Below are 136,635 nucleotides of genomic sequence, written 5' to 3'. Positions count from 1 at the left end.
TGAGCATCCACAAAGCCCATCCTTCCTTTCACTGTAGAAAATACGAATGATTTTCTGACCTTACCTTTTCTGAAGGTCTGGTAGCTCAGGTGTTGGTCTCTCATCTTTTAAAAGCTATAATAAAGAAAGTTTCTTTATCGTCTCTAGTGCTGTCACCCTGCCTGTAGTGTTATCACGCTTCAAGCTAGAGAATCACGGTCACGTGATATCAATTCACTAATGCACTGTGAACTTACGTATAGCATTTAGCATAGACTAGTTGAGCCGTGAACCAATGATCAGTTCATCCAAGTTTCTCAGACTAGTTGAGCCGCAAACCATTGATCAGTCCATCAGAGTGTCCCAGGCTAGTTTGAGGCATGAACAATTAATCAGTCCACTATGTAGTTGGTTCACAGATTTTGTCACAACACCTCATACAACTGGGACACATAACATGGCTGCGAGCATGTCTGAGGAAGTGGTAGGTTTAATTAACTCATAGCTGCTCTAAACAGATTGTGTTAAATCTTTTAATAGAGCTTGCAATAAAAAGTCACTACAAGTACTCTCTAAGTTGATAACTAGAAGTTCAAACATAAAGTCAAATGCCCATTTTCAAACTCTTAGATCTTAAAGTTTTTTTTGCTAGCTGAGACCTCTAACTTTTTAAAAATGAGGCCCTTGAAGATATTTCGGCCAATCTGTGATGCAGCTGACAGTAGTGCTGAGTCCACAGATGACTAACAGCGGCAGCGAGAGCTCCGATGCCAATTAGTGAGACCCAGAAAGGACAAATATGGTGCAGGGGTATTGGTGAGATTAGTCCAGCTTGACCCCGTTCATACGGGCCGGGTGACCCGAAGGTTGTGTGGTTCCAATCTGACAGACACATAAACAAGGTCATTTAAAGAAAGTATGAATAGCATGCATACTGTATGTAAAGAGAAGAGGTAAATGTAAATACTTGTAGATGCTGTCAAAGCACCAATAAGGAGTGATGGAATGCCAAGGATTGGACAAAGCACTGCTGCCACATAACAGTTGATTTTAGCCTGTGATTCAGAGGCGGCAGACAGCACTCTCTGGTAGAAGGCCTGGTAGCACAACGATCCAAAGTATGTTAAATGCAAATACAAGGGTTTGCCTTAGGAATGCAGGATACAAAAGACTTCCAATGTAAGCAGTCAAGTGGGGTGGACAACACATTGTACTTTACGACATGATTCACGATACATGGTTTATGATACCGGTATTATCACGCTGTAATAATTCTACGATAATTGAAAGAAAATCACACTGATACTTTGCAACATCTGTCTTAAAGATAAATAATTTACTGCAATTTAGGGTCTATTTCATAGAATTTAAAGCTGCTGGAGACAAAAAGTTCTCAGTTATCAGAGAAAGATGTGTATAGGCCTCATAGATCAATTGGCGTTGGAATAATACCCTGAACTGGTTAAAGAATTACTTAAGTGGCGTGACGGTTGAGGAAACGGGATTGTAATCCGAGGCTCACAGGTTCGAATCCAACCTGGGTCATCACTGTGGGATGTTGAACAAGTCATTTTACCCCAACTGCTTGTTTTGTACAACGCTTTGGATAAAAGCATATGCTCAATGAAATTGTAGAATTAACAGTTAGCCAAAGGGTATAACAGTATATTGTAGAAAGTTGTCAGGGGTTACAAAAGCTGAAATTTCTGAGGCTCGGGCTGTTAAAGGCACCTGCCAGTAGCCCTTCAACATGTCTAATATTGTAATGTACTTTGCAGGCCCAATTTCATCAATGCAATCATCAATTAATGGGATTGGATGTGCATCTGTTATAGTGACAGCATTTACCTTCCGGAAATATGTGCAAAATTTTGGGCTCCCATCAGATTTTGTGTCTAAGACACAAGGAGAGCTCCAAGAACGGAAGCTGGGCACAGCAAATCCATTTGGAGCAGGTAGTTGATCTCCTTTCTCAATCAGGTCTTGTTTCACGGTTAAACCCGATAAGTATGTTGCTTTATTGGTTTCTGTCTGGAAAGGAGAATGTCATGGGTTATGACCATAGTGTGTGATGGAACATCAGAAAAAAGACCAAGGAAATTGTGAATCAAATTTGCTATGTCTTCCCGTTCAGAAGGCAATAGACGTGACAATACTGAGGAAGGTTAGCTAGAATTTCACTGTTATGAAGGCGGGCACCTTGCTGGTCAAGACTGGGTATGTTCAGTCCATCTTCTTCTTCACTGTTCTTCACAGTACACACTACCGCTGTTGAGGACGCCAACTGGTACAGTTTTAACATGTTGCTATGACAAACTCGTGCTTTCCTTCTAGGGTCTGTAGTCTTAATGATGTAATTTGTCTCACTTAAGTCATAATGTCCAATAAACCTATTGGACAACGTAGAGCCAGAGACGGGCAACAAAACCAAAACTTTTATTTCCTGGCTTAAATGAGCAAGCCACTGCATTCTTATCAAAACGATACTTAATTTTCTCCTGGGAAGTAAAGAGAAAATGTTTAGTTAAATGATGAGCACTCTCAAGACGGGTTTTAAGTTTTGATATGTACTCAGATGTTCTTTTTATCTTTCCCTGGAACAACTAGATGCTCTTTGAACATCTTCAATGGGCCTTTAATGTCATGCTCAAACACAATTTCTGCGGGGCTAAAGCCTGTGGACTGCCTCACGTGCAGCGAAGATAACAAATGGAACGCTCTCATCCCAGTCCTTCTCAGAACCCTGACAATGCTTACGCAATATTGACTTTAAGGTCAGGTGAAACCACTCTAGTGTCCCTTGGCTCTGTGGATGATACGGACTTGAGGATATGTGTTTAATACTTAGGATTTTCAAAACCTGTTCAAAAACCCTGGATGTAAAGTTTGTGCCTTGATCTGTTTGGACTGTCTTGGGCAAACCAAACACAGAAAATAACTTTAGCAAAGCCTTGGACACTACAGGGGCTGTGATTTTACTTAATGGGATAGTCTCTGCAAACCTAGTAAAAACACACATTATGGTAAGCATATGTGGATTCCCCATCTTTGACCTTGGCAATTGCCCCACGCAATCAAAAATTACCTTCTGGAAAGGCTCATCAACCACTGGGATAGGGCATAGAGGGACAGGTGGAATTATTTTATTTGGCTTTCTTGCAACTTGACAGACATGACAAGCTTGACAATAACGTACAACATCAGCCTTAAGCCCTGACTAGAAGACATGCCCAAGGACTCTGTTATACGTCTTTGTAATGCCCATATGCCCTGGCCAGACATGATCATGAGTAAGAGACAGTACCTGAGAACGGTAAGCTGTAGGAACTACGACCTCATGAAATGCACGTCAGTCTCCATCCTCAGAGACATCATTATTCCACCAAAGCACGAGCAAACCCTCATCGAGAAAGTACGCCATTTCCCTTTTCTGAGCCTCCTGAAAACTGAGAACAAAGGATAAACATTTCTTACGGGTAGGATCAATTTGTTTGGCCTTAATAATTTTTCCGCTGATTGCTGATAACATGACTGCATCTGGTACCAAAGAACCTCTCTTGATCGGGGCACTCATGTTCTGACACTCTGCTTGAGACTCATCTGAAATGGAAAAAAGTGTCAGACAGACCTACACCAAATTTTTCTGCCTGAGCTCTTGTGACTGCACAAGCAGGATAGAGATCATCTTGTTGATCATTAGACTCGCTAATGACAGGATCGTCTGCTACCAGTGGCGCAGGGTAAACTTTTCCCCCTGCAATATCATTGCCAAGCAGAAAATCAACACCTTGTACTGGTAAGACAGGAATTACAGCCACTTCCCCACGTTAAAGCACCCGCTAAGCAGGGAACATGATAGGTGTACAGAACACACATCAGTCATCCCCACTCCCCGAAGCACTACATTAGCCTTACAATAGGTGTCATTGGATACAGGTAAAATGTCTTCCCTTAAATTTGACACCGACGCCCCTGAGTCCCTTAACATCATGACTGGTTTCTGAGTTGCTGGTTCTTCAAAGAGAGACACAAATCGTTTTGAAAGAAACAAAGGTCTGGCTTAACACCACACGCTGGTGATTGTTTGGGTGCCGATTTAACTTTTTTTTTTCTACCAAACTAACTTCTCTTCCCTCTGAGTTTGTTTGATGCTTTCCTTTCAATGACAGTCAGCCAGCAATGACATGACCTGTCAAGCGACAATAGAAGCACTTCCGTTCTTCCAGAGGTGGCGCTGGCTGCTTGGGTCTAGCACCCTGGTGAGTGCCAGAAGTGGGTTGATGCAGTTACAGATTTTTCTGAATGTGAGGCAAGGGTAGATATTGGCTTATGAGTGAGCACAAATTCATCTGCAATTTTTTTTTTTTTGTGGTGCAATTTTTGTGGCTTTAGACTCCAATTACATTTATGTATATAATTTCTTCCCTACATTACAAACAAGTTCAAAATATAACTAATTTTTATAGTTTCTGTTTCCACTGTACCCAGAATAATAATAATATTTCTCAACAAGAACTGTTGATTGATTTGTCACATGACTGCTCCAGGGTTTGAGTTTGTTTTATTTTGTTTCACATCTACCTAGGCTGCAACTCTTTGTTTTTTAAACTGCTGCCAACTTGTTTGTTGTGTTATTTCAGCAAGTTTCAGTTTTACAGTTACAGTTGGGGACCTTTGTAATTGAATACCCTAGTTACAGTACAGCAACTAAATTAAACTGTATCAACTAAGTGAATTAATATAAATGGCCTGTGTAAAGGCCTTTTCTAATGAAAAAATTATTCTGTGAATTCTGTGACCTGTTGACCTGCACAACCCAAAGAATTGGAATCGAGAATCGTTTAGAACAGGAATCAAAATTGTGAATCGGAATCAGAATCATTAAATCCCTGTCCAATCCGAGCCTTCCCAACCCCCAGACCTAAAGCGGAATTGAATAAAGCCGAATAAACCTGTTTTCTATGTAAACCTCAAATCGGAATTACTATTACCATGTAAACAAGAAGCAGAACACTTTAAATCCAAATGATTTAATTTGAAATAATTAATTCCGAATTAAAAAACATCATGTAACCGTGGCCAATGGTTCTTTGCAACATCTGTCTTAAAGATAAATAATTTACTGCAATTTAGGGTCCGTTTGGTGCTGCTGGAGATGAGAAAATTCTTATCAGAGAAAGACATGTCGGCCTCATAGATCAAATGAAAGTGGAATACTACCCTGAACTGTTTAAAAAGTTACTGGTGGCATAATGGTTAAGAAAGCAGCCTTGTAATCCGAGGCTCGGTTTGAATCCAACCTGGGTCATCACTGCGGGACGTTCAACAAGTCCCTTTACCCCAACTGCTCGCTTTGGGTAAAAGCGTCTGCTCAATGAAATTCTAGAATTAACAGGGAACAATACGTTTCACTCAATCATTATTTTTCTGCTAATTCCAGAAACTTACTTGAGGTGCCTCAGGGCTCAATCTTGGGCCCTTTATTATTTCTAATTGATATAAATACAGACTGCCAATTTTCTTGAGCCGATTTTTGGAGCCGATACTACTTTTGCTCCCTCAATTTACTTCATAAAAATAACACAATGATGATAACAAATGGTACAAGTTTCAATTTTTTAAAAAAAGAACATTTATTGAAAATAACAAAGATAAGGTAGAACGACACCAAGTAAAAAATGTTTTACAAATATTAAAAACAGGTGAGGTAGAACAAGTAAAAATAGAAATAAATATGTAAACATAAATTCTGAAAATTAATATTTAAGCATGAATAAAATAATGACACACTATTCCATACAGTAACAAAAATAATCTCTATGATCAGATCAAATTCTTGAGTCTTTTCCCTACACAGAGGATATTCAAGGACATTTATTGGTGATTTAGGAAAAGAGAAATGTAAAAGATCACCAAATAACTTTGTGTTTTTAAAATGTCACTTGTGATATTGAATGTATAACTGAGTTTAGGCTCCTGCTGATCAGTGTAACCAAAACAGAGGGCGGTCATTTCACACACCCCTCACTGAAAGCTTAACATACAGTAGGTCCCTATAAAATCTGTTTTATTTTTTTCCAAATTCCGTTTAATTTTTTTCCATGTTTTTTTTCTATGTTTGCTTCAGTTTATTTGGTAACCAATTTGATAATCAGCTAAAAGAACTAGAAGATACAAAGCTGAGTATGGCCATGGCAGAGAGGTCGTCTTCTAATCGAGTGGTTGGGGGTTCAATCTCAGTGCTATATATGTCTACGTGTCGAAGTGTCCTTAGGCAAGACACTAAAGCCTAAGTTGCCCCCAATGGTTGACGAGTACCTTGCATGGCAGCTATGTTCCATTTGTGTGAATGGGCTGATATTGTAAAGCGTGGTGGGGATAAAGCGATATATGATCAAGTCAATTTACCATCAAACCATATTTTTATGGTTCAATGTAGATTATTAACTATATTTGCAATCAAGTAAAGCCAGGTTAATGATATAACAGAGTTTTTTCATTAACTCCATACCAACACTTTATCCATCAATGCATCTTCTCTGCCTGCTTCTTGTGGACGTATATTAGGCAGGGCTTGAGATACTGGTTGATATAGAGGGTAAAAGATGCACCCTCCTTTACAGTGAATTTAAAGACTATAATAACCCCAATATCGAGGGTTTTTTTATGGGGAATAAAATTAAATGAACTCTATTGAGAAAAGCCCAACTCATGGTGGATTGTGTCCCATCATCCCAAGTTGCTGGAAATAGTAAGAGGAGGCAGTCAACCAAGGATTTGGTGGTGTTGTAGTTAGCACATGTGCCTCGCAGCACAAAGGTCATTGGTTCAAGTCCCGACATAGACACTGTGTGGGTTTTTCTCTGGATATTCTGGTTTTACATAACTGTTAGCAGAGCCAGCCCTACCACTAGGCGAATTAAGTGGCTCCCGTGGCCACCAGGGACCCCCCCCACAATGGCTGTCCGTCACACTTCCTTAATCTGTTATTTACAGCGAACTGCTACCTACTTAACACCCCATCCTTCAAAAAACACTGTCAATGTCACTATCAGTGACAACCATGAGGTTGGAAGAAAGATTTCTTAGGGTGACATTATAAAATACTTTGTTTTTCTGGTTTTTTAAAAAGCAAACGTAGTCATTAGCAAGAAGAAAGCAAATTTTTAAAAAAAAAGTGGTCGGAGATAGTAAGCTGTAATGTTTTTAATTTCAGTTCTAAACAATATTTTGATTTAATTTTTCATTTGGATGTTTAAACTTTTTCAACGTTTCTTTTGAGGCTGATTTTTCATTATTATTAATATTATTATTATTATAGTTACTACTTTACAAATACTATTCATATTTATTTTGTTGCATTGAGTATTTAAATGCAACTTGACTTGTTTAACTTGACTTGTTTTTTGTTTTATAGAAAAAGGTATTTTTGCAGTTATTACCTTGTTCTTTGTGTTTCAGAGTTTGAAGTGTATTTGAAGGAATCCCTTTACGCAAATACATTATTATTGGCTTATTGAAAATGATCATTTATGAATACATTTAAAATCAGGCTTTAACATTTTGTTGTATTTATTTATCTTTCATTCGAGTGGCTTTACATATATTAGAGGGAAAAATATCATTAATTTAGTTTATGATAGAATATGGTATTTGCTTTTGTGTTCTTTAACTCTCCATAATTGGCAGTGTGGGACCCCCAAAAGGTATCCCGCTCAGGGCCCAAAGATGTTTAGGTCCTGGCTACCAGAGAGAATACCAGAATATAACAGATTTAACCGAATATAATTCTTCCAATGACAAGTTTGACTTTATTTTAAAATTACAGCAGACGTAAACCAGTGTCCAGAAACAACAGATCTTTACTGATGAAAGCGCATGTCTTTATTTTATGATAAAAGCACCATACAAAACAAGAAGTGTTGTGGCTGCTTTGAATGTATAGACCCAGACACTGACTAAAAGCACCAATGTTCTCCACACACCATGTTGACCACTTAGTCTTTACACCGCTCTGACCCGACCTTACAGTGTCACATCCACGCTGACACATAACGGTGTTCACAGAGAGAAGTGCTCAGCGCTCGTCTGACCCCTGGACCTCATCAGGAGAAATCCCCCTCCTGACCGTTCTGACTCAGAGTCTGTCCACAGTGGGTTCACATGGTAAGTCTCCTGCAGTGGACTTCTTAATGACTGCATGCGATTGTTGTGGCTTCTTAGTCATTCATAACATTCATATGGAATGACATTTAGGAAACATAGATCACAGCTGCAAGAATGAAAAACATATGGATGTATTTGTCATGCTACAGATATTCCTCTGAAACAACTAAAGGTTTTTTTTATTATACTTTGTTTTATTGAGACATTTAAAACTGTGTCTCATAAATTAAAAATGTTTTTTTTTATCATATACAGTAGATACCGTCTCTAATGGGTCTGCTGTGAAACTTAAGGAGCAGTTTTTCTTTCTGTGATGTTTGTTTTATTTTACAGTTTTTTTTGGAGGTTTCTGTACTTTTCCATTCCCTCTGGCCCTGGTGGAGTTCCACCTTTTCCACAGTTGCTCTCTCTCTCTCTCTGTGTGTGTGTGTATGCATATGATACTTGTTATTTTAACTTTGGTGAGAGTTCATATCCCTAAAGACAGGACAAGCATGTATAGAAGAACATTTCTTTTCAATGCAATCTTTTGCTTTTTTCCTGAAGTCTTTCCCACGACGAAGCCGCCATAACAAGAAGGTAAACAAAGAGTTAACAGTGATGAGTAAATTGTAAGTAAAGTGACAAAAGATAAGTAACAGGTGGCAAGAAAAGAGTGAAAAGTGGCAAAATGTACTTGCAAAAATGATGAAAAATGGATATTTACTGGCAAAGGGACAAAGGAAGTAATAATTGAGATTAAGACTAAGAGCCACATGTTGAGTGTCACTGACTTAATAACAGCTTTATCACGGTTTTAGTAAATTAATTTAATAAACTAAATTAGGAGTTGACGGTTGCCCTATACCCTTAGAACACCCTCACTTTTACAATCACTGCTCCACCCCTGGTCAGCGGTTTCAAAGCCCATTCTCTTCTCCAGAGAGTGCTGAATAAAATGGAAACCACATGAATAAACCCAGTCACTGCCTTTATCCAATGCATCATTATCCACTTCAGTTGTCTGCAGATGTGTCATCAAACAACCCGTAAATTAGAGAGAATGTGGCGCTCCAATAAAACAGAGGAGTCACGAATACTTTGGCAAGAAAGCCATAGTAAATACATGACAGCCTTACGACATAGTCGATCTACATACTACTCCTCACTAATTGAAGAAAATAAAAATAATCCGAGGTACCTTTTCAGCACTGTAGCCAGGCTAACACAAAGTCAGAGCTCTATTGAGCCCATGATTCCTCTAGCCCTCAGCTGTGAGGACTTTATGCCTTTTTTTAACGATAAAATTCACAAGATTAGAGATAAAATTAGCCACTCCCTGCCTTCACCTGGGCCTGCTGTACCATTAAATGTAAATAGGCCTAACCTAAACTGTTTCACACATATAGGACTTCAGGAACTTAACTCTATTATTTCATCCTCCAAACCATCGACCTGCCTTTCAGATCCGATCCCAACTAAGCTGTTTAAAGAAGTTGTTCCCCTAGTCTGCCCATCTTTGTTGGAGACAATAAATATATCCCTATCAATAGGCTACGTGCCACAGTCCTTTAAAGTAGCTGTAATCAAACCCCTTCTCAAAAAACCTACTCTTGATTCCAGCACTTTAGCAAACTACAGGCCTATATCTAATCTTCCTTTTATTTCAAAGATTCTTGAGAAAGTTGTGGCAGCTCAGCTCTGTGAATTTCTTCAAAACAACAGCCTGTTCGAGGACTTCCAGTCAGGCTTTAGAGCTCAACACAGCACAGAGACTGCTTTAGTTAAAGTAACTAATGATCTACTCTGGGCTTCAGATGAAGGACGACTCTCAGTGCTGGTTTTATTAGATCTTAGTGCAGCTTTTGACACTATAGATCACTATATTCTACTAGAGAGATTAGAGAAATTACTTGGAATCACAGGGACTGCCCTAAACTGGTTTAAGTCCTACCTATCTGATAGGTACCAGTTTGTACACGTGAATAATAAGTCTTCTGTGTACACTAAAGTAAGCTACGGGGTTCCTCAGGGCTCTGTGCTAGGTCCAATCCTCTTCTGTATCTATATGATCCCCCTTGGTAATGTTATGAGAAAATACTCTGTTAACTTCCACTGCTATGCTGATGATACCCAACTGTATGTATCAATGATGCAGTTAGAAACACGATTTTTTTTTATATACAATGAAATTACTGCCTTGCTTATGAACTAAGATATAATAATGTGTTTATACAAGTTAAATCTAACAGTGGAAAATACAACACTGCCAATAAAACTAACAACAGCAGTTAGAAACACGCTTATGAACTAAGATATATTACATTAAAATACTGCCTTGCTTGTGAACTGGGATGTGGTGATGTGTTTATACAAGTTGGATCTGATCCCATCATCAGACAGTGGAAAATACAACACTGCCAATAGAACTAACAACAGCTGGATTACCCTTGATGTAGAGACAAAACAAGGTGACATTGTGGATGAAAAGGGAAGAATCTTCCAAACACCTTCGAAAGAGGAACTATTCTTGAACTGGAGGAATGCTAACAACGTCTGGCAGGGAACAAGGCCAACAGATGAGAATACACAAAAAAGAAGAAATCAAGAATGTTTTGACCAGAGAGACATGTAAACCCATGTAAATTTGCGATGGTAAAACAGGGGACGGGACCCGGATAAGCAAACTGCTTCTCTCGTCTCCTTTTTCGGCATGCACAAAAAATGTAAAAAAAAAAAAAAAAAAAAAAAAAGTGAATGTAACCATGTCGGAAATAAACTGAATAAATAAATAAATAAATAAATAAAAATAAATGAAGCCAGGTGAGACAAATCAGCTATCTAAACTTGAGGCCTGTCTAAAGGACATTAGGGCCTGGATGGACCAAAATTTTCTTCTTCTCAACTCAGACAAGACTGAGGTCATTGTACTGGGCCCGCGACACCTTAGAGAAACCTATGCTAGCCTAACTGCCCTAGATGGCATTACTCTGGCACAAAGCACAACTGTTAGAAACCTTGGGGTTCTATTTGATCAGGACTTATCCTTCAACTCTCACATAAAACAAACTTCAAGAACTGCCTTCTTTCATCTCCGTAACATTGCTAAAATCAGATCTATCCTGTCTCAGGGCGACGCCGAAAAACTAGTCCATGCTTTTGTTACCTCTAGACTGGATTATTGTAATTCTCTTTTAGCAGGCTGCCCGAGCAAGTCGCTTAAGACACTTCAGCTGGTTCAAAATGCTGCAGCACGTGTACTGACTAAAACTAGGAGAAGAGATCACATTACTCCTGTATTAGCCTCTCTGCATTGGCTTCCCATAAAATATAGAATAGAATTCAAGATTCTTCTTCTCACTTATAAAGCCCTAAATGGACAGGCACCAGTCTATCTCAAGGAGCTTGTAGTGCCATACAATCCCCCCAGAACACTACGCTCTCAAAATGCTGGACTACTCGTTGTTCCATTCATCTCTAAAAGTAGTATAGGAGGAAGAGCTTTCAGTTATCAGGCCCCACTTCTCTGGAACCATCTACCAACCACGGTTCGGGGGGCAGACACCCTCTCTACCTTTAAGGTTAGGCTCAAAACATTCCTCTTTGATAAAGCTTTTAGTTAGGAACCAGCTCATAGCTCATAATTAAGATGCAATAGGCATAGACTGCCGGGGGGGGGGGGTCTGGCATGCTCGGTTGGAGAGGGCGTTAAGAGAGAGGTCATTTAGGTTAGAGAGGGACCGGAGAGGGTCCCATTCCTCTTTCAAACACTCCCTCTATGTCTGCTTCTTCCCTTGTGTGTTTGCTCCTGTACTCCTTCTGGCTTTTGTCTTGCAGGTCCGTGGGATCCTCAGTGTGGAGTTACAGAGACTCAGCGGCTCTGTCTCCACCCTTTTTCTCTGCACACACCCAACACAGCATAACGTGGATGGCTGTTCATCATAGGAATGGGATCCACACAAGGTTCCTGCTGCTTAACAGAAGGTTTTCCTTGCCGCCATGATGAATTCATGTTGGGTGTGGGATACATATGTATGTGTATATACGTATATATGCATATGTGTGTATCCATAAAATGAAGAGTCCGTCCTTAAGACTGCTCTACTGTAAAGTGCCTTGAGATACCATTGGTTATGATTTGGCGCTATACAAATAAAGATTGATTGATTGATTGATTGATTGATTGATCATGTTTTATGAGCCGAAAGCCACATCTTCATTCATACACTCACTGACTGACTAGCCCTCCAAAATGGGAGCAAGGTACAGTGTCTTGCTCAAGGATACTTAAGCTATATTCAGACCGAAGGTCAAAATTTGGATTTTTCTTTTTTTTTTCTGTTTTTGAGAAATCCAATTTTTTGAGTGCTTGTTAGTATTACACATTAAATGTGACTTCTATCAGTTTAAAGCATGAGTCTCAAATTCTATTTACCTGGGGGCCACTGGAAGCAGAGTCTGGATGAGGCAGGGCCACATCTAGGGTTGGGTTTCAGTTAGGTCTATTCCGATACCAGTTACTACTTTTTTTTAAACAGTACTTAAAAACCTCAAAATGGCCCCTGGGGCCCCCATTTATAAAGCATCGCGTAGTATTCGTACTAAATGTGTGTATCTGCACTGAAAATTTTAAAATGTGCTGTGCCAGTCAACTAATTTTAAGAAGTTTTTTCCCCCGCCGCTTCTCCTGAGACGCAGAATTGTGATGTTTGTCAATGATTTCAGTGATGTACAGGTCAGACCTGGCCTCTCAGACAGCAGTCGCACTGGAAAATATCAGATTCGTATCAGATTTAGGAGAACATATGAAAGTGGCCTGGGTCAGATTTGAAAAATAATCTGATTTGTGCTGCTCAAATTTTTAACAGATCGGATACAAAAAAAAAAAAATCTAATTTGTGCCACATTTGGCTGCAGTGTGAACGTAGCCATGTGAAGGCTAGCCTGGGAGTGACCCCTAACCTTTTGATTAAAAGGCACCTCTCTCTACCAACTGAGCTGCTGCTTCCACAGGTGATTGACAGCTCATTGCTTACATTGCACACCATTAATTAAATAATGTGGGGATAATTTATGGCTTTACATCAACTCGTTTTGCATATAGTTTGTAGAGGTGAATGAAATAAGTGTATGTAGTACTATATCAGTCTTGCCCTCCAACACATTCAACCACTGCATTAAAGTAATGGAAGCTTTTTCTATAACTGTGTTCAGATCCATCATCTAAGCTGTACAGAGGAGGAGTCACGCCATCAGAGCAACAAACTTTTGTCCAGACACTGAAGGTCTGAGTCACCTTTAACCACCAGGACATTCTGTGTTACTTAGTGATTCTGCTGCTCCCTCTGCTGCCGAGGAGCCATTCCAACCAGTGGTGGAGCAGTGATTGTAAAAGTGAGGGTGTTCTAAGGGTAGGGAAACGTCGACTCACAATTTATTTTATAAAATGTATTGACTAAAACCATGATAAAGCTGTTATTAAGCCATTTTGCAACTTCCTTCGTCTGTCTATTAATCCCAGAGGGGAAATTCATTTTAGCTTCAATTTGTCAATAAATATAATATCCACTTTTGCAAGTTTTTTTTGTTGTTGACACTTTTATCCCATTTTTGTCAATTCTTTAACCTTTTTTTTTGTCACTTTTCATCCAAATACGCTACATTTTGCCCGATAAATAACATTTTGCCTCTTTTTGTTCCACATATTTGCCCTTTTTCACTATTGTTTACCACATTTTGCCACTCTTGACTGCTTTTGGCTCATTTTTGTCACTTGTCACTCTTATTGCCACTTTTGAACCATTTTTTGCCACCTGTTACTTATTTATTGTTACTTTACTCATCGTTGTTAACTCTTTTTTTACCTTCTTGGAATGGCTACTTTGTCAAATAGTTGGCTGTGATTGGTTTTATTGCCATTCAATCAATGTTTTTTTTGTCATTTTTAATCTTCTGTATCCATATTGTTTTGTACATTTTGGTGTATTTCTTTTGTTTAGAATGTTGCAATTTTGTGTATTTTTGTTGTCCTTTTGTGTATTTTTCTGTAATTTTGTTTAATTCTATGTTTTTGGAATAATTTTCTTTTGATGCGTTTACTTTTGGGGCTGCAGGAAATTAGACCGGGGTCCACTGCCAGTTGCCCATGTCTGCTGTAATGCATACACGTCTCTAAATGTAAAACTGGTTCATGTTAAACTGCTTAAGATCATCTTACTTTTCATTGATTTTTAAATTTGATGGATTTAGTATATAGTAATGCTTTTAGTGATCTTTCATTTGTCCTGAGCTTTATATTCATGTATTTTTTCTTCTCTTTTAATCAAAGATCGAATTTGCACCCAATTTTGAAAGAACCTCAAATTAAAAGTAAAAAGTTGAACAAAAACACCCACAGTGTTTCTTCTGACAGCATTTATTGCATTAAACAGTGAGTTAACAACATATAGGTAAAAAAAAGGTTTGTTGGGATTTCACTGTATTTGCTGTTCATGTTTAGCGAGCGACATCAAAAACACTGTGGGTCAAAATCTAATCCTAGGAGTCACGGATCCATGGAAACGTTATCTTGTGGTCTTCCCGTTTTCATGAACATCCATCCTGGAGAAAGACAAACATATTCAAATTCTTGAGTATTTTGCACGTGTCCAAGGTTAAAACTCATTCCTTCTGTATGCTTCCTCACCCGTTCTCGTCTTTAAGGTTCTGGTACAGCTCAAACTTGTTGTTGACAGAGCTTGCACGTCCAACAAACTCCTGGTGTTTCCTGGAGTTAGCTGTGGTGATGCGGTTGGTCCACATGGTGAGGAGGGAGACGGGACCTGCAGCAGAGGGACAACAATGTGAGAAATACAATCAAATTCATATATTGTTTAACCCTCGGAGTATCTTTGTGACCAAAAGTGACATTTTGGGTGTTTTTATTTGTTTGCCTCTCAATATTCCGGTCATTTTTAAGGCTAACTGTATGAAACTTTGCCACTATTGTTTTATTTTTTTATTTTTATTTGCTTAATTCCAAAGTCCTGTGTATTGGAAGTGTATAGAAAAGGAGATATATGATGCATCATACTGACACTAAGTAACCTTGTGACCAAATCTTCCCCATTGACTCCTATTGTAACCACATATTTTTCATATACTGTAATCTTGACATATAATGCTTTTTCAATTCATATCTAATAGATCACAGCCTCTACCTTCAAAATAAAGAGAAATATGTTTTAGGTGTAATGACCCCCTTACAACCACAGACCATTGCATAAAGTTTTAGGGAAATTTCAGTGAAGGCCTGGATTTCTAATCTTGCAAACAGTCCTTGTGCCAAAAATCATAATGCATTAAATTTAATTCTACTATCAATTAATGACACAGTCAAGGCTGTAACATTGTCATCAAAAATATTTCACTTTGGCCCTAATTTTTGCTGTATATTTAGTCTGTTCCTGCTGAAAAAAATTAGAGGTCCATACAAACATAAAAAAGTTATAATACATTTTAAAAAATAATAATTAATGGAGTATATATGTATTTAATTGCACTTTCATGAGACGGACCGTTTGTGTACACAAGGTGTACAAGTGTATGTAAATTTAAAAGAGTGCACAATGGTGAAACCAAAGAGAGAACAAACAATGACTTAGTCTGCTAGCAATTGATGATTTTCTGAATTTCACTTCACAACAGAGGAAAGTTAATGATTGTTGCACCTTTTGCTCTCTCAGGAGGTTGAACCTCTTCTGTGGTCAGACGAGGTTTTTTATTGAGCGGTTCTGGTGAATCTGGAGAATCCTTGATCACTTCCGACTCCTGATCTTCTTTATCCAGTAAAACCTTCAGCCTGCCAGGACGTACAGAGGGAAAACCACGGTGAGACTCATTTTTAATTACCAACATGTGTTTTATATAATATATTAATTTAATGAGCTACTTAATCTACATTGATATATATTTATATGACATTTTCATAATAATATAATACATTAATATGAACTACTTTATGAGTTTCTTGGTTTACAATAATGTGTATAATCTTTATACGATGATGAATATACCTATCTTTGAAATAGCTCTATAATATGTTTAATGCTTGCCTGTTTATGGATGTATTTTTATTTATTTTCGTCACATGATCTCTTTTTCACAGCACGTAAGCACCTGTTTTAATTGCTTTAATTACATCCTGATGAAGAAGGATTTTTACACCTCAGGGGTGCCTTGGATCTTCAGTTTTGGCTGCCGCTGCTAATTTTGTATTGCTTTTTGATGAAGTGGTGAGGCATGCCACTGATTCCCTTCTTCAAACAACACGTGTTATTGTTTTTATTCCCACTTAGAAATGAACAAACCTTTCCGAGTCCTGCCAGCTTTTGTCCTCAACCTCCTTGTTTCCATTTTTCTCCGTCCTGTCTTCCCTGTCCTCCCTCTTCCTGCCTCTCTTCTTCCTTTCCTCCTCCTCTGGAGGTTTGCTGCGGCAGGCGATGATGCAGTCCAGCACTCGCTGATGTCTGTCCGTGGCAACGGCAAGAGTTTTCACAAACGTTTCAAGCTCGTTCCACATGATACGGTACTGCTCATCCCTGAGGAACAGGAACACCAAGCAGGGACACAGGATGTTTTTGTGTCAGATTCAGTTTTTGATTGGAATAACTTCACAAAATGATGCTCTGAATCCGAGTTAATACCTCTTGGGACCTTTCCCTCGGGATCCCGCTGTAGAAATGGGAAGAGGATCATTCTTTCTCTCCATATCTACTAGGTTGTAGACAGTTTTCTGACATGTTAGTACATCCTCCTCTGTCAGAGCCTCCTTTATTATCAGGTTGGCCAGCGGCACCACCTCAGGGCAGAGAACAGAGACAAAAATGTACTTAAGTATGTGGACAGTTCAAGTCGTTAGGACGGTTCAGCTACTTCATAGGTACTGTATAATAACTTAGTAAATACTACATTTTCACGGTTTCACTATAATTAGAGGGTAAAATAATAAGGAAGGCTAGCAGTAACTTAAAAAGGTAGGAAATAATTCCAGCAAGTTCATTTCGTCTGCTTTTTTAATATGTTAAGGTTTCATTTATTCAGACTACTGTTTTTCACATCAAAGTGATCAGCAGATGCCTCTGAGGAAGACTGGCAGTTGACATTTCAGGAGATCAAAGTAAATTTCCTGAAAAACAGTGTTGGTGACCCCTGGTTTTAATGGTTCAAGGTTTTTCCAATATTTTGAAAACAATCATCAACTGGAGAGAAACTCAGCTAAATGACTGAAACTCACTGCCTGCATGTTGAAGATGGTGGTTTGGGAGATGATCATTGGCCAGTATCGGGTGTGCCGGTCAATCTGAGCTTTGGCTCTCTCAACTGGGAGCCTCCCCGAGGGATGATGGGAAGACTCAGATACGGGTGTCAGCCTGTTTTCCCTCATAAATTCACCAAAATCCTGAGGAAATGTGATTGATTAGGTGTGATGTGAACTCAAAGGTTCCCGTTAATAGTTCAGTAGTGAGTTAGACGTACAGCGATGCGATAATCTGTCACTCTGCCTCCACAACCTTCACTGATGGACGGCGGGTCTTCTAAGATGGAACGGTTGCTGTTCAGAACGTGCAGGAAGATCTCACCGCCATGGCTGCTGAGCATGTGGCTGATGACCTTTGAACCCGACTTCCTTGGCTGCTCCAGCAGCACCGACCGACCTGTGAATAAACCCAGAATACAGTTAGTGTGTACAGTAGATAAACGATATCTGTTTTATTTGTGTTTAGAAGTTCCCAGAAACACTGTTTTAATGTTTTAACAACCTTGGTAAAAAAAAAAAAACAAGCTTTTAGACTTTTAAAAGACAAAACCATCTCACCATTCAAAAGAAAGTTTGTCAAACAGGACGAAGGACGACTGTTAACATCTGTAGGAGAAATGCGATACGCTCCTGTGCAGTAATGCAGCTCTGATAAAGCAAGAAAAACATGAAAACATAAGTTTAACGACCAAAAATCTGACAATTTCACCCCAGGTTTCAAAGTCCATTTTGGATTCTGTGCAATTTCTTATTTTTCTAAACAGAAAATAAAAAACATCTTATTTTCTACTATTACATCAACTTTACTGCAGTCAAGACTTATCTAGAAATCTGTTGGATGGAATAGTAAGTCAACCTTATCAAAAATAGGAATTTAGAAATGAGATCAGGCTGACAGTTAGAAAAAGCAATTCTTGTATATGTACCAAAATGAAAAACCTCAGTTTTACCTACAGTGTGTTGCATTGTCTCTACTTACCTATGTTGTTGGTTCGTGGAGTGCACCATTTGAGCGTGATGGTTTCTTTAAGCCCATTTTCTCGAGTGCTGGTGCCTGCCATGTGCAAGTCCCCTACAAAGCACAGAAACAACACCAAAAGTTTTCAGTTTTTAAGTTAATAACTATTCAAACATATCAAATCAAAGATGTGAAAATCCAGACGAAAAGGCAACCTTCAACTTTTTTTTAATGCATTTTATTTTTTTTTTAAAGGTCACTCTGATCCTCCGATTCACCATCCCCAGTCATTTGGCCCTTTAGTCCACATCTGTCCCTCAAACTTTTTATTCAATTAAATAGAATGTGCTTAAATAATTTTCTTAAAGGTAAGGTAGGTAATTTTCTCCAGATACACTTTTTAAGTTTTTTGTTGAAATTGCCTTCATGTCCCGACAGAAATGAAGATCTTATGTGCTCTGAAAAAGGAACGAAGAAAATCTGTCATCTGTCGCTGCTGTAAATCTGTGATAACTTTGACCAATGAAAAAAGACAGGTTATTTTTTAAACCAATCACGTCTCCCTGTCTCCCTGCTCATTCTCGACCCCTCCGTCACCGCTGACAGAGTTAAAACAGAGTTTTTGGTCACATGTTTTAACATATATAATGATAAAGTTTAGTGTTTACTTACTTAATGGGGGTTAAGGCGGAGCCCTCGAAGAATGCTATATTCAAAATCATGCCAGCTTGCGAAAATTACCTACCCTGCCTTTAATTGTTTGAAGATTGTTAATCTATCTTTATGTTTCTATTCATTGATTTTCTCACTGCTCTTTACTGTTTGTAAAGTGACTTTGAGCTCCTATAGTAGGGCTTTAGGCATGTTTACAGCCTTATATTATACAGCATGTGCTCATAAAGATAACGTGAACTCACCGCTTTTAAAAAACTCCAGGTGTGCGTCTCTGTGATGCAGAAGCTCCACATCGTAATTGGCCGACGTGTTGGCATGCTGCTCTTCCTGTCCGTCAGGCAACAACAAATGCAAGTCTGAGTGAATAGTTAATTTAAAAAATGTGCATTCTTACACACACACACACACACACACACGCACGAACGCACAGCTGATTTCATGTTCTGAAGTTAAAATGTCAACACACAAAGTCAAAGGGGGAAAAAAAGGAAAAAGATGGCAGTGTGAGCATGTTTTCACTTTTTCTTTTTAGATCTGAGACGAGTGTTTGATGCCAGAGCAGAGCTTCCACTGGGCTTTACGTCAGAGTTGGGCAGAAAAGATTCAAGTTCACGTCACGTTTGAAGGTGGGATTCAATAACACTAATAATGGTGCTTTCACAGGAACCCTGCCACCTGCTATATTCCATTAATGTTACTGATGTAGGGTTAAGAGTGGAAACCCTGCACCAATAACAGGGCTGATCTACCAGGATACGTAATACAACTCCTCACACGTACCTGCATCATATTTATGCTCATGTCAACTATTTCAGTAAATAAACGCCTTGTTAGAGCCCGATATGTATAAACAACCTGAAATGTAACAAGACCCGAATTGTTACATACATTTTTTTTTTCAATATAACCTGAAATGTAATAACTGGTCAATAATGTAACAAGTTGCTGAGCCAAAAACGTAAAAACTTTTTGCGTTATTACATATATGCCTTTTAGAACCATGACATGACTTCTTTTTTTTTTCTTACCTTACACATATATGTACACATAACTTTTTTTAATATACTGGTATATATTAAAAAAAAAAAAAAGATTTCTAAATATAAAAAAAAAAATGCAAAACATTTTTTCTTTCAGGCTCAGCACTTTTGTTACATTATTGACCAGTTATTAGATTTCAGGTTTTATTCATTTTTTTTTTTTTTTACTTGCAGTTTTATACATAAGGCTGATATTACGCTGTCATTAACATGAATGAAGGTGTCATTAAATGTCATTTGTTCCCCTAACCCTAACCAGGGTTGGGGTCAATTATAATTGTAATCGCATATTTGATAATTAATTACAATTATGGCGTAATTGTAATTTTAAAAATCAGTTGCTGTCGTACATGTAATTAAATTTTAATAGAGTTTTGATAATTTACTTTGTAATTGCCATGAAAATTCTATAAAAATTGTCAATTATAATTTAATGCTAAACACATGCAGTTAAAATGTCTCATATCAAGCTTTCCCACATTTTAATATTTATAAAAAAAAATTAAATGTAGGGGTATTTTGACACAAAAAATGCTCAGATGCCCACACCAAATATATATATATATATATAAAAACTAGTAATGGAAACACTGAAATATCGCTAAAAAGTTTTGATGCTTTCATGAGGAAGAATTTCAGACGTTTCAAAATTGAAATGTGTCGCAAAAGAGCCATGGAAACACTTTTTCCACAAATACACATCACAGAATGTTATGTACATGGTCACATGACCACTTCTCTCCAAGAAAACATGGCGCGGTACATGTAGACAGAAGAGGAGTCCGGGACATTTCTTAGCATTATACTATAAAATTACTACTGCCACATTAGACGTGAAACAACAAAGGAATGCGGAGTGTCATAAGGAGATCTTCTTGCCACAAACTCTCGCGGGACAAGATTTGATGGGAGTTACAGTACAATTCTCCAGCCCAAAGCAACTTTCAATGGAAACACGTTCAAAGTGCAATTATACTTTGTCGACATTTAGAAATATCGCTTTTATTTTGCTAAAATCTGTAATGGAATCCCAGCTACTGAGGCGATGCAGCATTAATGCAGTGTGAAAGCACCACGGAGGATGACCATGTGTTAAAACGACTTAACCCAGACTGCACAACATTGACACACTAAATGGAAGGTGTTTTTAATGGGAGGAAGGTCAAAGGGGGAGGCAAGGAGAGCTTTGAAGTTTGAACACCTCATGGAGACTAAAGGGGTTGCTAGCACAAAGGAGGCAACTCTGGTCAGAAAAAATGGATAAGATGACCAAAAAATAAATAAAAATAGGCCATGCAACACTCATGACATGCATTATTATTATTATATATTTTATAAAATGGTTCATTAGATCTAAAAATAAAACAATAAGAACCATTAAAATACTGCCGTGCAGGTTTTGAATTTGGATTTGTACTTGAAACCAGAGTTGCTTTTCCTTAACTCATCCATCAGTAAATGTTTAGATCAAACCTGTTGGGACTGTCTGTGGGCTGTGTGCTAAGATGCTAAATTATGCTCTTCCCCTTCCTCAGTCTGATGTGTGTGTGGTCGGGGTACTAACCTGTTCGCAAACATTTAATGTTGGCTAGCAAAACAGAAAATACAGCATGAAACCAGCAGCAAGTTCACAGTCCAGTTAACATGCAGATGGGAGAAAAACTCAAAGATGGGACTAAAAGGGCTGAAACTAAAAGAAAAACCACACGTGAACAAAAGAAGCAAAGCGGAGTGAAGAAGAAAATGATTGCTAAATTATTACAGCCTGATTAGTACTCGTCAAAAATATGAAAACGTTTGTTTTAAGAGAAATGAATGGAAGGGTGTGACATAAAGCAGGAAGTGGGAGTGCTTTACCTTCATGGGGATGTTTGTTATAGTGGTGGAGGCCAAGTCAAAGTGCTGCTGGACCAAAATGTTCAGTTTGGTGGCCAAATGCCTCCCAGCGCGAACGCTGTGCACCTCGCTGGTGAGCAGAGGGGAGATCTAAACCCACAGGGAAACACACACATTGGAAAATACCATAGCCTCTGTTAGATTCACCTGAGAGCCACCAACACACACATACACACACCTCTTTCTTGGGCCGGTCCGACACCAGCATGTCATCTCCCTGTGGGTAGATGTGAACAAGGACCAGTTCACACTGCTGGATGGCCATCAACCTAAAAGCCATGAGATAAATAATAAATCAGTGGTTTACTAACCTTTTTTGGGTGGAGACCCCATTTTGATATCACAAATTTTTGGCGACTTTTCTCTTCTAGAGCAAACATTGGCAACTGGCAGCCCAGGGACCACATGTGGCCCTCGGTTTAATTTTATGCAGCCCCCAAAGTAAACATACCAAATGACAGAAAAATACAAAGAATTACAACATTGTAGGAAAATACAGTAAAAGACAAGAGAAAAACACAGAAAATATTCCAAAAACACAGAAAACTACTACAGAAATTAATAAAATGACAACAGTAATACACACCATTACTCAGAAAAATATACAAAATTAAGGAAAATTAAAACAAAAGTACACAAAAAGACATGGAAAACATGAAAAATGACTCTGCAAACCCACAGTACTAACAAACAAGCAAAACAACAACAGAAATACACAAAAATTACTCCAAAAAACGCAAAATGACAGCACAAATACATGTCTCCAAAAAACATATTTTACAGGAAAAATACACAAAGGGACAACATAAATGCACAAAATACCTCACAATGAGAAAGAAAACAATAACCATACACAGAATGACAGAAAAACACACAAAAATACTATAAAAACTCTTTGCTCTTTCCTGTATTAACGCTCAGATTGCTCATTATACTAAATGCTGATATAGATGTTGATCATGTGGCCCTCTGATCAAACAAACGTACGGCTCTTGAACTTCAAAATGCTCCCACAAGAGAGTCACTAATTTACTGAGAAGACATCTTTGATTAAATAAATTACTTTCTTGCTTCTGTAAGACAATTTGATGCTTTTTCACTTTGTAGCTGCCGGAAATAGATGGGGTCTGTATATTCCTTATTTCTTATAATAAATCTGCACCTGACCATCTTAAAAAACTGCAGATCTTTTCAGCCACATTCAATGTCACATCACTGTGTTCACACACCTGTCTGAGCCGGCTGCCAGCTTGTTTTGCTCTAAAATGGTCTCCTGAATGCAGTCCTCCAACATCCGCACATGAGTGTCACTGCTCCAATAAACACACAGAACACATAGACAGATGAGCATCGACACATTATGTAGCAGTGCATGTTTTTCATTTCTACAGTAAATATAAAAGCTTGTCTTTTGCAGATTACATGCAGTCACACGACAGCGTATTAGGGCCACATTAAAATAACATAAAAATCTGGGCACTACTAGATTACAGTCTTAATATTTTGAGAATAAAGTTGCAATTTTATGAGAAATAAGTCTTATTTTAATAAAATCGTAGTTTTATGAGATTAAAGTCATAATATTTTAAGATCAAAGTTGTAATATTTTGAGATCAAAGTTGTAATATTTTCAGAATAGTCGTAATTTTATGAGAATAAAGCCGTATCTTAAAAATTGTAGAATTCCCTGTTGAAGTGAACGCGACTAACACTGATAGCCCTGAACTCCACAATAAAAGAGGCTATTTGCTCCAAGTCAATCTGGTTCTTTTGTCGGAACAAACGCAAACATCTGTAAAGTTGCTTTCAAGTCCTTAAACTGATAACAGTGTGGTAATGATAGGCAAAAAGGCTCAGTATTTCACCATGTGTGAAACCTAAAGAGAAATATTATCTCACTAAATGTTCCACATTCTCCATAATGCACGAGTGTATTGTATTTAAATTTTATTCTAAGAAAATTACAACTTTATTCACAAAATATTACATTAATCTCAAAATATTACGATGTTAATTTTGACATTTGACTAACATTGTGAAATTATGATATTATCAAAGGGGGAGTATAATGAAAAAATCACTTTATAATGTTTTGCAAAGGGACAAAGTTGAAAAAGTTCTGTTTCCTCCGTCCCTTGTTACTCCACATTTTGTAGAAAGTCAGCTAAAACGTGCGTGCTGGATTTTTCTCGTGTTGAGAGTGTGGAAACTCCTCCTCCTGACAATCCTGGCTCCTCCTACCCTATAAGAGCGTGAGCTCCTCCCTCTCAAACTACCTCACAGGTTAAACAAATTTAGCAACGGCAGGCTGATATTATATTATTTTTTTTACGTTCAGTATATAGATAATCCAGTGTATAGATGAACCGAAGAGCGCTCACAACAGTTTCACTTTTAGCAGCCGTTATACCACATGGTTTTGCCTTTATGATGATGATATTTCTTTTTATTTTAATGTGGCCCTAATACGTCGTCGTAGAGTCAAACCACGTGTTGCACATTTTCTTTGTGTGTTTTACCTTTTAGCATTGGTCAGACAGATGATTCTGCCTCTGTTGGCCACTCTCTCGGCCGTGTCCATCAGAGCTGTGCGCTGCTCGTGCTGGAGCTCAGTGATCTTGGACAGCGACTCCACGGCGGCGCTCAGCCCGTGCACTACGCTGCAGCTCTCTGGGTCCTCTCGGTGGTTCGGGGGCCCTACGGCAGCCAGAGCCGACATCAGCTGCAGGAGGAGAAAATGCAGGATGAGTTATGAAAAAAAATAAAAACTTTGCCAAAATATGGAGATAAATTCTGAGATTATATAAAAAGGACAAAGACAAAAACTAGGGCTGGGCGAAATGGACCAAAATTCATATCTAAATATTTTTTCAAAAAATGGCGATATATACGATATAAATCTCAATCATTTAAATTAAAAAAAAGTCTTACCAGCAAGACAATTCTGGGTTAAATTTTCCGATACAAAATGCCACATAGGCTAAAATTACATCACAGTGCTTTAGTTAAGATTGGTATTAAAAAAAAACTTGAATGTATCACAAACATGGGGAACTAACAGGTTCCCCTCGAAAATGAGATGATTCATCTCAAGGGGCTTATCCTCTAAATAAATAAATTTGAATTTGAACAGCCCCAAAAGTAAATGCACAAAATGACAGCAAAAAATACACAAAATTATTACAAAAACACAAATTAAAAAAGAAATACACAAATTAACAGAGAAATACACAAAAGAACAACACAAATACTTAATAGGGCAACAAAATACACAAAAGAAAGAAAAAAATGCAGCATGAGACAACAAAAATACATAAAAGAACAACAAAAAAATGGAAAAATAAATGGAGAAATACACAAGAACAACAAAAACAATGAAAAGGACACAAAAAGATTAAAAATGCACAATGGAACAACAGAAATACATAAAAGAACAAAACAAAAGGACAACAAAAAACACAAAAGGGAAAAAATACACAATAGGACTGGGACATTTATAAACAATTAGCTGCACAATATGTGCCACTTTTGTCTTTTTCTCTTCTAAAGGACAGCACGTGAGAGTGAGTTCTGTAGTGTAGCTTGTTTAGGGGATGGTCTGGGTTAGAACGCACTAAAAAATCCATCTCACTTTGCTTTCCAATGCTGTTCTGAGAAATAGCGACTCCTAAAACGAGTATTTAAATGTGAGTATTTAAAAACATTTATTGATATAGGCGATATCATAATTTCCTATATCGCCAAAATAGAAAACTGGATAAATCTTGAATCTAGGGCTGGGCGATATGGACCAAACTTCATATCTTGATATTTTTTCTCGAAATGGCAATATACGATAAATCTCTACATTTTAATTTCAAATAGTCTTACCAGGAAGACAAATCTGGGTAACATTTAGAGGTGTCCTGATCTGATATTGATATCAGATATCAGTCCGATATCAGCCAGAAAACGAATATCGGATTTTATCAAACTGCATCTGAAATCTCAGGTATATTATATTTATTCTATTGTAGAATACTGTAGATCTTATGTTGAAGGCTAAAATATATGTAACCAATTGGTTAATAATAAACGGGTCAGTTTTTCTCATATATACTGTTGCTGACTATTGTTCTCTGTTTGAGCAACATCACTTAATCAAGCTTTTTCTAACATTTCACACTACAAAATAAGAAATAAAAGTATGTATGATTCGTGCTGATATTGTATCGCATCGATATCGGCCAATACCCAATGCTGCAATATCGGTATCGTGTCAGAAGTGAAAAAGTTGTATCTGGACATCCCTAGTTACATTTGCTGATGAAAAATGCCACACAGACACATTTATTACCTAACAGCTGCACAATATGAGCCACTTTTGGCTTTTTCTGCTCTAAGGGACAGCACGTGTGTAGTGTGACTTATTTAAGTAAAGGTCTGTGTTAAGAAGCACTCAGAAATCTGTGTTTTTCATGCTTTTCTGAGAAGAAGCAAAAGCAGCCACTCCTAAAATGAGTATTTGAATACAAAAAAAACTATAAAAACATACATCGATATAGGCGATATTGTAATTTTCTATTACTCGATATATCTTGAATATATTGCCCAGCTCTAACATGGACAGCTTATTGAGTTGAGTACCTCATGAGTGCTTTGATCCTCTCGCATCCAGCTATTCAGTATGTGGAACTCTGAATCACTCACTATGTAATTAATCTGTAAAATAAATTAAAGAAAAACATCACATAATACATTGAGTTAAATCATTCCTCCTGATAGAGGAGAATCTAAAATAAATCTAAATAAAGCCTCTGACCAGTTTGTCGCGTGGGTAAATGTCGTAGAGGATCCGGCAGTATTCCATGGAGCACTCTACGGCACACGTCCATAGGGACTTGGACACAGGAGCCAGAGGAATGACGCCTTGTGCTCGACTCTTGGTCAGCACGTCACACTCCACCTGCTGTCGGCTGGACTCGGCCATGTAGGGACAGTGGTCCACCACAAACACCGTCTTGTGTGCCACCGAGAACATCCTCATGTTTCAAATGTGGAGAGAGCGCTTCACTGTCGGAGAACAACGAAGACGTATCAGGTAATTATTCCACTTTAGCTGTAATTAAACAGCTTTAGACTAACATGGCGGCTTTCACGGTTGGGTCAATTATAACTGTAATTTCAAAATCTGTTGCTAGTTCAGTTAGATGACTTTGTAAGTTTTATTGCCTTGGAAATTAAATAAAAACTCCTTATATAATTTAATTAAACGTAAACCACTGGAACCAGGTTATAGTTCTATGCTTATACACATACATAGTTAATAATTATTGAAATATGTTTCATATCAGGTTTACCTGGCAGTTCTCTTGAGGGTCATTTTACCATTAAAAATATATAAACCGAGGCGTATACAGCTCAGATGCCCACACCATAAATATTAATAGCAATAATTTAATTGATTAGGAAGCCTAGAGTATTCTACAGCTGATTTAAGACGTGTCATAACTGACCCGTTACCATAAGAGATGCTAACATGAAGCTAACACATGAGGAAGGTCATGTTTTATAGGCTTATTTAGTAAAGGCTCAGTAATTGTGATTAATTGAACCTATCTGTAATTGACTTTCAGGTAGAAAAATAACATAATTGTAATTGTAATTGAAAAATGTAATTGACCCCACCCCTGCCAGCTTTATATCAATTTCTTGTAGAAAGCATCAACTCATTTAACCACTTCAAATAAAGCAAATGACAAATTAACAAGATAAAGTAAGAACATTAAAATAATTGTGCAAAATTTAAAGGTCCACAAGTGTTACACTTTTAAGTTTTAACAAAAACATTTACTATATCATTTTTGTAAAATGCATTTTTGCAAATCCCGCTTTTGTCATACATATTTTTTCATTTTAACATATTTAACACGGCATAATTGGGGTTAGGGCTAAAATAAAAGGGTTAGCGGGGTAGCTAAAAATAAATATGAGCTAAGATAAAACAGACAGAACTTCAAGTCACGTGGTGCATCTATCACGTCACCTAAACAGGCCAATGAGGGGTGCTGCGTATGAATTCGATTCCGTATCAATAGCCACGGCCTTAATTATTTTAAAATGTAGTACTACGTAAGAATATGGACTACATCAGGGAGATAACTGCATTCAACATTATAACCTTATTTTCTGATTACAACTAATTTTCAAACAGGTTGATAAGAAAGAGAGAAAAAAAAAACATATATTAAGAAAAAAAAACCCAAATACATAAAATCACACAAATATGAGCTCACCTCGGGCGATGTAAACTAAGACAAACCCATGGATTTCTTTTAACACTGATCATATTTACACAATCTTACGATATATATTAAATAATTATACACACATGATATTGAAACACTAACAAGACACAAATATTTGCAATATTTCAAATACAAACCTTAAAAACCCGCATGTAACGTGTTATTAGTGTTGATGTTTAACAGGTTTTATAATAAAGTGTCAGAAGAAGGTTTTGACTCACCATTAGAATTGTAAACAAACCAAAAAATAAAAACTTGTCAATCATGTGAGGCCAGAAGACTGAAGTGTGAACTCCCTTTGTATCATTAAACTGTCTAAGCAGCCTTATGTTGAGAAACAAGCTGCTAATGCTATATGTCATTCACCAGTGCGTTAGCCTACCAGCTAACACTAGCCGGTGTTATTGTACATGTAGTCTAATATTTATGATTAGCCGCACAAATGTCCACTCGTGACGTCACCATATCACACACAAACGTGCGCTCTTCGTTGAAGGAACTTTAAATAACCCGTCCTAGGCTAATTGTATACTTTTATGTCGCTAACACTAAACAATACTCGACCCTTTAGCTACAGGCTAACTTAGCTCGGCTCCGTCAATATTATCCTTCCCATAGAGAACAAGCAGCACCAAGGCCGAGTTCCTACTCAACACATTACAGTTAGCAAACATCATTTAAAAACGTTTAAATAATGTTTGGTTTACTTGTAGTGAGACATGTCAGATAAAATCACAACTTAGCAAAATTTACAACGTCTTATATTGAACGCAAACGAATTGTAATAACATCATACAAAGCCAGTTATTCTAAAACTGTAAGCGGCGGCCCTCTGCTGGGCTCTATTGGTACTACAGGTCGTCCTAGTGATTTATTTAGATTTTTAAAATGGTAATACTTGGCTGATAAATTATGTGACATTCTCTGGTGTTTTGTCCTTTATTTATTTAGTTATTTATTTTTGTAAACCTAGAAGTAGAAGAATACCCGCCTGTCATTCCCCGATCTCGTTAGATCTCAGAAGCTAAGCAGGTCTGGGCCTGGTTAGTAGTTGGATGCGAGACCACTGACAATTTCAGGTGCCACAGTGGGGGACAGTCACCCCAGTGGTATCTGTCATTGTGTCCTTGGGCAAGGCACTTAACCAACATTGCCTAGTATGAATGTAGTGTGTGAGTGAGTGGTGGTCAGATGGGGACTATGGCAGCCTCGCTTCTGTCAGTCTGCCCCAGGGCAGCTGCGGCTACAACAGTAGCTTACCACCACTAAGTGTGGCGTGAAAGAATAATGCCTTAATTCTGTAAAGCGACTTTGAGTGTCTATGATAATGCGCTATATAAAATTGATGCATTATTAATAGAATAGAATGCTTGTATTGTCATTATACACAAAGTACAACGACATTAAGAGACAACTCTCATGGTGCAAGATACAGAGAAAAAACATAAAAGAAACACAAGTGTATTTACAAGGACAGATACTGAGACAATAAATAAATAAACAGTGAGAACAACAAGGATAAATATATTGCACAGTTCCAGATTGTTTGAAATTAACTGAACACAGATAGATAGATAGATAGATAGATAGATAGATAGATAGATTTAACAACAACTTTACCTTTGCATATGGATGCATTATGCACATGATTACTAATCTAGGTTTGTGTTAAATTTGAATAATCTGTTTCTAGTATAAATCTCAATCTCTTGTTTTGGAGTTGAACTCATCAGAGGTTCTAGGATGGGGTGGGCCGACAAAGATAAATACATTTTATGTGGGCTTGGCATTCCTGAGTTTGAGAAGTTTGGATGGTAGGTAGATGGTCTGTGGCTCTTTTTTTTAGGTAGAAGTACTTTTTTTTTTTTTGCATGGCTTTGTTGTGTTTACCTGGAAATGTTTATCATTCTTTCAGATGTGTGTTGTGAGATCTATCTATCTATCTATCTATCTATCTATCTATCTATCTATCTATCTATCTATCTATCTATCTATCTATCTATTTTAACATCTTGTTATGGAGTTAAGGTCAGAACTAGAGTTCAACACCAAACAAGTTCCTCCATAATAAACATGTTCATCCATGCATTCAGTTTCTTTGCTTTTGCAACTTGTTATGAGCAATAGGAAAAATCAGGGGCCATCCATCTTAAAAGGCTGTGGGGAGCACAGAAATGCTCAAAATATACGTCTGATGAACCTTTCTATGATATTTAAAATGATCGCGTTCACTTTCATTGTAATTGAATAATTTCCACAGTTAACTATGGAATATTTCAACTTTGGGGGAAATAGGGTGGGATGAGACACTGAGTTCACGATACGATGACGATAACGGGTTCACAATAAAAATAGGATGCAATGTTTTGTACAGGAAAAAGTCAAAAGTAATTGCAGTTGTAAAAACAGTCGTGCTTTTATTTTACTTTAACTCTGGACAAAAGTCTGACATTTCTATATCACAATATCGTGTTACACATTTAGATATATCATCCCACCTTTAGTAAATAACGCATGCTTATTTGTAAGCTGTCCAACTAGTGTACTATTATCTTTCTCCTTAATGCAGGTGTTAGTAAACACTTGTTCTTGTTTTTTTATAATTTCTGTTAATAATACCTTATTGATTGAGTTGTTAATTCAAGCATAAGTGATAATAATATGTGTAATTCTCAACTTCTGCAGCTGAGTGAAACTGAGCCTCTGCCATGCATTTAATGACAATGATTAGAAGAGTAGTATATTCTGCAGCCCTTCATAGGTGTGATTGTACAAATTTGAATGTCCTAGTATTTTATTGGTAAATGGGTTGGTTGTTGTCTTGAATTATTGCATTTTTAATTGTGAAATGTACATTGAGTTTGACAAGTTGCTATTTGTTGTCTATAAAACGCGCTATCCAAATAAATTTCCCTGCCTTGTCTTGATAAAACTCAGCTTGACTCAAAAGTACAAAGCCAAGCTTACCTGTTCCTTATTCGGATTCCCACCCTCTGTACTGGCAGCACACAAAGAGATACATTCATTTATAATGAGAATATTTTTTAAAGATGATAAAAAAAAATGAGTTTGCCAGATAATGTAGACCAGTGTTTTTCAACCACTGTGCCGCGGCACACTAGTGTGCCGCGAGAGATCGTCAGGTGTGCCGTGGAAAATTATCCAATTTCACCTAATTGGTCTAAAAAAAATTTTTGAAAACATATTAATTATTATCTGCAAATAATATACCATTGTCGAGTGTCTGTGCTGCAGTAGTGACTAAAGGTGCGTGCACACCGAACGCGACGGAAGCGATGCCGTTGCCTTAAATCGTCCCTGATCGGTAGTTTGCACATAGTGGTGCTTTTGTGTGTGTGTGTGTGTGTGTGTGTGTGTGTGTGTGTGTGTGTGTGTGTGTGTGTGCGTGTGTGTGTGTGTGCGTGCGTGCGTGTGTGTGTGTGTGGCCCCGGTAACAGGGTAGAGTCAGAGAGAGAGAGAGTGTTGATGACGTCTTTTTTTTTTCCTTCTTGCTCCGCTTCTACGGTTAAATGATCAACTTAACGGAGATATTAAAGGATGACTTCACTCAGAATGTGTTTGATCAGTAGTTACTGTGGTTTTAAAGAAATTTGCCGCTTTAATTTTGAACCTGATACTTTGAGGAAGTAGAACAGCCTCCGCTGCAGCCGTCAGCACTGAAGCGGAAGCGGGAGGGAGGGGCTGCTGCCTCCGCTCTACAGACAGTGGAGGACGGGAGATATCGCTTCACGTCGCTTAAAAAGTTAACATTTTTCAACTTTGATCATGCAAGTCGCGTCGCTGAGGGGGGGATAAATTGACGTTGCGTCATTTACATTGATTTTTAATGTAGAACAGTGAAATCTTTCCCAAATATTATTGCTTCTGTCATAATAAGCACGATATTTCTGTATTCCTGGTAATTAATAATTTTGGACAGAATTAGAGTTTGCAAAACACTGACGTTTTCTACTACCTTTAAGACCACATTGTTGTTTCATTTGTTATGTTCAAGCTGTATTTTTGAAGTGGACATGTTAAGTGCACTTTTTATTTGAAAGAAGAAATACAAATGATGATAAAGTCCTTTATTCTTTGTGTTTATTTGATTCCTATTCAAGACACTTTGATGAGAATGGCTATATTGTTAATATAGGCTACAGAGTATCATTTTTTAACATGTTTGGCTGGTGGTGTGCCTCGTGAATTTTTCAATGAAAAAAATGTGCCTTGGCTCAAAAAATGTTGAAAAACACTGATGTAGACCAGTGGCTCCCTTTATTTTTTGTCCCGTGTACCCCCTTTGCATTCTTGTCAAATCATATTTACCCCCTCTTCAAAAGTACCCTCTCCATCATTGCATATGCTTTTTCATTTGTGGAACAGCGCGCCCTACTAAACCATTAAATGTGTCTCGAAAGTTGGTTTCCTAAGGCTTAATCTACAAATTCAAAACAATGAGTGGAATTTAAAGTGGAACTTTAAAAAAAACATGCACGTTCTATGTGATTGCTTCATTATTACTGCAAGTAAATTACTATTCTTATATACATTTGAAACTCATCTATTCAGACTTGCTTTTAACTGCTAAAACTACGTTTAGCAGTAAAACCTTAATTATTACATGTGCCCTTTTCTTTTTATCATCTGTACTTTCATTGTAAAGTGTCTGAGTTTTTGAAAAGTGCTCTAGAAAAATAAAAATATTATTATTATTAAATAATAATGTGATGAAATAACCTCTACAGCATTGAATAATCATGTGCTCCTGTACCTCCAGGGGTACACATACCGCTGTTTGGGAACCACTGATGTAGTTGATAATTTTCCGAGACAGAACCAGCCAACAACAGCTATATATTTACTTATATGGAGGTGGATTTGTGTCTTATTCAATCAAAATAAATAAATACATTTTAAAAAGTTTACTTCAATCAACATTTTCAATCAAAGAAAAAAAGTGTTCAAATGCAATTATTTGAATCTCAAATATTTTTTGCATTTGAACAAATTTTTGGAAATATTTGAAAATATTTATTAATATTATTAATATTATTAATATTATTAATATTATTAATATTATTAATATTATTAATATTATTAATATTATTCATATTATTCATATTATTAATATTATTCATATTATTAATATTCAATAACAAACACCCAAATCTTCCTCCATAGACTCATACAAGTTATAAGGACTTTTATTAATTTTAAAGGGCGGGAAACGCCCAATCTGGCAACTCCGTTTGCGAGAGGTTTACCGTCCAACTGATGAAAAAGAAGGATTTAGCAGCGAATTAACAATGAAACCTACGCAATAAAGTGACATTTACGCAGTTTTTTTTTACACTGTGGTGAACATGTGAGACAGAATAAGTGCTGATGTAGATTTTCCCTGTGGTCGGTCAGTCGAAGTAAAACTACAAGCTGTTGCTTGGCAACCAAACGGATTACCACATCCTCGTTCCTTCGGCTGTACGCTCACCGTCCTCGTGCTTATTAACAACTTCCTCACAATGAGTTTGAAGAAAAAAACACTTATTAAATAGTGTTTCATAACAGAGGACATGTTTAAATAAAAGTTTGTGCCAGTGTTCCCAGTCACTGTTACTAATGTAATGTCGCTACAGTGGGCGTAACTTTGGTTTGACAACATGAACCTCCTCCTCCAACCCCACCCCGTCTCTTTCTACTCTCAGGTCTCAACTTGAAGCAACTTTGTGCGACTGGAGCAATGTTGAGACATATGGACCAGGGATTCACCATGGCTTAGAAACCACTGACACTGCGTTCATTGGTGTTTTTACCGGAGGAGAATGTAAGTGAAAGCTGCAACAAAAACAACAGCAAAAAAAAAGAAGAAGACAATAACCATGAGCGATAACGACATCTTCGAGATGGACTCTGTGTGCGACACGGACGACCTGCATGGAGACGCAGAGTTATGCATGATAGACGAGGAAATAGGTGAGACACACACACACACACACACACACACACACACACACACACACCCACACACACACACACAATGTCCCTGTCATGTACTTATTCTGGGTTTTCTCATAACTGTATGTGACTGACTGACTGACCACAGGATGTCTGAAATATCTCAGGCCTCCTTAGGCCCCCCATTATCTCTGAGGAAACTATCCCCCACTAATCCAGAGATGGGAGAACTTTTATCTACATTCATGTCAGCAAATGACCAATGTGATCATGAATACAGAAAACAACAAAGGGTTTTGTATTTTTTTTTTTTGGTTTTATTATTGTATATTCTTTTTCTGTGATTTTGGAGTAATTTTTATTTTTTATGTAATGTATGTTTTGTGTGTGTGTGTGTTTGATGTAGTTTTGTGTGTTATTATCATAAACCTGTTTATTTTTGTTGTCATTTTGTGTGTTTTTTCAGTCATTTTAGTGTTGTTATTTTTTGTCTGTGTTTAATTTTGCAGCCATTTTTGGGTGAATTTCTATTGTCATATTGTGTATTTTTCTGTTATTTTGTGTGTTTTTGGGGTAATTTTGTGTTTTTTTTTCTGTCATGTGTGTCTTTTTGTTTATTTGTATTTTTTTAATGTAGTTTTGTGTGTTAATGCATTAAACTTGTGTCTTTTTGTTGCCATTTTGTGTGTTTTTGGAGTCGTTTTACTGTTGTTTTTTTTGTTTAATTTTGGAGCCATTTTTGGGGAAATTTTTATTGTCATATTGTGCATTTTTCTGTTATTTTGTGTGTTTTTGGGGTAATTTTGTGTTTTTTTTCTGTAATGTGTGTGTGTTTGTTTATTTGTATTTAATGTAGTTTTGTGTGTTAATGCATTAAACTTGTGTCTTTTTGTTGCCATTTTGTGTGTTTTTGGAGTCGTTTTACTGTTGTTTTTTTGTTTAATTTTGGAGCCATTTTTGGGGGAATTTTTATTGTCATAATGTGCATTTTTCTGTTATTTTGTGTGTTTTTGGGTCATTTTGTGTTTTTTGTCTGTAATGTATGTGTCATTTTTGTGCTTTTTGTAATTTTGTGTATTTTTGGATTTGGATTTACTTTGGGCGCTGCATAGGGCTGGGCAATATATCAAGATTCAAGATGTATCAAGTTTTCTATTTTGACGGTAAAGGAAATTATATTATTGTGGCTGCTTTCACTACTTCTCAGAACTGCACAAAAAGCACAGTTAGATGGATTTCTAACCCAGACTTTCCACTAAACAAGCCACACTACAGAACTCACTCACACATGCTGTCCCTTAGAGGAGAAAAAGTCACATATTTTGCAGCTGTTTGTTAGTAAATGTGCCTGTGTGGCATATTTTATCTGCAAATTTAACTCTGAATGGTCTTTCTGGTCAGACTTTATTTGATTTGAAATTATCAAGATTTATAATTGTATCTGAGAAATGAGTTTGGTCCATATCGCCCAGCCCTTGGGCTGCATTGAATTAGATTTACCCACCAGATGCCCTTGTCTGCACTAATCTATCACTGATCGTCTGCAAGGTACCCATTTATCTACTGTAGATATCACTGTTGCCTCTTACAAAAATTGAAAAAAAAAAAAAAATTGAAATGAAATAAAATCTTTTGATTAGTTGCAAAAATGCCCTGATTCAAGGAATCCAAACTTAAATAATACACCATTATACCAACCAATTGAAACCCAAACATACCAATAACACTAAGTTAATGCTGTGCTTTGCTTAAACTAAGATTTAATTGTTTGCAAAGATTCAAATGTGAAAGTGTTTCTAATAAGATTCATGGTTGAGTTTGTCCCACCCACTGATTGGCGTCCTTTAAGTAAAATCTTTGAGTATACTTGAATTTTATCAATTGAATGACTTAACTATCTGAAACTGATATTATGACTGACATAGTGATTCCTGTTTTGCTGTTATTTTTACTTGGACCAAAATTTCCCACGGGCCGAACTGGATGCTTTAGTGAGCCAGATCTGGCCCATGGGCCTTGAGTTTGACACTCCTACTGTAGGGGACTCTTGTTTACATTTTTTTCATTCTTGACAATCCCAAGTGAAACAGTTCCTTCAACATTTGGATGGTTTATTTTTTTGGCATGCGTTAAATATTGGCAGGAATGGACAGTTTTGTTTCAAAGAAAACCATGTGATTTATTGGCTTTTGTTATACGTGTATGTTGATGGCACCGATGCATAGAATCAATAAAGAAAAACCTTTCAGCAGACCAAATTAGCCACATGCCAACGAGCAGCGTGCTAAAGCGAACTGTTCTGTAGAGTCGTGATGAATTATAAATGCTTTGTGATGATCCCTTCCTTCCTCATTCATACCCCTCACAATAAGCTTCATTTTTACTATTTGGTGATTAAATAAATCTCAATCAATTCCGACAGCCTCACTGCAGAGGAAGGCTAATATTAGGTTTCATATGAGCTTTACGCAGTTACTACATTGTAATCAATGTTGCGCACTGTTATGATTTTCCCTCAGGGTGTGTTCAACCATGTCACTAAGCAACTCTTGATTAATAAACGTCATCTACAAAAGAGTTTTAAAGTATGAACAATCACTTCCTAATCATACAAAAGCCTAGTTCGAGGTTTAATTCTGATCTTGGGGCGGTTCTTGCTCTTCATTCTGTGCCCACAAAAGCATTTCCTGTCAGATGGCGAGAGGCACTTAGCTGTGACACGTGTTGGACTCAAAGCACAATGAGTTAAGATGGTTGGGGTCAAACGCTGAGTCGGACTGAGAAAGTCTGGCTCCACAATTTTTTTTTCTTTCAGTTTTTGCAGTGGAATGAGTGTTTTAGAAGAGAAAAAAATACAGAACGCAAAAATAAAACATGTTTCAACAGAAAAAAATGACATAAAAGGCCCTTTTTTTCACAATAACTGAAGAGGAAATGTAAAGAAGAAGTCAGATTTTTATTATATTTTCAATTTCCACATGTTGTATATACATGCACATAGAACAACAAACAACAAGTATAGCATTAGGTCTTAATATACACAGGAATATACAGTTTTCAGTTTTCATTCGTTTTCTTCATTATACAAGAAAAGAAAAAAATACTTGTGTCTTTGTAAATCTAAGCCTTTCGTTCCATTTTCTATCAAAATCCTCCTATTTTACTCTTAAACAGTAAGTCATTTTTCTAACACATATTTCCTGCACTATGTCTAACCAATTCTGAGTCGTATTTAAAGGGCTCATGTTAAGCTGAATCAACTTTTCTGTGCTTTAAACATCATAAAGTGCTATTTGGGCTTCATACACATGCCCAAAGTGTTTTTTTCATTGATTTCCTCAATCGTTAGTTAGAGGGTGATTGGCTCCTTTCTTACTGCAGGGTGAGCGCAAACACCTCGCTCCAATTTAATGACGCGTTTCCACTTTGATGACGAATTTGACACTGAGCTGGAGAAGCCGCGCCTCCAGGAAGCTCTCTGCCGTGATTGACATGTAAACAGACACGCCCACGAAGGTGAGCATTGCAGCGTCCTTCGCGCAGTGCTATGTATGTATTTTTTACAGTCTATGTATGTACCGGTGAACGCCCCGCCCCCACGCTCTGTCTGGTGTTTATAAAGTAGCATGAGCTCAGCTACGGAGTAGGTGGGAGGAGGGCGGGCCGTCCTCTGGCCCTACGTCACCCTGTGGGGAGGAGGAAGTCAGTGTCCTGTTTATAGACACGCCCACTCATGAATATGCATAAGTAGGACGCAAATCAGCCTGTTTGTGTAGAGTTGCTCAGAAAGTGACTTTTCAGAGGCTAAAACTCTGGAAAACAGGCGAGTTTGGGAAAATAAACCTCAAATACTATGTTTTTGGGGTTCTTAGAACAAATGGAGATGGGTGAAAAATAGCATGACATGGGACCTTTTAACTTCCTATATCACCAGTTCATGACCAATGGGCTAGAGCAGAAATCTTACTTCCTGTACTTTCCCTGTGTGTCACCATAACCAGTGTTTGGAAAACAACATCTGTCTTTAATTAGTTCCCACCCTATGTTCCTCATATTACGGAAACACTGCAATCCTCCTCATTTATTCAAATGTCTGTTCCTCCTGCTTTTATAAAATATCAATTACAGCTGAACCAATAAAAGAGAAAATAAAACAAAGCATTTTTAGGTAGCCATATTTCTAGACAATCTACAGTTGTTAGTGTTTCTTTTCTGTTCCCTGGAAGTAGCAGCAATAACACAGGGGGGGGAAAATGGAAAAGTACATACAAGAGCAGTGACGTCTATGGAAATGAGTAACTGTCCGAACCACTCGAGTGAGTCCTGAGGGTGAGCATGAAAACTGTTGTTATGGTCTGTTTCCTGCTGTGACTGTAACTGTAAGAGGGAAGTTGTGTGCACTTTCAAGCAAACACCATGAAGTTGCAACGCTTTGTTTAATCAGTTAGTGAACCGTCCAGCTGAACGACTGAAACACCTTCTATTAAACGCAGTGTAAAGTTATTGGCTCACCTTCAAACTTCAGAAAGAATTTATGCTTCTAATGTTTCCGCCCTGAAGTCACAGATCGCACCAGCTGACATGGAGCTACATGTGGTGACGCAATGACTCACTGAATCTGACGACAAGCAAAAGTTAAAACGGTCTTGCTCTCTGAACAGTTAGCTTTTTTTATCTCGTCCAATTTGACCCTGAACTAGAAAACACGCTGGCCCTCATCTATCAACCTTGCATGAAAACAGGTGTAATCCTACTAACAATCTACAGACTCCAATCAACCCAACAGTCATGTTTTTGGATTGTGGGAGGAAGCCGGAGTACTTGGAGGAAACCCACACAAGCACAGGGAGAACATGCAAACTCCACACAGAAAGGACCCAAGTGTCCACCTCAGAGTTCAAGCCCTGGATCTTCTTGCTGTGAGGCAGACGTGCTAACCGCTTCTCCTACTCCACCGTGTGCACCTCCACTTTACTAGGGAAGTAAAAAGAGTCCCTCCATAGTACAAGTAAAGTCACTCATAAAGTATAACTGAGCACTAGTAGAGCAAAATTGAGTACATGTACTCCACAATTATTTAAATTAATACGGCTTTCCATACAGACGCAAAACTGAACATCAAGTACTGTATACATGTAGTAATGTTGAGAAAGCATCCACTGCACAACAACCCTGATCAGATTGAAGTAGACCCATATTTCAGACAGTGCATGGTTACGTTTATCAGCACGGCCTGACATGATTTTTGAGCAACCCATTGGTTTTTGTGTTTTAGGGCTTTGTTGCTTTAATCGGCAGTTGTCAGGGTTATCTCATTACCTCTGGAGAATCTTTTTCTCTGTTTTTTCCACATGGTTCTGGCTTTTTGGGCCATTTAAACTCTAGAGGATTCTTAAATGCCACATATGGTTCACTGGCCACTAATGGAAAAAATCCTACTTTAGAAAACACTGGAAACTGGAGTCTTTCTAATAATTGCAAGGCATTAATCAGCAAGTGTTGACAAATGTTGGCACTGAAAGTACATTTCAGTTTAGCTTTAAAAACAAGACAGAAAGTATCAATCTGCTCTAGTTTTCTCAATACTATCTTATTTGTGCTTTGGATGAATAAATGACTTTCACTCACAAGCTGTTTATTGTCTTTACAGTCTATCCTGAGGAGTTTTTACCAACGTATCACAGTATTCAGGAAGGAGCCAAAGTAGCCAAAACCCAAGTGGTGAGTTAAAAACCTGTAACCTGTGTATACATGTTATTGATTCACAAACTGATTGAATTCCTTCAAAATATCAGTTAAATTTGATGTAATTATTGGGATTTGAACGCAAGACCTCTCGCACCCCAAGCAAGAGGTCCTGGATTCAGATCCCGGACAAGCCCCCACCTTATGTTAAGCCTTAGACCAGTGGTTCTCAAACCTTTTTTGGCTCAAGTACCAACTTTCTCTTATTTCTGAATCCAAGTACCCCCTTTGTTCGACTACAACGTTTTGATCAGAATACTATGAAAAAACAACTGTAGAGCATAATGATGGAATGAATGAGCAATAACACACATTTTAAAGAATAGAGAAGAAAGGATGTGTTCCTACAGTTCTTATTATTTCTAGTCATTTCCCACCTGGTGTAGGACCAAGACTGACCTATGTATTTTCAGTTCATGTTCTAATCAAGATCAATTCCATCATCCAGAGGTGTAAGGAGTACTGATATATCCTGTACTTAAGTAGAAGTACTGTTACTTGATTGAAATTGTACTCAAGTACAAGTACAGGTAAGTCATACAAAAATACTTTCATCCCCCACATTTATTTTTGGTAATAAATCTTGCCACGGTTTCCTTGTATACAGTAAATATTTGATGTATAAACTTAAAAAGGAAGAGATGAAATCTTGCGCAATTGGAATTTATTTTCCACAAAGGCGTCTGTATACAATAAAAGATTTGTCAAAATGTACTTTTTAAAAATAAAATAACACCAATAAATTCAATTCAAAACAAAATTAAAAAATTCCCAGGCTGAAATAACCTCCACTGTTTTGACGCGGTGCATTACGTTTAATCGGACTGGATGGCTGTGATGTGATGCATTTGATTAGGAATAGGAATTGACTCAGTAATTATTGCGTGTAGAAATGTAACAAATTACTTGACGTCTTTTAAACCGTACTTAAGTACATGTAAAATTACTGATTTGGAAATATACACAAAAAAAGTACAAGTACCCATAAAAGCAACTCCGTTACAGTAGCGTGACTACTTGTAATCCATTACTTACACCTTTGCCATCATCATTTTTAACTTCATTTGTTATTTTTCCTCTCTCTCTCTCTCTCTCTTTCTCTCTCTCAAGTACCCCCTGTAGTGCCATTGCGTACCCCTATGGGTACACGTACCCTCATTTGAGAAACACTGCCTTAGACCTCCTAGACTTGGGGCGTAACAGGGAAACATTCATCCAGCTTCTCCATAAGGACTCATTGCAATAAATCCCAAAAAGAAAACACCTTTACATTACTTATGGGCTTACAAAAGCTTTAATGAAGCCTGACAGTGTGCCAGACTTTAGTGTAATGATGTGGAGAAGGAGGGAGGAGGACAATGGGCGGGTATCCTGTGTTTGTTGACTCTTCCCTCTTCACCCGTATGCCCAACACGGCAGGTTAAATAGACCTTTCTCAGGCTGTATTTAACAGTGGTGACAACATGCCCTTCGAGATGTATAACATTATGGAGGAAGAAGAGTATGAATATCAAGCTGTGGATTTACCTGACGGGCCTTGCTTTTGCCCTCAGGTGGAATTTAACGGGAATCCCGACTCGTTGTACTTCAGTGATGGCGTGAGGAGGATCGACTTCATCCTGGTGTACGAGGATGAGGACAAGAAGGATTTTGAGAAGCGACACACGATCCAGAGGCGGATGGTTGGTACCAAATTTAAAACATTACTTCAAACGATTGTTACTGTAAAACGTGTTGTATAGAGGTGGAGGATATATGATATGATAGATATGGATATCTAATATTGAACATTATAATAACTAAACAGTAATTCCTTCGAGTGTCAATTGCACATTGTTGTGTTTTTTTTATATTTTGTTGTTTCTGTTTTGTTTTTTTGTTTTTAATTTATGTCTGACCTATAGCTCTACATTTTGCACTATTATCTTATGTTATTATTATTTTTTTCTGTCTTTTTCTACTGTCTGCTCTTTTATTTTTATGTTGCTACAAATGGGAATTTCCCTTCTAGGTATCAATATATTCTATTGTATATTCTATTTTCTATTCTATAATCTATTCTATATTCTATTCTATATTCTGTTCTATATTCTGTTCTATATTCTATTCTATATTCTATTCTATTCTATATTCTATTCTATAATCTATTCTATATTCTATTCTATATTCTGTTCTATATTCTGTTCTATATTCTATTCTATATTCTATTCTATTCTATATTCTATTCTATAATCTATTCTATATTCTATTCTATATTCTGTTCTATATTTTATTGTATATTCTATTCTATATTCTATTCTATATTTTATTGTATATTCTATTCTATATTCTATTCTATATTTTATTGTATATTCTATTATATATTCTATTATATTCTATATTCTATTCTATTCTATATTCTATTCTATTCTATATTCTATATTCTATTCTATTCTATATTCTATTCTATTCTATATTCTATATTCTATATTCTATTCTATTCTATATTCTATTCTATTCTATATTTTATTGTATAATTTATTCTATATTCTATTGTATATTCTATTATATATTCTATTCTATTCTATATTCTATTCTATTCTATATTTTATTGTATAATTTATTCTATATTCTATTATATATTCTATTCTATATTCTATTGTATATTCTAATCTATATTCTATTCTATATTCTATTGTATATTCTATTCTATATTCTATTGTATATTCTAATTTATATTCTATTCTATATTCTATTCTATATTCTATTCTATATTCTATTCTAAAAAGACAATAAAACCTCACTGGACTGAAAAAATAAACAATATAGCATGCTTAAAAAAACAAAACATGCATACTTACACATAGCTTTCTATTTATATCTGCACCTTATTTTATTGTTTACCTTGTGTAAATACTCGCTGCTGTTTTTTTATCCTACAATATGAGCCAATGCAACAAAATGTTGTTCTTATCTGTACTGTAAAGTTCAAGTTTGAATGGCAATAAAGAAAAACAAAGTCTAAGTCTATTTTCTATTCTATTAATTGTTCTCTATTCTCTATTCTATTCTAAAATATCAGTCAGTGGTCGCAGACAAAATGACAGTTTTCTTTACTGTACCTTCAATAATACAACACAAATATAGCACATCATTACTGTATGTTTAGTTGTCAAACATCTCATACACAAATACTTTTTTCACAGCTTTCTCTCTTGGTCAAAAATAAATGTACAAAATAAAATGCGTATTCGAGAAGAAAACCAACTAAATGTCATAGGAAGTGAAGTTTTGGGTGTTTATTTATTAGTGTTATCTAATAAAGGCAGTGGTTTCTTACTAGTCGATAAACATATACACGACAGAGGTGTTATTTCACATTTTTTAATAAAGAGTTGTGCAACGAGCATGACTGCTTATGGATGTCACAACACCCTTGTATATATGAATGTCAGGAGTTTTGATACAAGCTTTCATATTCATGCCTAGCAAAATGAGTTTTTAAAGATTTTTTTCACACGACTGTGGCAAACCCTTAGATAACAAACTCATTCACAGTTAGGGGTTTTTTTTGCGCTGACAGACACTGAGACAGGAACTGACAGACTCAGACTTGTTTATTGCAGCAAGTGCCTTTCACAATGTGTTTACAGTGAAGTGTGTGCAATATCTTCAATGGAAGAGAATAGATGGATGTCTCGGTTTGCAGACGCATCGTGTTGCAATTGAAATGCCTGGTTTTGAAATGGTGACTGTGCTATTTAAAGATGAAATGATAAACATGAAGGATCAGAAGTAGAGAAGACGTTCTGTGTGCACTATCAAACCATTTAGTCTGTATTTGTGAAATAGAGACTTCTTTAATGGTTTTTGTGCATCTTTGAGGTCCTGAAAAATGTATTAAGCTGAAGCTGAGTACAATACATCTATGTACAGTATGCGTTTCCCAGCAGCTCTAAATGCCATTGTTTTATGTGCACAACTACTGTAAAATGCTGTAAGTCACACCCACAGCTGTTAAAGCTGTTGGAGGCATTTTCTTGGAAAACAACAGCTGGTAGAAGTGACTGAAACATTTCATGGCAAATCAGATGGAAATGAGAAATTTCCTTGCTTGCATTCAGCAGGAATTCTACTAAATCCAAAGAGGGCGGAGCCATGGTCCACAGGTCCTGTGTGTACCAGGCACGCCCTGCACTGGTTTTTCAGAGCTGGATCAGGAGTTGCTGGAATGATAAGGTTTTGGTTTACATGATGATGACCTTAAATGCTCCAGATTTGACTTTTAGACTTTATTTTAGCTAATGCTACGCAAGTCGACTGTTTTCTATGAACAATAATTTACTATTTTATTACTGTGCCTACACATTACTTGAGACAATAGCTGGGTTTCCGTTACAGATTTTTGCAAAATAAAAACGAAATTTCTAAATTTCAACAAAGTACAATTTTGCTCTGACCGTGTTTCCATTGAAGGTTGTTTTGGGGAGGAGCCTCGTAACTCCCGTGAAATCTCATCCCGCGAGACTTCACTGCTGAAAGATGAACCCTCATAACCTCCTTATAACACTCCACATTCCTTTGTGGTTTCACGTCTAATTTGGCAGTAATCAGTTTTAAGTATAATGCTAAGAAATGTCCTGGTCTCCTCTTCTGTTTACATGTACCGCACCATGTTTACTCAGAGAGAAGTGGTCATGTGACCAGGTACGTCACCTTCTGTGACATGTATTTGCGTAAAAAGTGTTTCCATTGCGCTTATGCAATACATTTCAATATTGAAACGTCTGAAATTCCTTCTCACGAAAGCGTAAAAACTTTTTTGCGATATTTGAGTGTTTTTTCAAAATTCAGGTATTCCCATTACCAGTTTTTATTATTAGATTTTGCTCATTTCCAAGGGTAATGGAAATACAGCTCCTGATGCTTATCTGTTGCAAAGTAATGACACTAATGATTCCACTCACACACTTTTATACCAGCTAACTAACTCTGGGTCATTGCACATGACTGGCCTGCAGATATCCTGTGTGCCAGAGGGAAACACTGATCTATAACACATTATAAAGATGTTTCAGCTAATCTCTGCGAACAGTCACTTATGGGTATTTCTTCCACTGAAGCATTTCGTTCTTCAGCCAGGAGGACTTTGAGAGGTTTTGATAATCATCATCAAAGCTTTAAAAGCAAAGTTTTGCATCGATTTTCCACTATTTTTCTTACAGTTCTTTGTCATATTGTTGCGTATTTGTATAATATTGGACCTGTACTATGAAGCCTGATAACTATGTCCTGGATTTATCTCCGTGGTGACAGAGGTGGAGATTGCAGCGTCAGACCAATCACAAACACAGATGAACTGTGTAGAGGAACTTACGTCACAATTGAAGAATAATTCTTTGAAAATATGAAGAATTTAAATTCATAATTCAGACCAAAAACAACTCTGTTGCAGCAGTAAAAGCAGCAAGGAATGAATGCAGGAATTAACCAGTGGTAATGCTTAGTGATATTATACAATATTAATTCATAGGAGATTAAACAGATCAGTTTCACTTTTACTTATACCTTGTCTGTGGCTCAATATTTGTATTTTACATTATCTTACAGGGCCGAAGCTTTCTTCGTTGCTATAGAATACGTGGATTAATTAATTAATTTATCGGTCTGAAAGGGCCCGATGCACGCAGGTTTTATCAGTCCATCAGATGAAAAATGAAAGTAAATAAAATGTAAATGAAAGGGTAAATATTCTCTCTCTCCTCACAGTGACGTATTCAGAGAATAATCCTCCTTTTATTGGACAGGTCATTTTCTAAGAGAACTGATTGGTCAGGAGGCGGGGCTTTTATACTCGCTTCGATCTTATCCACATCATAACCTTGTCCCGACCAGGTTTGTCTTTCAGCCTAAGTAGCCCCAGTGATTTAGCCCGGTAAGAACTTATCCAACTTTGTAGTACGGCACACACTGATTAAATCCCGGAAGTTAATGCGATAAGAGGAAACAGATTCGTAGTACAGGCCCTTACAGTGAAATACGTTTGTCTTTTTGAGTGGTGTGAGAAGTGTGTTGTTATGAGTGACACAATCACAGGTAGTGTTTTATTGACTTAGTTTTTGTGTAAATAAAGTTATTTATGATCAGAATGCGTAAATTTAGTAGTAAGTACTGAATGAGCTGAAAATGTAATAAAACCTGATCATCACAGAGGAAAAGTGTGTTTATTATGGTGGTATTTTGCAGTGTCATCTTTTCTTTGACAGCCCAGCATTAGTTTTCTGTGTCATCTTTACACGTCTGTATTTTCTCTAGTGTTTATTCCTTTCTCTCTGTTTGACGTGAAAGCCTTCAGCTGTGTATACAGTGGTAGATCCGGTACAGGGTTGGGAATGGGAGGAGCCAATGTTTGAACTATAAACTCATGGTGACTTGTGTTCCTGTGTGTAGAGGCGGCGGGAATATTTCGAGGCCAGCCTAATGAAGATGGGCATTGAGTTGGAGGCCACGCCCTCTGTAAGATGACAGTTCAGAGTTTTTTTTTTTTTAAATCCCTGGTTTGTGATTTAGACTTTTGTTAAATCTATTTGTGTTCTGCAGGTACTTGATGAAAAACTCACATTTGTGAAGGTCCACATGCCGTGGGATGTGCTGTGCACCTACGCCGAGGTACTGCATATCAAACTTCCCATTCAGCCCAACGATTTGTCCTCCCGGCCGTCCGCGTGGCGCTATGTATCCTGGGTGACCAAACCTTTTAACCCGAGCGAAGGCCGAATTGGAAAGGAGGCGGAGTTCTTCACTGCTGCCTTCGAGAAGGACCGACTGGATAACTTCTTTGTGAAGGACAAAGATACGTTCTTTACTCAAGCCATGAGGAGCAGAATGGCAAGTTGTAGAAAACCCAGGGCATGGGAAAGTTTAGTCATCGTTTATTAATATTAAAATCTCCTTTTTCATTTCTTAGGCTTTTTACATCCTGAGTCGAGCTCCTTACGAAATCCGAGGAAGCATAAAGAAATTTGGCATCAATAAACTGCTGGATGGAGGCGTATACAGAGCAGCGTATCCTCTTCATGATGTGAGTTACACAGATAATCCATGTCTGCAAACTCACATTTTGATAATCTAGAGTTAAAATGTGTGCGTTGGATCTCTTAGTCCAGGTTCAATGTGCAGTCGGCGGAGAAAGGCTGCAACAGTGAGAGGTTCCTGCTCTATGAAGAATGGGCTCACCCCAAAAGCTTCTACAAGATGCAGCCACTGGACCTCATTCGGTGAATACAGGCTTAAAAAAAACAAAATAAAAATACCACAGGATAAAAATACTTTATTTTTGTTAGCTTAGAAAGAAAAATGTTTTTAACTGAGGACGTGTGTTTACCTTAAAGAGAAACTAATCACAGAGGTTTTAGCTGGAAATTCATAAAAGGCCTTGATTATGGGCGGGGCTCCTGGTTTAGTTAAGACACGCCCAGTCTATACGATAAAATCACCAAAGAACAATCTATGCTATGCTAACTACCTACTCAACACTCACTATAGCTCACTATTTATAATTCCCTCAATCCAACCTGCTCACCACAGATTACAGCAGTGTTTTTCAACCTTGGGTTCAGGAACCGATGTGGGGTCACCTGGAATTAAAATAGGGTCACCTGAAATGTCTAGTAATTGGTAAAAAAAAAAGTTCGGTTAAAAAAAAATTAATTTTTAATTTTTTGAATAAATATTCTTTTTCAAATACACATCACACACAATAAATATAAAATAACTTTATACATTAACATCTAGTTCAAATAAAATGCAGTATAAGAATATCTGAGCTGGCTACACATTTTAATAAACTAATTCTAGGAGGAAAAACATTTGTGAGATCAAAATGGGATCCCGACCCGAAAAAGGTTGGGAATCTCTGGATTACAGAGTCCACAGGTGGTAGTTTTAATAGAAGGGGCGGGGCCAACAGTGATGGTTCCATTCTCAGCTAATAGCAAAAATAATAGTGGTAGTGATAGCTGGGTTTCAACCAACAGAGGGAAGTCACACTTACTTTTTTACAACAAAATATATTTAATGTATACCAAATACCAAAAAATAAAATACACTATGGCTAAAATGTCAATAGTGGGACAAGATTACACATTAGTTTTCTCCAAATATGCCTAAACTCACCAATATTTCTCTATGCTTTGGTGTTGCAATGATACAGAAAACAAAATGAGATGTTCTTTTTTATCATTTTTGATCTTTTAACAGAAAGTACTATGGGGAGAAGATCGGCATCTACTTTGCCTGGCTGGGCTTTTACACAGTAATGCTGATGCTGGCTGCTATTGTGGGACTCGGCTGTTTCATCTATGGATTCAAAACTCAAGAAACCAGCACCTGGAGGTGCTGTCACTGTCATTTGTTTTTTTTACCTTGTTAGAAACTAAAATAAATAAATAAATATCACCCTTATTCTTCTGTGTTCTATCTGACGCAGTAAGGAGGTTTGTGATCCAGAGATCGGAGGGAAAATAGTGATGTGTCCACAGTGTGACACGTGTAAATACTGGACGTTAAACAGCACCTGTAACACTTCAAAGGTGAATATTCATTCACTCAAGTGCAAATTTTGAGTGTCTGGTTAATTTGTTAGGATATTTCCTGTTCTTTTTTACATTTCTTTGCAAACTTTAAATACATGTGAAGGTGAAAATCCCAATGGAACTCTCATCTTTTCCCTTCCTTTAAAACATTGTTTTGCTGCCATTATAATAACTGATCAGGTATTTATCATAACAAGCTGTTGTATAGGTTTTTCTGATTAATGTCAGTACCAAACATCTTATTATATTGTTGATTGAAGTGTTTTTTTACAGGTTAAACTTAAGCAAAATGTTGTTCAGAAAAGGGTGTAAAGCACATCATTTGACATATTTGGTAACATAACCTCCATATTTTCTTTCTTTTTCTCTTACAGAAACTGTGCATTTTTGATAATTTTGGAACATTGGTGTTTGCAGTTTTTATGTCCGTCTGGGGTGAGTATGATTCAGTTAAATAGATCCCACAGAACACTTTAAGTAGATGATCTTATCCCTTTATTGTACTTCTCTATTATTATATAATTTAGTGTTTTTCAATCTTGGGTTTGTGACCCTATGTGGGGTCACCTGAATTTGTAATGTGGTCACCGTCACCTGAAGTGTCTACAAATTAATTGGGAGAAAAAAAATTACTGATTAAAAATATATTTAAAAATGTTTAATTGATATTATTTTTCAAATTAAAACAGCACAATAATCTAGTTAAAATAAAATGCAATTTAAAGAAAAGAAAGAGACAAAGGAAGAAAAATAAAATACAGTATAAAAATATCTGAACTGGCACATCTTGTCACTTTGTATATATATATAAACTCTGTATTTGTTACACATTATAAGAAACATGATCCAAAACTAATTATAGACAAAAAAGTATTTGGGGTCACCAGAAGATAATGATACAAAAATGGGTTCACGGTCCATAAAAAGGTTGGAAACCCCTGACAAAAATCACTGCTGTTTGTATGGAACTTTAGGGGAAAGTCAGGGAGAGGTTGTGTTGCTCTGATCCGTCTACTGTGTTTTTTCACTTCCTGCAGTGACCTTATTTCTGGAGTTTTGGAAACGCTACCAGGCTGAGCTGGAGTACCAGTGGGACACGGTGGAGTTTCTGGAGCAGGAAGAACCGCCTCGCCCAGAGTATGAAGCCAAATGCATCTACGAGAGGAACAACCCTGTTACAGGGGTAAACAACACACACAATCTGTTCTACTAATGGTTTGTATCACAACTGCACAATAGTGTTGACCCATCCATCCAACCATTTATCCATCTCGCCCTCCATCCATCCATCTGGCATGGGTAATGGATAACAGGACCAACATACACAACCAGGGAATCACACAGACACACCTTACCTTACTTTAGAGACTTTTGTGTTATGAACCATACACAATTTACCTTCAGTGGACCAAAGTGTGTTATTGTTGAGCTGTTGCTTCAAAACTACAATCAAAATAAAGGTGAACACAGTTCTCATGTGTGGTCTTCTGTGTTACAGCCGACAATAAAATGTTTGTTGTGTGTTTCTCCCTATCGACGTGACAGACGTGATACGTCATGTTCGCCCCCTGTCCAATCAGAGCCTTCCCAACCCCCAGACCTAAAGCCGAATAAACCGGTTTTCCATGTAAACCTCAATTTGAGAATTACTATTACCATGTAAACCTGAAGCAAAACACTTTAATTCTGAATGATTTAATTCGGAATAACTAATTCCGAATTAAAAAACATCCTGTGACTGTGGCCATTGTGTCTGTTCCGAGGGCCTCATTATCAACATTTATGTCAGCATTTAGATTAATAACCAATCTGAGCATTTATCTTTGTCTGTGGTTTTGTTATTTTGTCAGTTTTTAGTCATTATGTGTATTTTTGTTATTTGCTGTGTTCTTGTTGTAATTATGTCCATTTTTTTTTTTTTTTTTTGCCGATTTGTGCATTTTTGGGGTCACTCTGAGTTTGATTTCTTGTTTTCTGTATTTTCTTTTCATTTTTTGCAGTTTTGTTGACAGTTTGTGTGTCTTTGAAGCTATTCTATATTGTTTGTATTGTTTTTTTGGATGTTTTTGTAGTTATTTTTTTTGTTTACGTGGTTATTGTGTCTGTCTGAGCAAGAAGATCCTGGGTTCAAGCCCTGGGGAGGACACTTGGGTCCATTTTGTGTGGAGTTTGCATGTTCTCCCTGTGCTGCGTGGGTTTCCTCCATGTGTTTCAGGAGTTATTTTGTATATTATGTCGGGCTTTATATTCTTTCCAACCTCTTGAAATAACATTTTTGGGGATTTGACCGAGGACCACATGTGGCCCCTGGGCCGCCAGTTGCCTATGTCTGCTGTAAAGTTAAGTAAATACTGTTTGTGTTTGTGTTCTAGGTTAAAGAGAAAGTGCCATACACTGCCTGTGGACGATGTTTCCGAATCTCACTAGGGATAGGCACTGTCTTATTCTGGGTAATGTAAAATTTAATTATTGTTTTGCTGATTTCATTTTATCCCTTCAACAACCCCATGTGTTAAGAAATAGAAATAGATGCTGATTTTTTGATTAATTTTTATTATAAAATTCCAAAGAATGTATGAAAACTTTCCTTGTTTATTGTTTACATGAAGCTAATCTGGTTTCTGTGTGTTTGATAAACATATTCACTCACATTGTTAGCATATTCCCTTTCTTGGAATAATCCAGAATGTTACTCAAAACTGTCACCTCACTGATTAAATACAGATTGATTAGAAAAGCTGTCTCACTCGATTCTTAAAATGCTAAAATGAAAGTAAAAACCAAATGAACATTTTGTTCTTTAGATCATGCTGATCCTGGCGTCCATTGTTGCCATCACCGTGTACCGCCTGGTTGTCTTTATCACCTTCTCTGCTAAACTAAGAAACCACAACCTGATGGATTTTGAGCCCATAAGGGAGTATGTGACGCCTCAGATGGCCACCTCCGTCACGGCCTCCATCATCAGCTTCGTCGTCATCATGATTCTCAACATGCTGTACGAGAAGGTGGCCATCTGGATCACAGACTTTGGTGAGTTTAAACTCCCACTTCCTGTTTGGCCTCGTCACATTCCCATGAGGATTGAAAGCCATCTCTGGTCTTTCTGTCAATAACAGAGCTTCCACGGACCAAGACAGACTACGAGAACAGCCTAACGCTGAAGATGTTCCTCTTTCAGTTTGTCAACTATTACTCGTCCTGTTTCTACATCGCCTTCTTTAAAGGAAAGGCTGTCGGCTATCCTGGAGATCCCGTTTATCTTTTGGGAAAATACAGAAATGAGGAGGTATTTTATCACGTCCATGTTTGACTTCCTAACCTTTCCTTTTGTCATACTGATATATCTCCTTTGGTATGTGCAGTGTGATCCCGGAGGTTGTTTGATCGAGCTGACGACTCAACTTGCGATCATCATGGGCGGAAAAGCAATTTGGAACAACATCCAAGAAGTTTTAATGCCGTAAGAGGCCAGAACACAAAGTAGCATAAGTAAACACAGCCTGTGTTTGAAATGGCATACTAACATAAGTATACTGTCTACTTTATACTATAAGTATGATTAGGATGTTTCCCAAAATGCATTTCAAACCTACAACAACAAAAACCTGAAGCACACTGAGGCTAAATATCTCTGTTGATTCTCCGTCTTTGAAAGTTCTGAAATCATTTTAAGCGAGAAAGTGACCACGTAGAATATCAACATGTGCTCATTTGATCCATAAAACTCACAGAAACACATTTCAGTCCTATTTCCAAAAGCGTTAAAAAAACTAATGGAAGACGAGAAGAGATGCTTTTGTTTCGAAAAGGTGATGTTTGAGTATGGCTTGCAAGGTTTGGGTCAATTATAATTGTAATCATATTTGCAAAATTATCTTGCTGTTGTAATTTTAATGAATTGTAATTGAGTTCAGGTAATTGACCTTGTAATAGTACTGAGTTCACATTGTACTGAGATTGTATATGCGCATGCGCGCACATGCGCACTACCGAAAAATGAGTTTTTGTTTATTTTTGTTTTCAAAGTGAACGGACACGTATTTTATTTGTTTATTGGATTTTGTTCGGGTTGGGGTTATAATCTCAGTACGAAGGTAAACTCAGTACGTGACACCGGTTCACACCGTTATGAAGTGATTTTTTAATATATTGCCGTACCGGTGTATTTGATTACACAACTTTTGGAATGCTACGCTGCGCCTCGTTTCAGTCAGGACCCTTTTCAACATTGCACTTCTAAATAGGAAGGTAAACAGTAGCGCTCTGGTGTTAGCTGCGGTGTAAATCATATGTGTAAATGTATAAGAAAGACACAATTGAAAGATCTGAAGCTGCATGTGCCTGCGTGCGCATGCCTCTGCTACAGGAGAACAACACTCACGGACACAGAGGCACGGTTAGCTTAGCATGTCGTCAGTCATACACAAAAAAAGAGAGCAAAGATCGCAATTTGTAATTCCTATAATGCGGAAAAAAGTTCTGGTGGATCTGAAAACAAAACGTTACCTTATTCACCATAAGAAACCACCACACCACTGGGTATGCAGCATTTAAAGCTAGAAATCAAGCTAATGCTAAAGCTGAGCTAGCGCTGCAGAGAGCCTTTGGGCTGCTGTTGCAAACTTGTATTACCACTAGTGTGGAGTTATTCTACAATATTCACTCATCATGACAGTAAAATAGACCATCCTAAGTCAATCTACAGCAGTCATTTCTCTCTCAAACAGTAGAAAATGCTGTGAACACCTGATTATGCATGAAAAATAAATACCGTCATATATTGTGAAACCGTTAGAATTTAGAAAAATACCATGATATAGATTTTTGGTCATACCGCCCAGCCCTACTTTGTAATTGTTATTGGAATAACACTGGGGAACCATGGCTTACACATATGTAGTTAACATTTATCAAAACATGTTTCATTACGGTCACCGCAATTGCAATTAAATTGTAACTGAATATGGATAATTTAATTGTAACTGAAGAATGTGATTGACCCCAACCCTGGTGCCCACCGTGCATACTTAAACATTCTCCCGATATAGTATACATCCGGGTATCTCTAGCGTACCCAATGTTTTTATACTATCTAATATGAATGCATTACTTACTCATTTTGACGTTAAACTTAGTATGAGTACTTTAGTATTCCATTTCAAACACGGCCACAGTTTAATGATGAAATGTTGTAACACAACTGTATGTTCTCCTCCATCCCTCCACAGGTGGGTGAAGAACCTGATTTTTCGTTACTGCACGCGTTCAGGCTCAGAGAAGGTGAAGCCTCGCTGGGAGCAGGACTACCAGCTCCAGGCCTGCTCCAAACTGGGACTGTTCTACGAGTACTTAGAGATGGGTAAGACTAACATACAGTAGATACATTGGTTCTAAGGGTCTCTAACTCTGGCACTATGTCTAAATATTGATTGTTTCATTGTTTTATTTCAAAGTCATCCAGTTTGGCTTTGTGACGCTCTTCGTGGCCTCCTTCCCACTGGCACCCGTTCTGGCTCTGATCAACAACCTGTGTGAGATCCGCGTCGACGCGTGGAAATTCACGACGCAGTTCAGACGTATCGTACCAGAGAAGGCCCAGGACATTGGTGCATGGCAGCCGATTCTTCAAGGCGTCGCCATTTTAGCCGTGGCATCAAATGTAAGCACATAATCTCATTGAAAATGTTTACAATTAGAGTAAAAGCACCAAAAAACACAGGACAAATCTTTATAACTGGAAGTCATTTCATGGATTTGAAGAGTCAGGTGCCAGAAGCTTCTATAATAGATGGATTTTAATCATTTATCTGCTGTGTTGTGTTGTGTTGTGTCTCTACAGGCCATGATCATCGCCTTCACATCAGACATGATCCCACGGCTGGTTTACTACTGGTCCTTCTCTGTGTATCCATATGGAGAACATGCAAATAACACCATGGAGGGTTACATCAACAGCTCTCTGTCCATATTCAACATCAGCGACTTCAAAAGGAATCCACGCAACACAAACATCCTCCTTCCTTACAACTTCACCACCTGCAGGTACAAACTCCTGCATGGATTTTAAACCTTAGACCACCACAGTAATCACACCTTCCACACCCTGCTGCATCTGTCCAAAGCGAGCGTGTGTTTCCAACTGTTAATGTTGTTTTTTCTTCTCCTGTTTTCTTGACGTTCTTTCACTTAGTCTTTTTTTTATGCTTCATTTTATTTTAAACTGTGCCAAAGAAAAGAAAAGAAAGAAAAGAGACATCGTCAATGACCAAAAGGTCTCAATTGCCAAAAAATGTAGATATGCTAATATTCATGAATAAAATCATGGCCATTATTAGTAAATCTGATTTTTTTTGTTGTTGTATTGCAAAGCCAGCAGTTTGTTTCGTTCTAAGTCTTTCCCTGCTATTTCAATACTTGCTTTTTTTTTTTACAATGGATATATTAATTATGAGTGTATTGATCGGCTGTGAAGAAGTTTATCAATATTTCTGTCCATATTAGTCTTAGTGGAAACATAAAAATAATTTTGATGCAAACCAAAATGTAAAGTACATTTTTGAAAAAAGAAAAAAAACTCTCAAAACTACATTTTCTGGTCCATCAGCTCACATTATTTGTTGTTAAAACATTTACTTTCAGGTATCGGGATTTCCGGTATCCTCCAGGTCACCCCAGAGAGTACGAGCAGAATGCTTACTACTGGCATGTGATCGCTGCCAAAATGGCTTTCATAATTGTTGTAGAGGTGAGTTTAAACATAAACATGTTTAAGTGTACTCTTTTAATGTATTCCTTTTTTGTTTTATTTTAATTGTTTACAAAATGGACTACGAGTCTGAAATAAAGCCTACAGTATCTATGTTTAAACAGAAATGTAGCGTCACCTTTAAACATACTGGATATTTTCCTCTTTCCCGCTCCTCACAGCACATTGTTTACTTCACAAAGTTCATCCTGTCCTACGTGATCCCTGACGTCCCGTACAAAGTCAAAGAACAAATGAAGCGTGAGAAATACTTGACTCAAGTCATCCTCCATGAGACCAACCTGAAACTGGTGACCAGGCGTTTGAAACCAGCTGGAGGAGACGATATAACCAGTGCTGACGCCGAGATGACAAAGGAGGAGATGGAGCTGGATGTCTGATGAAAACTGACTCTGACCAACATGTTTTTATAACATCCATTGACACGCATGATTGTTACCATGGGAACTGACCACACAAAAGAGACATGGACCACAATGCGCCTTTAGGTTGTGTAAAAAACATCCTTAAAAAGGGACATTTTGTTTGGACTGGACAAAGAAAATGAAAACCACTCTTTATCTTAACTCTGTGGTTAGCTTCTGCATGTTTCTTTCTATTTAACATCAATTCAGAAGCCATTTGTTCACGTTTCACAGTATTGTTGAAATATTGAGTTTGAGATTTATAGTACAAACCAGGCGTGGGCAACTGACGGCCTGGGGGCCCCATGCGGCCCTCAGTCTCATTTTGTGTGGCCTTCTAGGTAAACACAATAAATGATCCAGAAAAATACACAAAATTACAGAAAAATATGTATGAAACAGCAAAAATACACTCAATAGATATTTGAAAAATTATGCCAATTGACTTGTAAAAGATAAATACAACAACAAATGCACACAAAATGCATATAAAACAATCAAACAAAAATAACATAAAACAATCATAGTAAATTAATTAAAAACATAATTACAACAACAAATGCATACAAAATGACAACAAAAATGCACAAAATAAAAATAAAAATGTACAAAACAACAGTAAAAACACACAGAATGAATCCAAAAACACAAAACAACTAAATTCACAAAACAATTAGAGGAAAAATACACAAAATGACAACAAAAACACACAGTAACCCTTTGTTCTTTTCCTGTGTTAATTCTCAGATAGGTTCTTAAAATGCTGACATGTTAATAATGTGGCCCTTGGGTCAGACTATCACATTTTTGTGGCCCCGCTGTGATAAAAGTTGCCGATTACTGGTATGAACTGTTACATTTCTCTGCAGATAAAAAGACATTTTAGTGCATTTCTTTGCACAAATTTGCAAATGAGTTCTGTTTAGCTTTTTTTGATGTGAGACCAACACAGCAGGTTTTTTTACCCACTGTACCTCATGTCAAGTAAAAAAAAAAGCCTTATCTTTTGACTCAGCAGTCGTTTTGATAAGTTCTTGTTTGATATCTTCAATACCGTCAATAATTCTGCCCGTCTACGGAATATTTGTCTTTTCTGTGCCTTTTAGATCCACTTTTATTTCCATCCACGTGTGTTACTGCCTGAAGCCTTTCACTCTGTTCATTCAGCTGCACGTTGAATGTGTGACGCACTCAAAATATCAGTATTGCTCCATTTAAAAAAATTTTTTTTAAAAAGCACCACTTTTTCTGTTGTATTTAAACCTGTTACACATACTAGAGTTTCTGTGATGTACATTTAGGATTAAACATTTCCAATATGATGTTTACTTTTTACCTGTGAAAGAAGCAACACTTTGTACATATCTATGCACAACCAGATTAGTGGATTTGAAAAGGCCGCTACACACCCTGATTTGAAGAATATCACTTTCATTTGCTTCACAAATAAAATACCAAGTTATTGCTTCTATTTGATCCAAATTCTGGTGCTTAAACCACTGTATTCTGTTGCAACATTGTGTTATGAAATGGTTTTAAATAAATAAATAAAAAAAACATTTAAAAATAAATCTGGTTTGTTAATCACTCATAAATGGAAATGAGGTCTGAATATTGTCCAGATTGATGATGACTAAATTTTATTTAGCAAATGTAGTGACAAATAATTAAAAAAAAAAGATTTACGTTGGTGTGTGTTGCAGTATAAACAATATAATTAAGCAAAGGGGTGTTAAACTGAATAACATGAGCACTTATGATATATATTATTCCCATTGCAGTTGGTTATTGTTACAGTTGCACGAATTTAGTTAATGAGCTAAAGCAGGGGTTCTCAACCTAGGGGTCAGACATTGGATGTGGGTCACCAGATGCCTTCAAGAAATCAATTTAACCCATTTTTTTTTTTTTTTTTGCTTATTTTTACCCTTTTTCTGCAACTACACCAAACTTTACATTTTTTAACCTATTTTAATATTCTTGCTCCTTTAATGCATTTTGCTGCATTACCCCCATTTCTGCCACTTCTCCATCAAAATTAAATGCCTTTTCTGCACATTTTTTTTCATTTTAAAGACATTTTCGGCACTAATAAACCCTTTACACCACATCTCCAACCTAATGTTGCACATTATTGTCACTTTTAACCCCTTTCCACCATATTTCCAGATGATTTTTGCCCTAAATTTTTAAATTCCATTACCCGCTATTTGCAATTTTTAACCAATTTCGGTGTTTTTTAAAAAAATAAATCCCATCACCACCTTTTCCACCATTTTTGGTCACTTTTTTTTCTGATTCAAACAATGATTTACATCTAAGGATGACGATATACGCAAATAATAATACACTTTCTGGATTCCTATAAAGACATGTATTTATTTATTTATTTTTAGTGTCAGTGGCTGAAAATGTTGAGATATACTGAGCTAAACAACACAAACTATTTTAAAAGCTGTTTTTCGTGTGCGGAATATCTTCCCTAGTATTTGGCAACACCTTACGTCATCACTGTGCGGCCAAACAGTACCTATTTAGACTCACATGTATTTACGTTAGTGAGTGTTGATCTGTTTTAGACACTGTTTAAAAAGCATCAGATTGTAACACTTTACTTAAAGCAACGCTTTTAACAGAATGAGTGCTCAGATCACGTGTGTCAGCTGGGTAAAGCGAGGCGTTGCCAAGGAAACCCCGGACAAAGTGAGTACCGTAAACGTGGTTTGATGCTAATGAAAGTTAGCTACCCGGTGGCTAACCTGTCAACATGGCAGCAGCGCAGTTTAGACAGCTACAGTTGTTCAACAAAAATCAGATCCTTTTTGGTTTTAATAGAGGATAAATGGGAAATATTTGATAGTTTGATCACTTAGTTTCAATATATGTAACATTTACTTTGGATAAACGTAAAATAACAGTGTCTGAATATAACAGTTGCGTCAAATACGTAATAGCAAAAACTTCCACAGTCATTAGGGATGTCCCGATATAACTTTTTCATTTCCGATATGATACCGATATTGCAGCCTTGCGTATCGGCCGATACAGATATTAATCCGATATCAGCATGAATCATACTTATAATTTTTTTTATTTAATTTTAGTTTATTTTTTATTTAATAACAAAATAATAATGACTTATTTTGTAGTGTGGAATGTTAGAAAAGGTTTGATGTCACTCAAACAGAGAACAATAGTCATCAACAATAGGTATGAGGAAAAACTGACCCATTTATTTTTAACCAATTGGTTACATACATTTTTACTAGGGATGTAACAATTAATCGTAAGGCAGTTAAAAATCGATTCATAAGTATCACGATTGATATCAATCTTCTGAAAATTGAATCGCAGTACTTTTTTAACCATCAGGGGGCGCTATTCAGAAGTGTAGGCGGCGGGCGGAGTCTGCTAATACTTTCTTTGTGGCTGCCTTCTACTCTTAAATATGTTGATAAATGATTCATTACCCCTTTAGCACCGAAAGAATATCTGTAATATTACATGAATATCTGTAAAAGTCACGTTATTCTATTAGCTCTGTCTGCTAGCATAGCATCTCTTCTTCACTGCTCTATTAGCTGCATGCCAACTGACCACTGGGTTACCAGCGCCCTCTGCTGGTCCAAACAAATATCTGACGTAAATACAGGACAATGATGTTTTTTTTTTTTTTTTTTTAAGTCCAATCGTTAAGGCACAAAATACATTTTCAGTTGCACTTTTAAAAATAAAAAGAACTATTATGCAGTTTTGCATTGTTTATTATAGAACCAGAATTTAAATTAATAGGCTTCATTTTCATTTGTATTATTCCTTTATTTATTTCATTCAAGATTTATTTTTAGTTAAATTGCATTATTTTGAATAGTTTATCAAGGGATTCTTTTGACAATGAAAAATAAAAGGAAAATAGTACAGTATTTTCTAGTTTTTTTCCCCCCAAAAAAAATAAAGGAATATTTTTCAATCATCATTTGTCTACAGTCTCATTTTGTAAAATAAATCGTGAGAGAATCGTATCGTGAACCCAGTATCGTGAATCGAATCGTATCGGGAGTTGAGTGAATCGTTACATCCCTAATTTTTACCTTCAACATAATATCTACAGTATTCTACAATTGATAAAATAAATTTAAAAATAATAAATAAATAAAATAAAAATATCGCTAAATCCGGAAATTTGAATCCGATATCCGACATTCGTTTTCAGGCTCATATCGGCCCGATATCAATATCGGATCAGGACACCCCTAATGGTCATGATTAAAGTCATTACCGTAGTTGTGTCTTTGTACTTTTTATTCAGACATAATTCGATGTTTCATTGCAAAACCACTTATCCCAGAACATCCTGGTGAATCTTGGTTTTAAAACGTACCCTTAGGGGTACGCGATGTCACTACAGGGGGAACTTGAGAGACAGGGAATATTAACAAATGAAAGCATTAAAATTATGGGCTTTTATAATGTTTATTTTTAGTTAAAAATGATAATCATTCTAAATATTACCATCCACAACTCACAAAACGACAACAAAAACACACACAATAAGATAAAAAAATATACCGAATAATAAAAAAGGACAAACAACAACAAAATACACAAAATGACACCAAAAACACACACACTGAGAAAAATACTTAATATCAGCACCACACAAGATCACTACAAAATACACAAAAATAACAGAGAAACATACATAAGGAAACAACCAAACGACACCAAAAATGCACACATTGAGGGAGGAGGATTTAAATAATACCAACAACACACAATTTTAAAAAAGAAAAATATACTAAATAATAAAAAGAACAGACGAACAACAACAAAATACACAAAAAATAACAGAGAAACAACCAAACGACGCCAAAAACGCTCACATTGAGATAGAATAATTTAAATAATACCAACATTTATGATTCATGGTAATGGTGTAATGGTGGCAACAAATCAGCAGTAACATAATCCTTGTCAAACATTGGTAAAGCTTTCTGTGTGAAATATATATTTTAGTAAATGAGGTTAAATATTGTTTTTACTCCAGGTTGAGTTGAGCCAAGACGAGCTGCAGAGAATCATAGCAGAGGCTAAAGACGAGCTGGGGTAAGAGTGTGTAAAACACACACACACATTCACAACAAGTTACGTTTTCTGTCCTTCAAAATAAAAGCAAACATCAACAGTCAAGAATCATTTTATGATTTTTGATTTACATTTATTCTCTTTAGTTCTTGTTAAATTAATGAATCTGTCATGGACCCATTTGGGCCTTTTTTACATTTAGTTTGTATTAGTGATCGGCCGATGCGATGTTCACTGATCCACTTTGTTTACAGAGCGGCTGCGTGTGTGTGTTTCTCTCTCTCTCTGCTTCTCACTCAGCGCTGCGCTGAGAAGAAGTTTTTAACTTAGAAAAGCAGTTTACTACTTGTTTGAATATTTATTCTGTTAATGTTGATGCAATTTAGAAAAGAAACAAGAAGAGTTTGTTGTTTAATGAGCCTCTGACATCACGTTATTTTCCTCTGTTAGTTTATGTTCTGGGGTTGTGTTGGAATAGACTATTATTCATGGTTTTGTTTTGTGTTTAATACTATAATTATATATTTTTATACGCAATAATCCTGTTAATAAAATATATCTTCAGTCAGGCCAACTTTTGTCAGGACCAGGACGAACAGTTCTCTTTTATAATAATTCATGAGATGTCTTTACTTGTTCTACATCACCCGTTTTTATTATTTGTTGTTCTACCTCACCTTTGTTAATTTCATTAAATGTTTCTTTTTTTTTTAATTAAGACTTGTAGCATTTGTTATCATTATTGTGTAATTTTTATTGCCCTAAAAAACCTGAATCAGTCGATCCCTAGTTTGTATGAATCGTTACTAAAAGTGATGTAAATCTATATAACAAATGGTCTTTCTGGTGTTTCACTTGATTTAAATATAATGCTTCTGTATTAATAAGAACTATTACAGTTATATATTACTAATAAGTAGTGAAAATCTCTCTGCTTTATTTCTCTAGAGAACTAGCAGCTGAGGAGGAGGAAGACGAGGATGAAGGCGTGTCTTTGGAACAAAACCCGAGTCAAGAAAGCGACGAAGCTGAACGAGATGAAAATCAACAGAGTAAAGATGAGGAAGACGAGCTGGCCGAGTACGGCCTGGATAAATATGATGAAGAAGATACAGGTGACAGAGGAGGACTTTGTTTTGTCTTTTATATTTTTTTGCTAAATAAAGAAAACTCTTCTTCTGTGATTAATTTAGTGACCGCAAATCTTGGCGACAGTTTGGCAGGACTGACAGTGTTCAGCTGTAATGAGGAAGACCCTTATATCACCATCAAAGACACCGTGAGTCTGCTGTGTATTCTCAGTTTAAACAAATGTTGCTGTCGTAATTGTAATTGAGCTTAGATAATTGACATTGTAATTGCCATGAAATTATAATAATGTCATTTGTAATTCAATGAAAAAACTGGGGAACCGTGTTAGAGTTTTATGTACACTTCTACACACGTGTACTTAACAATTATTAAAATATGTGTGTTTATTTATTTATTTATTCCTTTCATGAAAATGCAAACCAACATACTGTAGATTCTCCATTTACATCAAATAATATCACAGTCCAAATTAAACATTTTTATGATTTTAAATGAGCAGTAAGAAGAATAAAATGCTTATATTTCTGCCCCTTAACTTAATACATAATTAATGATCAAGCTTTCCCACATTTTACCATTAAAAAAAAAATTGAAATCGATGGATACACTGACACAAAAAAGACTCAAACGCCCACACCATGAATATTAAAACCCATGTTTTCATTGATTAGGAATCCTAATAAGGAAACCAATATATAGCAAATAAATGAGATGATTGATATTAGGTTTTATTGTATTTTACAGCTGATTTAGGACCCGTTATTATAAGAGATGCTAAATGAATGCTAACACAAGAGGAAGGTTCACTTTTATTAGGTTATTTATTTCAGGCACCGTAATTGTGATTAATTGTAATTGAACTTTAGTAATTGAGAACATAATTATAATTGACTTTCTGAGGATGAAAAATAAGTGTAATTTAATTGTAAGTGAAAAAAATGCTGGTCATTGTGATCATAATTGAATTGTAATCAAACAAACGTAATTGTAACTGAAAAATGTAACACTTTCACACCTTATATCGTTAGTCATGTTATTAATTCTAATTCAAATGTATCCATGGTTTCTTTTAGGCCCAGTATGAACGAGAGGATTTCCAAATCAAACCCAGTGACAACCTGATCCTGGCAGGCAAAGCAGAGAAGGACTGCTGCAATCTGGAGATCTTTGGTCAGCACGTTTATTTATTACCCGTGGAACAATAATCATCCATTAGTTTTTATCCATCACGTGTGTGAATAACATGGTCTGATTTCACAGTTTATAACTCTGAGGAGAACTCTCTGTACGTCCACCATGACATCCTGCTGCCAGCGTACCCGCTCTGTGTGGAGTGGCTCAGCTTTGATCCAAACCCCGGGGAAGGATTCGGTCAGAACTCTTTCTTTTATCTACCGTCCATCTGCTCTTATTGCGATATATATTCATAATGCCTGGTCATTTATTCTACTTTTATTTCCCAAACTGCAGCAAACTACGCAGCAGTTGGAAACATGACTCCACAGATCGACGTGTGGGACCTGGACGTGGTCGACTGTTTGGAGCCGGTTTTTACACTCGGGAGCAAAAAGGCCTCTAAGAAGAAGAAGAAGAGCAAAAAGGTAAAAAGCAGACACGTGACACGTACTGTACATTCTGGTGATTTTCTTGCTTTAAGTTAGGGCTAGGCAAGAAATTGATTCATCGAATTTGTAGATAAAAACAATTTTTATTTTGCAAACTTGAGTTTTTTATTCATTTATTTTTTTAATTATATATTTTTTTCTTCCCACCACTGTTTTTTTTTTTTTACTTTACCCTTTGAGTAGGCTATATGTGTGCCACAGGCATGTTTCATTTTTTATTCGCACTATGCTGAGATGCTAAGGGAAGAGTTTATTATTTTTTTAATTGTACTGTTATATGTTATAAAATATGTAGTTATATGATTTCTTAATCAGAATTTTAAGCTACTGTGAAGTTGCTGTTGCATTTTTGCTTAAACCTGGATTAAAGCTTGAAATAGTTGAATAACAGAACCTCATTTACTATTTATTTTTGGGATTGTTTCATGTATTTTAACTCTTGAGGACAATTAAAGCAATAAAGTTGCATTTTTGACAATATATCTGATGTCTGCAGTCATTTCTAAGTGCATTGAAAAAAAAAATCGAATCTAAATTCGAATTTTTCTTTTAAAAATGAGATTTTTTTTTTTTTTTAGGCAAAATCGTTTCCCAGCCCTACTTTAAATGCTTTTATTATGTGAGTTAAATGCACTTCATTGCACTTCTATCATCGCTTACATTTCCTTTGGTGGAAGTAGATCCATTTAAAAGTAGTTAAGAGTTTTAGGAGAGAACTAATCTTCACACACTCATGGAGTCTGGCTACATATAAAACAATAAATCATGAAAAGGATCAAATTATTGAACAATTTAAAGCTGCATGAGGTGTTTTTTCTCTCATCAGATAAAGACAGAATGTATGCATCAAAGATCAATAAATCAAAGATTATTTGCTTGAAAGAAAGATGTAAAAGGGGAAATTGTTGCTTAAAAGTTTGTTTTCATTACAATTTTTTTTTAATGATTTTGGAAATAATTTGTGCATTGCATTGTAGGGGTGGGAACCTCTAAGTACCTCACGATACGATACACGATACAAAACTCACGATAACGATTGTCTCACGATGTGGCGATTATCGATATACTGGTCAGAAATCAATCTACGATAATCTATGACGCAACAAGAAAAAAAGCTTAAGTGAAAAAATACAATTTTTATGTTATATTTCTGAAAGACAATAAATTGAAAAAGCGTCCTATGAACAGTGCCACTATTTTAGTGCAACATTTCTGTAAATAAATGTCAACATACCAATGTAAACTAATCTCCAATAGTGCTTTCTGTAAACAATAAATAGGGTCTTTCTTACCAGTGACACCATTATAGTGCAATATTCCAGTAAACAATATATTGGTTCCTTCAACAAACAGTGACAACATTTCTGTGAAGACTTACCTGCACATTTTAGTGAAAAAGCAGAAAAGGTTTTGAAAATAATAAAATAAATCTTAAATTAAAAAAAAGAAAATATATATATATTATTTTTTTGAATCGATACTTAAGACAAGCATATTGAAAAATATTGCAATATATCGCCGTATTGAGATATTGTCACACTCCTATTGCATTGTGGGATGTGGAGTCCCAGCATAGACAGATACAGGTATAGTAAGTGTTTTTGCTTCATTCTTAACGTGATTTCTTGTTTGCCCCTAAAAACTCTGCCAAAGTGACTTCCCAACACATTTCTGGTGTTTTTCATTCACCAACTGGAAGATGTGGCAAAACAATGGTGAATGTTTATTTCGAGGCTCATACAGAAAGATCCAAATGTGTCTGTAAAGGAATGTCTCGCAGAGTGAGGTGATATCACAGGGAATACTGGGAACAAACGACACCAAAAATAGTGTCGGATACTGTTTATTTTATTTGTTCCTATGTATCGTCCAGTTTTCTATCTTGTATTTCTATTTTGTTTACCTGCTCAGAGACTGCAGATGTTAATTAGCTATTTGCTATCTTTGGTGCAGTCGTGTATTGCACAATGTCCCTGTTAAATAGGGCTGGACAATATAAACCAAAACTCATATCTTCATATTTTTTCTGAAATTGCGTTGCACGATATAAATCTTGATATTTTTAACTCAATAAAGTCAGACCAGGAAGACAATTCTGGGTTAAAATGTCTGATGAAAAATGCTACACAGGCTCATTTATTAATAAACAGCTGCACAATATGTTCCACTTTTGTCTTTTTCTCTTCGCAGGGACAGCACATGTGAGTGAGTTCTAGAGTGTGGCTTGTTTAGGTAAAGGTCTGGGTTAGAACGCACTCAGGAATCCGTTTAAATGTGCTTTTCATGCTGTTCTGAGAAGTAGAAAAAGCAGCCGTTCCTAAAACAAGTATTTTAAAAAGAAAATAAGCTATAAAATAGACATATCCTTTTAGGCAATATTGTAATTTTTTATCTCGCCCAAAATAGAAATCGCGATATATCTTGAATCTTGATATATTGCTCAGGTCTACTGTTAAATAAACAATAAAATGAAATAAAGTGAATTAAGTGGAGTAAAAACACTTTTTTTGCATTTGTCTACAGGACTCCACATCCCACAATGCAATGCACGGAAAGTCTTCGACAATTTCAAAAAGAAGAACAAATTAAACTTTCGAGTTATCATTGTTTTTAAAGCAAACGATCATTGATTTATTGATCTGTGAGACCTACACTATGGACCTATACTGATTATAAAAATAAATATTCTCCAGGAGCTTCAAGCTTTTCATCCTTCGTCTCTAAATTTATAATATCACACGTTTCTTTGCACTTGTGCTGCAGCAGGGAGCCTCAGCAGCAGAGCCTGTGGAGGGACACACAGACGCTGTGTTAGATTTATCCTGGAACAAACAGATCAGGTCCGTCCAATCACTGTCCTCGTCTTCGTTTACAGAACATTAAGGAAAACGGTTATTACATGTCTTATTGTTGCATCATCGTGTCCAATAAATGTTTCGTTCTCTCTGTGCAGGAACGTGTTGGCCAGTGGATCTGCAGATGATACAGTAATAATATGGGATTTGACCCAAGGCAAACCGGCAACCACTCTACGCAGACACACTGATAAGGTAGACGTTGAGATGAGTTCAACACATGATTCTAATTAGAGGTCGACCCATATGGGATTTTCAAAGTCTTTAAAAAGAATTTCAGTCGATGGCCGATATACCTTTTTTTTTTTTAAAGCACATTGATCATGAAAAACAATCCAAACACTCATAAGATATAAATGTATATATTATAAATTTAATTAAATACACCAATAGAAGTCTTAACATTTAATGAACTTTAAATATACCCGTACATAACCAAGTAAAACAAAAAGTACAGGACGGGTAAGTAGCCGTATAGCTCGACGACAATATACAATGTGCAAGTAGTCGTTTTAAACTAAATATATAGTATAACCACTCACTCACAGCCACCACCATTATAGTTAAGCTTCACACTTTCACCATATGCACAACTACAACATCACATCTCACTTTAAAATAATCAACTCTTTTCTACCCTGACTCCCTCTTCCCTGTTCCCTTCCCCCCTATCTTTTTATATCCTCCCTATAATAAAGTGTTTCTAACGCTTCCTTAGGGAGGGCTGGTTATGGTCGCACAAAATAAATTATTTATTGTTTTTTGGCTGATGGTTGATATATCGGTCAACCTCTAATTCTAATGTTCACTGATGTGACTTTTCTGAATGCAGATGTTTTCTTTCTGCAGATCCAAACTCTGACGTTCCACCCATTTGAGGCGCAAACTTTAATATCTGGATCTTATGACAAGTGAGGGTCCTTAAGTTTACAGTTCATGAACGTTTTCTCACATAGGCTGACATTAACTCTCTCTCTCTCCCCCTCTCTCTCCCCCTCTTTCTCTCCCTCTCTTTCTTTCTCTCTCTGTCTCTCTCTCTCTCTTTCTCTCCCTCTTTCTCTCCCTCTCTCTCTTTCTCTCTCTCTCTCTCTCTCTCTCTCTCTCTCTCTCTCTCTCTCTCTTCTCTCTCTCTCCTCTCTCCCCCTCCTCTCTCCTCTCCTCTCCTCTCCTCTCTCTCTCTCTCTCTCTCTCTCTCTCTCTCTCTCTCTCTCTCTCTCTCTCTCTCTCTCTCTCTCTCCCCCTCTTCCTCTCTCCCTCTCTCTCACTAGGACGGCTGTTCTGTACGATTGCCGTCGCCCCGACAGCAGCCACAGGACCTGGAGGTTCAGTGGACAAGTGGAGCGACTGGTCTGGGATCATTTTTCTCCATGGAACTTCCTGGTGAGGGTTTGAATCCTAAAAACACAGACAGTAAACGTTCTCCTGTGAAGTTTTTCTCAATGTAATGTTAGACTCGTAGACATGAAGGATAGTCAGACATTATAAAGTGTATCGATTGTGTGTGTGTTTGTTTTCAGGCCAGCACAGATGACGGGTTCGTCTACTGTCTGGATGCTCGATCAGATAAACCTGTGTTCACTCTGAGGGCTCATGATGAAGAAGTGTCAGGTTAGTAGAAACCTGAGTTCAAGTCAAAACAAAGCTTTTTACTTTGTCGTTTTTCTGACTTTTCCACAAAGTGATGAACATGTTTACATGACTCAGAGCAATATGTGCTAAATCATTGGTACTATTTACTTTGGAAGAAGGGATTCACAACGCAAGTATTTTTAATATTTATAGTTTAATAATAAGAGTGGGGAAAAAAAATACATTTTACGATATATCATGTTTTTTTGGTGCCGGTTTTAAACATAGATTCTTCTTTCCAGAGTTGATTTTTTCATTTAATTTTTTCCGATGTTTAATCGATATTTTTTTTATTGTATTTTTCACATTTTTGTGGACGGCCGCTGAGTGGCGGTCCACTAATGCACCAACAGGTGCAGCTGTGATTTCCCTTTTATCGGACATATTTTGGGTTTTGCTCAATTCCAGGGTGAACGGATTTGAAAAAAAATTGTGATAATAGTCACTGTAGAATCGCAATACTTGTAAAATCAGAATCGCCATTTAAATCGAATCAGGATTAGAATTGAATCGAATTCAATAATCTGTTACAAACAATTGTGACTCAATGTTTCCAGGTCATATACAGTTTATACTGTAAATAAGAGAATTATATAATGTGGCCAAACATAAATGTGATACATGTGTTTTAGAGATGTCTCTTAAAGGGCAGGATATGTGAAAAAATCAACATTCATTTTAAGTCTTTTTATGCTGACGTGTGATGGAGCGTTTAAAACCAAAGAGAATGAGGCCACACACATTTCTAACTATTGCCTTCAGCAGATTGTGTGATACATTTTTATTCTGCTGTTCCGTGGCCAAATTTCCCGCGTGCTTCTGCAGACGTGATGTCAAATGACGCAGATGCACGTTCTTCGGGGCTTGGAGAGGCGTCCACTCTGCTGGAAATGAAGAAGAAGAAGAAGACGGCTTGGAGACTGGAAGAAGACGAGCGCGGTGGACCTAACTACTGTTTGGTTCCAATAAGGCGTGCAGAGAGGTCTTGCAGTAAACGGTCACGTTGGCGAGTAAATAAATAACCGTATCACAGTTGGAGTGCGGATCGGGCTGTGTTTATTTGTCCGAGTTCCTCATACAATGACATATTTAAGTTTGTTTTAGTGGCACAAACAGTACCCAGTAAATATATTTACATAATCCATGTATCAGAGATAAGGATAATCTCTGTTATTGTGCAGAAAAAGGAATGTTTCAACGGTGGATGGCTTCAAGACTGTCCTTGTCTGCTCGATGCTCCTGCCTGCAGCGCTGTAGCTGCGCTCACTGCTGGAATGGAAGGACGCTGCAAGCAATCACACTATGTGACCGAACCCGAACACCAGTTCTATATCTGTCTGAAACCGACCCAACCCGTCGGGTACCGTGGGGCTTCGGTTGCGTATCCATCCTCTAGTCGCAGCATCAGCGGCGCTGCCGTCGTGTCACTATGGAGTCTGATTTTTTGATCCTGCCCTATGCAAGTCTTATACATGTTTGGGGTTTTCTTGTTGTTTTTAGTTCTTTTTTCTTTCTTTCTTTATTTTGATGCTTAAACCATAAATCTGTTCTGGTTAAAGATCTGCAGAGGTGTTGGATATTCAGAGGATACAGCATTAGCATCAGAAAGTCTGTTTTTCTCTAATGTCTGTTTGTTTATCTAAAAACTGAAGTGAACCCACGTTATTGGTCCCTGAACTAACAGAGGAATGACTGCTGCTGTTTTGCTGCAGGTTTGGACCTCAGCAGTCAGATTAAAGGATGTCTGGTCACCTCCTCGTCTGACAAACATGTGAAGGTTTGGGACATTTTGGGCAACAAACCCAGCCTGGTTCACACACGGGACATGAAGATGGTGAGAGCTGAACCATTACGTTCACTTATGTTCTATTTATTAATGGTTTACATTCTGGTGTGATGGGGTTTAGTCGTTCTAAAGAGAAGAATCTGAACCTCTGCTCTGTGTGTACAGGGTGTGTTGTTCTGTGCTTCATGTTGCCCTGACCTGCCCTTCATTTACGCCTTTGGGGGCCAAAGAGAAGGCCTGAGAGTTTGGGACATCAGCGACGTCGCTGCAGGTACAAAACTTAATATAGTTTCTACGAGAAACATGACCTAGTTTACACTGTGTAATAATTTCTGCTCCGTGTTAAAGAAGTTGTTGGCTCATCCACTCATGCTCTGGTTGATTTCAGTATCCGAGGTGTTTGGTAGTCGAGAGCGACTGGTGGTGAGTGCTGGTTCACAGACGTCCAGCTCTGCAGCCTCAGCAGACATGGAGACATCCTAGTGGAACACATCTGGAATAAACAGGATGTTGATGAAAAGGTGGTAAAATACAACGTCCTTCAACGTGCAGCGAACATTTCACAGAAAGAACAGATAACAGCAGTGAACGTCAGACACATGCCTATGTTTAGAGACAACGACTCATAAAAGGAGTTTTCCATGGAAATGAAGATTAAAGTACAGTCCTTTCTTTGTTCAGTTAAAATGTATTAATGACCAGTTTTCATTTAAAAATGTTGCATTAAAATAACATGTCAGTTCAAATGTAATACATTTCTTTGAACTTTTCTTTAAATAAATGAGATTTTTCATCATTTGTCTGTGTTGTGTTCATGAACCCAAAATGAACTCCTTGTTCCATCGTCATCTTTTATTTATTACACAACTAATCTTATTTTTCTACACTGAAGATAATTACATTTACATGAATATTTACCATATTCATCATGATATTGATTCACACTTCATTAAATATATTACATAGTTTAACTGTGAAAGTATACCGGAAGTGGAACTGTAAAGCGGGAACTTCCGTTCTGAGCCGGACCGTAATTAGCGGTGTACAGCTGCTGCTAGCATGGCGTCAGGTCATCTCTGTAAACTTCACGGCTTCTTCACACGGCTGAATAAGCTCAGAACACTGCGGTGTGCACAGAGTGAGTTGAATTTTATTTCAACATAAACTTTATATTGTCAGACATCACCAGACCTAACCACTACGACCTGTGTGTGTGTTGGTCTAACCCTGACTACTGGTTCTACTGGTGTCTATCGAAACTACTTATTGAATTATAAATATCTAGCAGCGCGCTGTTAACTACTGTGAAGAAAATCCACTTACTACGAATACAAATGCTGTTATTATTGTAATGGTGGCTGGTAAAACCAAACGGAAACCTTACAAATGCAGCCTAGGGCTGAGCGACTTTGCCTTTTGATTTTCGATTTTTTTTTTTTTTCCCAATGCACTTAAAAGTGAGTGCAGACATCAGATATATTGTGAAAAATGCAACTTTATTTCTGCGTTTGTCCTCAAGAGTTAAATGCATAGAAAAATCCCAAAAATGCACACACAGCCTACTCAAAGGGCAAATAAATGTAAACAAAGAGGGGGCTGGCTCACATCACTGTACGGTGACATACAAGGACTTAACGCGAAAAAGTCTGAAAAAACTGTGGTGGGAAAAAAAAAAAAATTAAGTTAAAGCTTGAATTTGCAAAATAAAAATAGTTTTTATCTACAAATTCGATAAATCGATATAATCAATTTATTTTATTTTTTTGCCCAGCCCTAATGCAGCCCATTGTACGTTAGCACTGATGTTGAAAATAATAAAGCTACAAATTCAGCAGTGGAATCTCATTTAATCAACATGTTACCTATTTTTTTTTTTTTTTTTAAAGTTTTTTAAAAGATGAACGTAATCCCAAAAATCACAACAAAACATACTTAGTTAAAACTTCTTACAGGCATCAAAATAAATGAGAAATCACAGTGGAAACAGTAAATAGTGTGACTAATTGTCTAAAGAACAACAGTTTTTTTTTTTAATGTACAATGATTAAACTGAACTCATCAACTGTTTCTCCAAACATCTTAATGTTAAATAACAGATTGAGTTCCTAAAATTGTTTGGATTTGTCTTTTGTTAGTCAGACCAATTCCAATTCCCTTTAGTAATTCTTCTTTATACTGAAATAGTTCTAGTATTAACCTTCAATTGTGGCTGTAATGATTCCCAGAGGTCCTCGAATATCTTGATCACAAAAGAATGTGTTCTGCCTTAAAGGGGACATATCATGGTTTTAAATCCTTCCTTTTTACATATAAATCATACAGTTGTGGTCTATATAAAGCGGAACTGCAATGCTTGGGTCTGAATTCCTCATTATTATAGCTCCACCCCTTTTCTTCCCATTTTCTGATGTGCTTCTGAGAGCAACTCGTTTTGGTGCGGTCTCTTTAAATGCAAATGAGACACTCCATACCCCGCCCCCTCTTCAGATGACACTCGGTTCAACTCCACCCTGCTCGGCCATTTTTGTAGTTTGATAGAAGAGATACGGCTATGTAGCGGCGCATAAACTTTTTATTCAGAGGTTATTTACAAAATGTCAACAACAGAAGACTTGTCCATCCAGCCTTACATGTTCGAGCCAGAGTCTGACCCGGCGGAGCGCGATGAAAATGAAGATGATGAACCTGCAGAACCCTAACAAGTGAGCTAACGCTAGCGCCGAGCTAACGCTAGCGCCGAGCTAACGCTAGCGCCGAGCTAACGCTAGCGCCGAGCTAACGCTAGCGCCGAGCTAACGTCACGAAATGCATTTTAATACAGTCTTTTCAAAGACAAAAATGGCAAAATGAAATGACTAATGAAAACTTTAGACTTAAATTAAATCATGTAGGCCATATCATCAAGGATCTAAAACGAGCACACAGCGTTATCATATGAAGTCTGAAGACGGTGCAACTGCTAATGCTAACAAAACAATGACAGGGACGTCTTATCACACTTTTAGCGTTATTTACAGCTTACCGAAGTGCTCTGTTCATCGTCTCCAAAGATAGAAGGAATTGAACCCTCAATCAGACAAAGTCTTTCGGCAAATCCTTCTTTATACTGGTGGAGGTTGCTGAAGCAGTCATCCTTGAAGTGCTTCACGCACACAAAAATGACCTTACCCACAGATGTGGGTACATTTCTGTGAAAAATAAAACTCAATCAGGCACTTTGAAAAGGTTCTGATGCTGGGAGACGGTGTAATGAAGCGTGTGGGTTACTACATCCAACAACCAAACATTTTGACTTATCCTCTCGTAACTTCGGCATCCTTGAGCTTGGACTACAAAATAAAAGCGAGAAATAAAAATGGCGGATTGCTCGAAGTGTTGGACCTGGAGTTGATGTACTAATTTGGCAGTTCCGCTGCAAATACTGTGATGTAATAGTTCAAAAAACGTAATAGAGAATAGAAAAATCGAAACAGATTGAAAAATATGAGCAAAACAGAATATAAAGATATCTACGGAGCACCTGAAGAGACTAATTTGATTTTTTCTGTACTTCTAAGCACTCTAAATATACAACAAAATGCATTTAAGGGCTAAAAAAGTGGATTTAGCATGATATGTCCCCTTTAAAGTCTCTTTTATTAAATTTATTTATTTTTTTTTAATTATTATTGTGTTTTTTGTATGTTTCATTTTTTGTCTTTTTCTGCTTTGCATAATGCGTATGCAGTAAATAATGTAATTTATTTTTTTTCTCAAACAGAAACCAATACTTGGTATTATTAAGTAATCAGTCATATTTTCTGTTGTATATTTGAAATTGAGTTAAAAATGGATTTTGTGTGAATACTAGGGATGTAACGATTAATTGTAAGGCAGTTAAAAATCGATTCATAGGCATCACGATTCACATCGATGCTGTGAAAATTGAATCGCAGTACTTTTTTTATCCAGAAGTGTTGGCGGTGGGCAGAATCTGCTAAGACTTTCTTTCTGGCCGCCTTCTACTATTAAACATGTTCATAAATGATTCCTTACCCCTTTAGCACCAAAAAATATCTGTAATACTACTTGAATATCGGTAAAAGTCACGTTTTTCGATTAGCTTTGTCTGCTAGCATAGCATTTCTTCTTCACTGCAAGATATCTGCATGCCAACCGACCACTGGGTTACCAGCGCCCTCTGCTGGTCCAAACAAATATCTGACCTGAATACAATGCAATGACTGTTTTTTTAAGTCCATTTGTTAAGGCACAAAATACATTTTCAGTTACACTTTTAAAAAGAACTATTATGCAGTTTTGCATTGTTTACTTTAGAACTAGAATTTAAATGAATAGGCTTCTTCATTTGTATTATTCCTTTATTTATTTCATTCAAGATTTATTTTTAGTTAAATTGCATTGTTTTTTTATAGTTTATCAAGGGATTCTTTTGACAATGAAAAATAAAAGGAAAACAGTATAGTTTTTTATAGTTTTTTCCCCAAAAAAATAAAGGAATGTTTTTCAGTCATCATTTTTCTACATTCCCATTTTGTAAAATAAATCGTGAGAGAATCGTATCGTGAACCCAGTATCGCAAATCGTATCAGGAGTTGAGTGAATCGTTACATCCCTAGTGAATACTGGATTGATCAATGAAATAATCGATACAGTACTCAATTATCAAAATATTCCATAGTTGCAGCGATAACTTCATAAGCTTCAAGCATTTGTTGACATTTTCTCTTTTCAGTTTTTGCACAATTCTGTATGTGTGATTTGGATGAAGTTGAATCCAATCATTGTCTTTATTATTTCTGGGATTCTGTTGCAGGTTGTTTGGTTCCAGTAAGACAAAAGTCTGTGGGTTCTAATTCACTGGATGATGATAACTGGTACGTTTCCGTTTTGTGTCAGATAAGTGCACATATCTGACATGAGGAATATTGAGGGAGCAGTTAATCATTTCAGATTTTTTTTGTTCTCATTAACTAACTGGTAATCTTATTGTAATCAATGACATGTTCTCAGTAGCTCTGTTGTTGTTGTTGTTGTGGTTTGGTTCGTGAAAATTCCATGAACAAATAACCTATGCAACTTGTATAAATGAGTTTATTATTCTGTTATGATGAAGATAAGTCACTTTAAAAAATAAATAGTTTTCATGAATCTTTCATTGTGATCTGAACTCTAACCTTCTGATCTCTCTGGTGTAGTGGAGTGGACATTGGTGTGACTTCAGATGGGAAAACTATTGTGTGCTACCATCCAGCTGCTGACATTCCTTATGAGCTCACCCAGGTACTAATGATTGTCTTTATAAGTCCTAATGTAGACATTGACAACTGGCGGCACGGGGGCCACATGTGGCCCTCAGTTTAATTTTGGTTGGCTCTGAAGGTAAATGCAAAAAAGACTCTATTACTCACAAAATGACAGAAAGTTACACAAAACAATATGAAGAAAAAAATACACGTAAATGAAATAAAAATGCAAAATGACAACAAAAATGATTCCAAACTCACAGAAAATGAAAGCAAAAACACAAAAATTACGCCAAAAAACCCCCAAATTACATAAAACGACAGCAAAAATACACAAAATAGCAACAAAATACACAAAATGCCAAATAAAAAGGTAAAATGACAACAAAAATAAAAAAGAATCCAAATTCACAGAAAACGGCAACAAAAACACTAAATAACACCAAAAGAAAACAGAAAATTACAAAAAACGACAGCAAAAATACACAAAATAACAACAAAAATACACAAAATGCAAAACAACAAAAATAAAATAAAAATGACTCCAAACACGAAATGATGCCAGAAAACCCCATAAAACAACACATAGAATGAAAGAAAAATATTAAATGAAAAAGAAATGCACAGAATGACTGAAAAGTATATTAAAAAACAACAATTAAAATGTGTTGAGTTGCTTAAAAATGCACACAAAATGACAAAATGACTCCAAAAACACAAAATAACAAAAAACATGTGCAAAATGATTTGTTCTTTCCTGTATTAATGCTCAGATTGGTAATTTTTCTGAATGCTGACATGAATGTTAATAAACTGGCCCTCAGATCAATCACATTTTTAAGGCCCCTGCTATCTTTGATCTATTGATTGTTCCCTTTCACCATGAATGGTTATTTATCCTTTGTTCATGCGTTTCATCATTTAGAATAGTATTTACGCTCTCTACAAATACTAGTGAAATATTCATCGTCATGTTCAACATTTATGATGTCATAGCAGTTACAGAGCATGTGAACATTCCATGACTAACAGAAGAATCAAATCCTCTATATTGTTGGTTGAAAACATTTCTCGTCGTGTGTGTGTGTCTGTGTCTGTGTCTGTGTGTGTCTGCAGCCTATTCAGCGTCCAGACCCAATCAGCAAAGCCCCTGAGACTCACGATCAGATGCTAAAGGCCCACCTCACTAAGGAGGTGTTGAAGGACAAACCGGGCCCCACCATAGAAGAGCTGAGCAAGATGTTTTTCACCACCAAGCATCGCTTTTACCCCTTTGGACAGTAAGTACACACGGTCACAGAATTCACATTCTGAAGTGGAAAAAGCAATCTATCTGCCTCTTTATTTAGAATGTGACCCCATAGTGATAGAAATTCCTCCACTGCATGATTTGGGACAATGTCACACATTTACTTTCTATTTTTCCTCAGAAAACGGGCGATGGAATGTCTAGCAAACGATCATCTATGTGTCTCTCGCTACGTGTAACAGATCAACTAGTGATCATGTTATCCTGGGACTGAAAACGCACGCAGATCTACATCTGCTTGTGTTGAGATAAATGAGCAGTTCAGTGCTGTAATCTTTTCAACTGAAATAACTTTTAGCAGTACAAAAACATTTTTAATATTACTCTGTTCTTTGTTTTAAACCTATGAACATATTTATCAAACAAACTGCATTAGGACAACAGTCGTGGATTCTATTAACCCTATATAGCATGTTTGGTACATTTTCAGGAAGTTTAATAGCCAGTAAAGTCATATAAAATAGGAAAGATGATGAAACTGAAAAGTGTAACGTGATGTGGAAATGAATAAACCCTGAAACAGAATTGGAGACATTTTGAAACAGAAGATCTGAGGCCCTACAGACTCCTGATCGATGACCCTGCTTGAAGTGAAGGGTTTTAGAGGCGTGTGTGTGTAGTTGTTCTGTGCTCTCTGAGCATAACAATGACAGCGTCTCTGAGAAGAGACCTTGGCAATTGTTATCAATGTACAATGGTATCTGGCCTGCTTAGGGCAGTGTGACCAGGACCAGGAGAGATTCTGTAATCACATCAGAATTGCATAAAAAAAAAAAGGTAGAGTACAATCAAACCTGTATTTTTGATGTTGAGAAGCAGCATCAAAGCCTTTAACTTCACTTAGTATCACTCCAAAGAAAGCAGAGCCCTCCTCTTTGTGTTATATTTAGTATTTTAACCGTGCTGGTCTATAGACCCTTTGATTGTTTGTAAACATTGTGACGTATTTTGCTGGGCGGGGCTTAGCCTGGAGGCCAAACCACAATGTTCTTTATTTTTCTGTGCACGAGTGTCCGCTGTAATCCTATAAAACTTTAATTTATGTCCACTAATGTTAATCCTCCTATTCTGGCACCCAGACACACAACAAGATGACATTCTAAAGCTGTAACATTACTAACCTCCACCATCTTTAGCCAGCGCCGTTTCCTGTTTTTGTCTCCAGGGCCATTAAAGGGTCTATTAGGGAGCATTAGTTTTTAGATGAAACACCCTCTTCATGTGTCTGCTTGCAATAATAATAATAATCGGAGCATTTTGTTTTCTATTTACAGGTATCATATGAGACGCATAAAAAAGAACCCCCCAAAGGACCGATAAAGGAAAGTTGAACATGAAGAACTCTGACTGTGTACCGTTCACATTTGTGTATAATAAACTAATAGTGAATACCCATTATTCTTGCTCCATTCATTAATTCTCTTGAAGAATTGTGATTACATAGCTGACAGTTTTAACCATGAATTATATATTTATAAGAGACACACAAAGCAGGTATGAGAACGCAAACACAAACATTTACTACTGAAGTGACTTTGTAGAGCACGATTAGTTTTTGGAGTTTATTTTAAGGTTTCGTTTTTTCAGATTTCTAATTTTTGCCTTTCTGACTTCAGCTGTACATTTTTTACTCTAATACAGAAAATTTCTTTAGTATGGACTTGTCTTTTTGCATCTGTAGTCTATAGCTTTTTATTGGAGACTTGGGGTGTGTTCGTCCATCCCAAATATATTTGTTAATAAATAATTGATGAAAACTTCTTTCACTCAATTCTAACAGATGGACAGTGATCTGAGTAGTGCCGCCTCAGTGGGATAAAATGTGTTTTATAGCTATACATAGGTATAATTTTACGTGCTTTTTATTCTCCTTTTATCTTACATTTTTATGTTCAGTTTATTTTTTTATTAGCTATTTTAGCATACAATTTGAACATGATATATTTCGACTGCAAATAATTTCCCCATAAAATATCAGCTTTAAAAAACGAATATTAAAAACATCCATGAGAAGTATCAATAGTTTTTCTACATTTATTTTTTTTTACTTCTTTATAATCCAGATTAAATAAGAAATCAAGGAAGGGCAGGGTAAATATACAAATACATCATTATTTTAAATCATCCAAAAATGCTTTCATATTTTGTGTCGTCATCACGTACATTACGTCTTTGAAGCCACCGGAAGAGTGAGCCATCAGTCCCGCCCCGGCAGCTCAGTCAATCCAAGCTAAAGAGAAGGCGAGTCCACGGCTAAAAATATAATAGCTAACACAAGATGGCCGGTTTGCCTCGTAGGATTATAAAGGTACATTTCTCTCTGCTGTGTACATACATCCCTGTGAAAAAATGTTTGGCCAGTGAAAAAAAAAGATACGTGCTAATATTATGGACGTAGCTAGCATAACGGTGCGCGGCTAACACTTGTGTAGCTAGTTTCTGAAGCTAACCTACTTTATGTCTGCTGTTTTCTTCTTCCGCTCACACAAGTGACTGATGCCAGGGTTGCAAAACATATATGTATTGTATATCAACCTTGTGGTTGAGGGTAATCGGGCTGTGATTTGAATGACCGGTGTGTCAGTGGTCGTCCTAGCCGACATGAATGGCTGGTTGCTATCTAAGCTAGCTGTGTCCCACACATGCCAGCCATTGACGGCTAACACTGCGCTAGAAACGTACTAATCGTGCAACGACACGAAGGTGTGATCGTGTATTGTTCAAGGTGATTTTATGTAAATATAGAACAGGAGTTAATCGGGGTGTTGCACTGCGGTTCCTCCGTCACTGGCTCACGGAGGCTGGGTTGGACCGAGGCCCAGCAGCGGTGGGCGCGATCAGTACAGAAGGCTTTTCCTCCGTGACCAGCAGGAGCTGCTGCACTTTACCGACAGAAACACCACGGTTCTGCCTGATAATCAAAAATTTCTCCGCTTTCGATTCACCGGTAATATCAAACCAACAACAAGATTTGTCATAGAAATACTGTGACGTTATGTCAGGGTGATATGGCTTATTGTTACTTCATCTAAGGACATATTCACGTGTTTTCATTACATAAACGAACTACTACTATGTGGTTTTATTTGGTATTAAACGTAATTAATGAAGTATATCGTTTGCATATAACCCAATTAAACAAAGTCATATTACATTGAATTAGGGCTGCACGATTGTAGCCAAAATGATAATCGTGATAATTTTTTTATCAATATTGTAATCACGATTATAATCACAACTATTTATCATGATAGGGGGGGAAAATGTTGATTTTACACTACTTATAAAACAATATTCTTATAGTTTACAGTGCAAAATAAAGCTTTAAATAAAAAAATTATCCTAAAAAAAAAATTAACCTATGGATTTAAGATTTACATACATTATTACAGAGTGCAAAGCCCGTATAATAAATGTAAATATTGCCGACGATCAGGTTAATTTAATCGTGGCAACCAAAATTGTGATCACGATTAAAATTCAATTTATTGTGCAGGCCTACATTGAGTTATTAAAAACATACAATTTAGAAATTAATGTAAAACAAACAAACTTACATTTGTAAAATCTTTATTTTCCAAATTATTAGTACATTATATCTTACTAGTCATGTCTCAGGATTAAACATTTTTTTACTGCCGCCAAGGAGCATTTATTTGTTTGTTTTGTAGAATTATGTCAAAAGCACATAATTGATTTTGAGAAAATGTTTACCAAAGATAGACCTTAGACCACACATCAAACTCAAGGCCCGAGGGCCAAATCCGGCTTTTTAGAGCATCCAATTCGGCCCACAGCAGACAGCAAAGAAGTCATTGAAAACATAAATAATTTTATAAATTACCAACTTATTCAGTTGTGCATATCTCCCAAAAAGTACACAAATTAAATGAAACTCCACAATATTAGAAGGGCTCACATTTTCCCCATGATTATATCACATGATGGAAGTCATTTTTCATCTCAAATTGTTCAAAGAAAATGACATGATGTAAAATTTGGCCACAAAAATGACAAAATCTAAAAAATTGAAAGTTAAAATCCTGCAGGGACTGAAATCTGTCATGCTTTGATATTATCTATGTTGTACATATTTTATCATTGTTTTATAGGTAGAAGTGCAAACTAGAGCATAATAATGATTAAATTACTAAATTTCCCACCTAAAATGAGTTGGACACCCCTGTCTTTGGTCATGGGAAAATTCCACAAAATTTTGGAGGCCATCCGGACCAATTTACTTAATCTGGATCAGTTTAAAAAAATCTCATCATTGATGAGATTTAAAAAAAAAAAATAATAAATAAATAAATCACCTCAGTTCGTAATAGTTCCTCAATTATTCCAGAGTTTCATTTCTGATCCCGGATTGCACAGTTCACTGTGACTTTACAAAAAGTGAACATAGGCTATATAATCAACCTGCCCGTGAACTGGTCGTGCTGTACTTTCACTTTCTTCCATTTGTTTGGCATCTGTGAGGTCAGACAAGTTCTATCTCTCACTCACTGTCTTCATTCTCCCTAAATGTGTTCTAGTATCAGGTTTAGACCATGGCAGAACCATCATTTTTAAGGACACACTGTTTTAAGAGTCTAAATGAAAATGTCTCAGAATGGTGATGTATTAAGTGTTCCTTTAGTTCAACGCAGTCTCTCACTCAGACACTAAGAACCAAACTCTCCTCTTTGTCTTGTACTTTTTTTCTGGTAACCTTCAAACTCACATTAATGAATTCATCCCATTGCCAGACAAAGCAGGACTTGTCTCTCCACAGGACGCGTTCCCCCTGCTCTAGAGTCCAGTGGCGACACACTTTATTTTATACACTATGATGTATTGCATTGCAGCTGCTTGGGTGCAGAACAGAACCACACGTTCTGAAGGTCTCTACTCTGTTCTAGAGCTAAACTGAAAGGCCACACAATGATTAGAGGAGATGTCAAGCATTTGTTAAGTCTGATTTGTGCACACAGTGTGCCATCAGAAGACCAACTCAGGCCAGCAAAAAGTACGAGCTCAGTGTTTTCTTTTATTTTTTATAATAAGTTCATAATTTAATAATAATAATGTTAAAATTAGTTGAAGTCCCTGCAAACTAATAATAAGCAGTGGTTAACTCTTTCAATGTTTTTCTAATAATCTTGTTTGGCAGATTTTTTAACAATCAGCCATCTGTGATTCTGTATCTGTATGTATATTATTGATCATTTCCATTGTTAAAGCTCCAGTATTATGCTATTTTTCACCCATCTCCATTTATTCTAAGAACTCCAAAAACATAGTATTTGAGGGTTTTTTTCCCCAAACTCGTCTGTTTTCTTGAGGTTTAGCTCTGTGAAAAGACACTTTCAGAGCGCTCCTAAAAACAGGCTGTTTTGGGGCCTTCATGCATATATGCATGAGTGGGCATCAACACACATGCTGCTCCAGCGTGCGTTCATCACAGCAGCAGCAGTAGTAAATCATTAACAGTCTTCCTTCTCTTCCTCTGACCACAGAAATAGTCCATTTAAGACGATAGTCCATTGTTTTGTCCGACCACTGCGTTGCATTGGGTCACAAACACGTCAGATCATCCCATAATGGCGATACGAGGCAGTATAACGGCTACTAAAAATTGAACTGATTGTAACCGCTCTCTCTGCGCCGCAGGGAACTAAACTTAACTATCAGCTGAGTCAGCTGTTTCAAACACTCACATGAGCTGCTACTCTGCTTTCTTTTCATCCGCACCTCTTCTGGTCACAGAAATAGTCCATTTAAAACGATAGTTCATTGTTTTGTCCAACCGCTGCATCGCATTGGGTCACAACCACATCAGATCATCCCATAATGGTGGTATAACGGCTACTAAAAGTGAAACTGTTGTGAACGCTTTTCGGTTTATCTATATACTGGATTATCTATGTACTGAATGTAAAGATATTAACTGCAATATCAGCCTGCCGTAGCTATGTTTAACCTGTGAGGTAGTTTGAGAGGGAGGAGCTCACATTCTTATAGGGTAGGAGGAGCCATCATTGTCAGGAGGAGTTTCCCCCATATGATATATTATTGGGGCAAAAATCCAACTCTCCCATTTGGAGCTGACTTTTTACAAAATGTGGAATAACAAGGGAGGGAGGAAACAGAACTTGTTCAACTTTGTCCCTCTGAATGAGGCTAAAGGGATGAATATCACTGTAGCAAAACTATTGAAGTGATATATTCATAATACTGCCCCTTTAAAGGTTAACATGACTGGTCTGCTACTGCAGCTGTTATTAGTCTCTTGCACATGTGTCAATCCCGAGGCCTGGGGGCCAAATTCGGTCTTTTAGAGCATCAAATTTGTCCCGCTTGAGAAAGTGGAATTTATAGAATAATACATGAAACATTTAATGACCAACTAATTTGGTTGTAGAGATCTCAGCCCTTCCAAATACAAAAATTCAATTAAAATTCACAATATTTTCAGAGCTCAGTTTTCTAGCTCTTATATCACATGACAGCAGTCATTTTTAATCTCAAATTGTTGAAAGAACTTCCAAAATCTGGCAAATTTTCCTCAAAGTAATCCACAAAATTTCCCCAAATTTCCGAAATCAGAAGAATTTAAGTGAAGATCCTGCAGGGACTGATATACTCACATACTTTATTATTTATATAACATTTATACATTGAAGTGCTAATCAGGGCACATTATTGTTGAATTTGCAGTTTTTCCCCCTTCCTAAAATCTGTGGCCCACCAGCTCAAACTGGTCCTTATTTGGCCCCTGAACTAAAATAAGTTTGACACCCCTGGTCTAATTCATTTCCTTTTTCTAAAGTGAAAGTGAAAGCTGTCAAATCTGCCATCTATTTCTTTAAAATCAGTATTAATAAATATATTTTTGTGCATCAACAGCTCAAACAACCGTTTTTAATTGTGTTTCACGATATGACCCAAAATGTTTGAATATGTCTGATACGGACTGAGCTCTACAGAAATGCAAAGCACTATAAGAAGTATTATTCATTCTTCAAGGACAAAATGATCATAAACTTATGACTGCTTATGAAACTTATGAAATATTCTTGTTATATGGACCAAACTCATGTCTCTATTATTTCTCAAAATGGCGATATACAATATTAATCTCAATATTTTAACTCAATAAAGTCAGACCAGAAAGACAATTCTGGGTTAAATTTGTTGATGAAAAATGCTACACAGGCTCATTTATTCACAAACTGCTGCACAATATGTGCCACTTTTGGCTTTTTCTCCTCTAAGGGACAGCACGTGTGAGTGAGTTTTGTAGTGTGACATGTTTAGGGAAAGGTCTGGGTTAAGATGCACTCAGAAATCTATCAAACTGTGCTTGTCATGTTCTGATAAGTAACGAAAGCAGCAACTAAAAAGTAGTTTAATACAAAAAAAGCTTCAAAAAGATTTATCTCGGAAATATGGAAAAATTGTTAAAGGACAATATATGTAATTATGTATGTTTTAAATTTTTCTTTCTTTCTTTGTTTAATGTTTATTTGTATCATGTAATTTCCCCCTTGGATACATTTAAAAAAAAAGTATTTCTGATTCTGATGATGTTTCTATTTGTAGTTTTGATGAGATGTCACTGATTGTCCTGACTGGAACGTGCCTGTACCTCTTTGTTTCCCAGGAGACGCAGCGGTTGATGGCAGAGCCCGTCCCGGGGATCACAGCCACCCCTGATGACTCCAACGCTCGCTACTTCCATGTTGTCATTGCAGGTCCTCAAGACTCTCCTTTTGAAGGAGGCATATTTAAACTTGAACTATTTCTTCCAGAAGAGTATCCCATGGCAGCTCCCAAAGTGCGATTCATGACAAAAATCTATCACCCCAATGTTGACAAACTGGGAAGAATATGTTTAGACATTTTGAAAGGTACGACAACACAACACATGATATTTCTGTGATCATTTTATGCATTTCTATGGATATTCTCTATTTTGAAGCAAAGTTGATCACTTTCACCTCAGCTCTGATGGTTTTATATTGTTGTTGTTGTTGTTGTTTCCTCATTGCTTTTTATCTGAACTCTAAATCACTTTCCCGTGCTTTATATTTATTTGCCATCCGTTCCTTCCACAGACAAATGGTCTCCAGCCCTGCAGATCCGTACAGTGTTGCTATCTATCCAGGCGTTATTAAGTGCTCCCAATCCAGACGATCCCCTGGCAAACGATGTTGCAGAGCAGTGGAAGAAAAACGAAAGCCACGCCATCGAGACAGGTGAGGAAGAGATTCAATAATATTCAATCAGATTATGTAGCTAATGATGATTGGAACGTAGAACAAAGAGATCAACTCAGACGGCTGAGATTACATACAGATACCTGGGATCTGTATTTTTTTTTTTGGTGCTTTTGTGTGTGTTTTCCTGTTAATTAAAATTAAATAATTAAAAATGTCCATGTTTTTTCAATTTACCATAGTTATTTCTCAATATATAAACTTTTAACAAATGTATCGAATCAATATCCAACTGTTTGTAATGTAACATCGCATTTGCTTCACAAATTCCTTCAAAGTGAAAACCCTTAACTACAACTACAGTGTTTTTTTCTTATTAGGTTCAAGGTTTGTTATTGTTATTTTCCAACGTTTCCCTGAAAAAACAAGATTTGTTCGTCAGGGCCAGCAGCATGCAAGATAAATAGTGACAGTACATAAACGTAATATAGCAGAAGTAGGAAAAATAATACAGAAAATACACACAAGTACAGTAAAAATAGCAGTGCAGGTACCAAGGATATTGTTTATTTATATTTGTTGTTATTATTATTATTATTATTGATGTTATTAAAACACAGCTCTATGTGACATTAATCAGCCCTCTGATGGGGAGTTTCTTGTCTCCTTGGCTTTTATAAAGGGAGTCACTGTTGCAGCTCTCACTTTAACTTTAGGGCGTGTTGACGATGGGTAAATGAAAACAAGCATTTACATTAATGTTACAAAGTACAAGGAACCGAGCTGATAATGATGACTAAAGCAAGTTAAACATTATCTTAAACATGAGGCTTATTTACCTGGAGCAGACCATGATGATGATGATGAGGCCTCACTTGCATCGTCATCGTTGCTGCCATTATTTCTTCTCCCATGTAGGGAGTTTCACTTTGCATCACAATTGTTGCAGTGAGCATAATCTGCATTGCATTTTGAAAAGAGGAGCTACTGACATCCTTATGTTCATGTCCAGCATGGAAAATCAGCCTCTCTCTCACAGTCACAATAATGCGTTTAGGTACCAAAACATGGTACCGTTTGATTTTAATTGAATTGGTGCTTTGGTAATACCAACTGAATTTGGTACCCATCACTACAGGAGTGGTTCCTAAACTTTTTATTCTGTCTCTCTTTGAGAAATGAAACATGCATCTATGCTTGGAGCCATAGGCTTAACATAAATAAACTCTTTTTGCAGAAGTCATTTAGCTGCTCCACAGTATAGAGGTAATTGGTGTAATAATAATCATGGATGCTATGCAACTCAGTAGGCTTCGTCGGTGTGAGCTAGCAGAGCTACAATGTAGCTGAGGAAACCTAGCAAGATTCTCACACCTGCATCACGGCCCATATATAGCCATTCTCCGAAAAGCAGACCAACAATGCCCTAAAATCAACATTAAAATGACAATTTAAATGTTAAAATAGACATAATAATGTTTAGTCGATGCACTATTTAGGAAGTGTTCTTGCGTTTAGCATCAAGATAAGAAAATAGTGTCATGAGCCCTTTAACTTCAATGTGAATCCTCATGGGTAGTTACACAATTGAAAGTTGTGACCATGGTTAAGTAACAAGCTTCTTTTTTTTTTAAACTAAGATTCTATGTATTTATTTTCAATTATTACCTGTGTCTACTCTATAGTTTTTATATTGACGGCATTAGTTGTAATGTCTATCAATAGCCAACAGTCCAAAGCCTGAGCTGTAGATGGACTACACACACATTTGGCACCTGTTTAAAGACTTTCATTGTACAAATTTGAAAGTTCTCCTTAATCTAAAGTTGTTATTGTTGTCCATAAAAAAGGCAGTTTGATTTTTTTTTTAACTTCCAGGATTTCAAAAATTACATTTTGTAACTTTTTAATGTGTTTCCCAGCCTGTGACAGCCTGGCGTCTACTGTGTTCTCTCTGTGTCACCTCTCCCTCTCCATCCACTCACTCTTCTATCTTTGTCTCTTCCCAGCCCGAACATGGACCAGGCTCTACGCAGTCTCCGATTAGAAGAGAGACAAGGCATCTGAATGTGATCCACACAATGTACTCCTACTCTGAAAACATTTGAATTTAAGGACACAACAAAAAAAAGAGAAAAAAAAAAGATAAGTCCAAATCTATCAAAAAAGAAATAAGGTTTTCTGCTGCAGAACTCTGGGTGACTTATTTTCCTCTCTAAGACGCGTTAAATGTGTGTTAGCCTTTTTTTTTGTTTTTTGGTTGTTTTTCTCCTGTGTTGCTATTTAAATGCATGGACGGAGAATGACACCCTACCCCCCCCGCCACAGTCTTAAAGAAATAATCACATGCAATATGTTATTCTGAACTCGGCACATGCTGGTACGTTTGCAAAGAATTCATGCATTAAAGCTGTCCTTCTTTTAACACATGCATCACTTGTCACAACATCTGTATGTCTCTGTGAGATAGAGGGGGACAAACATCTGTCCAAAAAAACTGACGCTCCCTGCACCTCATATTTCATACATTGTCACTTTGCAGCTGCGCGAATTGTGATTACAGTGAGGGGCGGAGCTAAAGAGGTCTGCGCGGAAAAGAAAGCAGAAAAGCAACATAACTGTAAATTAAACTCTAAAGACCTAAAGCTACCTTCCTGGTAGATGCTTCCTAACTACTTCTAGTCACTGTTTTATCATATGTGGATGGATGTTTGTCTCAGAGCTGCAGAGGACACTGACACAGTTTGTTTAGTACTTTAAAGATTCATTTATTCAGACAACTGTTCCTTAGGAAATCCACTTTGATCTCCTGACATGTTTCGACTAACAGCTGCCTGCCTTCATAGGCGTCTGCTGATCGCTTTGATGTTTCCTTTGAAGATTCCTGAACTTGCGAGTAGTAATTACAGTAAGATTCTTTTTGTCTTATGTCTCATTTCTTACTACGCGGAAGTCAAGAAAACATCAAATCGATCAGCAGACACCTCTAAAGGAGACTGTCAGTTGAAACATGTCAGATCAAAGTGGATTTCATAAGGATCAGTTGTCTGAATAAATTAAACCATGACATACTATTTAAAAAGATTCTTGTTGGAGTTACTACGCGGAAGTCAAGGAAACATCAAAGTGACTAGCATACGCCTCTGGCGAAGACTGGCAGTTGTCAGGAGATCACAGTGGAAATGCTAAGGAACAGTAGTCTGAATAACAGAAACCTGAACGTACTATTCGAAAAGAATCTCACTGGAATTATTGACAGTTATCGTCATAGGCTGTTTGCCGCTCATTGCACACTGGAGACTAGATCTATTCCACACATATCTACCATACACAAACGGATGTCATTTCTACATAATAGTCCGCGGTGGACTAAAATGTGAGCGCATAGCCCTCAGTACTCACGCTCTGTACGGACCTGCTTGGGACAAGTCACAGGAGTGGATTAAACCGGTTTACTTGACCGGAAAAACATGCAGACGTTCATCAGGTATGTAGGGCCCTATATTTATCACGTTAAGGAATCATTTAATCCACCAATAAAAATTGAATCCACTGAAAGTGACGTGTGTTGTTGTGGACAAGACTGATTCCAGGGATTGTAGAGTCTGAAACATTGTAGGTTCTAAATAACTAGATAGCTTCTAATATTCTGGCTCCTAGTGGTGAAATAACTGATGCATCTTGTGTCTATATTTAAGCATCTGGAGTAATATAAGGATAATTTAATTTTTTTTTTTTTAATATATGTTGGCTGACATTATTGCTGCTTTCATTAATACATCTTCATGACATATTTTAAATAATTAAAAAGGAGCAGTAAGAATAATTCATGTCTGTAAAATCTATAGATACCTATTAGACATGGTTTTAAATTACACATTTATTTTGACATACATTTCTGTTTAATTATTCATTTTGTTTACTCACAGGAGTTGAAAACCAATATTTTCTGAGTTTTTTAAAATTTAATACAATTTTTCTTTAAAAAAAAAAAAAAAAAAACAGATTAAAAATGTGGAAATCAGAATTTTAAAAAAATGGAATTTGGGGAAAAAAATAAATTATTTTTTACTTGGTGCCCTATGTAAGTCTTGTTAATGTTTCACCCTACAATGAAAGTACAGTGCAGCTGGAAACAAAGCAATAACAGTGGATAAAGAAAGAGTGGCTGGTAAAAAGCTCATGGATCATCAAAGAAAGCTTGAGAGACTTCCATCCGTCCATCCATCTTCATGCCCGCTTATTCCCGTTTAACAGGGTCGCGGGGGTCTGCCGGTGCCAATCTCCGGTTCTCATAGGGCGCTGGGCGGGGGTACACCCTGGACAGGGCGCCAGTCCATCACAAGGCAACACAGACACAGACAACCATTCACTCTCTCATTCACTCCTATGGGCAATTTAGAAACTCCAATCAAGTCATGTTTTTGGATTGTGGGAGAACGCAGCACACATGCTGTGGGGCGGACGTGCTAACCACTAAGCCACCGTGCGCCGCTTGAGAGACTTGTCTAGACCAAAACAAAACAAACAAGGGATGGGAACTGTTAAAATGACTATAAAACCAGTAGCTCGTCAGCAGTGGTGTTAACTTTAAGTAACGAATAACTATATCAATGTTTGGTACTTTTACAATTCTTCATATATATATTTTTATTGTTTTTTTGTTTTTGTTTTTTTTTTTTGCTTGAAGAATATTGTGTATTTCTCCTCATTGTACTCTTCAGTGTTCAATATTGCTTAATTTGTGTTAAAATAAAAAAAAAATATCTGGGGAGAATACCCTCCAGACCCCAATACGATGGATTTTTTTGTCGCCTTTTAAATACCTTTGGTGTTAGCATGTCTGGGAATGATGCAGAGGATGTCAGCTGACCTGCAGTGGGGAAGTTAGTGACGTCTTCCCATGCAGCATTACCAATAGCGGCCAGAAGAGGGAGTCATTGAGTAAATGAACTAATGCAGATGTCTTCAATCATGATGGTCGAATTAAAATAAAGTCAGATTTTCCAGGGAAAAAGTTCACAACACTAGTTACTTTGATTCTGACGACCTCTAGGACGGTTTCTTTGATCCTGAAATATGATTGGATGAAACCTGTAATTTTTCACCCTTTCGATACAATACCGAATATGAGTGTTAGCCGATACCAGCACAAATCACACAATCTTTTATTTCTTTTTGTAGTGTGCAAAGTTAGAAAATGTTTGATCGAGTGATATTTATTCAAACGGAACAATAGTCAGCAACAGTAGGTATGAGAAAAACTGACCCATTTATTGTTAGGCAGTGGCTAACCGTACCGTTACAGTATCAATATACCGGCATTCTTTCCGTACCGTCCCCTATTTGACCAGTTTAGGTCATGTGATAGGTCAGTCATTCGCCAGTTTAAGTCGTGTGACTAAGACTAAACCTAACCCTAAAAATTGTTGCAATATTGAGTTATAACCTAACCCTAGCCCTACGACGCTACGTACTTGTACTTCGGTAACCGTACCAATAGCACCAGGGGTTGTCCGTACGGCAACCGTACAAATAGACACTTTCTATAATTAAACCCATTTTAATTACTGATTTGTTCTATATTTTTTTCCTCAGTGACTACTTCTGTCTCAATGGTTCTTCTTACTTCTCATATCACTTTTTACGGTCCCTTGAAGAACAACTATTCAAGCTCCTGCACCATGAGTGTTTTTTCCAGACAACGAATAAAAGTTTTGTATTTAATATTTTGCTAAATCTTAGGAATTGGTCCTCGATCTTTGCAGAAGGAGGAATCGACCTTAGTGGCTTGTGTTTCTCATGTTTCCTAAGTAGAAAAACACAACTGTTTGAGCAGGATTTATGGGCCGTAGTGTGAGCCACTCAGGCTGGTATGCAGGGATTATTTGAGTGGAAGTGCAGGAAACGATTCCCCACACTATCTATGATATCTGAGCAAACATTTACCAACGTCTGAGGCTGTTGTCACTGTTACCCTCTGATAACCTTTGCTTTTAGAGACCAATAGGACCTGGGATGAGCTCGTCTGCTTTAAAGAAACAACCTGCATTTAGATTATTTATCATACAGGTGATAGAATCTGATTTCCTGATTGATAACAATGCTTTTGTTCTTTGTCATTTTTCAGAAGACTATGTTGCATCGGCTCCTCTTTCATCTGATGGATTGACCCAGTTTAGTTTTGTGGCCCCTTTGAGGTTTGTTTGAGCTGGTTTTGGGTGTTTACCAGTAATCATTGCCAAACTCCACTGGGAGAGGGAATCTTATCAGGTCAAACCTTACAAATACTTCTGCAATAAATGCTCCAGATTGCATTTAGTGCCTGTTTCTTGCTTCTTTTTCAGCTTCAGGGTTTTGGGTTTGACACTCGAAGTATAGTCTGGATTAGGGGCGGCCTTTAGTGCGGTTTTCCCATTGGAGGATCAGGGACAACATCATAGTCGTGTTTGTACTTCCCACGTTTTTTATGACTGTGTGAATCAATGAATGAATCAAACTTTGTAAATGAATGGAATGAAACAGTCCTGAACCGATTTAATCTTTTTTGTCCCGTGTCCCCCTTTGAATTTTTGTCAAATCATGTGTACCCCCTCTTCATATCATAAGTACCCTCTCCATAACTTCATATGCTTTTTCATTTATGGAACAAAGCGGACTCTCCTAAACCACTAACTGTGTCTCCAACATTGGTTTCCATCTACAAATTCAAAACAATGAGTGGAATTTAAAGTGGAATTCTTTTTTTTAAATGCCATGCAACCTTTATGTGATTACGTCAATAGTAAATAAATATGGTTTCCTTTTTAAATGTAGCTAATTATTGTTTCCTATAGTCAGAAGTGTTAAAATGGCGTCTGCAGCATAAACTAATCCTGTTTCAGTCAATTACAAGAAGCCTAAAAAGGAACTCGGAACATTTCCTGATTATTTTTAAACTAATATCTAATATCTTTCTGAGTACCCCTTGCAATGTGCTCCTGTACCCCCAGGGGTACACATACCCCTGTTTGGGCACTACTGCATCTTAGAGGATGGGTTCCTAAACATAGCCGTGCTCCACTAACACAGCTACTGGTGACTACAGGTGATGAAGTGCATTCTGGTCCCATTGAGTCGACAGGTGATGACAGACGTCCTGTCATGTGACGGTGGCATCAGCATTAGTTTATGAAAGCCAACACTGGGACACATGATGGCCTTATTTCTGTTTTGTATATTTTTATACTCAGTGTTTATTCTAACACTGCTATACTCATCAATCAACCTCTGTTTTTATCTACTTTCCTTTTGTTGATTTCTTTTCTTTTTTCCACTTGTTTCTCTTTCTTCTCCTTCTGTTTTCCTGTCATTTCTGCCATTTTCTTCAGTTTTTCTTCCCCATTTTTCATTTTCTTCTCCAATCTGTTATCCCTGCATCCGTGTCCCTCCTCATCATCACCCTCTTTACTCTTTTCCCTTCGTCTTATCGCTCTCCTCTCTTCATATCTTCGAAGCATCTCCTCCTCCTCCTCCTCCTCCTCCTCCTCTCTTTTTTCTCTCTTCTCTGCAGATGGAGAGGAAGAGGAAGAGGACTGCAGTCAGCATCCTCTCACCTTAACCCCCCTCCTGTTACATAAGACAAACTTGTGACCCTCCCAAGCATTAAAAAAAAAGAGAAAGAAAATCTGCAGTGGGATATTAATGCAGGTTCTGTGGTTATAGGGATTTAATCTAGAGCTGAGATTTTTACAGGCTTTAAAGGTCATTTATTTTCTTACATAAATCAAATGTCTTTCATTTCCTTAAATGCTTCCTTCTGAATTTGTTTTTTATTGTTTCTCTAATTTGTTTCCACAACCAGCAGTGAAATGTTACAGTAGGATGAATGATGGTCTGACGCTGGAATCCCAGCCTCAGCGTTCTGCATCATCGACTGAGGCTTTGCACACGGAGCTCAAAGATTGTTTCTGAAGCAGTGACAGGGATGTGTTTCCATCCACAGTAAGAACAGACTGTCCTCAGTGATCTGCCTTTATTCACTATACATATCTATAAAACATCTACTGCAGAGGAGAGCATGTCCTTAAAATGTTCACTGGATTCAATGGGATAAAATAGTAGAAAATAAACAAAAACCTCTAATGTTCATCATTGACTATTTTGTTAAATAAAAATACTAATTTAAACCTATCTTTTAAAGCTTAAAGCTTAATTTTAAGAGCTTTTTTTTTTTTTTTTTTTAATTCTTTCAGTGCAGTACGTGGCTCTCAACTTTTTCAGGCCACGACCCCCAAAATAAAGCTTCCAGAGAGCGGGGACCCCCACTGTACCTGAAGGTGGTTGAACACAGACATGAACATTGAAGAACAGTCATGTGGGGACAGGGTCATCTATAAGGGGGAATAAAGGGGAGGAATTTTTGGGGTCCCTCCATAAAGTCAGCAAAATGATGGTCCATTGTTCTATAAATCTGTGATAACCACATTTATTTATTTATCTGAATAATATCCAGTTATCCAGGAAGTTTATTATCATTTGCACCATAGTATATAGTCATCTTAAAGATGTAAATCCTTGTTTAAATCAAAAACAAAATGGATTAAAAGTGACCAAAAACCATGGAAAAGGTGGTGAAATGGGATTATAAAACCACAGAAATTAGCTAAAAGTTGCAGTTTAGAGTAGCCAAAAACAGACAGAAAAAGTGGTCAAAAGGGTTAAAAGTGTCAATATTGGAATAATTGCAAGGAACAATTATCTTAAATTGGTGATGTATTGATAAATGGTGAAAAGAGGTTAAAAGTGACAATAATGGGTCAATGTAATGCAACATTAGGTGGAAAAGTGTTGGAAAGGGTTTATAAGTGATGAAAATGTCTTGAAACTGAAAAGGCATTAAAATTTAACAGAGAAGTGTCAGAAATGGGAATAATGTAGCAAAAATGCATTCAAATGACCAAAAATACAGCAAGAAAAAGTGATGAAAATACGTTAAAATATTGCAGGTTTGGTGTGATTGTATAAAAAACAATTAAAATAAGCAAAAATGGGTTAAAATTGAAAATATTATTTCTTGAAGGCATCTGGCGGCTACTTTCCTGTGTCTTGCGACAACAAATGGGGTCCGGACCCCAAGATTGAGAACCCCTGTTCTAGTGCAACATAATTTTAAATTGGTATTTAAAATGTTTTTTCTTTATCTCTTGCAGTCAAATATTAACTGTGTGTTGTGTGTGTGTGTGTGTGTGTGTGCACTGCACATAAGTACATGTATTAATACTATTTACCCCATTTTACATCTTTTCTCTTTCACTTTAACAGACCAGCATTGAGTCTGATATTAATCTGATTGTGTTAATGTTCATCTCTAACAACACGATGGTATTTGGTGAAACATTCCACTGTTACAAAAATGTACGTTTCTATTTTTGTACGTGCTTATTTTTTTGTGAGTGTTTCAATTGAAAGTTATTTTGTCAATTACGACCTATTTGAACATGTTATTGAGTGTCATTGTTGTGGTGAAGGTGATGAATACGTCGGTTTGCAATTCATTCCAAGAAGTTTGACAAACATTTGTGCTTGTGAAGCACAAAAACGAACGAATCGTGCCTCCAAAAAAATATAAGGAAATTGTTTTGTCACGCACAAAAAATGACTTCAACTCATTTTTGTGACACTTTCTCGATCCCTGTGATGAGACTTGGTTGTTATAAACCTGTTTAAAAATGACAAATCACGTCACTAACCTTTCTGAAACCGCAAGTTATACATCAAAGGCACTGAATAGTCCAAAGGTTTGTTTGATATTTAGTTTCCACGGTTTCACTTTGACGAGAGGGTGAGATAATGAGCTAAACTAGCAGTAACTTAAAAAAGTAGGAAATGTAAGTGTGCAACACTTTGTTTCTTCTACTTTATGCAATTAATCTATTTCCATTACATTATACAGAAAATCATCAAGTGTACGAGCCACTAACATTTTTCTTAATTTAACGTAAAATGTACAACATGTTTGTGCAATTTACAATTATGTATTCATTCATTCATTCATTTTCAGACCCACTTATTCCTGTTCAGGGTCGCGGGGGTCTGCCGGTGCCATTCTCCGGCTCTCATTGGGCGCTGGGCGGGGGTACACCCTGGACAGGGCGCCAGTCCATCGCAGGCAATTATGTAGTAATTAACGAAAAAACTGTTTTTGATATTTAAAAAAATCACAATTATATCACAATTCAGGCACCAAGCACGCAACACTTTAGTCACAATGTTTTAGTGAAACTAAACCTTTAAAGATGGTTCATTTAATACAAAACCTGAGCTCATTGTTGACCTGCGCTCCTGTTGGAACAGGCCTGGTTAGTATTGAGCATAAATACTATAGATGACACTTTTAATTTGTTTGTTTTGTTGAGTAGATACAAAGAATGATAACATCCATGCACTCTGTACAGATGTCATAAACACACACACACACACACACACACACACACACACGTGTGTACAGTCATTGAAAGCCTGCTGCTTGTCTTGCCCAACATTGTTAGATGTAAATAATTAACAGTGTCCATTCACATACTGTGTGTGTGTGTGAGTGTGTGTGTGTGTGTGTGTGTGTGTGTGTGTGTGTGTGTGTGTGTGTGTGTGTGTGTGTGTGTGTTGTGTTGTGTTGTGTTGTGTTGTGTTGTGTTGTATGTGTGTGTGTGTGTGTGTGTGGTGTGTGTGTGTGTTGTGTGTTGTGTGTTGTGTGTTGTGTGTGTGTGTGTGTGTGTGTGTGTGTGTGTGTGTGTGTGTGTGTGTGTGTGTGTGTGTGTTGTGTGTTGTGTGTTGTGTGTTGTGTGTTGTGTGTTGTGTGTTGTGTTGTGTGTGTGTGTGTGTGTGTGTGTGTGTGTGTGTGTGTGTGTGTTGTGTGTTGTGTGTTGTGTGTTGGTGTGTGTGTGTGCGTGTGTGTCTCTGTGTGTGTGTGTGTGTGTGTGTGTGTGTGTGTGTGTGTGTGTGTGGGTGTGTGTGTGGGTGTGTGTGTGTGGGCAGTGGTAACCACCATGCAGCACTCATACACAAACACAATCATTGTCACTGTATCAGAGCGAGTCACGCTGTTCCTCACAGAGCTGATCAATACCTGCTCAAACATCACTGATAAAGCAGATTTGACCACTTTACAACATCTAGCTTTGCCTCAGACGTATTTAACCTTTATTTATTTCCCTTTATTTACAGCCATCATCAAGACACCGGCAATATTTCCGTACTCTGCAAATCAATCTATTTATTTAAAGTTTCAAAATGTCAGCAACTTGTAATCAGGGACTTGATAATTACATCAAGTTTTTTTTTTATCACCGTTAAACTCTAGAGTTGCTAAACCAGGACTTTTGAACCATCCTATATAAGGGTTATTCCATGTCATTTCAGGATATTCCACATACTTTGGTCTCAAAAAATTCTGAAATTTTTTACAAATGGTTCCTTAATTATTGAACAGGTACACTGTGAATGTTTTGTTTGATCAGGTGAATCATTTCTGAAATATGACCAATTTAGTGAAGGGGGGGGGGGGGGATGTGTTGATTTATGGTCGTCCTTATTTTTCTTCTATTTTCAGCTTCCAATATCTTCTGAACTACATCACATAGGAAACTGAACTTTGGTATAGTGTTACAGCTCCACCTACTCTCTCAGAATATATAAAAATATCTGCTATACATTATATCTTGTAGACACGCCAGCTCATCAAAAATTGTTGTCGTGTTTTGGGTTTCAGTAAACAATGCTGAGACGTACAGAAAAAAACATCTACGCAGGGAGGGATTTGCTGCAGTGTGGGAACTCACCATCACACTTTACTGTACACAGAGCTCAGTGTTCACAAAGTCTTTGAAAGACATCTTTGGAAAGATAAATTTGACTGTAATATAATAATATGAGAGCAGAGATCATATTTCTGGACAGTTTAACACTAAACGTGATGTGTTGTTTGCAAGGTTACTGAGAAATAATCATTAGGAACACGTAAACTGTCATTTTACTGTATGTAACCTTATACTAAGAATTTCAATGTTTCCTGTGGGAAAAAAAAAAAAACACATTTCAATTTTTATCAAAAATCTGTGTCCACTTCTAAAATGTTTTCATTGTTCGTTCTTGGAGCAGAAGTGTCTCTGCCGTTGGTCTTTGACAACGAGGGAAAAGTCATACATTTAGGTCGTAAATTCCTGTGGCACCTTTGTTCTCGAGGACGGGGGAAGACAAATGGTTCAATCCACCGTTCCTGTAGTCAAACAGGGGTGCTGTGGTATCTGTGATAAGTCACAGACATGGCCTCCTATCGTATCTTACCTTCTCAAACGCTAATACCTAATTGTGGGAACCTTCACAGTCAACTTGTACCAGCATTAGATTTGTATTGTTGGGTTTATGTTTGTGGGCTGTTAGGTTTGAAGTTGTTGCGATACCTTTTCTTCTTTTTCTTATTCAATTGGACCAAATTAGCCCAAATAAAAGGTTAAAATTGTTGAGCTACTTATAGGACAGTCCAATAACAACCCAATTTCAACAACTATATTGTGAAATAAAAATTAGACCTAGTTGGACGGCCTGATAACAATTCAATTTCTAAGACTGCACTTGGGCTAAAATTAGACAACAATGGACGATCCAGTGACAACTAAATTTCAACGACTGTGTTAGGGCTACTTTTGGACCAATTTTAATGGAAAAAAACCCAATTTCAATGACTAAATAAGGGCTAAAATTTGACTATATGGATGGTCCAATAACAACTGAATTCAAACAACTATATTGGGACCATATTTTGATGGTCCATAAAAAAAAAAACCCAATTTCAACAATTAAATAAAGACTAAAGACCAGATTTAACCCAAAAAAGAACGTATAAATGACTTTGGGTGTTTGGTTAAAACAACACGTGCCTGTTAATCAAATACACACAACACTACAGTATGAACACTAACAGGTGTAATGAATAACGCTAATTAATGCTTCATTATGGCACCTGTTTGTAAATCAGATCTATTGGGCGTTATTAGTTATAACATATTACCATCATTTTGAAACCATTTTTTTTTGTTTTGTTTTGTTTGTTTTAAAAGCAGGAAAAAGTAAAAATGCATTGAGAGTTTACAAAGTTTGACAAAGATAAAACATTTAGTGCAAAATTATAACAATTGTGCATGAACCAAGAAAAAAAAGAAACAGCTTTTGTTGGATGTTTCCACGCAGGATGAAAGGATGAGTTTGAATCAAAACTTACCTAAAGAAGGAAAATAATTGACAGGAAGATCAAAGTAAACCAAAGACTCAGTGATGCATGCTGGGAAGCAGATTCATGGACCTCTATCGGTCCGCAAGCCATAGGTTAGAGGTTGGTGGTGAAAAAATAAAACAAATCATTAAATAATGTTAATTTACCTCGTACGTTATATTGCAGCGTTTGGCTGATTTAATTTAAACATATTTATTGGTCGTAATATTTCATAAATAACTCAATTAAGCAAAAATAAATAAATACATGAATAAAAGAAATAAATTAAGATATGCAAATGTGAATATGTAAATATCATGTATTACTTTTTTATTTGTTATAGGCTATATAGTTGTGTATGATCATATATTAATTAATATGTAAAAAAAAAAAAAAAAGGAATTAATTTTAATGTAACATTATAGAGTGCAGGTGTTGCATTAGCGGTGAGGATTATGATCGAGCCACAAAAGAGAATTATATAATATTATATTATATTATATTAATTTATCTTGCCCTCAAGTTGTGTTCATTTGATTTTAAACAAACTGTTTCCAGTCAAAAATGACTTTTCTTTTAAACTGATGTCATTTATTACCACAACCTTTAGTGTTAGAATGTGAGATTCTTGTTAACATCACACATTTTAAACCTCTATTTGGTATTTATGGCTCTAATCCTCATTATTATCATTTATTTCTTTATTTATAATTACAATTATTGTTATTGCTTCATGCTTTTTCCAAACTTTGCTCTGCAGTATTTGCATGTTCTCCCTGAGGGTGCACGCCATACAACAGCCCTAATGTTTGCTTTATTGGAGTCATTGTTGAGTGGTGAATGTGTTGGACCTGCAGGTGAAATCCATCCTTTGCATTGTTGCTGTTTCATTGTGGAGAATGAATAAAGGAATGAATCTTTATTGTGTTCTTATTCAGTCCATGTGCAGAAGAGATGGTGTAAATCAGACTCCCTCTGACAGTGTGCGTTACACACAGCAGGACACTGTGTGTTATGTAGCCTGACTGTTTGAATATATGGAGGCTGCTGAATGACAACAAAGGATGGTGTGTGAGTTAACAGCACTAGTGCAGTGTTTGTTGGTCCTCAGATGTTCAATAATGCATGTGGTGACAGGCCTGGTAATTACACTGACACTTAGAAGTACTATAGCCTGCAAGTGAGGATATTCAACCTCCAGTGCGTGCACCAAAGGCTGATATGATGTAGTTACTTTACTCCTCTTTTCTATTCTTGGATAGGGTTTGGTAGAGCAGGATATTGATGTGATAAAAACTCACGAGACACTTTCTGGCACGACTGAACTCGCTCTTGTAAAGAATTGAAGGAGGCTAATTTAGATTACACTAATAAAGCATTTGTTTGATTTCTAACTGTAAACTTCAAGATAAAAACCTGTTCGTTCACTCGACAATGAACCTAATGTTTGTTTTGACAATGAAAGGTGAAACCTTTTCTTATTGACCTGAGTATCCCATGGCAGCGATGCAATCTGAATATCTAATGTTATCACATTCATTCCGTGTTGGTTATCGTAAGATAAGCCTGAATCATGATGGGCCTGAACCAGGGTAGGGCTCAATTACATTTATGTTTTTAATTATCCATATTCAATTACAATTCAATAATAACTGGCATTTTTTCCAATGACAAATAAATTACAATTATTATTTTTCCCCTGAAAGTCAATTGCAATTACTTTCTCAATTACTAAAGTTCAATTACAATTTCACTAACTTTTATTCACATAGCGTTGTGATGATTGAATGCAGTTTTTTATGTGTACAATGTTGTTTTAGCATCTTTGCATTAAAATTTTAGTGCATTTATTATAGTATCTTATGTAAAAGCCCTACTAGGGAGTCGGGACAAGAGTTGGAATTTAGCAATAACTATAAACTCTTTGCATTAAACATTGAGCCCTTTTTTTCTTAATTTTGCTTCTATTATACAGTTACATTCACAATATTGTTACTCTGTAAAAACTGTATTGTCCCTATTTTTAAAAAAAACCCACAAACTAACACTAACCCTTGCCATCTGTGTGAGTGTGAAAATTGCAATAGTGGGAAAACTTAATATAAAACATGTTTTAATATTTGTTTACTACTTATGTGTAAGCCATAGACCTGTTTTGTATTTAATTATATTATAATTGAAAGTTTTTATTGAATTTCCATGGTAATTAAAATTACAAAGTCAATTATCTTAACTAAATTCCAATTCAATTACGATTACAACGACGATACATTCGTAAAATTACAATTACGATCATAATTATGCCATAATTGTAATTAATTATCAATTACGCTATTGCTATTATAATTTACCCCAACCCTGGCCTGCACTACGAAGCTAGATTTACTCTTACCACGCTACTTCCTGGATTTATTTGGCGTGTTCTGTCCTACGACTCTGGCTAACTTCTTACTGGATTAAATCACCCTGGTAACTTAGGCTGAATGACTTACCTGATTGGGACCAGGTTATGAAGTGGATTAGATCTGAGCTGAGCGAGTAGAAAAGCCCCGCCTCCTGACCAATCAGTTCTCTTAGAAAATGACCTCTTCATTGTTAGAAGATCGTGGTTGGCGCAGATCTGACAGCTGCGTTTAGGAAAGAAAGATTATTAACAGATAAATGCAATCATTTCATTTACCGATGACATCATTTATAAAAGTATAGATTTCAATCAACTCTCACCACAGTGTGTGTGTGATACATTGAGGAGGACTACTTGAATAGAAACACAACTGCGTAAATTGAAACTGACGCTGTTATCCGATGGATTCATATTGTATAATCTTACGCTTTTAGTAACAGTGCACTCCTTCCTTTCTGCTTTTTTTTGCAGCAACAGTGTTGTTTTTGGTCAGAATTATGAATATTTAATTCTTCATATTTTTAAAACATATTCCTGAATTGTGACGTAAAATGCTCTACACAGTTTGTCCCTGTTTGTGATTGGTCTGACGCTGCAGTCTCCACCAATGTCACTGTAGCACGCACATATTCTGTCTGAATAAGTGAATGTGTTTATATCCAGCTTTGTAGGACAGCTTATCTCTGACGGAGAACGTTTGGTTAGGTGAAGACATCCCTGATATCTCTCTCCAGCGTCGTAGTGCAGGCTCGATATGTCACTTGTCAGGTGTGTGTTAGACGTTTCCCTTCGTCCCAGTCCAGCTCTCAGTAGGAACGACTGGTTTGGGTGGAGGACATCTGCTTCAGTCTTTGTGAGTGTGTGTCGTGGTGACAGTGGAGTTTAGTTTCAGCGTTCCCACAGCCAGCCCATCACTTTTGTTTATGCCTTTTTGAATCCCAAGGCTCACATGATTATAGAGTGTCTGTGTTATTTAGTTCCACGTCCAACAAACAGAGGCGTCATTGTGCGGGAAACATCGGTCTGCAGGTAACATAAACCATAATCCATCACTGGAATATACAAAAGTCAGCCATAACATTATAACAGGTGGAGTAAATAGAAGTGACTGTTTTACTATGATGGCACTAGTGTGTGGACGGGATGTTTGTCACTAAGAAGAAGAGGGAAACATAAAGTTTTAAGAGATTTTGTCAAAGGCTGGACAAACTAAATCAGCAGAAGCTATTGTTGGAGGTTTTAAGCTACAGTAAACATAGACAACTGGTGGCCCAGGGGCCACATGTGGCCCGCAGTCTAGTTTTGTGTGGCTCCCAAGGTATACATGAGAACAAAACACATAAAAAGGAAAATCCAAGAAACCACAGCAAAAATACACAAAATGACAAAAATACTTACAAAGCACACATTATGACAACAAAACCCACTAAATGATAGGGAAAATATACAAAACGACAGCAAAATTACTCCAAAAACACAATATGACAGTAAAATTGTACAAAATTACTTACAGAACAACAACAAACACACAAAAAGATAGAAAAATGTACAAAATGGCAACAAAAACACTCAAAAGGACAGAAAAATATACAAAGTTCCAACGAAAATACACTAAATGACTTCAAAGAACACAAAATAACTGTTGTTTTTTATTGTGTCCCAAAAATATATCGCTTCAATAAGAAAATATTTTTCAGTTAAAAAAAAAAAATTAAAAGATTGGGTATAAATAACTAACACACATAAAAAGAGAGAAAAACATTAAAACAAAACAATGCAAAATGACTCCAAAAACACACAAAATGACAAGAAAGAAAATCACGAAATAATCCAAAAACACACACAACTACACAAAATTAGAGGAAAATATACAAAATGACAACAAAATATTGCAAAAATGACTTTAAAAACACACACAAGTTACACAAAATGGGGAAAAAAACATAATTGTTTTTTTTAACAAAATGACAGAAAAACACGCTAAGCACCAACAAAAATGGACTAAATGACTCCCAGAAAACACAACAAACACACAATAAGAGGAACAATTATCCAAATGACAATAGGTGCACAGAAGCCCTTTGTTATTTCCTGTATTAATGCTCAGATTGGTCATTATTTTGAACGCTGACATGAATGTTGATAAATCACATTTTTGTGGCCTTCGCTGTGATAAAAGTTGCCCATCTCTGATTTACATCTTCATTTTCCATCAAATGTGGCCCATTAATAAAAATAAAAGATTTCATGAACCTGAGAAGCTAAACAAACATGGTCAATAAATACGTTACATTTTTACCATCTCTATACAGCCAGTTTGTGTTTATTTCCAGTTTATTAAAGTTTCTCTTCTTGAATTCAGACATAGGTGTGGACGTGGAGAGGCGAAACGGTCCCTGAACCATCAACCATTGCTTTCTCCCAGTTTGCCGACTTCCACTATTATGTCTCTTTGTGTGGTTTATGCTCTCAAAGACGTTCTATTCCCACAGTGGTTAGTGCCATCCTAATGACAGGCTTCACTCTACACTAACAAGCACTCTCTGTGTGTTTAAGCCTTCACAACCATTCCACTGTCATTTCATCCCTCTACAGCTGTGCAACGTGCCTTTATTTTATGTTGATTCTAATGAGTTGATTTGAAGAATAGAATAAGATCTTTATATCCCATTCTGTGCAGCTGTGTTCACTTTAAACATGGTGGATGTTAAGGCTGCTCGTCATATATTTGAATAAGCTGCTTTTTTTTTAGTGTTATTTGCAGATGCATTTCACAGCTTTGGCTAAAATAAGATACAGTGTTGCAAGACTTGATTATGTTGTGATACGGATGTAACTCTAATGATCATTTTTTTAAAAAAATAATTATCAACTAAAACATGGATTTTTTTTTTTTTTATGGTGACGGAGCAAAAACTGAGCGTTTCAAACATTAAAAAGTAGCTGCTTATTTTCATTTCATTTCATTTTTTATTTTTGGGCACAGTTTAAAATACAATGAAACAGAATAATATTCAACTAAAGAGAAAAAAATAAATCATAAAAAGGAACGTCAAGACAGAAAAACTTTGAAAAGGAGCAGAAAACAGGAAAAAGAAAAACGTTAACGTCGAAATCAAAATCAAAAGTCAAGCAAAAAAACAAAAACAAAAAAACCAACAAATAGCAACCATTGTTTAGTTATTTATTAATGAGTATAGGTTTATGATAGACTTTTTAAATGAGCACAGGGAAAGTTTGATTTTATACTAAACTGTAAACCTGAATAAGTTACCAGAACTAAAAAAAATTGAGGCAATCGATTGCCTCCATTTTTTTTTAAGTTGATTATCTTAAAAGTCAAAATTTTCAGAAACCTAAAAAGTTGGATGACTGGCTACTTGTACTTTTTGAAAGAAGTTAAATTAAAGTGAAATATGAATGAAGTTTGTTTTTAAATAATCCCTATTTGAAACAGAAATAACATAACATTCTTAATTCTTAAGTTAGTAGAACTTTTTTTTTAATAACTTTGAATATGAACTATTTTGAACATTTGGGTTCACAGTGTGTACACGTGTGTTTCTACTACAACAGAGGTTCTCAATGTCTGGCTCGGGGCCCAAAATTCGGTTGCAAACACAAAGCGACAAAAATCTAAAAAAAAAAATTGTCTTATTGTGATTTCGCTTTTCCCACCTCTGTAAGAATTTAAAAAAAATGTTTAAAAGTTTTTTTGTCTGTGTGTGTGCATTGCACTTTTAGACCAATTTATTTGAAATTATTTTGTTTCTTTCTAAAAGCTGCACTTTTCTATTCTTTAAACTATTGTTTGCTTGTTTGTTTTTTGGTCATAATGTCAATAGACTGTTATAACAGTGCAACTACTTCTTATTTTCTGTGGCCCTGCTGTTATATTTCATATTTTTATTGCTCCATATTTTCATTTCTTAGTATTTACATAGATTTTTTTCCTCGTGTGTGTGTGTGTGTGTGTGTGTGTGTGTGTGTGTGTGTGTGTGTGTGTGTGTGTGTGTGTGTGTGTGTGTGTGTGTGTGGCTCATTATTTGAAGGCGATGTTGTCAACCCTGGCTCAGATGTTACGGTCCTCTCGTATTTTCTAAGTTAACTGTTGCTATCTATAGCAGACACATCTTTATGGAGCTCAGAGATTAATTTGCAGTGGTGTCTCAGACGCTATATTCAGTGCGTTCCATCCATCCCACCAGCCTTGGCTCCCTGTCAACGCTTCACTTCATCATCAGTTGAGTCTTCCTCTATAAGAGTGAGCACCTGCAAACCTGCTCTCTCATTGCCTATTGTGCATGTATGTATTTATATAGTGTGTATAAATGGGGGGAAAAGGGGGTTTAATTTATCCTAATTTAGATTTGAATGATGTAATTTGCAGGAGAGATATATGGTTTCATCTAAATTTACCCTGATGGCTACTGGGTGATAATTACCCATGAACTAAATTTGGAAGGAGGTTAAATGATGCCTCAATTCGTGCGAATGAGAAAGCTATTATCATCTTTTTAATTTGGGGCCGTTTCACAGTGAAGCTCTAATGCAGAGGTGGGCAACGTCTATCACAACGGGGGGCCACAAAAATGTGTTTGTTTGATCTAAGGGTCACATTATTATCATTAATGTCAGCATTTAGAATAATGACCAACAGGACGGAACAAATTTGAGTCTTTATAGTAACTTTGTGTGTTTTTCTGTCATTCTGTGTATGTTTTTGTTGTCTTGATTGTTATGATTGCATTTTGTGCATTTCTGTTGTCCTTTTGTGTGTTTTTTGGAGTCATATTGTGTATTTGTGCTGTCATTTTGTGTTTTTTTTGGAGTAATTTTTGTGTATTTCTGTTGTTGTTTTGCTTGTTTGTTAGTACTGTGGATTTGCCGAGTCGTTTTTTGTGTTTTTCTTGTCTTTTTGCGTACTTTAGTTGTCATTCTCTGTAATTTTGTATATTACTGTTGTCAGTTTGTCATTGTCTTCTCTGTTTTGATTGCATTTTGTGCATTTCTGTTGTCCTTTTGTGTGTTTTTCCTGTAAAATGTATGTTTTTTGGAGTCATATTGTGCATCTATGTTGTCATTTTGCATTTTTTGGAGTAGATTTTGTGTATTTCTGCTTGTTTGTAAGTACTGTGGATTTGCTGAGTCATTTTTATGTTTTTCTTGTTTTTTTTGTGTACTTTTGTTGTCATTTTATGTAATTTTGTAATTTTTTTTGTCATTTTGTGTAATTTTGTTGTATTTGGAGTCATATTACTGTTGTCCGTTTGTTCATTCTTGGAGTGGTTTTGTGTGTTTTTCTTGTATTTTACTGTATTTTTCTACAATGTTGTAATTCCTTGTATTTTTTTTAATGTATTCTTGCTTTTGTTTTGTGTATTTTTTCTTTCATTTTGTATGTTTACGTTGGAGGCCGCATAAAATTAGACAGAAGGCCGCATGTGGCCCCCGGGCCACCAGTTTCCTATGTCTGCTCTAATGTTTCTAATCTATGATCACATGGCTCGTGTCTACTGCAGACTTTAGTGTTGGGATCAATGCAGAGATTTGTGGGGTTATGGAGTTGATCATCTAGAAATACAGTATATAATAGGTGTAGCAGCACCATGTGGATGCAGAACCAGATTTGACCGTATATGTGTCGGGGGTTTGGATGCATCTGTGGACGTGACCACATTCACTATATTTAAACGTTATTAGAATCCCGTCTGTGATACATGACGTAAGGTCTATCTTTGGTTAACATTTCGGCAAAATCTGTTAAGTACTTTTGGCGTACTAAAAGACAAACTAACAAATAAATAAACCTCCTTGGCAGAGGTAAAAAATGTAGAATTTGTGCTGTAATCAGAGGTGTAAAGAGTACTGATATATCCTACTCAAGTAGAAGTACTGCTACCTGATTGAAATTGTACACAAGTACAAATACATGTAAGTCATACAAAAAATAGTACTCAAAGTAAAAGTTACTAGTTACTTTCACACCCCCATGTTTATTTTTGCTAATAAATCTTGACACGGTTCCCTTGCATACAGTAAACATCTCATGTATAAACTTAAAAAGGAAGAGACTAAATATTGCACGATAGGCACTCAATTTAAATAAAAGGTTTGTCAAAATGTACAATTCTTTTTTAAAATAAAATAACACCAATTAATTCAATTCAGTTACATTTTTTTTTTTATTCTCATGCACTAAGTATAACTACTGAACTCTAAAACAGTGCCATGTGGGTAACAATATAAAAGGTAGAACCACCAATCTGAACCCAAGAAAGGGGCTGGGCGTTGATCAGAAATGGCACGACCATGAAACAGAAATAATAATAATAATAATAATAATAATAATAATAATAATAATAATAATAATAATAATAATAATAATAATACATGAATTTTATTTTCATGTATTTTGGATACTCAAAGTCGCTTTACAGGATTAAGGGATTACTCTGTCACTTCACACTTAGTGGTGGTAAGCTACTATTGTAGCCATAGCTGCCCTGGGGCAGATTGACAGAAGCGAGGCTGTATTAGTGCGCCATCGGTCCCTCCGACCACCACCAACACACTACATTCACACTAGGCAATGTGGGTTAAGTGCCTTGCTCAAGGACACAATGACAGATACCACTGGGGTAACTGTCACCCCACTGTGGCACCTGGAATTCTCAGTGGTCTCCCATCCAACTACCAACCAGGAACAGACCTGCTTAGCTTCTGAGATCTAATAAGATTGGGAAATGACAGACTGGTATGGTCACAAGTAAAAAAATAATCACAAAAAATAACAATTTACTCAGTAATGACTGGGTGTAGAAATGTAGCGAATTAATTGACTTCTTTTAAAATGACTGATTTAGAAATATACTAAAAAAAACTACAAATACCCATAAAAGCAACACAATTACAGTAATATGAGTACTTGTGATCCATTACTTTCATTCCATCTCTGGCTGTAATAATAGTATCAAAACAACCTGTTGGTTTAGTGTATTTACAGCAGTAAAAGGTGATGAGCAGTGTGGCTACAATAATCAAAGTGTGACATTGAATCAGTCAGAGACGTGGTCACATGGCTGCTGTGTTAAACAGTCACTGTGTTTTTCTGATCAATGTCATTCTTTAAGAAATGATCATTTAACCTTTGATCGTATCTAACAAGTTGCAACACATTCCCACCTCGTGTTGGTCAAAGTTGACCGTGAGTATTGAAAAATGTGTTACAACACCAGGGAAAGAAAATCCACAAAGAATGATGTTAGTCACCTTTGGTTTTCTTATTATTTTACATGTATTGATCACATCATTGAACCAGCGGCTGGTGTTTATCAGTTAATAGGTTACCACAGTTCACACAGATAACGTTTGAGACCCCACCTGTTTGTTGATTGAAGGAAGGAACGGTATTTCTCTTTCAATGGATGTTATATAAGTTTAAGACAAAGCCAGGCACTCAATGGGAGCGCCTATAGATATGAGGTGACACAACTATAACAGGAATTTATTCATTATGGAGGATCAGTTTGAACACTGGTATACACAGAAACATCTGCTCTGACACAGTTGTCAACATATAGTTGTAAATAACACTGATTCAATGAAGCTTCTAAGACGGTTTGAAGTAGCTGAGTTGTTTGTTCATACTTGATTAAATTGTCATTTTTTCACCTCATACCAGTGATTGGTTCCTTATCAGACCTTGAATGGCTTGTAAAGGCTGATGTGTTGGACCTTTAAACCCAGAATGGGGTCCTCAGGTACTACAGATCTATATCTGTTAGTGGTGTTCTTTAGCCTCGTCGTCAGGGGTCTGTCACAGTTTTAATGCAGAGAAATAATAGTAATAATAATAATAATAATATTTGCACTACTCATCAATGCACTACTGCACTATTATCTTATTATTATTATTATTGTATTCTTATTTTATTTCATTATTATTATTATTATTATTATTATTACTATTATTATTATCTTGTTATTTTTATTTAGTTTGCACATATTAGTCTAACTACTCTTATATTTATGTTTATACTTCTTTTTTCATTTATTTTTCTTTATTTTCTTTATTTTTCTTTATTCTAGTTGATTGTTATTATTTAATGTTATACTACCTGAGAGAGCACAGGTCACCAAAAGAAATTCCTCGTGTGTATTCATTCACCCCTGGCCAATAAAGTTGATTCTGATTCTGATTCTGATTCTGAATAAGCCAAAGATTAGAGTGGCCAAAAACTGACAGAAAAAGTGGTTAAAAAAAAAAAAAAAAAAGGGTTGAAAGTGGCAGAAAGGGGGCAGGGTGTTTGGGTTGAGGTAGTGTAATTTTAAAAAGTAGGAACAATTAGTTTAAACTGGGAAATAATGGGCATGACGAACCGTGAATGTGGTTAAAATGGGAAAAATAAGCATGAAAAAAGGCAAAAAGAGGTTATTTCGACATTAGGTGGTAAAAAGAGTTAAATAAGTGCCGAAAATGTCTCGAAAGTGGAACAAATGTGCAGAAAAGGCGATGAAATTTGATGGAGAAGTGGCAGAAATGGGAGTAATGTAGCAAAAATGCATTAAAAGGAGCAAATCTTATGCCAAAAAAAGTGATGAAAATAGGTTAACATGTGGAAAGTTTGGTGTAGCAATTTCCCCCTGGGATTAATAAAGGAATTCTGAATAATAAAGGAATTCTGATTCTGTAGTTACAGAAAAAGTGTAAAAATGAGCAAAAATGGGCTCAAATTGCTCAAATTGTTAAAAAGAAAAAAAGTTATCTTAGTTTCTCTCCCAGTGTTTCGTGACCCCAAATGGGGTCCCAACCCCAAGGTTGAGGTTGTGATCTGCATATTCAGCTTGGTGAAAGCTTTTACAGATGCAACCATTTCTCTGTATCCAGGCTTGATATGATGATGTTACCACACGTTTTTTTATTAGAAACATGATTGACAAAATAAATTGTTATAAAACTATATCTAAACTGTCACATTATCAATAGGAACATGTAGAAGCTAAAGTAAACAGTCTCTTGATAGGGGTCTGCTAGCCTAAAGTGGCAGGTCTTGCTGCACTGCTGCTGTGTTGGAGCTACTACGCATGTTTATTTTTACTGAACTGGGAGGCAGCGTAGCCCCGCCCACACAGGCAGTCCCAGCCAATGAGATCACCCGCAGCTCAGAGGAGTTGATCTGCTGAAGGAAAAGCTCCGATCTATGGGATCTACCTCTTCATTGAGTCAGCAGCCATGCGCAGAACGACCCGGAGGAGGGCTGCGCTCTGTAGGCTGTAGTCTACATAAACCCGCTCCTACCGGGCACAGTACACACCTACACTACTGCTGCGGAACACCACAACCTGTGAGAGTTTGTATTCGGCGTTTATGAGGGGATAGACCTCCAGTCCTCCGCCCCCACCCTGCCCGCCTCGGACCACGTACGGACGCGGAAAGCAGCAGCGATGCGGCGGCGGCTCTGCTGCTGGTAACCTCTATTCGGTTCGTGTGTGGTTTTCCCCCCCCCGTACCCCGGTTCTCTCTATCTATTGTAAACCCGCCATGAAGCTCAAGCCGAACCAGACGAGGACGTACGACGGAGAGGGCTTCAAGAAAAGAGCGGCATGTCTGTGCTTCAAGAACGAGCGAGAGGAGGAGGTAAGAAACACCCGCCGTGTGGTGTCGAGTCTCCGGCTGTATCTACTGGTGTCACCGTGGCCTCATATCCATCCATTCCACACCAGCACCCAGTCATTCAAGCAAGACACGGATTTAAAACACACAGTCTTCCATGTATGAGAATTAGTCAGTGATTTATTGATAATGTGGCCCTGTTTTGGGTTTTTGTTGTGTTTTTGTTTGTGTCTGATGCACCGGGCCAGCCAGTTCAGGCTAGTTTTTGGAGCGCGAGAGAAAAAGACCCCAAAAAGCGCTGTTGTCAAGCAAACGTCACTTGGCAACACGTAACTAACGGTCCGCGCCTTCAGAATAAAACTTGGGTACCTGAACCTCACACTGGAAGTAACTTGTATGCTCCGGCAGCAGCTTTATTTTGAAGGCAGGCTGACGTTATGCTTTTACAAACTAAAGTGGACGTAGTCATAAAGATGGAGTATTTACGTCATAAATCAGATAAAAAAAATAAATAAATGCAACAAATGTCATGTCAGTTCAGCGTATGTAACCGTGACTCATGCTTTAGCAAAATGTTTGTCTGTAAGAAGGATTTACGTTTTGATTAACAGTGATTGAGACACGTGTGTTTAAAATTTGCATTAGCATCGTTCATTAATTACAGCTGGAGCTGCAGAAACAAGTTAATTAAAACGTTTGGTACCTCCAAACTGCAACTTGCCCCCCTCCATAAAGACAATATTACCTTCATCACTTGTATTTATGTATATATTTGTCCTTTATCCTTCATAATTGTAATTATTTTTATTGTTTTTGGCTTTATTTTTTGTTCTTTGCACCAACCACCAAGTTAAATTCCTTGTATTGTTTTTAAAGCTTTCCTTGTCAAATACAACTTTTTCTAAAGTACTTTATTAATTAGTTAACTGATAATTTCATAAATGATTTGATCAATAAAACGTATTGTTCAGCTTTAAAGCTACTCGGCACAAAACTTTTTTATCAAATAAATCCATAGTATAGGCTTAAAAAAATAAAAAATCAATAAATCGAATATAATTTGCTCGAAAGAGTTGAAAAGATGTAAAAGGTTGAAATTGCTGTTTGTTTTCATTTTTGTGCATTGCATTGTGGGATGTGGAGTTTGATGGATTTTGGGGCACTATTATCTCATTATCATTATTATTACTAGTATTATTATTATTATTATTATTATTATTATTATTATCTTATCTTGTTGTATTATCTTATTTAGTTTTGCACATATTAGTCTAACTACTGTTTATATTTATGTTTATATATTTTTTTTCTAGTTAATTGTTATTATTTAATGTTATTTAATGTTTACACTACTGGAGAGAGCACAGTTCACCAAGTCAAATTCCTCGTGTGTATAACTTGGCCAATAAAGTTGAATCTATCTATCTATCTATCTATCTATCTATCTATCTATCTATCTCTTGAAAATCATTTTAAATTTACCACCAGCAATATGAGAGAGTTGAAAATGTTCATCAAGACTGAGTTCTAGCTTGATTGCAAGGAATGCAAAAAATAAAAAAATAATAATAATGCCAAAAGCTGATAAGCCTTCTTGAATACAAAGTAAAATTCCAAACTAGTTTAATATGCCCAAAAATAGAAGGTCTGACCGGTTTAATAATAATGCAAAACCTAAGTTTAAAAAAACAAACAAAAAAAAAAACAATGTACAAGCACATATGTGTGTTTGTTTTTACTTTCTCACCTCTTTTTCCTCTGCTGATGATCTCACTTAATCCATATTTTATCAATATTCAAAAGTCTAGGCTTTTACATTTCATACCTTCACTGTTTAGGCATAAACAACACATTGTGTAATATACAGTATGAAAACAGTTGTCTGGTATCACCATTGTTTGGCCATGTCTTAGCTGTACCCATTTGTTTACACATGAGCAGATGTTATGTTATCTTTAGTTTTGACTTTGGATGAAAACATTTCATTTATCCTTCAGCACAAGAACAGAAACATTTACGTGAATAAGTAATGGCTTGTGATGTTTTTGTTGAAGCTATTCTTGGATATTTTTTTTTTTTATGACTGTATGTTAACAACAGAGGACAGTTGGAGTCTATTGTGACAACACTATGTTGATGTGACCCACAGGTTTTAAAGACTTTGATGGGCATGCCAAATCATGCAGTGCAGCCACAAATGACACAGTCTAAGGCAAACTAATCCTCTGATATGAAATACACACACTTGTGTTGTTGTGTATAAGCCATACTTAACTTGAATATAAGCTGGCACTCGGACAATTACTACCTGATCATAGAACACCGGGGGGTGGGGAAATCTGAGTTCTGGGTGCTCTTAGCCATTTATTTTAGAGTGATAGCGAAAGACAACTAAGAGGTCACAGTCACCTGAGTGTAGGAGCAAGTGGCCTCTTAAGAAACAATTAAAACACCTTTTTTTTTTTTTTTTAAGTGCACGAGTACTAGGGTTGCTACGATACTGGAATTTTCAACTTGATGCCGATACTCATGAAACTATTTGGTTTTCAATGCCACAACGATACAAAAAAAATGACTCAAAATATAATAGAAATATTTTTTATTAACAAGAATGCATAATTAAATACCCTCTATTACAACTTAAAACAATTAACGGAACCACATGTTAAATAATAATAAAGAGTTGTGCAAAAAGAAACTTCAACTATGATAACAAGTTTCAGGTAATCCGAGTTAGTGCAAAAAATAAATACGATAAAATAAACGACAAGTATAACAATATTTTAAGCTAGTGCTATGTAAGACATCTAATATTTAGAGAGGGTGGGGGTTAGTATTGATACATTTGCAAATGAGTATTGTAACCAGATACAACATTTTAGTATTAATACATTCTTTTTATTAGATATTTTTGGCACTCAATTAATAACAAAGTTGTCCACATTTGGTACAGTAATTACGTGCATTAAAAAAATTGTAGTAATAGTAGGAATAATAGCAACAATAGTGTAAAACAAATAGTCAAGCAAGGCAAAGCAGTAGATATTGGATACCCATAAGATCAAAAGAAAAAAAAAAAGGGTCACACAAAATTAGAATGTATAATATAGTCTATTACAACATGAAACAATTAACAGAACCACTGGTTAAAAAATAATAAAGACTTGTGCAAAGAGAAACTTCAACTATGATAACAAGTTTACAGTTTAGGGTTATTCGAGGGACTGCAAAAAATAAATAAAATAAAGGACAACAATTAGAACAATATTTTGTGGTAGTGCTGTGCAAGACATCTACATATTAGATAGGGGAGGTATGCACGCTACACTGCTGCTGTGTGTGTGAAGAGAGAGAGGGTGGGGGTTAGTATCGATACTTTTGCAAATGAGTATTGTATCTGGATAGAACATTTTAGTATTGATATATATTTTTTTCATCCAATTAACATCACCTTTATGTCATATCTATTGCTAACAGTCGGATGATAACAGACATCTGGGGCTTATTTGACACTTTAAATACATAATTGATTCTTTAAAGTGAATGAGACTTTAGTATTGCCACTAAATCGGTGTGTGTGCTCATACTAAAGCACTGTCATCATCCATCTTTCCCCCTGTCAGCTTGTCCTGTCGGGGCCTTCTTTGACAGTTTGAGATGCAGGACAAGTTGTTTATGTCCTCCTGAATATATTCCTGCCTTCCTGCTGTACATCTTTGTGGTTTTCCACGAAAGGCTTCGCTGCCAATAATGTTTTTATTGTACTAAATAGAAAAGGAGATGCAATCGTTATTGAGTAGTTTACTTGAGCTTTTATTGCTATTAAAGTTGCTTCAGATGTTTATGCATGTTACAGTGCAACTGAACGTACAGACTAAGATTAATCATAATAGTGGGAGGGGATGTGAGTCATAGCAAATGAGTGACATTTGTGTGTTTTGCTCATGCTCCAGAGGCAACTTGCTGATTGTGAGCCTCGTGTAATTTTTCCCTCCCTGGAAAGTGGATTAAGTTACAAAACAGCGAAATGTCACTCGCAAAAACACCGCTGTACTTCCCGTGTGAAGTATCATCTTCTTCTTGACCCTTTCTCTAAATGTTAGTGGGTTTTCTGTTTTGCTCTGAGGCTAAGTCTCAGATGACTGATAATGATCCATCAGTAAAAGTGGTGCAAGGTATCGCTATTTCATCATGGGTTAATTTGCCTTTCTTGAATGCTGTCATAGGTAATTCATAAGACCTGCAGCAGCTATTTTTAACGGTGCCGATTGACTTTTAAGCTTTTCATGAAGAGTTTATTGTTTTGGTCGTTACTGTTGCTAATGTAGGAGTTATTGCTAATGAAGTGTAATACAAAGGCAGGCTTCAATTTACCACCGCTCTATGTTTGAACACACAATATTAGACGTAATCATTTTATTTATTATAAGTAGGGGTGTCCCGATCCGATATTGATATCGGATATCGGTCCAATATCAGCCAGAAAATGAATATCGGATTTTATCGGACTGCATCTAAAATCACTGATATAAGCGCTCCAATAAATTTTCTATACATAGGTGACTGTGGTTCACACTCCAACAAAGTTTTTATTAAATTGTAGAATACTGCAGATATTACAGGTATGTTGAAGGTTAAAGTGTATGTAACCAATTGGTTAATAATAAATGGGTCAGTTTTTCTCTGTTTGAGTAACATCACTTGATCAAACATTCCACACTACAAAATAAGTGATACAAGTATGTATGATTCATGCTGATATAGTATGGGATGAATATTGGTATCGGCCTATACGGAAGGCTGCAATACCGGCATCGTATCGGAAGTGAAAAAGTTAATTATAAATTAACATGTATTTATTAATTATTATTGTCTATTTATTTATTATTACAATAATATACTTAATAATTATATTTATTATTAATAAACAATTATTATTTATTAATTTATTTTGTTTTACAATAATAGACTTAATATTGGTTATAATATTTTTTATTTAATTAATATTATTATGTTAATTATGTTATTATGTTAATTTTTTATTGTATTTATTATTATAATTTTTATTTATTATATTTATTTACTATTACAATAATAGACTTAATATTATTTCAATTAAATGATTAATGAGTCATCACAATAATTATAATTAGTAATAATATATTGATTTTAATGTATTTGTTAAAACATAATATTTTTGAAGTTATTAAAGTAAAGTGAGTAATCAATTCTCAATTCAAAGTTATAAAGAATGAATTTAGTGCATGTGAATAAAACATTAGACTTGACAGACTCAATATAAAATAAATCCATCACCAACAAAATTCAAGCTAGCTCTTTACTGCATAAATGTGAAGGTTATTCAGTCATTATAAGTGAAAGTATTAAGACTAATGTAATCACTATGTAGTGCCCTCCTGCAGAACAATGTTGATCACATTCATGTCAGATGCTCATGTGAAAAACACCCAGGCAATTAAGCATGATTTGCAATATGTGGATCCATCGTGCTACATTCCACCCAGAGCAAAACAAAAGAGAGGCCCGTGCTGTTGTGTGAGGACTGGGGATAAAAATGGAGCACGCAGGACAGAGATCTGCTTCGTCCTCACTGCTCCGGAAGCTGCACGGCTTTTGTTTGGTTCACATCCAGCACCGTCGGCTTAGTACTCGCTGACACCAGTGATCTTTTTAAGCCAGAATGGCTGCACACACACACGCACACGCACGCGCACGCACACACACACACACACACGCACACGCACACACACACACACAGGCTGGTGGACCACGCCGGCTGCATTTTTTAACTCCATGAGAAATCTCTTAACAACATTGGAAAAGGAAAGAATGATTTGTTTTATTTAACTGTGTTGGACAGGGTTGGGCTCAATTCTAATTGTAATCGCGTAATTGATAATTAAATAAAATTATTGCATAATCACAATTGTAACTGTAATTAAAAACATCTGTTGCTGTTATAATCATAATTTAATTGTAATTGACTTTGTAATTGTAATTTGCATGGAATTTTTACACAAACTTCTATTTAATTCAATGCAAAACTGGGGAACCATGTTACAGTTCTACGGCTTAGACATATTTAGTTTACAATCATCAAAATACATTTCATATTAAGTTCTCCCATTATATTTCAGTTCTCTTGAGTATCTTTTTTTTTTTTTCTTTTTTTTTTTTAAATAAATTGTAATTGAGGGGTATACTGACAGAAAAAAGGCTCAGGCGGCCACACCAGACATTAATACCAATATTCTTAAAGATAAGGAGGCCTAACAAGGTAACCAAGAGATGAAAAAAAACAAATTGGATGATAGATAATATTTTTGACTGTATTTTACAGCTGATTTAAGACATGGGTCAAAACTGAGCCGTTGTAAGAGATCAGATGCTAACACAAAAGGAAGGTTAAGTTTTATGGGGTTATTTGTTAAAGGCTCAGTAATTGTGATTAATTGAATTTGAACTTTAGTACTCGTGAACGTAATTTACTTACTTACTTATTTAATTCTGTTTGGCCCCCAAAACAAAATTGTAATTCATGAAATTGGAAGTTCTATGATGCCCAGCACAACGCACAAATCTCCAGAAACACAGAAAACGACAGCAAAATGCACCAAATGTCAACAAAAGTACACAAAATTATAACAAATATACACTAAACAACCACTTAAACACAAAATGACTACACAAACATATGCAAAAGGACTTCAGACACACAAAATGACTACACAAACAACATATACAAAAGGACTTCAGACACACAAAATGCCAACGAAATTGGACAAAATGACAGAAAAAAACCACACATAATGACTCGAAAATGAATTAAATAAACACACAAAATGTATAAAAACACTAGGAAAACCCACACAAAAGAGCTCCAAAGACCAAACCCTTAGTTCTTTCCTGTATTAATGCTCAGATGGGTCATAATTCTAAATGCTAACATAAATGTTAATAATGTGGCCCTCGGATCAGACAATTACATTGTTATCGTCAGAGATCAACGTCTTTGCACTCTGACTAGACACACAAGTCCAATCTGAACTCTTTTCCTGTAACACACGTCATTCACTCCACTCTAAATCAATCTTCCACCTGTCATACAGGATAAACACCTTTTTTTTTGGTTAATCTTTTTTGTAATCTGGAAAATGTTAAGCGTGCACACACCGTATCCAGGTTTACATTTGCTCCGTGGCTTTAACCTAAATCATCTGGGACTTGAGCAGGTGGCTGTGTTATCTGAGCGCTGCACGTGAGGCGAGCGGCAGCCGACACAGCTTCACGGTGAAAGCCTTCAGCAGGTGCCACTCATCACTTTGGCCCTCAGCCGGCCCATTGAAGAACCTCACAAGTCTTTCTAGAGTCTTTGCAATCCCATTAGAGGAGTTAGGATTAGGTGACGGGCTGACTTTTCTGCGTTGTATCAGATGATGGAGGTGGAGGTGAACGCCACCATCTGTTGCACAAGCTGCTTACTGTGCATTTCTCTGCTTAATGTGTGCATTGTTGCACTCATTGCTCACTCAGTGAGTGTTGTTCAATCAACCCTCCTCTAATTGCAGGTCATGGAGAATCTTAAAAGCCAAACAAACAGGAGTTTATCTGCTTTGAACTTTATGCTGGTTTTTCCTTTTTGTCATGTCATGTCTTGTTGACTCCTCTGACATGACATGATAATATACTGAACCTGAACGTGAACTACGCCTAACCACATAATGTAGGATTACCTATTGGGATATGCCCTGAGGGGAAGTTTTGGCTTCATCTTGACTTTTATACAAACCTGTACAAACCGGATCAAAATTATATCTACCTATCGACCTATAAAAGCAAGAATGTTCTGTGTGTGTGTGGAGCGAATATCTCTCTGACACGGTGTCTGTTCCACCTGAAACTTTGTCAATGGCTTTCAAATACCCCAAGTGTCTGCATCCATTATTTTTGAGTAATTTTGTCATTTCAAAACGTTTATTTTAATTTTTTTTTTGCCCAGATGTCACATTCATGTTCACCCAGAAGTGAAACCTATTCATTCAGCTTTTGACCTCAGTGTGAGGAGGCGCTAGAGCACCATCTATATCTATTTCACTGCACAGCTCCACACCGGTGCATGCCAGAGCCAATCACAGTGGTGAGTTAGAGTCACGAGTAGGAATGTGCGATATTTTATCGTTTGTGATTTATTGTCAAAAACATTCTAACCTGTAAGAATGTCATCCCTCAATACAAAGGATAAATTCCCATGTTGGAAATTAGCGAGGACCACGAACCATTTGTCCCTCAATTTAGCCAAGAATGCCCCCAAAAAAACCACCCCCTTCACACACCGCCGTCTGTGTGTGTGTGAGGTGTTCGTCACGGCTACCAGAAGTAGTACTATGCTGCGATACATCATGGACCGCTACTTGGTTAAATCCAGACAACCATCCAACAAAGGGAACCGATTCAAGTTTCTCCGTCAGATCCACCCAAAGTTCCACAAACACTGGGACAGAGATGAACCCTCAGCAACTATTATGAACTGGAAACTCAACTAAAGCTAACTGTGCTAAGCTAGCACACTGACACACAGACTGAGCTAAGTGCTAACTCTAACCACTCCATATAAGGAATAATAGACCAAGTAAAAAGAACACGTCTTACTGTTGTCAAATCACAGAGAGCCATTAATTAGTTTATGATCAGATTTAACACTTGTATGGAAGAAAAAAAGCTAAACATGTCGCGCGTTGTCCATCCATCCATCCATCTTCTCCCGCTTAGCCGTTTCCGGGTCGCGGGGGCAGCATCCTCAGTAGGGAGGCCCAGACTTCCCTCTCCCCGGCCACTTCCTCCAGCTCTTCCGGGGGGACCCCGAGACGTTCCCAGGCCAGCCAAGAGACATAGTCTCTCCAGCGTGTCCTGGGTCTTCCCTGGGGCCTCCTTCCGGAGGGACGTGCCCTGAAAGCCTCACTAGGGGGCAGTGGGCATCCTAATTAGGTGCCCGAGCCACCTCATCTGGCTCTTCTCGATGCGGAGGAGCAGCGACTCTACTTTGAGCCACTCCCGAATGACTGAGCTTCTCACCCTATCTCTAAGGAAGAGCCCAACCACCCTTCGGAGGAAACTCATTTCGGCCACTTGTACCCGTGATCTTGTTCTTTCGGTCATGACCCAAAGTTCATGACCATAGGTGAGGGTTAGAACGTAGACCGACCTGTAAATCGAGAGCTTCGCTTTTTGGCTCAGCTCCCTTTTTACAATGACGGACCAGTGCAGACTCCACATCACTGCAGACGCCGCACCACTCCGCCTGTCGATCTCTCGCTCCATCCTTCCCTCACTCGTGAACAAGACCCCGAGGTACTTGAACTCCTCCACCTGGGGCAGAACCTCATCTCCAACCCGGAGAAGGCACTCCACCTTTTTCCGGTCGAGAACCATGGACTCGGATTTGGAGGTGCTGATTCTCATTCCGGCCGCTTCACACTCTGCTGCAAACCGATCCAGTGACAGTTGAAGGTCACGGTATGTTGGAGCCAACAGGACCACATCATCTGCAAAAAGCAGTGATGCAATACTGAGGCCCCCGAACCGGACCCCCTCAACGCCCTGACTGCGCCTAGAAATTCTGTCCATAAAAGTTATGAACAGAATCGATGACAAAGGGCAGCCCTGGCGGAGTCCAACCCTCACCGGAAACGATTTTGACTTACTGCCGGCAATGCGGACCAGACTCTGACTCCGGTCATACAGGGAACAAACAGCTCCTATCAGGAGGTTCGATACCCCATACTCCCGCAGGACCCCCCACAGGAATCCCCGAGGGACACGTTGTGTGAAATAAATATTAACATAACTAATGTCACTATTCATTCATCCCAATTTGTGAAACGCAATATTTTTTCATTATATTTCATCAGCAGTAAAAACACTATTGAAGTTATTTGTGCTTTTAATGTGTTTTTTTATTTATTTATTTTTTTTATTTCAAGTGTAGAAATAATGAATTACATACATTAACACCATTAGTGATCCACATGCACAAATATATTCCATAAAATATCAGCTCATGAGCTGTTTGAGTCAGCAGTTATTGTAGCCTTTTTAAATGTGTCTAGTGTTGATGTATTCAGTTTTTTTGTGTTTGTAAGGAACCTGTATACACTAAGTTGTGAATTTTTTTATTTATAGTTTTTATTTATCGTGGTTTTTATTGTTATCGTGATAAATACTAGAAATTATCAGGATTCATTTTTTTGTCAATATCGCCCATCCCTAGTCACGAGTGCGGCCAGAGCCAATCGCTGTGCACATAACCAAGCAGACACGGACTGCAGGCACACAAGTGAGAGAGAGCAAGATAGTTTGAAGTTTTGATCTCCTGTGCACTTCTCTTTGAGGAAACATGCTTTTTGACTGTTCCTTATTTGGTGATTACGTTTCAAAAACGTTTATTTTAGTGGTTAAGGACGCTGGGCTTGTAATCATAGGGTTGCTGGTTCAAACCTCACCCGGGCCATCACTTTGGGATGTTGAGCAAGTCCCTTAACCCCGAACTGCCTCCCCAGGCGCCGCAAAATGGCTGCCGACTGCAGAGGACAAATTTCAATATATGTGTAACAACATATACATGACCAATTTAATTAATTAATTAATTTAATTGACGTAATCCTAAAAACAAAAAATGGCCAGTGGAAATATTACCTTCTTAATCGCACAACTGATCATAGACAAGATGTGCTAGTCAGAAGTCAATGCAATATCACCACTTTGAAACCTTCTGCTCAAATATTATGTAATATTTGTATTTTCATAATTTTTTTTAATAGTCTTTTGCGTGAGTACAAATCTATTTACTATCTTACTGCCTTTACTGAACCCTAAGGTTACATGTTCCCTTATTTACTCCTGCAGTACATGCATACAGATCACTCATTTACACTTGCACTGTAAATAGAAAGATCAATTACCATGAAATGCTTGACTTTGGAGGTCGGGAGGAAGGTTCTAGACTACTTGACAACATCATTCATTGGGGCCCAATGTTGCAACGACAGTGTGTTTCTGTTTGACTTTAAATCAATAGATGGCCTATCCACCCTCCTTGCCCCCCCCCCCGTGACTGATCTTAATAGGCTTCGTGTTACTGTGTCAAAAACCTGCACAAGCTGAGGTCAGTAACGCTGTCTCGTTGCCAGAATGTTGCCATGCAGAGCCTGTGTCTGAAACTACTGGTACAAGATGAGCATAGCAACACACTGTCAGTAGAGTAACACTAACTCTCCTCACAACACCAGTCTAGCCCCAGCTCACATTCCCTGTTTGTGGGAATTTCAGAAACTCTGCCAGAAAGTTCTTCATGGGGGGGTTCTTCCTATTTTGCAGTTTAGTTGGCAAAACATTTGTTGCTTGTCAAATACCTTGTATGTAAGAGTGTGCTTGTATTATTAGTGTAGCCATTGTTTCCATTACAGATTTTTTGCAAAATTAAAAGCTTTGAACGCATTTCCATGAAAGGTTGTAACTTCTGTGAATTCTCATCCCTCGGGACTTCGCTGCAGGAAGATGAACGCTCATACACTCCTTATAACACTCCACATTCCTTTATTGTTTCACGTCTAATATGGCAGTAATAATTTTAAACAGCCTCTGTCTCCTTTTCTACCTTCTCGTAGCGAAGTGGTCATGTGACCAGGTACCTCACATTCTGTGATGTGTGATTGCAGAAAGTGTTTCCATCCTTTTGTGGTACATTTCAATATCGTAAAGTCTGAAATACCTCCTCATGAAAGCGTAAAAACTTCTTAGCGATATTAGTGTTGTTTGGAAATTCAGGTGTTTCTATTACCAGTTTTTTTTGCACTATTTTGCACTATTTTGTCCATTACCAAGGGTAAAGGACACTCATCTACTGATAGCCATGGTACTGTAGCTTGTTGCAGTTTGCCATGTTTAGGCTCGATAAATAATTCTGACAAATAGATGGTTTAAAATCAGAAATTGATTTAATAGTTGTATGTGCTACTGAAACATGTGGACATACAAGAGGACTAAACATGACGTGACGACCCTCCATTACAGGCTGGGTCTTCTTCTAAACAAAGAGAGGATAGCATACACGCTATTTGCATTGTATAGCAAGCAATTAAGCCCCAGCTTTGGGTGACTCATGTTTAACAACAGGTTGGTTTAATAAATCTTCCTGTCGTTGTCATAATTAAGTTTCTTTAGAACACTTTATTAAACCCTCCTGTTTTTCCACTGGAGAACAAGCACCTGCTAGTCAGCACTTGGTGTGAACATGTACATTTGACTTCAATTGCTGTTTATTAGCACTGAGACCATATGGCCTTGTCCTCATTTTGATACTTGTATGCCAATTCAAAATATATTGAGATTCAATCGTAATGGTTGTTGCGATTTTAATTTCCTTATTTTCCTTATTCAAAGAACTAAGGGTCATTCCATGTCATTTCAATAAATACTGAAAATTTTACCAATTGTTTCTTAATTATTCAATTGTCACACTGCAATCTTTTAGTTTGATCATATTCATTTATATTTTGAGATATGGCCAATTTCGTGAATATAATGTAATATTTTTTTTTTCCATTTTCAGCATCCAATAACTCAGGAACCATCTTATATAAGGGTCATTTCAACTAATTTTCAGGACATCCCACGTACTTTGGTCACAAGAAATTCAGATTTTTACCAATTGTTCCTTAATTATTCAAAAGACTCACTGTAAATTTTAAGTTTTCCCGGATTAACACTTTTTGAGATATGACCAAGTTAGTAAGGGGGTATGCGTTTTGTTCGTCCTTATTTTTCTTTCATTTTCAGCTTCTAATATGTCAGGAGCGACACCACATTGACAACTGAAATTTGGCATAGCAATACAGCTCCACCTCCTCTCTCAGAATATACACAAATATCTGCTATACATCCTAACTTGTAGACATGACAGCTCATCAAAATTGGAAAAAAAAGTTTGTCAGGGTTTCAGGCTGAAACATGTAAACAACTTTGCATATGCCTCAGCTCCCTGTAATTTGATGAGCATTAAGCTATGTACAGACTGTCCAAATCACTAATAAAATGAAAAAATACGTTTGTGACAGATTTTGATTCACGAATGCATATATATCCTACTAAAAACAATGCACATCACAAGTCAGTCAGTCTCTCTGATATTTATTTTAGCTGCACATGAACACTGCATGCAGTATTAAACCAGGAAGTGCACACACACAAACACCCGATCTATGCGTATCAGTGCACTTTGCAACGGTAGCGTAATTCCAACCATCGCAGGCCGCTCAGGACTGCATTGACAACATTCTAGCAGCTACTATTGGGCATACAGGCATTGTGTTAATAAAATCATGTGGGTATTTCTTTTGTTGACATACCGGTAGTTGTGAGGATGCAGTACGGCATCCTCGCTATTGTTATCATTAAATTTTATTGTCACTATCACTATTATCTGTATTCTTCCATCTTACTCCTACTCCTCCCACATTTTTCAACCAATTGCAACAAGTTTGGTCTCAAACTGTTCACATATTTTCTGGACACTCTGCTATGTTGCAGTTTTTTTTAAACTTTTCAACTTTTTGTGTTATTGCCCATGCAACTTTGTGCTCCCATCCACTTTCATTGGAACTTTTAAACCGCTATAACATGTTCAGCTACTACCTTCAACTTATTTCAACTTTTTAAACCTATTTCAACTTTTTTCTACTTTCCTTTTAACTTTTTCAACTTTTTTCAATCTTATTGCAAATATTAAGCTATTGTTAGATTATTGCTAATGTTAGGCAAATGCTAATGCTAGGTTTATGCCAATGCTAGGCAATTGCTAATGTTAACATTAAGTTAATGCTAATGCATTTGATAGGCTAATGCAAGGCTATTGCTAACGTTAGGTTAATGCTAATGCTATCGTTAGGTTAATGCTAATGCTAACACTAGGTTAATACGATTGTTAGGCTAATGCGATTGCGCTAGGTTAATGTTGACGCTATGCTAATGCTAACACTAGGCGTTAGGTTAATGCTAATGTTAACGCTGGCTTAATGCTCATGCTAAGCTAATATGATTGCTAGGTTATCGTTAATGCTAATGGTAACGCTAGGCTAATGCTAAGCTAATGCAGTGTGATGCGGGCCAGCACCTGCACCCTCACTTAAATTTTCTTCAGGAAATGCAGATATTCTAGTTACTATTGGTATGATAATAGTAAATGAGCAATTTAATTTAAAACTGCTTCTGTTCTAAATATATTTACTCACATTAGACAGTTTTATGCATAAGATGAGATAAATATTACCTGTTTTAAAACCAGGTTAAAGTTCAGGAAACTATATAAGAAAAAAAATATTGATTTGGATATTTATTACAAAATGCATGAATAGTTATGAATTTAGTATTTTGTCAATCAGAAGACTCAAATAAAATAGGCTATGTCAGTAGTCAGCTTTTTCTTTATTTCTTTGGACTCAATCCAGCTTTAGCTAAACTACATGAGGAGTTTTATTGTGTGTCAGCAACAATAAAAGAGATTTTGTGCATGGAGTGAATGTTGGAAAACTGACCCAACTCATTTAAGAGAGGTTTCAGTGCCATTACTACTTGGATTGTGGGAAAGTGCATTAAATTTAATCAGGACCAATCCACATGACTTTTATTAAGATGCCGAACTGTTTTCTGTTCCAGGTGCTGCTGGTGAGCAGTAGTAGACACCCGGACCAGTGGATCGTCCCCGGTGGAGGGATGGAGCCGGAGGAAGAGCCGTGCGGTGCTGCAATTCGAGAAGTGTTTGAGGAGGTTGGTATCTGTGTGTGCACTGATCGACACGGTGACCTAAAGTACAGGTAGATAACAGAACTGGAGCAGTGTGTCTCAGTGTAGCTGTTTGTACTGGAGGATTTTCCATGAGGTTAGCACATGCTGAGGTGTCTGTGTAGAGATACTGTATATATGTGGCACTGACAAGAGCACTGGGTTATGGTAGAATATTGTAAGGCACTGATGCATCTCTGAAACTTAAATATATAACACTGAATTATACTAGTGTGCTGTATTTAGAGCCTCTGATTTTCTGTTTCAAAATTTCCCAAATTCTGTTTTGGGTTTTACCCATTTTTCGAGTCACTTTACACCAGGGTTTTTCAACCTTGGGGTCAGGACCCCAAGTGGGGTCACCTGAAGTGTAAATGGGGTCACCTGAAATGTCTAGTAATGGATAAAACATAATAAAAAAAGATGAATGAAAATTAAAATGTATTATTATTTTTTTTATTCTTTTACAAATTAAAACACATGATCTTAACGACTCTATTCTATACTTCGTTACAAGTTTTCGTTTCCATTTCAGCTACCTATTGTTTTGCATTTTTTTAAGCATCAAAGGATTTACAAATACGGAATGGACAGTGGACACGCAAGATTATGTTGCAAGGGTGAAATTAGCCACAATGCTAAACCCTCAGTCACCTGTTTAACAGGTAAAAATTGCATGGAAATGCATCATATGGTCCCAAAAACTTTTTGAGAAACCTTAATTATTATCACCCTCATGTTTTACACGAAACTCCGCCCAGCTGTGTGACTGTAGATTCTTCTGCTGTGATGTGTCACTGGGTAAACAACTAATACACCAACAGCTAAACCTGTCTCTGCACCAGACCCTTTTCAGATTTCATAATAATCTCAACTGCCTCTTCATTACAACGTGTTAAAAATACACTGCAGATGAAGTTCTGCATGTATTTTTAATTTCAGGGTAACATGATTACTGGATGAACCTTAACATGTACGTAGCACAATATTTTGAACGTGATTATTGGCAAAGTCAGACGTCTTTTAATCACATTTTCTAGACATTAAATCACCCGTTTCACTGTGAAAATGTGTATCATTGTCTTAGAAAATGCTCGCAAGGAAGTTTAATGTCATGTTGGATCCCAATTTTAAATAAAGATAAAGAAACTTTTTTAAAAAAACCTACTTTTCCGTTTCAGAATGTGAATTCTTTTTGGGTTTTTTCGTCTGTTTTCTGCGATCACAGAAAATCGGAGGCCCCACATACCGTGGAGCGTAATTTTACTATTAAAACATTTTACAAGGCATTTATTGGTAGTTAGGTGACTGTTAAAATGTCAGACTCCCTGCGTGCTCAGCCACACCACTGAGCTAATCTTGGCTCTGTGCTGGATTCCGGTACACGCTCCTCGACCCTGTGGCCTGCAGGACACATCAGTGACATGGTGACATGAGTCTCCACTGTAACGTGATTCCTGTGAGGAGCGTTGGAACCAATAAAAGCAGATGCATAATTATCCTGGAGTAATGTTCCTCTGTGAGGACTCATGCCAGGGTTTAGGAGCAGGACCAATGAAAGTTAAAGGGGCCACGGATTACGTAATACCTTTAGCTTTGTTCCAAAAAGGAGGGAATATTTTCCTGGCGTTTGTTTGTTTGTTTCTGTGTTAGCAGGTTTGCATCAAAAGGATTAAACAGGTTTTGCCAAAATTTGAACCATATATAGACCTTACGCCAGAGATGGGAAACTTCTATCACAGCAGGGGCCACAAGGTGATTGTCTAAAAACTCAAAAGGACGACAAAGACAAAACCCTTTGTTCTTTCCTGTTTTAAACATTTTATTTATATTTCAATTAATTTCATAGATTTTCTCATAAATACGGCACATTTTTGTTGTCTTTTTGAGTGTTTTTCAAGTCATCATGTGTGTTGTTGGTATAATTGTTCTGTTCCTGTTGTCATTTTGTGTGTCTTCAAAGTCATTTTGTATAATTATTGTTTTTGTGGTCATTTTGTGTTTTTTTTTTTTTTAAATAATGTTTTGTATTGTTTTTTTATCTTTATGTGTTTTTGTTGTTACTTTTTGTAATTATCTTGATATTTTGTGCATTTTCTTTTTCTGGAGTTTTGTGTATTATTTTTCTTATATCTTCCATCCTATGTCTGCCATACGCCATGGAAGATTCCATAATATGTTTGGGGGGGATTCAGATCAATATGCAAAATCTGGATCAGTTTCAAAAATCCAAAAATCTCATTATTAGCAACATTTCCAAAATTCATATCTTGGTTTGTAATTGATGATGAAATTTCACGCTGTTATGTCTGGTTGGTTCTTCAATTAACCCACCAAGTTTCATCCGGATCGGATCTGGGTTGCGCATTTCATCGCGATTATCAGAAAAAAAACCTTCTGCATCGTTATCAATAGCTATAGAAATGTATTCCAAGCCTTTAAAGTGTGAATGATCATGGTACCATGATCAGGATCACTGATCCAGATAACTGTCAATATCTAACAAAGAGGATATTTGGTGCTTAGAGGAGGTTTGCGCTCCGAGTGCTCTTGTTTTTGTAAACGTGACAGGAAATATGAGATTAGAGCACATATTCTATGCGTCTGCACTGAAATATCTGCTGAATAAAAAACATTTTATATTGTAATTAAGTTTCTCACTCTGCCCTGAGTGCATTCACACAGGCTCATTCGCCTGTCAAAAACAAATCCGAGTTTTGTCTCACACTGTTTTTGTGACTGTTCTTTTTCAGGCTGGTGTTAAGGGCAAGCTTGGACGTCTGCTGGGTGTATTTGAGGTAAAACTCTTTTAATTTATGGTAATTTGCATTAATGCACAGATGCACATCCACTTTAAAAAAAAAAAAAAAAGGTAAATAAACAAATAAAAAGACAACAGTTCTGGGATCCTTTCCAGGAAGCACTTGTAGAGGATAATGCAGGTGTAGGAGATGAATGAATAATTAACTAGGTTTCTTCTGTTTAATCATATTCAGATGTATTTACTTTATTGATCCCAAGAGGAAATTAGTTTGAGGCATGAGAAATTTTGCAGACAAACAGAAGGAACATTAAACAAAAAAGAAAACTGTATAGTTAAGTATCCAATCCAACTTTATTTATAAAGCACTTTATAATCCCAGGAAGAGTGGGATAAAGTGCTGTACAAGGTGACAACAGATATGTAAAGTACAAACACTAAACAATTGAAACAAAATGAAATATAAAATAATAGTGTACTGTACATAAAGTCAATGCAATTTAAAAACCATACGTCAAAGTAAAAAGGTGCATTTTTAAAAGAGATTTAAAAACAAGTGCACACATTATTGTAAAAAAAAAAACTAAAAAAAATAATAATACAAATGTACAAATATATACAAGAATCAAGAGGCTGTCGGGTTGAGAAATTAATTGTATTTATTAACATTTTCAGTGCTGTTGAAATTATATATTATGTTTGTTTTTTTTAAAAATCTCGACAGCAAAATCAAGATCGTAAGAACCGGACGTACGTGTACGTGCTGACGGTCACTGAGACACTGGAGGCGTGGGAGGACTCCGTCACCATTGGTACAGTTTTTCACTCTTTCCCACTCAAGCTTGTGTGTGTTTTCCTGTGAACTCTCTCTACCCTGCACTGTGGCTGCCCCACCTTTCCCAGTCCTCTGCATCCTCTTATTTATGAGGAGGCCAGTCTGCTGCTGGGAGACTACACAGGCTTTGGGGTATGCGGCGACAACGCTCACCGATAAATCTCACCCCGCTGCTCTCAGCTGCAGTGCTATTGGACACGGTATATCACAGCTGTCAGTGCTGTGGACGTCGGCATCCAGCCTCGCTTTGCTGTGTCGGACTGTATTCACGCTTTGCTCCTCTGGAAAAGTCTTTTTGTAGGCGTGAATGCAGCTTTATAAATGGATGTGTCAGGTGTTTTTGATGCGTACAACCTACAATAGTCCTCGTCCTCGTCTTAAGTGAAAACCTAATTAGCAGGACAGAAAGTGCACAAAAATGTCATATTTTAGTCTTTGTGTTTTGATATTGGTATATAAATATACAATATGCAGCAAATGTTGATTAGAGCAGTGATTCTCAACCTTTTCAGCCCCCCCCCCCCCCCCCCCAAAAAAAAAATAAATAAAAATAAAATAAAGTTTTCAGAACCCCACTGTACCCGAAGGTGGTTGAACACAGACATTGAAGAACAGTCATGTGGAGACAGGGTCATCTATAAAGGGGAGAGATTTTTGGGGCCCATTCATAAAGTCAGCAAAATAATGCTCCATTGTTTTATGAATCTGTGATAACCGCATTTATTTATTTATCTGAAGAATATCCACTGTTCTCCAGTCATCTTAAAGATGTAAACCCTTGTTTTAATCAGAAATAAAATGGGTTAAATTAGGTGACCAAAAATGGTGGAAAAGGTGGTGAAATAGGATTTTAAAAAACCACAGAAATTGGTTAAAAGTTGCACATTAGAGTGGCCAAAAACGGACTGAAAAAGTGGTAAAAAAGGGTTCAAAGTGTAATTATTGGAACAATTAGTTTAAACTGGCAAATAATGAGCTTGACAAATCGTGAATGTGGTTAAATTGGTAAAAATAAGCATGAAATATGGTGAAAAGAGATTAAACGTGGGTCAACATATGTGACACTAGGTGGGAAAAGGAAAGGGTTAATAAGTGCCGAATGTGGAAATACTGTGCAGAAGAGGTGTTGAAATTTGGTGTGGCAGAAAAGGGAGTAAAGCAGCAAAAATGCATTAAAAGGAGCAAAAATACAGCAAGGAAAAGTGATGAAAATAGGTTAAAATATGGCAGGTTTGGTGTAGTAAGGGTAAAAATAAGAGAAAATTGGCTCAAATTGTTTGCTTGCTGCATATTTTATATTTATACACCATATATAAAACAGAAACGTGAACTAGAGTGCAGAGGAGCAGCAGAGGGCAAACAATAAACACAAGTAGTCAGTGGGCTACAATGAGTTACCATGGCAACCCGATGAAAAGAAGATCAGCTCATTTCTACAAATGATTTGCATGATTCCAAAATAAGACACTTTGAACGTCAAGAAATGTTCACAAAACCTTTAGATAAATCTAATATAGGAGGTAAAATAAGCACATAGATGTTATTCTTAAAGGTTTTCATTAAAAACATTTTTTATCTCTAAGCTTAGTTTTACATGAGATGGCAAATGTTTTTCAACATAAACCTTCAAATGGTGCTGAGACGATGGATAGGTACTGTATGAATGAGTGAATGGCAGAGATGAAAGCGATGGATTACAAGTACACACATTACTGTAATTAAGTTGCTTTTATGAGTACTTTTACTTTTTTTAAATATATTTCTAAACCAGTAATTTTACTTGTACTTAAGTACGTTTTAAAAGAAGTAAAGCAATTCATTACATTTTTACATCCAACCATTAATGAATAAATTATTTTTTGTTTCAAAATCACTAATGGACATTGTGAAACTACAAAAAATGAAATGTCCAGACAACAATTAAATGCATCACATCACAGCCGACCAATCAGATTAAACATAATGCACCACACCAAAACATTGAATGCTGGTTGTTTTCTCAGTTTTAAAATTCATTAATGTATCTATACTTATTTTTATTTAATTTGAGTTATTTTGGAAAACCTTTTATTTTATACAGATGCCTTTGTGGAAAATACATTAAACTCCAGATTTGGTCTCCTCCTTAAGTTTATACATGAGATGTTTATTGTATGCAAGGGAACAATTTATTACCAAAAAATAAACATGGGGGTGAAAGTAACTATTAACTTTTACTTTGAATACTATTTAACTGAGCTACTTTTTACTTGTACTTGAGTAGAATTTAAATCAAGTACTTGAGTAGAATATATATAGTACATATATCTGTACACCTGTAGTGAAAGGATCAAAGTTGTACACTGACTCCTGTGTGTCTTTGGTGCCCCCTGCAGGCCGTAAGAGGGAGTGGTTCACGGTGGACGAGGCCATCAAAGTGCTGCAGATTCACAAACCGGTGCACGCCGAGTACCTGAGGAGGCTCCAGCTCAGCTGCTCGCCCACCAATGGGAACTCCATCCTTCCCAGCCCCCCGCCAAACGACAACTACCCCCACTACAGCGCCACCGCCCCATCCATGCTCAGCTGCTCCCGCAGATAGGACTGCACCAGCACTGAGGCCACGCCCCCCCATGACTCTGTACAGTTACACTCTACATGCATGAATACAATGACTTTGTCCAAGACTTTTCAACCTTAGCTGCAGGACAGACCAAAGCCACTGAGATGAAGACGCTGGTGAAGCTCTTCATCACTGACAGACTCTGATGAAGCAATGCCTTACACACACTCTAGAATGTGGACTGTTTTTCTTTTTTTTTTTTAACTTTCTTTTAGCAAAAGTCAACCTGCTTCGGAGTGGAGAAAAATTGCTGGCGAGCACATAAACAGTAATATTTTCACGTGATAGGTTGGAATGTTAATAAAGGAACTTTAGCAAGGATACTTTAAGAACTTCTCTGCTGCATTTCAGTTTTATTGGAACGTTTATTATCATTGTCTAATCATATCATAAATATAATATTTAAAAGAAAAATCCAAATTGATTTATTGAGAAATCATCCAAACTTTGCCTAATAATTTAATGTAGGCCTCAAAATGAAATAAAAATAAAAAATATATGTATTAATTGTGTTTAAATCTTTAAGAAAAGAGTCAAACAAAACCTCATAAACTGCACATCTGTACCGACATCTGTGCTGCTGTCCATTTAAAGCCTTTAAAGCTTCTCTCAATATCTTTAATCAGTGTTAAGTCATGTAGAATGTGTCAAACTCAAGGCCCGGGGCCCAAATTTGGCCCTACAGATGATCCGATTCAGTCTGCAGGAGAAAGTCAAAAATGACAAAAGAAAACATGAATTATTGTGTAAAATACCAAATAACTCTGTTGTAAATTGTTGTTAAAAGGAACTCTACATTTCCCAAAATCCTGCAATTTTTCTCTAATTATTCCACCTAATCTGTGTAAAATAATTAATTAAAGGACATTTAAGTATCTGTCACTTATTGCTTAGATATTGTTGATGCCTTTCATACGTTGTCTGATTCTTGAACTAAAATGAGTTTGACACCCCTGATCTAAATTGATATAAGAAAGTCAGCAGGTGTTTTATTGCAGCACGTAGAGGAGGAAAACAAACCAGGAACTAGTTAATGTTTATGCACCTCGCTTTGCTAAATACCGACTCCACTCCTACTGCGACGGCTGATGATTGACAACACGGATATATTGTAAATAGCTGGAAATGTGTTTTTAACCTGTAAATTTTCACTTTAATAATTTATAGAATTTTTGTTTTGTTTTTAGTTTTTTTTTTAAATGATGTACAAATGACAGAACGACACATGTATAATGTGCACGTATGTACAGAAACAGGATGTTTGTATCACATGTGACCACGTGCCACAGGTTTTCGTGACGGCTCAGAATGAACATGATATTAGTTGGTGACCTCAAACCTTAACGTGAAAGTGGAGGATTTTTTCCATTCAACCAGTGAAATGTATTTGCTAACCAGCCAAGAACACACATCTTATGATTAAACAAAACTGTTTTCTAACAATAGTTTAGAAGAAAATGTTTATTAAGATTTAATTTAGACATTAAACCAAAATGTAGTTAGATTTTTTATTTTATTTTTTATTTTATTAAATTCAATTTAATTTCTCCAGAATCAAATATTCTCTAAACATTGCAGTATTTTAAATTGCAGAATCACACAGCTCTTACTTTCAGCCTTTGTTTGACATGTGTGTATGATTGTGTGTGTGTGTGTGTGTGTGTTACAGGTGGATATTTAAGAAAAAAAAAAAACAATGTGCCAAATTTGTGCTGAGATGGAAAATCTTTGATGACATGATTGTGCATTTTTTTTAAATACCGACCACTTTGAGAAAAAAAAGAAAATGTAATATTTCACAGTACGATCCTCAATAATGTGAAAAGATTGACTGAATTCCTCATTGAGTGAGAATATGTAAGACAAAGTCAGACGATACAGCCCGATGAGGTTAAAATAAAATCCTTTAAAGATGAACACGTGTTTGTGGTGAACGCAAACATGGTTTTTCTCTGTTTATTGAACACTTTAATGGTTTGATTCGTTCAGTTTTCAGAATCAAAATGAATGATTTTCATTGTTGATCGAGTGAGGTTATGCAGAGAGGATGAGAGGAATGTTTTTTTTTTTTTTGTGACAAAAAGCTGCATTAAAGTGGAAAATCTCATAGAAGCTGCTGCTTGGTTGTGATTATTTCATGAAATAAAGAAGCAATAAAATGTCACAATATTATATTTTTGGACAATTACTCTTAGATATGTGATTAATTGAATCAAATTTGTGGTTAAAAACCATAGTAGGTAAAACATGTCGGTAAAGTTTGCATGTTCATATGTCTGCGTTATTGGAGTTATTGCGTTAAAAAAAAACAATAATTGACTAATCGTTATTGTATTATTGCTTATCATTACTCAATTGTTAAATTTCCAAAGATTGATTTTTAAATGTTTTATTTTATTTTTATACAAATCAGGCAAGTCGTCCTAATTTTGGATATTTCACTTACACTTTACATTACTGAAGGGGCTGTGTTACGCAAAAGAGAAGTCAAATAATTCAGTAGAAGACTGAGGTTACATGAAAGATCAATATTAGTTAATAATCGAAACTAATCAATAATCGTTAATAGTCAAAAATCAGTTTGTGATTGATTAAATCAGCTGGTCCTCCATTCACATCCTGTACAGCAGACATGGGAACCCAGCGGTCCTGGGGCCACATGTGACTCTCGGCCTAATTTTGAGTGGCCTACCTCTAAAGTAAACCAACAAGTATACAGAAAAAATTACAAAATGACTCCATAAACCATACATAAAATACAGAAAAATACATAAAACAACACTAAAAACAGACAAGACTACAACAAAAATACATAAAACGACATTAAAAACAGACAAGACTACAACAAATATACATAAAACTACACTAATAACAGACAAGACTATAACAAAAATACATAAAACGACATTAAAAACAGACAAGACTACAACAAATATACATAAAACTACACTAAAAACAGACAAGACTACAACAAAAATACTAAAGAAAATGTACAAAATGTCAACAAAAACACAGAAAAATGACTCTAATAACACAAATGAGAAGAAAGTTAACAAAATGACTCAAAAAAAAAAAAAATAGACACAATGGTTCCAAAAACTCACAAAATGACAATGCAAACACACAAACCCTGTGTCATTAGTTTCCTGTATCAATGCTCATATTGGTCATTATTCTATAAATGCTGACACAAATGTAGATAATGTGGCCTTCGGATCAGACAATCACATTTTTGTGGCCCCCGCTGTGATAAAAGTTGCCCGTCTCTGCTGTAGGGGCCTCTGTCCTGGTTGTTTTCATCTGTGTTTGTGCTTCAAAACTATACGTATATGAATGTTTAATTGCTGCAAGGCTTTTCCTCCCATCATGGAGGATTGGAGCAGGAAGACATTTATTGATAACATACAGAACAGCAGCTCTCCAGGACCAAAGTTGGAAAACTAATGGATGATTGGTCTTTAAACTGTGTTTTATACATTATTATTCATTGTTTGTTGTTATAATTTTAATATTAACACTATTGCTGCTGATACAATTACAAAAGTATCACAATAAATATAGTACACACAGTATGATATACAATACATTTTTACATTATTAATGAAAAACAAGAACATTTTGAATAATGGTGTTTTTTAAACACGTTTTAAAGAGAAACTCCGCATTTATGAACTTGTTTTTTTGTCATATTATATTCTGTAGCCCATGCACTCCAAACTATACTGATACATACACGCAAGACTCAGTTTAATCACCACAAATAATTTGTTTTTATCCACTTTTATTGCTATCTGTGTGTCTCTATTAGTAACTTATTTATATTTTTACAAATGATCTTTCACATTTTATGAGGAGGCCATCGCCCACACACTGTAAATCACTGAGTATGAAACATGAATCTGCCCTTCCAGTGGCAAATGTTTTTTTTTTCTATCTCATTAATTTCTAAATTGAGATTTTAAATATAATGCAATTAATTGTGATTAATTGCTGACTATCAACAATGAACAATCACGTTCCCTTGGGATGTGGGATAAAACTTATACTGGGCTTAACTTTAGACACGTTAATCCCAAATACCTACTTTAGGAAGTACCCCTCCCCCCCCCCCCCGTCTCTACCTAGGTGTAACACTGCTCTCCCTTTTTATATTCTCCCTATAATAAAATATTTCTTACCCTTCCTTAGGGAGGGATGGTGATGGTCACAAAAACAATGAACAATCACACTTAGATAATTATGTAGTCTTCTCACATATTCACATATAATTGTGTAAAATATCAGGAAAAATAAGTACAAAAAAAAAAAAATGCTTTAAATAACATTCAATCCTATAAGACCAAATCGAGCTTTAGCCAAATGTGTTTCGTTTTGCTTTTTGTGTTGTAATGTGTGTGTTTAAATTGACCTTATGTGCACACAGGAAGCGTGTGTCACGAGTTTGACTTTGGTTCAAAGTTCAGGATCAGCGCGCTCTGTGAATCAAAGGATTTATGTAAACCAAAGGGAAACTCTCATAATCGGAGGAACTATTAGCTTCACTTATGTTTCATATTTTACCATTGGTTTACATTAGCACAGAATAATAAAAAAAATATGGCTAACAATGTTCTAGCATTGGGTTTAAAACTAAATAAAAGCACACACTAAGCTTTTAGAAGTTTTTTTTTTTTTTTGGTTGGTTAATGAGTTACTTCAGTATCACTTCAGATATAGTGATGTAATGATGTTCAAGGCTAAATTATTTGGTGTTGGCTTCACAATGAGGCCAAAAGTGTCGACTTCTTAGAAAAATTTGTCCTTTTTCTGAAGATTTGAGGATTTAATGATGGTGATGTGACCTTTTTAGTGTGAGGTGATAAATGGCATTATATCATGGTCTCACAAAGAGGAAGGCCACAAAAAACAACAACATGGAGTCGTGTCAACATAGGTTTGAAGGGACTTAACTGACCTGCAAATAATCCTGACCTAATTCTGATAGAGGCACATAGAGACAGTGATCCAGGTGAGTTAAAGGTTCTATCCTAACAAATAGGATTACCTTGGAAAGAAGTAGGGCTGGGCAAAAAAAAAATATTGATTTAATCGATTTATCAAATTTGTATATAAAAACTATTTTTTAATTTGCAAATTCGAGTAAAAAAAACCAAAACAAAAACATTATTTCAAATTGTATTTTTATTTTTTTATTTATTTTTTAATTCCACCACAGTTTTTGCAGACTTTTGGCGTTCCATCCTTGTTAGGGTTACTGTAGCTCAATGTGAGCCATTCCCCTCTTTGTTTACATATGTTTACTCAATGAGTAGGCTATATATGTGCCTTAGGCATGTTTCATTTTTTATTCGCACTATGCTGAGATGTTAAGAGAAGAGTTTATTATTTTTCTTAATGGTAATGTTATATGTTATAGAATATGGAGTTTTCTGATTTCTTAATCAGAAAATTGAAGCTACACACTTGCCATCATAAAATAAAGTGCAACAAGTTTTTTTTCACTGAATCTATTGTGTAGAAGTCTCAAAGTAATTATTGATTAAATATCAGAATAAATAAACTTAAAAAATAAAAAATTAATTAAAAATCGATTAAATAAAAAAATAAATAAAATTGGCACCCTAAAAGTCGCAGTATATCGTGAAATCAAAAAGCACAAATATTTTTTAAAAATCCAGAAAGTTAAACAATTGGAGAAAATTCCTTGACTTTGCAACTAATTTTCTCAAAATTTGCAATGTAATTACCAGAATTCTTTGG

The 136,635-nt window shown here is 36.6% G+C and overlaps 6 protein-coding genes and 2 long non-coding RNA genes across 11 annotated transcripts; 7 read left to right on the top strand and 1 right to left on the bottom strand.

The window, feature by feature from the left end:
* Positions 1-14,523: 14,523 nt before the first annotated feature.
* On the bottom strand, positions 14,524-29,109 carry ints13 (integrator complex subunit 13). Of its 2 annotated transcripts, none has more exons than XM_028451075.1 (17): positions 28,500-29,109; positions 26,793-27,043; positions 26,618-26,692; positions 24,511-24,713; positions 23,221-23,304; positions 22,170-22,260; positions 21,953-22,081; positions 19,298-19,382; positions 18,402-18,494; positions 17,981-18,070; positions 17,641-17,819; positions 17,399-17,563; positions 16,809-16,963; positions 16,473-16,703; positions 15,834-15,964; positions 14,810-14,945; positions 14,524-14,724 (listed from the first exon to the last, which is right to left on the bottom strand). In XM_028451075.1, exons 2-17 carry the CDS (start codon positions 27,015-27,017, stop codon positions 14,688-14,690), a joined length of 2,109 nt encoding a protein of 702 aa, XP_028306876.1. In that variant the 5' UTR covers positions 27,018-27,043; positions 28,500-29,109; the 3' UTR covers positions 14,524-14,687. The 2 variants fall into 2 exon arrangements, with proteins under 2 accessions (XP_028306876.1, XP_028306877.1); XM_028451076.1 differs by having other exon boundaries at positions 23,221-23,301.
* A 4,755-nt stretch (positions 29,110-33,864) lies between these two features.
* ano6 (anoctamin 6) lies at positions 33,865-56,280 on the top strand. Its single transcript, XM_028449319.1, has 20 exons — positions 33,865-34,251; positions 39,884-39,954; positions 41,532-41,660; positions 46,408-46,473; positions 46,558-46,845; positions 46,925-47,038; positions 47,119-47,234; positions 48,217-48,351; positions 48,446-48,548; positions 48,926-48,986; positions 49,589-49,734; positions 50,924-51,001; positions 51,356-51,584; positions 51,671-51,840; positions 51,917-52,014; positions 53,783-53,913; positions 54,008-54,213; positions 54,394-54,596; positions 55,194-55,299; positions 55,482-56,280. The coding sequence occupies exons 1-20, from the start codon at positions 34,158-34,160 to the stop codon at positions 55,698-55,700; spliced, it is 2,763 nt and encodes a 920-aa protein (XP_028305120.1). The 5' UTR covers positions 33,865-34,157; the 3' UTR covers positions 55,701-56,280.
* Positions 56,281-58,239: 1,959 nt separating this feature from the next.
* pwp1 (PWP1 homolog, endonuclein) lies at positions 58,240-70,592 on the top strand. 2 transcript variants are annotated; one of them, XM_028449976.1, is made up of 15 exons: positions 58,240-58,427; positions 60,772-60,830; positions 61,758-61,924; positions 62,003-62,088; positions 62,975-63,071; positions 63,162-63,272; positions 63,372-63,502; positions 66,293-66,366; positions 66,480-66,576; positions 67,231-67,292; positions 67,650-67,761; positions 67,899-67,989; positions 69,723-69,844; positions 69,962-70,067; positions 70,185-70,592. In XM_028449976.1, exons 1-15 carry the CDS (start codon positions 58,362-58,364, stop codon positions 70,277-70,279), a joined length of 1,476 nt encoding a protein of 491 aa, XP_028305777.1. In that variant the 5' UTR covers positions 58,240-58,361; the 3' UTR covers positions 70,280-70,592. The 2 variants fall into 2 exon arrangements, with proteins under 2 accessions (XP_028305777.1, XP_028305776.1); XM_028449975.1 differs by having other exon boundaries at positions 66,290-66,366.
* A 208-nt stretch (positions 70,593-70,800) lies between these two features.
* On the top strand, positions 70,801-77,749 carry mrpl42 (mitochondrial ribosomal protein L42). The gene is made up of 5 exons (XM_028450523.1): positions 70,801-70,934; positions 74,613-74,673; positions 74,995-75,079; positions 76,159-76,322; positions 77,626-77,749. The coding sequence occupies exons 1-5, from the start codon at positions 70,856-70,858 to the stop codon at positions 77,669-77,671; spliced, it is 435 nt and encodes a 144-aa protein (XP_028306324.1). The 5' UTR covers positions 70,801-70,855; the 3' UTR covers positions 77,672-77,749.
* A 772-nt stretch (positions 77,750-78,521) lies between these two features.
* Positions 78,522-86,988, top strand: ube2nb (ubiquitin-conjugating enzyme E2Nb). The gene is made up of 4 exons (XM_028448940.1): positions 78,522-78,659; positions 84,000-84,246; positions 84,454-84,594; positions 86,565-86,988. The coding sequence occupies exons 1-4, from the start codon at positions 78,630-78,632 to the stop codon at positions 86,600-86,602; spliced, it is 456 nt and encodes a 151-aa protein (XP_028304741.1). The 5' UTR covers positions 78,522-78,629; the 3' UTR covers positions 86,603-86,988.
* A 2,004-nt stretch (positions 86,989-88,992) lies between these two features.
* On the top strand, positions 88,993-92,922 carry LOC114464592 (uncharacterized). Of its 2 annotated transcripts, XR_003674236.1 has the most exons (4): positions 88,993-90,755; positions 91,926-92,298; positions 92,399-92,538; positions 92,790-92,922. It is a non-coding gene; the product is annotated as an uncharacterized LOC114464592 (long non-coding RNA). The 2 variants fall into 2 exon arrangements; XR_003674237.1 differs by lacking the exon at positions 88,993-90,755 and having other exon boundaries at positions 90,762-92,298.
* A 413-nt stretch (positions 92,923-93,335) lies between these two features.
* On the top strand, positions 93,336-108,779 carry LOC114464593 (uncharacterized). The gene is made up of 3 exons (XR_003674238.1): positions 93,336-93,358; positions 102,999-103,005; positions 108,637-108,779. It is a non-coding gene; the product is annotated as an uncharacterized LOC114464593 (long non-coding RNA).
* Positions 108,780-109,394: 615 nt separating this feature from the next.
* On the top strand, positions 109,395-131,704 carry nudt4b (nudix (nucleoside diphosphate linked moiety X)-type motif 4b). The gene is made up of 5 exons (XM_028448939.1): positions 109,395-109,845; positions 124,552-124,662; positions 127,431-127,475; positions 128,163-128,250; positions 130,649-131,704. Exons 1-5 carry the CDS (start codon positions 109,750-109,752, stop codon positions 130,852-130,854), a joined length of 546 nt encoding a protein of 181 aa, XP_028304740.1. The 5' UTR covers positions 109,395-109,749; the 3' UTR covers positions 130,855-131,704.
* Positions 131,705-136,635: the final 4,931 nt, after the last annotated feature.

Source organism: Gouania willdenowi, chromosome 6 (genome assembly GCF_900634775.1).
Source record: "Gouania willdenowi chromosome 6, fGouWil2.1, whole genome shotgun sequence".
NCBI lineage: Eukaryota > Metazoa > Chordata > Actinopteri > Blenniiformes > Gobiesocidae > Gouania > Gouania willdenowi.
This window is presented reverse-complemented; position numbering and strand designations above follow the sequence as displayed.

Bases quoted from the DNA above. Each gene is read 5' to 3' on its own strand.
- ints13 (XM_028451075.1), bottom strand. From the start codon at position 27,017: ATGAGGATGTTCTCGGTGGCACACAAGACGGTGTTTGTGGTGGACCAC. The intron at 22,261-23,220 runs GTGTGTGAACAC...CATGGCTTTTAG, and splicing joins CTGGCAGCCGGCTCAGACAG to GTTGATGGCCATCCAGCAGT. The intron at 17,564-17,640 runs GTACGTCTAACT...ACATTTCCTCAG, and splicing joins TGACAGATTATCGCATCGCT to GATTTTGGTGAATTTATGAG.
- mrpl42 (XM_028450523.1), top strand. From the start codon at position 70,856: ATGGCGTCAGGTCATCTCTGTAAACTTCACGGCTTCTTCACACGGCTG. The intron at 70,935-74,612 runs GTGAGTTGAATT...ATTCTGTTGCAG, and splicing joins AACACTGCGGTGTGCACAGA to GTTGTTTGGTTCCAGTAAGA. The intron at 74,674-74,994 runs GTACGTTTCCGT...TCTCTGGTGTAG, and splicing joins TCACTGGATGATGATAACTG to TGGAGTGGACATTGGTGTGA.
- ube2nb (XM_028448940.1), top strand. From the start codon at position 78,630: ATGGCCGGTTTGCCTCGTAGGATTATAAAG. The intron at 84,247-84,453 runs GTACGACAACAC...TTCCTTCCACAG, and splicing joins ATGTTTAGACATTTTGAAAG to ACAAATGGTCTCCAGCCCTG. The intron at 84,595-86,564 runs GTGAGGAAGAGA...GTCTCTTCCCAG, and splicing joins AAGCCACGCCATCGAGACAG to CCCGAACATGGACCAGGCTC.
- nudt4b (XM_028448939.1), top strand. From the start codon at position 109,750: ATGAAGCTCAAGCCGAACCAGACGAGGACGTACGACGGAGAGGGCTTC. The intron at 109,846-124,551 runs GTAAGAAACACC...TTTCTGTTCCAG, and splicing joins AGAACGAGCGAGAGGAGGAG to GTGCTGCTGGTGAGCAGTAG. The intron at 127,476-128,162 runs GTAAAACTCTTT...AAATCTCGACAG, and splicing joins GTCTGCTGGGTGTATTTGAG to CAAAATCAAGATCGTAAGAA.
- ano6 (XM_028449319.1), top strand. From the start codon at position 34,158: ATGAGCGATAACGACATCTTCGAGATGGACTCTGTGTGCGACACGGAC. The intron at 34,252-39,883 runs GTGAGACACACA...TTGTCTTTACAG, and splicing joins CATGATAGACGAGGAAATAG to TCTATCCTGAGGAGTTTTTA. The intron at 46,474-46,557 runs GTAAGATGACAG...TGTGTTCTGCAG, and splicing joins AGTTGGAGGCCACGCCCTCT to GTACTTGATGAAAAACTCAC.
- pwp1 (XM_028449975.1), top strand. From the start codon at position 58,362: ATGAGTGCTCAGATCACGTGTGTCAGCTGGGTAAAGCGAGGCGTTGCC. The intron at 62,089-62,974 runs GTGAGTCTGCTG...GGTTTCTTTTAG, and splicing joins ATATCACCATCAAAGACACC to GCCCAGTATGAACGAGAGGA. The intron at 67,990-69,722 runs GTTAGTAGAAAC...GTTTTGCTGCAG, and splicing joins TCATGATGAAGAAGTGTCAG to GTTTGGACCTCAGCAGTCAG.